The sequence below is a fragment of the Ranitomeya imitator genome, chromosome 4 (genome assembly GCF_032444005.1).
Source record: "Ranitomeya imitator isolate aRanImi1 chromosome 4, aRanImi1.pri, whole genome shotgun sequence".
NCBI lineage: Eukaryota > Metazoa > Chordata > Amphibia > Anura > Dendrobatidae > Ranitomeya > Ranitomeya imitator.
In genome coordinates this window covers 172,709,070-172,853,248 of record NC_091285.1, presented here as the reverse complement: position 1 = coordinate 172,853,248, position 144,179 = coordinate 172,709,070, and the positions used below count along the sequence as shown (strand labels likewise).

General features: G+C 43.6%; 2 protein-coding genes across 3 annotated transcripts in view; both read left to right on the top strand.

The window, feature by feature from the left end:
• ATP6V0E1 (ATPase H+ transporting V0 subunit e1) overlaps nucleotides 1–20,134 on the top strand; it is a 26,185-nt gene extending 6,051 nt beyond the window's left edge. The window contains exons 2-4 of the mRNA XM_069764097.1: nucleotides 7,763–7,810; nucleotides 17,337–17,449; nucleotides 19,265–20,134. Of these exons, the coding sequence (XP_069620198.1) occupies nucleotides 7,763–7,810; nucleotides 17,337–17,430 (142 nt within the window). The 3' untranslated portion in view covers nucleotides 17,431–17,449; nucleotides 19,265–20,134. The remainder of the gene's footprint in view (nucleotides 1–7,762; nucleotides 7,811–17,336; nucleotides 17,450–19,264) is intronic.
• A 41,935-nt stretch (nucleotides 20,135–62,069) lies between these two features.
• CREBRF (CREB3 regulatory factor) lies at nucleotides 62,070–118,531 on the top strand. 2 transcript variants are annotated; one of them, XM_069764096.1, is made up of 9 exons: nucleotides 62,070–62,195; nucleotides 101,929–102,115; nucleotides 102,873–102,998; nucleotides 103,621–104,716; nucleotides 105,473–105,667; nucleotides 106,143–106,332; nucleotides 107,802–107,875; nucleotides 107,982–108,104; nucleotides 117,238–118,531. In XM_069764096.1, the coding sequence occupies exons 2-9, from the start codon at nucleotides 102,008–102,010 to the stop codon at nucleotides 117,351–117,353; spliced, it is 2,028 nt and encodes a 675-aa protein (XP_069620197.1). In that variant the 5' UTR covers nucleotides 62,070–62,195; nucleotides 101,929–102,007; the 3' UTR covers nucleotides 117,354–118,531. The 2 variants fall into 2 exon arrangements, with proteins under 2 accessions (XP_069620197.1, XP_069620196.1); XM_069764095.1 differs by lacking the exon at nucleotides 62,070–62,195 and adding an exon at nucleotides 62,710–63,058 and having other exon boundaries at nucleotides 117,238–118,270.
• The last annotated feature ends 25,648 nt before the right edge of the window (nucleotides 118,532–144,179 follow it).

Genomic DNA, 144,179 nt, shown 5'->3' with positions numbered 1-144,179 from the left:
AGAAAGCATCTAGATGGAGGCTAGCTGTCGCTAGATAATGGTACCTGTGGGTAGGAGAGTGTAGAGCGGCGCTCCCGCGCCCTGCTGTGCTGGAGCGCCGCTCTACATTCTCCTAAATACACACCTGTACTTTGCATCTCCCCCACCTCATTGTAGATTGTAAGCTCTCACGAGCAGGGTCGTCTTATTTTGCTTTAATTATTGTATTGTTAACGTTGTTACTTATGACTTTTGTGTTTGAAACTGTTAAATTGTAAAGCGCTGCGGAATATGTTGGCGCTATATAAAGATTATTATTATTATTACCCACAGGTACCATTATCTAGCGACAGCTAGCCTCCATCTAGATGCTTTCTACATCTGCTCTAGCATAATTGTACAGTGCAATAGTCCATCCTGGCTGGGATACTCTTAGTGCCCTTTGTTACATACCATTTTAAGCGTTTTATGATTAAAGGGAACCTGTCACCCCGTTTTTTTGAGATTGAGATATAAATACTGTTAAATAGGGCCTGCGCTGTGTGTTACTATAGTGTATGTAGTGTACCCCGATTCCCCACCTATGCTGAGAAATAACTTACCAAAGTCGCCGTTTTCGCCTGTCAATCAGGCTGGTCAGGTCGGGAGGACCTGGTATAAGAGAGATGCCGTAAAGGGGCTACCAGGTACACATAAAATTGGCCATTTTTATGCGCTAAACGCTCTCATTTTTCATATTTCTAGTGCAGTAATGCAGTTCAAATTTCATGTTTCAAGTTTGCAGGTCTTAGCGCTGCAGTGTGCTGCCTTATTTATTTAACTATATACGAGTTGGCGACTCTAGGTTCAGCACCTGTTCACACTTAGTCTATGTCTGGATGTGCCGGTCAGGTTTTTGAAATGTATTCTTTAGCCTTCTGATCGTGCACTCCGCCTCCTAGCCTACAGGTGTTTTAATTACAGCAGGTCCAGTACCCCTCCACAGAGAGAGAGAATTTTAGTCTAGTAAGAGGTTTCACATGCACCCATTCAGATGGAGACGTTTATTCTCAGTGAGGTAAGGCAAGTTTAGGACCTGGTATAAGAGAGATGCCGTAAAGGGACTACTAGGTACACATAAAATTGGCCATTTTTATGCGCTAAACGCTCTCATTTTTCATATTTCTAGTGCAGTAATGCAGTTCAAATTTCATGTTTCAAGTTTGCAGGTCTTAGCGCTGCAGTGTGCTGCCTTATTTATTTAATCAGATAAAAAGAAAGGCTTCCCTGAGAAAAACACAAAGTACCAGCCCTTTCGTAGATCCCGACCTAGTTAGAGGACAGACTACAGGGGGAAAGGGAAGACTGGGAGGTGGTCTTATCCCAAGGGTGGAAAGAGTAGAGACTCCATCTTTCCAAGTGCAGGTACAGCAAAGCCAAATAAATGACATCAAGGTGGGTGGTCGGTTACAAAAATTTCTAGGAGGTTGGCAGAAAGTATCCCAGAATCCTTGGATTCTGCAGGTGATTGCTCAGGGATACAAACTAGAGTTTTCCAGCAGTCCCCCAGAAAGATTTGTGGTAACCCGACCCTGTCTACTCTCAGACTCCTCTATGTGGACAAACATCCAGGAGTTGATCGTTAGATGCGGTAACTCCAGTTCCCATCTCAGAAAGAGGCAAAGGCCATTACTCCCATTTGTTTTCAATTAAAAAAAAAAACGTCTGGGGACTCCCGGACGATCACAAATTTAAAGCCACTAAACAAATGGGTCCGGTACAAAAGATTCAGGATGGAATCTATAAAATCCACAATGCCTCTTATACAAGGACATGGTGATGTGCACCTTAGACCTAAGCAATGCATACTGTCATGTCCCGATACACGATTCCTACCAAAAATTCCTGAGATTTGCCCTAATGAACAAGGGAATATTACATCACTTCCAGTTCAAATGTCTCCCCTTCGGGCTTGCTTCGGCGCCCAGGATATTCACCAAATTGATGTCCGAAGTTGTGGCCTATTAAGAAACCAGAATGTGACCATAGTACCATATCTGGACGACTTTCTGATAATGGCGAGATCGGAGAAGCTCCTCAGAATAGACTGCAGCTTCACTCTTTCCATCCTGCAGGATCTGGGGTGGATTGTGAACTGTAAGAAATCCTGCCTGGTCCCAGATTCCAGAATAAAATTTTTGGGAGTGATATTGGATTCCAAACTAAGAACATCTTTCTTACCAGAAGACAGACAAGAGGCCTTGATCAGGCACGTTCATCAATTCAGAAGTACCCCCTCCATAAGAGAGGCAATGAGGATACTCTGCTTTATGGCCGCATGCATACCCTGTGTGAAATGGAGCCAATTCCACTCGCGGGAGTTACAGAGAGAAGTCTTAGGATCCTGGAACAGGAAACAGAGTTCCCTAGACAGGAAGATGATTGTGTCTCTGTCAGTAAAGAGATCCCTAACCTGGTGGACCAAACCAGAAAACCTGAGAGAGGGAGTTCCATGGATACTTGATCCCTGTGTTACGGTTACCACAGACGCCAGTCAATACGGATGGGGCGGTCATATAGGAAGGACATACTATCAGGGAGAATGGACTCCTCAGATTGCCGCAAGATCATCAAATTTCAGGGAGCTGTATGCAATCTGGAAGGTGTTGTGCCAGGCCCAGTCACAGGTCAGGGGCAGACACGTAAGGATACTGTCCGACAATGTCACAGCAGTGGCATTTCTGAGACACCAGGGAGGTCCGAAGCATCCACCACTGCAACACCTAGTGGACCAGATTTTCAGATGGGCAGAGAAATCTGTCAAATCCATTGCGGCAGTTCACCTGGAAGGCGCCAAGAATCAAATAGCAGATTTCTTGAGCAGAACGTCTGTACATCCCGGAGAATGGGAACTGAACCCAGAAGTATTCAGCAGTATGTGCCAGAAATGGGGAACAACTCAGGTGGATCTTTTTGCCACCAGGTCAAACACAAAGACCAGAGCATTTTTCTCGCTCAATCCTTTAGACGGAGCCACGGCAGTAGACGCCTTGTCTCAGTTTTGGGGAGAAGGTCTCCTTTACGCATTCCCGCCTCTTCCTCTGATACCGAAGACACTCAGGAAGATACGAGACGAGGGAGCAACCGTAATCCTGGTGGTTCCTTTTTGGCCAAAAAGGAGCTGGTTCTCTCTACTATCCAGAATGTCAACAGAGAGACCAATCCCATTACCGAACAGGCAGGACCTTCTACTACAAGGACCGGTGTTCCACAAGAACCCAGACTCTCTTCACCTATCTGCTTGGATCCTGAACGGCAAACCTTAAGATCCAGAGGCTTGTCAGAAGATGTCATTACCACACTCTAGGCAAGCAGAAAACCGGTGACTTCGGCGATTTACAACAAAATCTGGAAGCGGTATTGTTCCTTTCTGGGAGAAGTTCCTGTGGATATGTCAAAACCAGACAGACAGGCAATTAACAGTAAAAAGAAAGCATTTGCACTACTAAAGCAGGATGGCACCATTGAAGCTCTAAAAAACTATAGGGAGAAAAATACTTTATCTAAAAAACTAATTAAAGCTGCCAAAAAGGAAACAGAGAAGCACATTGCTAAGGAGAGTAAAACTAATCCCAAACTGTTCTTCAACTATATCAATAGTAAAAGAACAAAAACTGAAAATGTAGGCCCCTTAAAAAATAGTGAGGAAAGAATGGTTGTAGATGACGAGGAAAAAGCTAACATATTAAACACCGTCTTCTCCCCGGTATTCATGGTGGAAAATGAAATGCTAGGTGAAATCCCAAGAAACAATGAAAACCCTATATTAAGGGTCACCAATCTAACCCAAGAAGAGGTGCGAAACCGGCTAAATAAGATTAAAATAGATAAATCTCCGGGTCCGGATGGCATACACCCACGAGTACTAAGAGAACTAAGTAATGTAATAGATAAACCATTATTTCTTATTTTTAGTGACTCTATAGCGACAGGGTCTGTTCCGCAGGACTGGCGCATAGCAAATGTGGTGCCAATATTCAAAAAGGGCTCTAAAAGTGAACCTGGAAATTATAGGCCAGTAAGTCTAACCTCTATTGTTGGTAAAATATTTGAAGGGTTTCTGAGGGATGTTATTCTGGATTATCTCAATGAGAATAACTGTTTAACTCCATATCAGCATGGGTTTATGAGAAATCGCTCCTGTCAAACCAATCTAATCAGTTTTTATGAAGAGGTAAGCTATAGGCTGGACCACGGTGAGTCATTGGACGTGGTATATCTCGATTTTTCCAAAGCGTTTGATACCGTGCCGCACAAGAGGTTGGTACACAAAATGAGAATGCTTGGTCTGGGGGAAAATGTGTGTAAATGGGTTAGTAACTGGCTTAGTGATAGAAAGCAGAGGGTGGTTATAAATGGTATAGTCTCTAACTGGGTCGCTGTGATCAGTGGGGTACCGCAGAGGTCCGTATTGGGACCTGTTTTCTTCAACATATTCATTAATGATCTGGTAGAAGGTTTACACAGTAAAATATCGATATTTGCAGATGATACAAAACTATGTAAAGCAGTTAATACAAGAGAAGATAGCATTCTGCTACAGATGGATCTGGATAAGTTGGAGACTTGGGCTGAAAGGTGGCAGATGAGGTTTAACAATGATAAATGTAAGGTTATACACATGGGAAGAAGGAATCAATATCACCGTTACACACTGAACGGGAAACCACTGGGTAAATCTGACAGGGAGAAGGACTTGGGGATCCTAGTTAATGATAAACTTACCTGGAGCAGCCAGTGCCAGGCAGCAGCTGCCAAGGCAAACAGGATCATGGGGTGCATTAAAAGAGGTCTGGATACACATGATGAGAGCATTATACTGCCTCTGTACAAATCCCTAGTTAGACCGCACATGGAGTACTGTGTCCAGTTTTGGGCCCCGGTGCTCAGGAAGGATATAATGGAACTAGAGAGAGTACAAAGGAGGGCAACAAAATTAATAAAGGGGATGGGAGAACTACAATACCCAGATAGATTAGCGAAATTAGGATTATTTAGTCTATAAAAAGACGACTGAGGGGCGATCTAATAACCATGTATAAGTATATAAGGGGACAATACAAATATCTCGCTGAGGATCTGTTTATACCAAGGAAGGTGACGGGCACAAGGGGGCATTCTTTGCGTCTGGAGGAGAGAAGGTTTTTCCACCAACATAGAAGAGGATTCTTTACTGTTAGGGCAGTGAGAATCTGGAATTGCTTGCCTGAGGAGGTGGTGATGGCGAACTCAGTCGAGGGGTTCAAGAGAGGCCTGGATGTCTTCCTGGAGCAGAACAATATTGTATCATACAATTATTAGGTTCTGTAGAAGGACGTAGATCTGGGGATTTATTATGATGGAGTATAGGCTGAAATGGATGGACAAATGTCTTTTTTCGGCCTTACTATGTTACTATGTTATGTTTATTCCCAGAATCCTCGACTTCCTGCAACTCGGATTTGAGAAGGGCCTCCGGCCTAGTACATTAAAAGTACAGATTGCAGCGCTTAGTGTCTTTTTTGATACGTCACTAGCCTCCCATCCTTGGATAGCAAGATTTTCCAGGGCCACACAAAGAATGAGACCTCTTGTGAGAAAATCAACTGCTCCTTGGGACCTAAACTTGGTCCTTAATACCCTGTGTAAAACCCCGTACTTATTATCAGAAGATATGAGCATAGCCAATCTCTCCTTTAAAACTGCCTTCCTGATTGCCATCACATCAGCTAAAAGCTAAAAGACTGGGGGAGATGCAGGCTCTTTCCACTCAGAGCCCATATCTTCAGATCTTTGACGACAGGATAGTCTTAAGACTTAAGGTACCGTCACACTAAGCGACGCTGCAGCGATACCGACAACGATCCGGATCGCTGCAGCGTCGCTGTTTGGTCGCTGGAGAGCTGTCACACAGACACCTCTCCAGCGACCAACGATGCCGGTAACCAGGGTAAACATCGGGTTACTAAGCGCAGGGCCGCGCTTAGTAACCTGATGTTTACCCTGGATACCATCCTAAAAGTAAAAAAAAACAAACGCTTCATACTTACCTTCCGCTGTCTGTCCCCGGCGCTCTGCTTCTCTGTACTGGCTGTGAGCACAGCGTCCGGAAAGCACATCTGTGACGTCATTTATATTTATATAAGTGTCCTATAAATGTCTGTTCTGTTCCTGATCTAAGGATCTCGGCTTTTAGTTGAGATGAATCTGTGCTGCACATTATGTACATGCTCCGTAATGACCAGGGCTGTGGAGATGAATCTGTGCTGCACTTTATGTACATGCTCAGTAGTGACCAGTGCTGTGGAGATGAATCTGTGCTGAACTATAAAGCGCTGCGGAATATGTTAGCGCTATATAAAAAAATAAAGATTATTAACTTTATGTACATGCTCAGTAATGACCAGTGCTGTGGAGATTAGCCTGTGCTGCACTTTATGTACATGCTCAGTAATGACCAGTGCTGTGGAGATTAACCTGTGCTGCACTTTATGTACATGCTCAGTAATGACCAGTGCTGTGGAGATTAGCCTGTGCTGCACTTTATGTACATGCTGAGTAATGACCAGTGCTGTGGAGATTAGCCTGTGCTGCACTTTATGTACATGCTCAGTAATGACCAGTGCTGTGGAGATTAGCCTGTGCTGCACTTTATGTACATGCTCAGTAATGACCAGTGCTGTGGAGATTAGCCTGTGCTGCACTTTATGTACATGCTCAGTAATGACCAGTGCTGTGGAGATTAGCCTGTGCTGCACTTTATGTACATGCTCAGTAATGACCAGTGCTGTGGAGATTAACCTGTGCTGCACTTTATGTACATGCTCAGTAATGACCAGTGCTGTGGAGATTAGCCTGTGCTGCACTTTATGTACATGCTGAGTAATGACCAGTGCTGTGGAGATTAGCCTGTGCTGCACTTTATGTACATGCTCAGTAATGACCAGTGCTGTGGAGATTAGCCTGTGCTGCACTTTATGTACATGCTCAGTAATGACCAGTGCTGTGGAGATTAGCCTGTGCTGCACTTTATGTACATGCTCAGTAATGACCAGTGCTGTGGAGATTAGCCTGTGCTGCACTTTATGTATATGTACATGTTCAGTAATGACCTGTGCTGTGGAGTTTGTCAGGGAAATTGAGGAGTCAGTCGGTGGTTTGGCTTACCGACTCCTCAGCCCTGAGTACGACTATAGCTGGCCATACACGAGAGAGCTGTAACCGAACATTTGTATGGCAGCTTTCTCACCTGACTCCCTTGTACACGTGAGCACTCAGGTTGGCTGAGCATTGGTGTGTTTTCACAAGGGAGAGAGAAGAAAGCCATTATCAGACAGAATAGGGATTAAAATTCCAAGTGCCTCACTCTCCTCACCCATGACATCATCTGTCGGGGGAGAGTCTGGAGGCCCTCCATATACATTAGACTGTTAGCCAACTTTCACCTATTTGTAGGGAGGATGCTTAATGGCAAAGTGTCTAATTTTAATGCAAAAGCCAGCCGTAAAGGGCTTGTGTTTATTATTATTATTATTATTTTTTTTTTTTTTATTATTATTACTACTATTATTATTATGCCATTTATTCCATGTGAGGAGGGGTATACATAATTCAAACGGGTACAATAATCTTGAACAATATGTCACAACTGGTACAGGAGGAGAGAGGACCCTGCCCGCGAGGGCTCACAATCTACAAGGGATGGGTGAGGATAGACTTGTATGTCAAGTGTCTGATGCCCTCTAATTCCTGCTCTTCTTTCCAGGGTCATCAATACAATGCTGGTGACGTGTGCGGTCTGCTGCTACTTGTTGTGAGTATAAACGGCTGTATTTTGGGTCCGTGTGCAATGACTTTGATCTGCCCTTCTTCTGACTAGCCATAGTGTTCCTTTCTGTCTACTAAACACAGTCCTGGGTAAAGGACTTCTGGGTACGCCACAAGTGTAAAACCTTTTAACTTGTTGCCTTGACAGCAGCAAATCAGTAAATAAAGCATTTTGGGTCCTAGCTAAATTTGATTAGTTTTAAAGGTGCATTCACACTATTTAAGATCCCTCTTCTCAAAGCAATCCATTTTTTAATGTATTGTCATCTGCAATCACTGATCCTATTCCTGTCAAATAGATGATTGTCGGGGGGAAGCAGCTAAATATATTGCCTGAGGGTGAATAGCATACCATGTCATAAAAGAATGACGTGAGTCAGCCAACACGATAGACCCTTATAAAGCGCAGGTCTGTGTGTTCCTGTTCATAGGGTAAAGGGTGCCGAGCAGGAGGGACAATCCTCCCCCCCCCCCCCCTCCCCATGTTTATATGTCCTAGTAGAGTATATGATTTGGGTTGCCTTCATTATATGATTTGGGTTGCCTTCATTACACAAGTTTTTGAATATATCAAGCACCAATAGACATATAGTTCTAAGGTATATATAAAAAATTATACCAGCTGTCCATCTGTCCATCTATTGCACTCAGTACAAGCTCTTGTCCAACTATACTCTTACAGCTGCACTGCTTACATGTTGGGAGAGGTCTATAACGTCTCTGGACAACTTTTAAGTCCTCTAATTTGCAAGGTTGCATTAAACGTGTCCTGCCTAAGATTTTGAGTGTTTTTTACTTTTGTTGCATCATCTGATACATGTTGCATGGGAAAAGGTTTATCAGCCTTTACCTCCGCACCATAGACCTCATAGACCAATATCTGCTGAAGCCACAGGTATCGACCAGGCATGGGGGCCTCCTGATTCTCCACTAACAGGTGATGTCAGGGGTGATAAGAATCCGGCATGTCCGATCTCAAGACTGCCGATACTTCTGTTCTCGGTAAGATAAGCTGCTGCCAAAGGAGTCTGGCAGCGGCCTTCACAGGGAGAACAGTAGCCCTCAGCAGAGAGATCACTCCTGTGTTGGGAGGAATCAGAAGAGAGAGCTGCCGGCTGAACCATCTGTGGAACAGTCATACAGCCAGCAGCTATCTATTGTGTATGTGGCCCCTTTAGTCTCAGCTCTGTTTCTGGTGGTCGAAAGGCTAAGAGACAGACCAGCTGAGATATATAGGGTCTCCAAGATGCCCCCATACATACACATGCTGGACTGAGCATACATGTTAGGGTAAGACTGTGTAGCACACACTTTTCAGCTTTTTTTTCGCAGTACTCTTCCTGTTTCATGTCTGGTAGAGTAATTGGCCCTTCCATAGGGATCTAATCTATACATCTATCTAAAGGTTTCGGTATAACGTGACGGTGTCCTCGCGCAGCTCCTGATGTGGGTGGAATGCGCCTGCACTGTCGGAGAGAAGGCCAGCAGGTTGTCTTGAGATGACTTTAGTCCAGACTCCTGGCCAGCTCCCAGTTTCCACGCACACGCTCTAGCTGAAGGGTGACATTAACTCCTGCTTGTCTAACAAGCCTCTGTATGAAACCATTAAGGGCTAATCTTTTAGTCAGGACATCTTTTGAACTTTTCTGTGAGCTGGGGTTTTTGTTGCTGGTATTCCTTTACCTAGTGACAGCCATTCATGTAATAATTTATTATATTTCATTTAGAAGAACATGTTCAACATTTGCTGAGGATTTTGCTGCAGGTTCTTTGTAACATACATGTCAGGAGGAGCCATAAGCCAATTTCACATTCCTGTCTTAAACCTCAGTAATCAAACCTGCCGTTGCTGCTCCTTACACAGTGGTCCCCTAAGTTACAGTATTTCCAGAACGTTATCTGTCTTGGATTAATATAACTTGAAACCACATTTAACAAGCAGCGTTACAGCCACTGCCAATCTATGGCACGTTATCGTGGGCACAGCCAATCGGCATGGGCATATCACTAGTAAAACCTCTGTGTTCGCTAAGTGCTTGGCTGTTTAGTGACACTTCTGTGTTACAGCACTTCTTGTTACAAGGCTTAATAATAAAGAGTAATGATGCAACAATGTTGCAGCTCATCTAGCCTATGCCAGTATGTAGCTCTACCATTACTAGTGACTGTTCAGACCAAGCACAGGCGCTCTGCACCCTTGGCATGGCTGGGCCATTCAGTGAAACTTTCCAGCTACTTATTTTTCTTGTATCTCTGCCCCCTGTGGTGTGATTGACAGGTCTGACTTTACAGGAGGGCAGCAAGTAGTTGGATAGATGCACTGAACTGCTTGGCCACATGGAGGGTGCACCAAGCAGCTGTACTTAGTTTGCACAGCCCAGTTTGTGCTGAAACAATCCCTTTAAAAGAGGGAGTACTATAAACTCCCAGGCAATGGTAAGTTACCACGGTTACTCATATAACCTGAGCATATTTTCATGGAAAACTCTAACTTTCTGCATCAAGCAGAATGGCAGAACGCTACTTTTTTCTGCAGGTCAATTTAAAGGGAAAATGCAGTTAAATAATAATGTAAGAAAATGACAATTGGCTGTAGTCAATCATCCTACCTCTGGGAACCAGATCCTCTTTCGACCACTTTTAGGGCAGGTGGCATGCTTATGAGGTTGTCTGCTGAAGTTTGTGAGTTATGGAGACTGGAGCAGGCATCTTCCTTAAAGGGAACCTGTCATGTCAGAAAAATGCTAATAACCTGCAGGTATGGCGTTAATCTGCAGGCCAACATCGTTCTAAAGCCGTGCGGCTGCTGCACTGACAGCCTGACTTCTGGGAGGAAATGAAATGGTCTTCCTCCTGGCAGCTTCCTGCTGTCAGTCATAGAGGAGCGGCTTCAGTCACCACTCAGTGCCGAGGTTGCTTACAGCTGACGCTCTGTATATACTGAGTGGTGACTGAAGCCGCGCCCCTTTAAATTTCAATGGAGATGATTCAAGACCTTAGGGAGGAGCAGTGCTATTATACTACCCATAAAAACGGCCATCAGTTGACAATCCCTGTCTCCTGATTTGATTGTGAGATTTTTTCCAGCTGGATTAGTAGAATACATTGTCGACATAGAAATTGGGTAGCCGATGTCCCAATGTGGTGGTGGCAATGGGGCACATACTCTTGTGTCCTTACTAAAATGTGAAACTGCAGAATTTCCAGCACTAAATTCCTTATTCTGAGTAAATCCCTGGAACTGTGGATGCGCTATGGGGACTGCAGTGCAAAGAATCTTTTGTAATGGGGGAAATTATCCATATGTAAGACGACAGTAAGGCAGGGGTCTCACTAGCATATAGCATCCGATGCGAGCTCTGCCATGCTAGTGACCCTGGCTCCGGCTCTGAGATGGAGCCGAGTGTCACGCTACTGTGCTCCGATCCTCTCGCATGAGAGCATCACAGCACAGGTGTGGAGAAGACAGAAAGTCATTTCTCCATCCGCGGTAATTGCGCTGCACTCAAGTGATATCTGCGTGCAGTCTGATGTTTTACGTGCGCCATAGACTTGTATGGAGAAGTGCCATCCAAATCTCTGATACAATCACGGCATGCTGCTGTTGTTTTCTCATGCTGAATCGGTGTGAGAAAATTGCAGATCTGCTCTCTGTATAACATTGCACCCCTCTGTAATATACGCCAGTGTGAGCAAGCGCTAAGGAAAATGCCGTGATTTTATTTGACCACTGTGTGAGTTGCATTGTTTGAGCAGCAATAGTTCGGCTAGTAAGTGTATTTTGGAGGAATTGCACATCAAGCATCAGCATTCCTGATATGTAAGGAATTGCTTAAAATGCACTTCCATCTTGGAAGTATCAAGGCTTAAAGGAAGCTTGTCCTGAAAAATGCCAGTATTTACCTGCAGCAATAGTGCCAGTCTGCAGGAGAATACCATTAGAAACGTATGTGGGTGCCTAACTGGATGATCTGCTGAAGGGGGCAAATGAAGTTCTAGCCTCCACTCATCTCACTTTCGGTCAGGTGGGTTGTGCTGGGGGCTTAAGGTACCGTCACACTTAGCGACGCTGCAGCGATACCGACAACGATCCGGATCGCTGCAGCGTCGCTGTTTGGTCGCTGGAGAGCTGTCACACAGACCGCTCTCCAGCGACCAACGATCCCGAGGTCCCCGGTAACCAGGGTAAACATCGGGTAACTAAGCGCAGGGCCGCGCTTAGTAACCCGATGTTTACCCTGGTTACCATCGTAAAAAAACAAACAGTACATACTTACATTCAGCTGTCTGTCCCTTGCCGTCTGTTTGCTGCACTGACTGCTGGCCGCAAAGTGAAAGCAGAGCACAGCCACAGCGGTGAGTCACCGCTGTGTGACTCACCGCTGTGCTGTGCTTTCACTTTCACTTTGCGGCCAGCAGTCAGTGCAGGAAATAGACGGCAAGGGACAGACAGCTGAATGTAAGTATGTACTGTTTGTTTTTTTACGATGGTAACCAGGGTAAACATCGGGTTACTAAGCGCGGCCCTGCGCTTAGTTACCCGATGTTTACCCTGGTTACCAGTGAAGACATCGCTGAATCGGTGTCACACACACCGATTCAGCGATGTCTGCGGGGAGTCCAGCGACGAAATAAAGTTCTGGACTTTCTTCCCCGACCAGCGACAGCACAGCAGGGGCCTGATCGCTGCTGCCTGTCACACTGGGCGATATCGCTAGCGAGGACGCTGCAACGTCACGGATCGCTAGCGATATCGTCTAGTGTGACGGTACCTTTAGAGACATTGATGTGCTGTAGATATGCCCGCTTATCTCTAGGTGAGATACTGCGACATCAGCAGCTGTGAACCCACCAGTAAACTCCATATGTGTGTGGAATGTTATTTAGCTGTACGCTAGTACTAAAGCTGCGGGTAAGTGCTGACACATTCCCTTTAATATTCATTTGATAGTGGTCCTTGTACAATGGATGATAAATGGAGTGTCAAACACCGGTTTACGACAATGCCCTCATATGTATATATGATAAGATCAACAACAACCTGACTTCATTAAAACTTCTGTAATTTGATTACTTACATGGTTTACACAGGGCAGTGACTGGGTACGATCCCCTGAGGGGGACAGTTGTCTGTAAAAAGAATCTCTTCAGAAAATTACCTATTGTTCAAAGGGTTTTTCCATGCTGTTGTGCGAACGTGCTAGGGCAGCACACTGGCTCAGTGGTTAAAACCGCAGCTTTGCAGCTTGAGGGTCCTGGGTTCAAATCTCAACAAGGCCAACTGCAATGAGTTTGTATGTTCTCCCCGTGTTTGTGTGGGTTTTTTCTGGGTGCGTGGGTTTCCTCCCTCACTCCAAAGACATACTGATAGGGAATCTAGATTGTGAGCCCCAATGGGGACAGTGATGATGTCTGTAAAGTGGAATTAATAGCGCTATATAGGTGACTAAAATAAATACCTCCAAGTGAAAAGAATAAGTGGCGCCATTAATAATTCTCCCCTACTTCAGCACTGCTCTCTCGCCGCTGCTTCCCTCTTTGTGGACATCTAACATCTAAACAGTCTCTTGCTGCTGGAAAGAACAGGAATTAGGAATTTCATATTGGGCCTAGTGGCCACTGTAAAGGTGTGTGTGTGTGTATATATATACATATATATATATGTGATATAGACTGCATATAACATAAAGCCTTATGTAAACTAAGGGTAATTTTCTGACGACACATTGCCTTTTAGGTGAATGTTTACAGCTGATCCAGCTCTCATTTGAAGCTTAGCAACCATATAAATCTATCTATAAGGTTGCCTTGGAACTGGATAGCCTATCTCCTTCACTGCCTTACAGACACATTCATCCTCTGTATACTGTGGCATGATGCTGCTGTAGTTTTCCTTCACCTTTTTATGAGCTCGTCCATATTGGGGGGGAAAAAGCCTTTATCATTCCTCAGCAATGAACTGAACCAAGGGATCCATCTCAAGTAGCTGCAGGAATTTCTGGGGCAGCGTTACATAACCACGCTCTTTCCAAGAGCTCTGCAATCTCTGCCTAGCTTGCTGTGTTTTTTTTTTTTTTTTTTCTTTTTTCCCTAAACCCTGCAATGCAACAAAACAAGGCTGGAAAGTGCGGAGAATAAACCTCCTGAGGACGCCAATCTTGAAAACATTCGCAGCTTACTTTCTAGATGCAGGGGAACGGCACAATGTGGATTCCTGTTTGTTCAGTACGATTTCCCCATATGCTTCACGTACCATCGGGCGGTCCCGTAAATGTATCTGATGTGAGGCTCATACCAGAACGACATTCTTCAATGAGACGCTTGATGTTTCTTAGAATGCTCCCTTGAACAATAAGCGTACTGTAGTAAGGTGCTGCAAATTTATTAAAAGGTACCTGCCTCTTTAGGCTGACCACACACTAGACAATGAAATCTATGCCAGCTACTAATAAGCTGGCATATATTTCCGATACAGTTTATGCCAGTTTTCAGGCTTCATATTAGCACATTTTTACTTTTTTACAAATTAGATACTGCAATCTCAAAAGGTCACAAAATATTTGCACAAATATATCAGAAAACTGGCATAACCGGATTTATAAGTTCCTCTGTCAATTCATTTGATGCGATGGAAGCAGGAAAAATGATCAAGTTTTAAGGAACGGTACTTAAGGGACTGTGTCACCTGAATTTGGAGGGAACAATCTTCAGCCATAGGGGCGGGGTTTTCGGGTGTTTGATTCACCCTTTCCTTACCCACTGGCTGCAATATTGGATTGAAGTTCATTCTCTGTCCTCCACAGTACACGCCTGCGCAAGGCAAGATTGCCTTGTGCAGGCATGTACTACGGAGGACAGAGAATGAACTTCAATCCAATATTGCAGCCAGCGGGTAAGGAAAGGGTGAATCAAACACCTGAAAACCCCGCCCCTATGGCTGAAGATTGTTCCCTCCAAATTCAGGTGACAGTCCCTTTAATATCGTTTACGCACTTGTTCAGTCTTTGATTCCCAGAGCATCTGCTAAATATAATCTTGTGGGTTGTACCAGTCTGCAGTGGTTAGTACCTACCAAGAGGTCCAAAGAAGGTCAACTGGTGAACCAGTTCTCACTAAAATTTGCTCCGACATGGTTTGAAGAAGATTAAAAACACTCCAGATCTCCATTCAATAAAACATTTGTTGGATGTTCTGAAAACACTAATCTGATCCATTGAGGTCCCACCTCACAAAGGATGTTCTGCTATCGTCATGGTGGCATCTGACACCTTCAGAGGTCTTGTGAAGTCCAGGCCTCGACAGGTCAGAGCTATTTTTGAGGTATAACCTACACAATATTAGGCTATTTGGTGTATACATCACTTATAGGGGTTTAGCAAAAAAAACAACGCAATTCTTTAACCTATCACTAGTGCTGATATGTCGGGCTTTCTTTTCTGCTCAAGAAGCAAGTTACAGGTTGCCATCAGCAGTGGTCGTCTTTTGCTGATGGATTGTTGAGCAATGGTGGGAAATTTGCCATGGCCTTACGAGTTTATTGCTTTGCTCTTACGATGCTTAATTTAGAAAGCTAGTTCTAGATTATTATAATTGTGAGTCTATAGGCTTCCAGACAATATAATTGCACTTACACATAATTATAATGCAGATATATACTTTTGAAACTTGCCTTATAACACCATCACTATTGCTCCTCCGTATAAGTTTTCTGTAAATCTATATTTGGCCTGTAGGCTCTTTATACGGTTGTGTGAAAGTGTTTGTCCCCTTCCTGATTTTCTATTGTTTTGCATGTTTGTCACACTTGAATATTTCAGATCACCAAACAAATTTCAAAATTAGGCAAAGATAACACAAGAAACCACAAAATGCAGTTTTTAAATGAAGGGCTTTATCATTAAGGGGAAAAGAAATCCAAAACTACAGGGCCTGTGTGGAAAAGTGATTACCCCCTAAAGCTAATAACTGGTTGGGCCACCCTTAGCAGCACTAACTGCTATCAAGTGTTTGCGATAACTGGCAAAGAGTCTTTTACAATGCTCTGGATGAATTTTGGCCCACTCATCTTTGAAGAATTGTTGCAATGAAGCCACAATAGAGGGTTTTAGAGCATGATCCTCCATTTTTAATGTCATGCCACAGCATCTCAATCGGATTAAGGTCATGACTTTGACTAGGCCACTCCAAAGTTTTAGTTTTTGTTTTTCTTAAGCCATTCAGAGGTGGACTTGCTGGTGTGTTTTGGATCAATGTCCTCCTGCATAACCCAAGTTTGCTTCAGCTTGAGGTCACGAACAGATGGCTAGACATTCTCCTTCAGGATTTTTTGGTTTACAGCAGAATTCATGGTTCCATTTACCAAGTCTTCCAGGTCCTGAAGCAGCAAAACAAGCCCCAGACTATCACACTACCACTACCATATTTTACTGTTATGACGTTTTCTTTTCTGAAGTGCAGTGTTACTTCAATGCCAGATGTAATGGGACATAAGTTGAACTTTTTGGAAACTTTCTCTCATCAGTCTACGGAGTATTCTCCCAAAAGTCTTGGGGATCATCAAGATATTTTCTGGCAAAACTGAGATGAGGCTTTGTTATAATTGCTCAGCAGTGGTTTTTGTCTTGGATCTCTGGCATGCAGGCCATTTTTGCCCAGTCTTTCTTATGGTAGAGTCATGAACACTGAACATAACTGAGGCAAGTGAGGTCCTGCAGTTCTTCGAATGTTGTTGTGGGGTCGTTTGTAATCTCTTTCTTGAGCCATCTCTGTGCTCTTGGGGTAATTTTGGTCAGCCGACCACCCCTAGGAACGTTCACCGTTGTTCCTTGTTTTTGCCATTTGTGGATAATGGCTCTCACTGTGGTTCGCTGAAGTCCCAAAGCTCTAGAAATGGCTTTATAACCTTTTCCAGATTGATAGATCTCAATTTTTCTCATTTGTTCCAGAATTTCTTTGGATTGCTGCATGTTGTCTAGCTTTGATAATCTTTTGATCTACTTTGCTTTGTCAGGCAAGTCCTATATAAATAATTTCTTGATTGAGAACAGATGAGGCAGTAATCAGGCATCGGTGTGGCTAGGGAATTTGAACTCCGCTTTCCAAAGATGTGATAAACCACAGTAAATTTATGTTTTAAGGGGAAAGGAGGGGGCAATCACTTTCACACAGGGCACTTTAGGATTGGATTTATTATTCCCTTAATAATTAAGACCTTCATTTAAAAACTGCATTTTGTTATCTTTTTTTAGTAATATTTAAATTTGTTTGGTGATCTGAAACATTTAAGTGACAAACATGCAAAAGAATAGGAAATCAGGAAGGGGGCAAACACTTTTTCACACAACAGTAGGTGTCATAATCTTCGTCCACTTTTATACAGTACCAATGAGAAGTTTATATACTAACATGACCTCTTCCATTGAGCCATTATTAAATGATAGCCAATACTATATAATTGGTTGCTTGATCAATTGAATCTAACGTTCTCATTTTATGAATGTTATCACATACAGCTGGCTCATTGCAATTCTGTCCCAGTTAAATCCTTTGTTTGGACCACAGCTGAATTCTGAAGTGATCTATTATCTGAAACACCATTGGCCTTAACCCAGCTCACCATTTCAAGGTAAGATGTGTAATTGGGCAAGGATATGTACACAGGACAGCTTTGTAATACAGGAGGATGTAGTACCCAAGACTTCTTCTAGTTCCGATCATTTTAAGCCGTGTTCTATTTGATGCTATGAATGCTGATATGAATGAAATTGGACAGATGAACATCCCTTAGACTCTGCAAACTGTTTAGAGCCCAAATATACGTCAGATTAAGGATGGCTGAACCCAGTGATTTCGACAGGACTGTCCTACAGTCCGTGTTTGGGGGACTCCTGATTCTCACACGACATGAGATCAGGAGGGATGAGGATTAGGCGGTTTTAGTTAAAATGCCTGATCCTTTCTGTTCTAAAGGTACGTAAGTCACTGTCGCACATAACTGGCTGCAGTTTTCTCCCCTCTCCCCATTAAAAACACAAGAATGCTTACCCAAGCACTCGCTGTTAGCTGATGGCTGTCTGAGTGAATTTCCAAGTACCTGATCTTTTTCTTAAGGAAGATGAGCTGCAATCAAGGCCATTCTTACTCCCCTCTCCCTATTAAGAACACATGTTTGGCCCAAACAGATAGATAGGAATAAATGTCAACTGACAAATATTGACTGTGAATGGCCGCTGCTGTCGAGACAGACATGGGGGGAGGGGGGTTGGTTGGGGGTGTCAGCGGGTGCTCCGGTCTGCTAGCCGCAACCGCTTGGACCAGGGATTGTCCCGCCGAACGCCCGCTCTCCTTTTAATGTGGGCATAACGCTACTCAGACATCACAGGGAGAGGGTAAAACAGTGTGACAATGCTTTATTGAACCACAAAACAGGCAGATAACATGTAGATCAGTCCCAGCAAAATACCCAAAGATGGTGCATATTAGAGTCTCACCCTTCTGCTGATTTGACATGATAAAGGCAGCTGTTACTTCATATTACCCAGGGTCGACTACCCCACCTGTGGCACTCACACAGAGGAGGTAACGACAAGCGTAGGAAGATGACAGTCCGTTGACATACAAGGCCAGTTGACTAGAGGGTCACAACCTGGCTTCTCTAAACATCTCTATGGAGCAAGATGACCGGCGTGTCACAATCCTGGCTTTCTCCAAAAGTATCCATGGTTTAGTCTCTCTCCCTCTCCTCTGTTTTTGAAGTCAAACTGTCTGGCCTACAGAATGCATAATTAGCATATCGGTAAACCTCACTAATCATCACGGATAGGCGCATAATATGTTATGTCAAATGTCAGCTTAAGTCAATATTACAGGTTTACACAAGCAAGTCTGTTTTCTTGACCAACCAGAAATCAACACTTAAATTCAAAAGTCAACAACTAGTATTTCTTGGTTTGCTAAAAATAGTCTACTTACCGGTAATTAAGATACAATGCTGTGTCTTCACAGCTTCTTTATAGGGGTATCCGCAGAATTGAAAGTTTACCCCCTTTTCTTGGGTTAGAGGATAACTTACTCATAGATGGGGTTTTGGCCACGATTACCCTCAGGGATCCTGAGAACATACAGAGCCCTGTTTTGAACCAAGCTGAGGCACGCATGTTTGATCTTTACGCCTTTGTCTGTGGGACTGCTGGAAACAGACGACCGTATACTCTACGGGCTAGTCCCACAGACAATGAATGGAGCATCTCCAAGCATGTGCAACCAAGGCATTCAAGATGGGACTCTCAGGATCCCTGGGGTTCTTGTGAGTAAGAATGAGCCTAGTAAGTAAGAACATGGGTAGAACTGAAGTGTGGATGTTTTATCCATATTGTCTACATTTTGTGTTGTATCAATTGACTTATTCTAAATTATCTGTTTTGCTCTTTTGTTTTTTCAGGAAAAGAACTCGATGAAGATTTGCCTTAATATTTTCCAGTACCTTAAATGCCTTAATATCTGTATTACTTGAATTTTCACAGTTAATGCATTTCTATATCTTGGCTATTATGCTTCCCTTTTTCACTCCTCTAAATATTAACCTTTTTATGTTGTGTTTTTTTTTTTTTTTTTTAATAAATTGTGATCCTACTGATTCTACTTGGGACTTGACAACTTTTAAATAAATACTAGGGACACGAGTAACTGGGGGGGGGGGGGGGGTAAAAAAAGTAGAAACTCACTATTTTTCCTTTGTTCGTCATGATGGATTTATGAGGTGGAAATGTCTTATGGTAACGTGGCTGTCTCATTGGCTCAGTATTACATGCACAAACTTCTGGAGACATTGGGTGACTGGTCAGTGCATGCTGGGACTGTACAACAATTTGGTCCTCCTATCACAACACCATGGGATACAACAAGGAGGCACAGACTAAGGGGGAAATATATTAATATATATGTTTAATTTTCTGACATTTCAAATGTTTGTCTAAAATTGCTAAAGTCCCAGAGCGCTCTTTAACCTGCAACATCACCAAATAATTTTAGACTTCCTAAATCCCCTAACAAACCATTGCACTCAGTGGGTAAGGGATTTTATATATTTTATACATTATCGGACACTAATGCAGGAAAAATAGTGTTCAGTCTTTTTCTCTCCAGTATTGAATGATCTCCAAATATGTGTGCCCTATTTATGTAATTCCTTCATATTTCCAACAAAGTACATTCTGTTCCTGGTTTTCATCATTGCCACAACTCGCTTTGTGCCTTTTAGTCTGACTCTTGGAATTTGTTTTAGAAGAATAAAAAAATAATTGTATGGAAACCATGAGTTCTGTTTGTCCTAACCTGAATGTAGTTTTTCATGTGAAGTTTCTTACATGAAATGAGATAAAAAAATATTTGTACTCCATCTGAAATTGACAATTTAAAAGGTTAATCCCTCAATGGCATTTTTTTTATACAAAGCACAATCTTTGCATTTGCATAACAATTGTCAACATATATTACAATGCCAACAAAGTGTTTTGTAGTCCCTTTGTCTTATCATCTATTTCTGCCTCCTGTGCGTCCAGCTTTATAAGACTAGATGGGTGGTCCTATTTTTATCTGCTAAAACTACAGGTCCTTCTCAAAAAAATTAGCATATAGTGTTAAATTTCATTATTTACCATAATGTAATGATTACAATTAAACTTTCATATATTATAGATTCATTATCCACCAACTGAAATTTGTCAGGTCTTTTATTGTTTTAATACTGATGATTTTGGCATACAACTCCAGTGATAACCCAAAAAACCTGTCTCAATAAATTAGCATATCAAGAAAAGGTTCTCTAAACGACCTATTACCCTAATCTTCTGAATCAACTAATTAACTCTAAACACATGCAAAAGATACCTGAAGGCCCCTTCACATTAAGCGACGCTGCAGCGATACCGACAACGATCCGGATCGCTGCAGCGTCGCTGTTTGGTCGCTGGAGAGCTGTCACACAGACAGCTCTCCAGCGACCAACGATGCCGGTAACCAGGGTAAACATCGGGTAACTAAGCGCAGGGCCGCGCTTAGTAACCCGATGTTTACCCTGGATGCCATGCTAAAAGTTAAAAAAAACAAACACTAGATACTTACCTACCGCTGTCTGTCCTCCAGCGCTGCGCTCTGCTTCTCTGCACTCCTCCTGTACTGTCTGTGAGCCGGAAAGCAGAGCGGTGACGTCACCGCTCTGCTTTCCGGCTCACAGACAGTACAGGAGGAGTGCAGAGCACAGCGCTGGAGGACAGACAGCGGTAGGTAAGTATGTACTGTTTGTTTTTTTTAACTTTTAGCATGGTATCCAGGGTAAACATCGGGTTACTAAGCGCGGCCCTGCGCTTAGTTACCCGATGTTTACCCTGGTTACCAGTGAAGACATCGCTGGATCGGTGTCACACACGCCGATCCAGCGATGTCTCCAGGGAGTCCAGCGACGAAATAAAGTTCTGGACTTTATTCAGCGACCAACGATCTCCCAGCAGGGGCCTGATCGTTGGTCGCTGTCACACATAACGATTTCATTAACGATATCGTTGCTACGTCACAAATAGCAACGATATCGTTAACAATATCGTTATGTGTGAAGGTACCTTGAGGCTTTTATAAACTCCCTGCCTGGTTCATTACTCAAAACCCCCATCATGGGTAAGACTAGCGACCTGACAGATGTCAAGAAGGCCATCATTGACACCCTCAAGCAAGAGGGTAAGACCCAGAAAGAAATTTCTCAACAAATAGGCTGTTCCCAGAGTGCTGTATCAAGGCACCTCAATGGTAAGTCTGTTGGAAGGAAACAATGTGGCAGAAAACGCTGTACAACGAGAAGAGGAGACCGGACCCTGAGGAAGATTGTGGAGAAGGACCGATTCCAGACCTTGGGGAACCTGAGGAAGCAGTGGACTGAGTCTGGTGTGGAAACATCCAGAGCCACCGTGCACAGGCGTGTGCAGGAAATGGGCTACAGGTGCCGAAATGGGCTACAGAGAAGCAGCACTGGACTGTTGCTAAGTGGTCCCAAGTACTTTTTTCTGATGAAAGCAAATTTTGCATGTCATTCGGAAATCAAGGTGCCAGAGTCTGGAGGAAGACTGGGGAGAAGGAAATGCCAAAATGCCTGAAGTCCAGTGTCAAGTACCCACAGTCAGTGATGGTGTGGGGTGCCATGTCAGCTGCTGGTGTTGGTCCACTGTGTTTCATCAAGGGCAGGGTCAATGCAGCTAGCTATCAGGAGATTTTGGAGCACTTCATGCTTCCATCGGCTGAAATGCTTTATGGAGATGAAGATTTCATTTTTCAGCACGACCTGGCACCTGCTCACAGTGCCAAAACCACTGGTAAATGGTTTACTGACCATGGTATTACTGTGCTCAATTGGCCTGCCAACTCTCCTGACCTGAACCCCATAGAGAATCTGTGGGATATTGTGAAGAGAAAGTTGAGAGACGCAAGACCCAACACTCTGGATGAGCTTAAGGCCGCTATTGAAGCATCCTGGGCCTCCATAACATCTCAGCAGTGTCACAGGCTGATTGCCTCCATGCCACGCCGCATTGAAGCAGTCATTTCTGCCAAAGGATTCCCGACCAAGTATTGAGTGCATAACTGAACATTATTATTTGATGGTTTTTTTGTTTGTTATTAAAAAACACTTTTATTTGATTGGATGGGTGAAATATGCTAATTTATTGAGACAGGTTTTTTGGGTTATCAGGAGTTGTATGCCAAAATCATCAGTATTAAAACAATAAAAGACCTGACAAATATCAGTTGGTGGATAATGAATCTATAATATATGAAAGTTTAATTGTAATCATTACATTATGGTAAATAATGAAATTTAACACTATATGCTAATTTTTTGAGAAGGACCTGTACATTTCTCAGAAGCACATTGCTTCTTCTAAGTGCTGCAGGCCCCCTTCTCTGTTTCTTTCCAATGGAGCAATCTCAACACTGGTCATTTTTATTTTTATGGTTAAGGTGATAATTAAGAATAGAGTGCCTGAGACCCACTATTGAACTAATATACATTACTATTTATAGGCTCCATATCTCATTGTTGTACAGTGGATGACCATGCTCTACCCTGCGTAAATTGAATTAGGTGAGCTATGGTACATGACAGCAGTCACGGCAATGAGGATGCTATGAGAAAGTCTGGGGGGATATTCTATTAAGCACGGTCATAGGTGCATGTGTTTTTGATAAATTAGACCATTAGCCCTGGTCATTTGGTGCAAATGCAGCTGTTATCAGTGAGATGTTCAGCAAAACGTAGGTGATCTGAGCATGTTTGACTGTTGGCATTACAACTACTGGACGACTGAACAGTGCCAACGGAGGGTCAAGGGATTTATTTTTGGGGTGGGTGGGGTGAAAGAAGGGTTATGGGGTGATGGCTGCAAATCAGTGCAGATGCGAAAATAGATTGTATTTATCACACATTATTTCTGTATGTACTGAAAACTTGAGACCACATTGTGATTTTGGAAAATAACTTTTTTGAAGCATTGAAACCTGGAAAACATCAAATGCAAAAATTAAATTGTGTTTACTTTGAGTGTGGGCTGAGTAGGCATATAGTTGTTGTAAGAACATCAATACCACTGCCACCATTTTTTCACAAACACTTGCTCTCGACAGATGTTTCAGATGCTCCACTTGCCTATCGCAATAGACTGACAAGGAACTAAGCACACCACACAGCCAGTTCTCACATCCATCACTCGCCGTTTTGAGAGGCCAGCAATATGCCTGCCCTGGGTTGGACACTAGCACAAACGCCAAGCTTTCCTGAGCACCTGATAGGTACGCTTCTCGCACTCTGGCAAATCACAGGGTAACACAATCCACCTATACTCTTATGAGTACATTTAGAGCCGCAAGGAACAAATTTACTATATTTTAGATTTAATATACAAATACTACAGTGCTAAAGTAAGTGTATACATAGCAAACCGTCTCTAATCGCTCAGTTATTTCACATACAGCTGAATTGCCATGATAGGAGTGAATAGGAGTGAAGAGAAGTGATGCTTGGCAGCTGCTATTCTTTATCCGGGCCTACATTGTTAATCAGACTTTTCTAAAAATAAGTTTGGGTGGACAATATTCTTTAAAGACCAAAATGAAAATTCCAATAAAATTGGTGATAATGGAAGCTTTTCTTGAATTTAATGGCCTTTCGTTAGACAATATTTTATTAACTGATCCCGTCAATGTTGGCAGACTTTGCCATGAATAATGATTGGACATATAGATCATAAGCTGTACAAATCACACATCACCGGCCAAATCTCTAATTAACTAGGTATCAAATCACACTTGTTTTTGTCAACACGTAAAGTATAATTTGATATTTGGCTAAATGGGTAATCTGATACCTTCCTAAATTCTGAGGTTTTTGTGGAGTGGAAAATCATATGCTGGAGCTGCAGTTTACACCAACAATCTCGTCTCCGCATGATGGGTAGTAAACAGGGTTTACTGCTGGCGTTCCAACTAGTCATCTATGAAGTTGAGCAAACTTTTCAAAATTTGGTTCCGATTAAGATCGGGGTCAAATATTGTTTTTGTAATATTCGCCGAACGTCATTGGAGTCAATGAGAATTGAAATGAACGAATATGTTCTAAATTGATTGTCAAACATAAATTTGGCACGATTAAGGTACCAATATGGCACGAATATGACAAATTCAGATTCAGCGACCGATTCCGAACATACAGGTGCTTTTCACAAAATTAGAATATCCTCAAAAAGTTAATTTATTTCAGTTCTTCAATGTAAAAAGTGAAACTCTTATTATATAGTCATTACAAATAGAATGATCTATTTCAGTTTCTGTTAAGGTTGATGATTATGGCTTACAGCTAATGAAAACCCAAAAGTCATTACCTCAGTAAATTAGAACAATTAACAAAACACCTGCAAAGGCTTCCTAAGCGTATAAAAAGGTCTATTAATCTGTTTCAGTAGGCTCCACAATCATGGGGAAGACTGCCGACTTGACAGATGTCCAGAAGGCAGTCATTGACACACCCCACAAGGAGGGTAAGCCACAAGGAGTGGACTGCTGCTGGAGTAATTGCTTCAAGAGCCACCACACACAGACATATCCAGGACATGGGCTACAAGTGTCACTTCCTTGTGTCAAGCCACTCGTGACCAATAGACAACGCCAGAAGCGTCTTACTTGGGCCAAGGAGAAAAATAACTGGACTCTTGCTCAGTGGTCCAAAGTGGTGTTTTCAGATGAAAGTACATTTTGCATTTCACGGTAGACACAGGAACATTCAGGTCTTTGGAGATGGACTTGTAGCCTTGAGATTGCTCATGCTTCCTCACAATTTGGTTTCTCAAGTCCTCAGACAGTTCTTTGGTCTTCTTTCTTTTCTCCATGCTCAATGTGGTACAAGGACACAGGACAGAGGTTGAGTCAACTTTAATCCATGTCAACTGGCTGCAAGTGTGATTTAGTTATTGCCAACACCTGTTCGGTGCCACAGGTAAGTTACAGGTGCTGTTAATTACACAAATTAGAGAAGCATCACATGATTTTTCGAACAGTGCCAATACTTTTGTCCACCCCCTTTTTTATGTTTGGTGTGGAATTATGTCCAATTTGGCTTTAGGACAATTCTTTTTGTGTTTTTTTCATTTAAGACAAATTAAATGAAGATAATACCAAATAATTTGTGTTTGCTATCATTTTCAGGAAGAAAATGAGTATTATCTGACAGAATTGCAGGGGTGTCAATACTTTTGGCCATGACTGTATGAGTTTTACTTTTTGTATTGAAGAACTGAAATAAATTAACTTTTTGATGATATTCTAATTTTGGGAGATGCACCTGTGTTTTACATTCAAAAAGTCAAATGGCGCGCCTTCCCTTCCGAGCCCTGCTGTGTGCTGAAACAGTAGATTCCCCCCACATATGGGGTATCGGCATGCTCAGGAGAAATTGCACAACAAAATGTAATGTCCATATTCTCCTGTTACCCTTGCGTAAGTAAAAAAACATTTAGGTCTAAAGGAAAATTTTTGTGAAAAAGTAAACGTTTATTTTTTCCTCCTATTTTTTCCTTCCACATTCCAAAAATTCCTGTGAAGCACCTGAAGGGTAATTAAACTTCTTGAATGTGTTTTTGAGCACCTTGAGGGGTGCAGTTTCTAGAATGGTGTCATTTTTGGTATTTTCTGTCATATGGGCCTCTCAGTCACTTCAAATGTGAGGTAGTCCCTAAAAAAAACTAGTTTTGGAAATTTTGTTGTAAAAATGAGAAATTGCAGGTCAACTTTTATTCCTTAACTTCCTAACAAAAAAAGTGTTTCCAAAATTATGCTGATGTAAAGTAGACATGTGGGAAAAGTTATTTATTAACTATTTTGTGTGAAATGACTCTGATTTAATGGCATAAAAATGCAAAGTTTGAAAATTGCGAAATTTTCAACATTTACGCCAAATTTCCATTTTTTTTCACAAACTCAGAATCACCAGGATCCATTGAATCATTCCAGAGTTATTACCTCATATAAATGGACAGTGGTTAGAATTGTAAAAATTGGTGTGGTCATGAAGGTGAAAACAGGCTTCATCTCAAAGGGGTTAAACACTTATCCTGCTGATAGATGCTAAATGCCAATAGTAAAATAACATAAAATCACATATTTTTCCCATATACGCTGCCCTGAGAATACATTTAAGCACTACTGTAGATATCATGCTTATGTAGTGGGTCCATGCCCATTCCTTTAGCCATATGCTTTAAAAAGTTGTCCACTACTTGGACAACTTCTCATACCCCACGCTTGGCCCCATTTTAAATAAAAGCTTCTACTTCTTTCCTGTGCTGGCACCATTTCGGCATTGGCCCTCCCGTGCTGTTGTGACATGTGACCTTGGCACCCAATCAATGCTGATGTCACTGTCCCCGCCTCCTGTCGAATTGAATATGAAACTAACTCTTCATGTTTGATTTGTCCGAAGGCGGGAACAGTGACGCCTTGCGCTGATTGGGTGCCAAGGTCACATGTAACAACTGCACGATAGCCCTGGGACCGTGAGTGCTGGCACCTCTGGAACAATGCCAGCGCGGGAGGTGAGTATATATTTTTTTTACAGTGGCCAAACATTTAGATCAAGAAGGGGTTGTCCACATAGTGGACAACCCCTTTAAATCTTACAATACAAGCTAATGGAACAATTTATTTAGTAAGATTAAAAGAAAGAAAAGTGATGTAAGCAGCAGAAAAAGCAAAGTCGCTAATTACTGCACAGATATGGCATATACCATAATTTCTGATTTTGTTTTTTTGCTTTTGCATGGAGGCGATGATAAATTCCTCTCATTCTTTTTAACAGCTCTTTACACTCAGACATATCGGTCATGGAGCTGATCAGAATGTGTGCAGCGGGCATAGGTGTTGAGCCTGCTCTGTTATGATACGGTGGTCTAGGAGCAACATGGAACGAGCTCTGAAGGACGTGGTAACTGTACTGACCGCAGTCCCTAAGCTCAACACAACACTAGAAGTAGCCGTGGAATGCTCCTAACTCTCCCTAGGCATCTCGTCACAGCCTAAGAGCTAACTACCCCTAAAGAAAGAAGCAGGAAAACTATCTTGCCTCAGAGAAAATCCTCAAAGGATAGATTAGCCCCCCACAAATAATGACTGTGAGTGGAGAGGGAAAAGACATACACAGAATGAAACCAGGATGAGCACAGGCCAGTCTAGCTAAATAGATAGGACAGGATGGAATACTGTGCGGTCAGTTTAAAACACTACAAAAATCCACACAGAGTTTACAAAAAAACTCCACACCTGACTAAAGGTGTGGAGGGCAAATCTGCCTCCCAGAGCTTCCAGCAAGACAGAATTAATTCACACTGATAAGCTGGACAAACATAGAAAGCACAGAATGGATAAGTCCACAATCAATGGACAGAAAAGAGCAAGCAAAAACTTAGCTTAGCTGAACTGGTCAGGATAACAGGGAACTCCAAAGAGATGTGAATCCAACCAGGAACAATTTACAAGTGGCACTGGCTGAAGACAGAGCCAGACCTAAATAGCCGAGCAGAAGAGAAGATAAGTGGAGGCAGCTGATGACAGCTAACTCCAAGGAGCAGCCATACCACTAGAAACCACAAGAGGGAGCCCAAGAGCAGAACTCACAAAAGTGCCACTTACAACCACCGGAGGGAGCCCAAGAGCGGAATTCACAACACTGCTCCACACTTGGCAGATGCCTGAAACAGCAGCAAGCGGAATTGGCTCAGATCACTGCTGTTGACCCCATAAAAGCTCTTGTGAATCAATGACAGTAGTACTTGGGACATGCAATCTCATCCGTCACCCATCGACCCCGCCACGACTAAATGGTGGGCTGCAGACGCATTGGCATGGCACCAAGGAGCCTGCTGAAGGGCCCCCTTCCTGCCATGTTGTTAAAGGGACTCTGTCACCCAATTTTTGTGATACGAGGTAAAAATATCCATCAATTCAGCGTCAGTTCTGCATTACAGCAGTACTTTTGATACCCCCTGACTCCCCACCTTTGATGAATAAATACCTTTTTTTTTTACCTCTCCTGCGTTGTATGTAAATCTCCTCGGTCCGGTCCGATGGGCGTGGCTTATTCTCATCTCCCCCGCTCATCGGCTTTCTGTTCGTAATTATTATTTATTATTATTATACATTTTTATAGCGCCATTTATTCCATGGCGCTTTACATGTGAATACGAGGCAAATATAGACAAATACATTAAACATGAGCAGATAACAGGCACACGGGTACATAAGGAGGGAGGACCCTGCCCGCGAGGGCTCACAGTCTGCAGGGGATGGGTGATGAAACACTAGGAGAGGGTAGGGCAGGTTGCGCGGCGGTTCAGTAACTTCAGGATCACTGCAGGCTGTAGGCTTGTCGGAAGAGATGAGTCTTCAGGTTCTTTTTGAAGGTTTCTATGGTAGGCGAGAGTGATATGTTGGGGTAGAGAGTTCCAGAGTATGGGGCAAGCACGGGAGAAGTCTTGGATGCGGCTGTGGGAAGAAGAGATGAGAGGAGAGTAGAGAAGGAGATCTTGAGAGGATCGGAGGTTGCGTGTAGGTAGGTACCGGGAGACCATGTCACAGATGTATGGAGGAGAAAGGTTGTGGATGGCTTTGTATGTCATTGTGAGGGTTTTGAACTGGAGTCTCTGGGCGATAGGAAGCCAGTGAAGGGCTTGACATAGGGGAGAGGCTGGGGAATAGCGGGGAGACAGGTACATTAGTCGGGCAGCAGAGTGTAGGATGGATTGGAGCGGTGCTAGAGGGGAGTCCAGAGAGTAGGAGGTTGCAGTAGTCGAGGCGGGAGATGATAAGGGCATGCACTAGCGTTTTTGCGGTGTCGCGGTCAAGGAAAGCACGTATCCGGGAAATATTTTTGAGTTTGAGATGGCAGGAGGAGGCAAGGGCTTGGATATGTGGCTTGAAAGATCACCCCGAGGCACCGGGCGTGTGGGACTGGGGAAAGAGAGCAGCCATTGACATTGATGGATAGGTCTGGTGAAGGGGTAGAGTGAGATGGGGAAAGATGATGAATTCTGTTTTGTCCATGTTCAGTTGTAGAAAGCGAGCAGAAAAGAAGGCTGAAATAGCAGACAGACAGTGCGGGATTTTGGTAAGTAAGGAGGTGAGGTCAGGTCCGGATAGGTAGATCTGCGTGTCATCAGCGTAGAGATAGTACTGCATACCATGGGACTCTATGAGCTGTCCCAAGCCAAAAGTGTAGATGGAGAAGAGTAGGGGTCCTAGAACAGAGCCTTGAGGAACACCGACTGATAAGGGGCGAAGTGAGGAGGTGGTGTGGGGGAGGGAGACACTGAATGTTCGGTCTGTCAGATATGACGAGATCCAGGAAAGGGCCAAGTCTGTGATGCCAAGAGATGAGAGAATTTGTAGCAAAAGGGAGTGGTCCACAGTGTCAGACGCAGAAGACAGGTCCAGGAGAAGGAGGACAGAGTAGTGTCGCTTGCTCCTGGCAGTTAGTAGGTCATTGGTGACTTTAGTTAGGGCAGTTTCAGTTGAGTGATGGGAACGGAAGCCTGATTGTAACCGATCAAAGAGGGAGCAGGAGGAGAGGTGGGAAGACAGTTCAAGATGGACGTGTTGCTCCAGCAATTTGGAGGCATAAGGGAGAAGAGATATCGGGCGATAGCTAGACACAGAGGATGGGTCGAGGGAGGGCTTTTTGAGGATGGGTGTGATCTTGGCATGCTTGAAGGATGAGGGAAAGACACCTGTTGTGAGTGAGAGGTTGAAGAGATGCGTTAGGGTTGGGATGAAGACCATGGAAAGGTTAGGGATGAGGTGGGATGGGAGCGGGTCAAGCGTGCAGGTGGTGAGGTGTGATCTTGACAGGAGGGTGGAGAGCTGATCTTCTGTCATGGTGGAGAAGCTGGTTTTGGAGGAGCAGGGTTGAGCAGCTAAGAGGGGCAGTGGGCGCTGTGGGCCAAAGCTTTCTCTGATCGTATCGATCTTCTGTTTAAAGAAAGAGGCGAAGTCTTCAGCAGAAATGAGGGGGGAGGGAGGAGGTGCTGGGGGACGGAGTAGAGAATTGAAAGTGTTGAAAAGCTGTTTAGGGTTGTGAGACAGGGAGGATATGAGAGATGAGAAGTAAGTTTGTTTTGCGGCAGTGAGTGCAGACTTGAAGCTGGCGAGGGACTGCTTGTATGTAGTGAAGTGGTCGGCAGAGCGGGATTGCTTCCATCTCCGCTCAGCAATCCTGGAAGCCCGTCTTAATTCTTTGCTCAGGGTGGTCAGCCAGGGCTGCCTGTTAATTGTACGAGTTTTACTATGCATGAGCGGGGCGGCCGATTCGAGTGTTGCTGTTATTGTGCTGTTATAAAAAGTGGCAGCAGCATCTGTGTCATGAAGGGTGGCTATGTCTGTGAGAGGGAGAATGGACTCCGAGAGTGATTGTAAGTTGAGATGTTTGAGATTTCTGCGAGGGAGTTTGTGGAGTGGGGGTTGCACATTAGGAGAGGAGAGGGAAGAGAATGTCAGGTTGTGGTCAGACAGGGGGAGGGGTGTGTTAATGAGATTAGTAAGGGAGCAGAGGCGGGTGAAGATGAGGTCCAGCGTGTGGCCATCTTTGTGAGTGGCCTCAGAGGACCATTGAGTGAGGCCAAAGGAGGCAGTCAGTGATAGAAGTTTAGAGGCAGCTGAGGTGGAAGTGTCAATGGGGAGATTGAAATCACCCATGATGATAGTGGGGATGTCGACAGAGAGGAAATGAAGTAGCCAGGTGGTGAAGTGGTCAAGAAAGGTGGAGATGGCTAGTTCTGGGGGGCGGTAGATGACAGCCAGCTGGAGGTTGGAGGGGGAGTAGATGCGGACAGAGTGCACCTCAAACGAGGGAAGAGAAGCGGAGGGTGGTAACGGGATTGGAGTGAAGGAGCAGGTGTCGGACAGGAGCAATCCAACTCCTCCACCACGTTTGTTGCTGGGGCGAGGGGTGTGAGAGAGGTGGAATCCGCCATAGGAGAGCGCAGCTGGAGAGGCAGAGTCAGAGGGGGTGAGCCAGGTTTCAGTGAGGCCGAGGAAGGAGAGTTTGTTGGTGATGAAGAGGTCATGGATAAATGTCAGTTTGTTGCAGATGGAGCGTGCGTTCCATAGTGCTCCAGGTAGGGGGAGTGGGGGCTGGATGAATGGGTATGAGGTTGTCATGGTTGGGAAAACGTGCGGAGGATCGTGGCAGGGGGTTAGAAATGAGTGTGGGGATGAGTAGGGGAGGGCCGGGATTTGGGGATATGTCACCAGCGATGAGGAGTAGCAGGCAGAATATTAGAAGGTGGGAGCAGGATAGGACATGATGTGGCCGTGTGTGTCTGGAGAAAAAGGATTGTATGTGGAGGAACAGTTCTGAGGAGAAGGTGAGATGGCTGGGGAGTATGGAGGAGGAAATGACTAGTTCCTTACTAGGTGGAGGGATTGCAGGAGATTGTAAGAAGGAAAGTAGTATGGGTGTGAAAGAGAAAAGAAACCGAAACATTGTAGTGGTTGGTATTCTGTTACTTTCCAGTCAAATTCAGTCTAATTCAGAATCATAATTAAAAAGATGTAATTTAAAAGATGGAAGTTAAAAGATGAATTGCAGCAGACTGAGTCTGTAGCAGACTCCTGCATGTGAATATATCCCCAGTTAAGGGCAATCAGGTGTGAATGAGGGGGTGGCTGGGTATGGGAGACCAGATGTAGAGAGTTAAGCAAAGGTCATAAAGTGAGGGACGGGTAAGACTGACCACTCAAAGAGATGCCAGGATCACACAATGAGATACATGAAAACAGGTCATGGAAACAAGCTGATAGGTAAGAAAGCATACTAAAAGGATTATATGTGCTGCACCAAGACACTCAGATCCAGGGGAAGCATAGAAAAGCCAGTGCAATATACAGAGACATTCAGAAGCCAGGGAGAGCTGGGGAAAAGTTACTGCATACCATGGAAAATCAATGCAATATATAGAGACATTCAGAAGCCAGGGAGAGCTGGGGAAAAGTTACTGCATACCATGGAAAATCAATGCAATATATAGAGACATTCAGAAGCCAGGGAGAGCTGGGGAAAAGTTACTGCATACCATGGAAAATCAATGCAATATATAGAGACATTCAGAAGCCAGAGAGAGCTGGGGAAAAGTTACTGCATACCTGTGGGAAGAGGAGAACAGCTCAATTAGATGGTGCAGATGATGATAATATTGTAGTAGTGATAAGTAGCCAAATGCATTCTAGAATTCAGTCTAATTCAGAATCATAATTAAAAAGATGTAATTTAAAAGATGGAAGTTAAAAGATGATTTGCAGCAGACAAATGCGATCTGTGAATAGCACAGATCCCATAGAGTTGCCTCTAGTGCGCATTGAAATGGCCTCTCGGGCGTGTGCAGTATGCTTTGCCCAACTGTGGTCAAAGCATAAAATCATTATTGCGCACGCCCGCATTTTTCATTACATTCCATGCCCCCTTGCATGGCAAGACTTCAGAGCATAGAATGAAATGTAAAATGCCGCTGCATGCGCAATAATGATTTTTATACTTTGCCCACTGTTGGGCAAAACATACTGCGCACACATGAGAGGTCATTTCAATGCGCACGCGCAGGAAATGTATGTAAACACAGGAAAGAAGGAAAATGCATAGAGCAAGACAGGAGGTGGGTAGAGAAGGCGAATAAGCCCTGCCCATTGGAGCGGACAGAGGAAATTTACATACAACGCTGGAGAGATTACAAAGGTATTTAGTCATCAAAGGTGGGGAATCAGTGGGTATGAAAGGTACTTCTATAATGCAGAGCTGACGCTGAATTGAACGATATTTTTACCTCATGTCAAAAAAAGGGGGTGACAGATTCCCTTTAAAGCCACAGGCTGGGCTTCATACTAGTCCATGATTAGGAATATCGTATATACTGCAGTGTTGTAGCATTTCATTATATAGACCAAGCAAAAAAAATACTTGCACATTCAAGTCACCTATGGAGACAAAAAATGGTGACAAAATTTTTAAAAATACTAGAATACATATTATAATCAACTCAATTTTTCGCTATTCAAAAATAAATTTTAAATGCATAAAAAATAAGCATATTTATTATAGCTACACTACCGTTCAAAAGATTAGGGTAACTTAGAAATTTCCTTATTTTTGAAAGAAAAGCAGTTTTTTTCCCCCATGTAGCTAACATTAAATGATTCAGAAATACACTCTATACATTGTTAATGGTAAATGACTATTCTAGCTGCAAACGTCTGGTTTCTAATGCAATATATTCAAAGGTGTATAGAGGCCCATTTCCAACAACCATCACTCCAGTGTTCTTATGGTACTTTGTGTTTGCCAACTGTGTAAAAAGGCTAATGGATGGTTAGAATACTCTTGAAAACCCTTGTGCATGTATGTTAGCACAGCTGAAAACAGTTTGGCTGATTAGAGAACCTATAAACCTGAGATAGTTGAGAATCTGGAGCATTACATTTGCTGGTTCCATTAAACTCTCAAAATGGCCAGAAAAAAACTCAAAAATATTTCCCGAATGTGCGCATTCCTTGACCGCGACACCACAAAAACACTAGTGCATGGGCTTATCATCTCCCGCCTCGACTAATGCAACTTCCTACTCTCTGGCCTCCCCTCTAGCACTCTGGCACCACTCCAAACCATCCTACACTCTGCTGCCCAACTAATCCACCTGTCTCCCCGCTAATCCCCAGCCTCTCCCCTATGCCAAGCCCTTCACTGGCTTCCTATCGCCCTGAGACTCCAGTTCAAAACCCTCACAATGACATACAAAGCCATCCACAACCTGTCTCCTTCATACATCTGCGACATGGTCTCCCGGTACCTACCTGCACGCAACCTCCGGTCCTCTCAAGATCTCCTCCTCTACTCCCCTCTCATCTCTTCTTTCCACAACCGCATCCAAGACTTCTCCCGTGCTTCCACCATACTCTGGAGCTCTCTACCACAACACATCAGACTTTCTCCTACCATAGAAAACTTCAAAAAGAACCTGAAGACTCACCTCTTCCGACAAGCCTGCAGGGATCCTCAACCTACTGAACAGCTGCACAACCAGCTCTACCCTCCCCTAGTGTATCCTCACTCATCCCCTGCAGACTGTGAGCCCTCGCGGGCAGAGTCCTCCCTCCTCCTGTACCTGTGTGCTTTGTTTTTTTGTGTTCATGTTTAATTGTATTTGTCTATATTTGCCCCCTTTTCACATGTAAAGCACCATGGAATAAATGGCGCTATAAAAATGAATAATAATAATAAAAAACTTTCATGTGAAACTCAACAGTCTATTGTTGTTCTTGGAAATGAAGGCTATTCCATGCGAGAAATTAAGAAACTGAAGATTTCCTACAACGGTGTGTACTACTCCCTTCAGAGGAGAGCACAAACAGGCTCTAACCAGAGTAGAAAGAGAAGTTGGAGGCCCCGCTGCACAACTGAGCAACAAGACAAGTACATTAGAGTCGGTAGTTTGAGAAATCGATGCCTCACAAGTCCTCAACTGGCAGCTTCATTAAATAGTACACGCATAACACCAGTGTCAACGTCTGCAGTGAAGAGGTGACTCCGGGATGCTGGCCTTCAGGGCAGAGTGGCAAAGAAAAAGCCATATCTGAGAATGGCTAATAAAAGGAAAAGACTAATATGGGCGAAAGAACACAGACATTGGACAGAGGAAGATTGAAAAAAGTGTTATGGACAGAAAAATCCAAGCTTGAGGTGTTTGGAACACACAGAAGAACATTTGTGAGACGCAGAACAACTGAAAAGATGCTGGTAGAGTGTCTGACACCATCTGTCAAGGAGGTAATGTGATGGCCTGGGGTTGCTTTGGTGCTGGCAAAAGGGGGAGATTTGTACAAGGTAAAAGTGATTTTGAATAAGGAAGGCTATCACTCCATTTTGCAATGCCATGCCATACCCTGTGGACAGCGCTTGATTGGAGCCAATTTCATCCTACAACAGGACAATGACCCAAAGCACACCTCCAAATTATGCAAGAACCATTTAGGGAAGAAGCAGGCAGCTGATATTCTATTTGTAATGGAGAGGCCAGTGCAGTCACCAGATCTCAACCCCATTGAGCTGTTGTGGGAGCAGCTTGACCGTGTGGTACGCAAAAAGTGCTCATCAAGCCAAACCAATTTGTGGGAGGGACTTCTGGAAGTATGGAGTGAAATTTCTCCAGATTACCTCAGCAAAATAACTACTAGATTGCCAAAGGTCTGCAATGCTGTAATTGCTGCAAAGGGAGCATTGTTTGACGAAAGCAAAGTTTGAAGGAGAAAATTGTTATTTCAAATACAAATCTTTTTTTTTTACAAATCTTGTTAATGTCTGGACTAGATTTTCAATTCATGTGGCAACTCATCTGATTAATAAAAGTGTGAGTTATCATGGAAAACACAAAATTGTCAGGGTGACCCTAAATCTTTGAATGGTAGTGTATATCAATAAAATTTGGTCTTTCAAAATCTATTATTCTTATTAAAACTCATCCAGTAAACTTCCTAAAGAAAAAAAGAATTGCAAGAACAATTTTTTTGTGTCTTGGAAACTATTAGCTTCTTGTTGCATTTTTTTTGTGGGACTATCTCAACTCCGTATGTTCCACCCAAGGGAGGTCAGTAAAAACACTACACCGTCCTGCTACAGAACAAATTTGAAGCCAATGTGATGTCTTCCTGATGGTATCTGACTGTAATTCACAGCATTGAGGACACCTCTAGTTTTGACTAAATCCCCAACCTTGCAATGAATGTCCATTGTGCTTCTCTGTTGGCTGCAGACACTCGTCACAGAACCGTTCTCCATCACAAGATTCAGATTCAAGATTCAAAGAAGCTTTATTGGCAGGACCAAATACACATCAGTTTTGCCAAAGCAAGTGTATAGAGGCAATAGGGATAGGGACTGAGGGGATGTTGGGTAGGAGCTGTGGGGGGAGGTGGATGGGGCAGATCCAGGGTGGGGGCTATAGTCCATGGCATAGGGGAGATGGATGGGGCAGATCCATTGTGGGGGCTATAGTCCATGGCATAGGGGAGGTGGATGGGGCAGGTCCAGGTCCATCACTTCAGTGAACAAACTGCTTTCACCAGATATTTCACAGTTTGACTCATCAGTCCAGAGCACCCAATGGCATTTTTCTGCACCGTACTGCCAATGTCATTCAGGACTACCTTCAGGGTAAAGAACAAGGAGTCCTGGAAGTGATGATCTGGCTCCACGGAGCCCTGATCTCCATACCATGATGTCTGGAACCACATGAGGACACCAAAGGACGTCACTACGCTATATCCACAGAAGACCTATGGTTACTTCTCCACTATGGGACATATTCTCTCCGCGCCTTGAAAAACTGCCAGTGTAACGAGAGGATTGAGGCTTATTAGAAGGCAAAGTTTGGTCGCACCAAATACTGATTTGATTTAGATTTCTCTCTGCATTTTGTTAATTGGTAAAAAAATAAATTGACGCTTTGTTCTTTGAAAGCATTCTTACTTCGCAGCATTTTTTTACCCCCTGCCTAAATATACAGAGCTCATGAATATGGAGGACTACCTAGCAGCAGGTTTACTAGTCCTTTTGTTAATCTGCTGCTGATGAATCAGTCATTGCATCAAAACTACACTGAGCCTAGTAAGTGACATGACTGGAATCGGGGTCTCTGTCTACATCATGCTACTGTCAGGTGAGGTTGCAAAAACCTTGTGACGGATTTCCTCTAAGGACCACCTACTGTAAATTGACCATGCCATTGCACACTTATAACAAGTAATTCCCAATATAAAAATTAAATCTATTGTACTTTTACACTAAAGAATAAAGAAATCTGAAAAAAGCTTGAAATCCACAGAAAAATAAGACTTCGAGAATGTTTATGTGAACATTTCAGGCTGAAAAATCCGCATTAAAAGCTTGAAAAGTTTTCTTGCACATTTTTGGTTCATAGGGAGAGGTTTATTTCTGCATCAGTTTGAGTAGTCAAATTAGGCGAATTTTTATTTCAAGCAGAAATAACTCAATAATTGATATGTTGCTTATTTTTCCATGTGTAAAAAAACCCAAACCATCAGTAGTCATGATTTCCTATAGAAATTACTAGGAAGTTATTCAGGGTATTTAAAGCATTTTGTTTCATTTGGATTTTGGAGTAAAATCCACATTAAAAGCTCCATGTGGACATTTAATAACTCTATCTATCTATCTATCTATCTATCTATCTATCTATCTATCTATCTATCTATCTATCTATCTATCTATCTATCTATCTATCTATCTATCTATCTATCTATCTATCTATCTATCTATCTATCTATCTATCTAATATATAAAGCTGAATGTGTGTGTGTGTGTGTGTGTCCGGGATTGGCATCTGCACCGTCGCAGCTACAGCAACAAAATTTTGCACAGTCACACGTCTGGACCCTGAGAGCGTCATAGGCTACGTTGTGATGTGAAATTTTAACCCCGCGCTTTCCAATTCACCAAACAATTTGGCCCCTATCTACATAATGGGGAAAAGTGAAAGGAAAAGTGTAGGAGGCAAATTGACAGCTGCCAGATGTGAACAAGGGGGACTTAAAGAGTGAGAGCGATGGCGCCAAAGAGTATATACCGTACAGTTGCTAAGGAGGCCTCGACATGGGATACCACACACGGGGATATGAACACACACAAAAAATACGCCACACACTACCACGTGCTTGAACACATATACCACCCTCAGCACACATTTCACCACACATACACCAACCTCGCCACATAAAAGTCGAAACACAAGTCGCCGCTCAAAACTCACCACATCCTAAACTCGCCACATGCAAAACTAGGCTCACGCAAAACTCGCCACACATGCAAAACTCACCTCACGGAAAACTCGCCACACGCAAAACTTGCACACGCAGAAAAATTGCCACATGCACAAAAGTTGCAACACATGCAAAAGTTGCCTCACACAAAACTTGCACATACTCAAAACGCACCACACATAAAACTTGCCACGCGCAAAACTCGCCATGCGCAAAACTTGCTGCACACAACTTGCTACACTAACCTGTCACATGCAACTCGACACACAAAAAGTTGCTACACGCATGTCGCCATACAAAACTCATCTCACAAAAGTTGGTACATGCACGTCGCCACACGCAACTCAACACACACAACTTGACACATGAAACTCGCCCTAAAACACACACAAGTCTGGTATTATCCTTCAAAACTAAAAATCTGATTAATAAGCAGACAAACTACAAGAGCAACAAATGTACCATATAGGAAATACGGCAGCTGTCAGTCACATGACCTGTCTATTATGTGTATGTGTGAGCTAACATATACTGCCAGGGGGGAGGGCTTCCTGTTGGCTGGGGATTTATCAGGCTGCCAATTTAGCTTACAAATACTGAGGTAAAAATACTGACCAAATAATGTGTGAACGCGGTCTAATACAGGAGGAGATGACACAGATATATACTATATACAGGAGGAGATGACACACAGGTATATACTATATACAGGAGAGATGACACACAGATATATATTATATACAGGAGGAGATTACACACAGGTATATACTATATACAGGAGGAGATGGCACACAGGTATATACTATATACGGGAGCAGATGACACACGTATATACTATATACGGGAGCGGATGACACACATATATACTATATACAGGAGGAGATGACTGACAGGTATATACTATATACAGGAGGAGATGACACACGTATATACTATATACAGGAGGAGATGACATACAGGTATATACTATATACAGGAGGAGATGACACACACATATATACTATATTCAGGGGAGATGACACAGGTATATACTATATACAGGAGGATCTGACATACAGGTATATACTATATACAGGAGGACATGACACACAGGTATATACTGTATACAGGAAATGACAACCTGGTATATACTATATACAGGGGAGATGACATACAGGTACATACTATATACAGGGGCGATGACACACAGGTATATACTATATATAGTGGAGATGATACACAGGTATATACTATATATACAGGAGGAGATGACATACAGGTATATACTATATACTGGAGGAGATGATACACAGGTATATACTATATACAGGAGCAAATGATACACAGGTATATACTATATACAGGAGGAGATGACTTACAGGTATATACTATATAAAAGAGATGACATAGGTATTTAGAGGAGATGACATACATCAGATATATACTATATACAGGGGAGATGACATATAGGTATATACTATATACAGGAGATGACATACATGTATATACTATATATAGGAGGAGATGACATACAGGTATATAATATAGGAGATGATACATGGGTATATACAATATACAGGAGAAGATGACATACAGCAGGTATATACTATTTACAGGGGAGATGACATACAGGTATATACAAGAGAAGACATACAGGTGTATACTATATATAAGGGAGATGACAAACATGTATATACTGAAGTGAAAATGAGGGGTGAGAGGTGAAAATGAAAAGGTGTGAGTGCAAAATGAGAGGAGTGAGGGAAAATAGTGGAGTGATAGGAAAATGACAGATGTGAGGTCGAAGTGACAAGTGTTAGGGGGGTATGAGAGGAGTGACGGGGAAAATAAGAGGTGTGAGGGGGAAAATGAGAGGTGTAAGGGAGAAAATGAGAGGCATGAAGGGAAAAATAGAATTATTCTTACCGTTAATTCGGTTTCTAGGAACCTTCCACGACAGCGGTACTGGAGGAAGTCTCCCCACCCTAATGGGGGACAGGAAACACAAAGAGGTTAAATACCCTCCCCTTCCTGCCACCTCCAGTGTTTTTTCTGGACACAGTAGTATGTATAGTTACCACTTAAGTGCAGGAATCATCCAATAAAATCATCAGATAGGGAGGGAAATTAGTGCTGTCGTGGAAGGTTCCTAGAAACCGAATTAACGGTAAGAATAATTCTATTTTCTCCAGTCACCTTCCACGACAGCGGTACTGGAGTAGTAACAACAAATAATTTCTAGGGGGGGACAACCGCTTGCAGAACTGTTCTGCCGAAAGTTAAATCCCGGTTGAAATCAAGCCTGTAGTGCCTGGTGAACGTATGTACTGATGACCAGGTGGCGGCTCTGCAAATCTGCTCCGTAGAAGCGTCACCTCTCTCTGCCCATGATGTTGACACCGACCGTGTAGAATGGGCCTTCAGTGATGGAGGAGGTGGTAGATTCTGGGATGAGTATGCCAGAGATATGGCTTGTTTAATCCAGTTGGCGATAGTATTTTTCGTAGCCTTTCTGCCTTTGTTCTTCCCGGAGAGTTGAATGAAGAGATTTTGGTCAATCCTCCAACTCTCTGTTTGTGAAAGATAATATAGAACCACTCTGCGGACATCCAGAGTGTGGAAGGACTCCTCTCTTACATTAGAAGGATCCGGGTAGAATGAGGGCAACACTATGTCCTGACCTCTATGAAAGTCTGATGTTACTTTAGGTAGGAAGGTAGGATCTAGACGAAGGATTATACTATCAGATGTTACCCTTAAGTAAGGCTCTTGTATGGATAGGGCATGTAGTTCTCCTATCCGTCTGGCAGAGGTAATAGCCACTAAAAAGACCGTTTTTAGGGTAAGAACCTTTAATGAAGCCTGAGATAAAGGTTCGAAAGGGTCCCGAGTTAGACTATTAAGGACCAAATTAAGGTCCCAAGGAGGAGTATTGTTGAGAACTCTGGGACGGATTCTACTCGCTAAAGTTACAAAACACCTGATCCACCGATGTTTGGCTAGTTCCTGATCGAAATAGGAGCTAAGTGCTGAAATCTGTACCTTTAAGGTGTTAGGCTTAAGACCCAACTCTAGACCCCTCTGCAAGAAGTCCAGAATTTTGGCAATATTTGGATGAAATGGGTCTGGAATATCTGGAAGATACCACGATGAAAACTTCTTCCAGATTTTGGCATAAATGGCATTTGTTATGGGTTTTCTACTGTTCTGGAGAGTATGAATTACTCCATCTGAGAGACCTCTTGCCTTTAGTATCTCGGCCTCAGAAGCCATGCTGAAAGATTCAATCTGTGAAGGTTTGGATGCAGCAACGGTCCCTGATGAAGAAGATTTTCCTTCTGAGGTAGACATACTGGACCTTCCTGAGCCATGTCTAACAGGGCGCTGTACCAACTCCTCCCTGGCCATGTTGGCGCGATTAGAATTGCCGTAACTCATTCCGATCGGATCTTCTGTAGAGTTTTTGATAGCAATGGGATCGGAGGAAATGCATAAACGAGGTTGAACCTCCACGGGTGAGAAAACGCATCCATGCCCAGTGCTCTGTCTGTCATATTTAGGGAGAAATAAGTTCGCAGCTTGGCATTCTGACTGTTGGCAAAAAGGTCCACCTCTGGGATCCCCCATCTGGAAATCAGGGAGAGGAAGACCTCCTGGTCCAGACACCATTCCCCTGGATGTACATCCCTTCTGCTCAGGAAATCTGCCTGGGTATTGGCTGACCCCTTCAGGTGAACTGCTGAAATAGGACGTGCCTCTCTGCCCAGAAAAAAATGTTTGAGGCTAAGGTTTTTAGTTTTCTGAATCTTGTGCCTCCTTGATGACGAAGGTATGCTACCGTGGTCATATTGTCGGAATATATTCTGACATGGTGTCCCTGAACAATGGAGGATGCAGCTTTTAATGCTTCTTCCACCGCTTTCAGTTCTCTGAAGTTTGAAGAGCTTGCTCTGATGTCTGGGGCCCAGGTGCCCTGGAAATGGGTTCCCTCGACTATAGCTCCCCATCCCCTTTGACTGGCATCCGATGTTAGTGTCTTTAGCGGGATTTGATCCCAACTGACTCCCTGTTGGAGGATTCGGAGCCGTAGCCACCATGTCAGGGATGCCTTGACATGATTGGGAAGGCAAATTCTCTTGGAGAGAGAACTCTGCTGTCCGTCCCAGGATGATAGGATATGGGTTTGGAGGACTCTCGTGTGGGCTTGAGCCCAAGGTACCATCTGGATACAAGATGTTAGAGATCCCAGCATAGACATGGAATGTCGTAGAGTAGGAGCCTTCAGGGTTCTGAATGCTGTTATCTTCTGTACCAGATCGAGTTGACGTTCTCTGGGCAGAAAGGATCTCCTCGCCTCCGAGTCCAGAAGGACTCCTAGGAACTTCTTCCTCCTGGAGGGACGAAGGTCCGATTTCTCTAGATTTGGGATCCAACCCAACGACTTTAGGATTTCTAGAGATCTTGTTAAGTCGGCCCTGAGGCGGGAGACTGAGGGAGCGACAATGAGTAGATCGTCTAGATAGGGTACTATGCAGATCCCCTGAAGACGGATGAATATAATGGCTTCTGTCATGATCTTTGTAAAGACTCTGGGAGCTGAGGCGATTCCGAAGGGAGGGGAGTTGAACTGGTAGTGTACTATCTCCCGATCCTGAGATATTGCGAATCTTAGGTACTTCCGGAATTCTGGATGGATTGGGACGTGGTAATAAGCGTCCCTCAGATCCACTGTAGCCATCGCCCAGTCCTGTCCTATCAGAGAGATCGCTGTTTTGACCGACTCCATCTTGAACCTCCTGTAGGTTATTACTTGATTCAGGGGTTTCAAGTTGATTATTATTCGGTGCTTCCCCGAAGGTTTCTTGATCAGAAACAGGTGGGAATAGTGTCCTCTGCCAATTTCTTGCTGAGGTACTGGGGAAATTACTCCTTCCTGGAGTAAGTTCTGCAGGCCGGAAAGGAATGCACCCTGAGGGCTGAGACTCTGCAATGAGGTTATCCTTATGTGATGAGGGGGAGGGCTCTCGAACTCTAATTTTAGTCCATTCTGAATAGTGTCGAGTACCCACTGGTTCGACGAAATGGACCTCCACTGGTTGATGAAGCTCGAGAGATGCCCCCCAACGCCCTGGGCGTAGTCACTGTTTGTCCGGGGTCTGCTGGGACTGGGGAACCAGGATGTTCCTACCTTTCCCCCCTTTAGGATAGCTCCAGCGTCCTGATTTGCCTTTCCCTTTGAATTCCCATTAGAAGGGTTGCTCTTTTGAGGGACGAAAAAAACGTTTCTTCGGATTTCTCTGTTCCGGAAGCGCTTTCTTCTTGTCCGTTGCTTTATCCAGAATATCATCCAGGGCCTGCCCGAACAGATAGCGGCCCTGAAAGGGAATGGCACAGAGCTTTGTTTTGGACGTTATATCCCCACTCCAAGACTTGAGCCATAGAGCTCTTCTGGCTGAGTTAGAGAGAACTGCCGATTTGGCAGCCACTCTTACGGACTCTGCCGAAGCATCGGCATGGAAGCCCGTAGCTTTCTGGAGAAGCGGGAGAGAATCTAAGATTACTTCCCTAGATGTTCCCTGGGTAAGGTGGTCTTCCAGTGTGCGGAGCCAACGAAATAGGGATCTAGCCACGCAGGTGGACGCAATGTTTGTTTTAAGGAGATTGGTAGAAGTCTCCCACGATCTTCTTCGTAAACTCTCCATCTTGCGGTCCATAGGGTCTCTGAGTTGGGAAGAATCCTCGAAAGGGAGGGTTGTCTTTTTTGATACTCTAGAGACCTGCATGTCTACTTTAGGGGTATCCCACAGGGAGACGTCTCCATCGAGAGAAAAACGATTTTTAAGCTCAGAGGGAACAGTAAGACCCTTTTCGGGAGATTCCCATTCATGAAGGATGAGACTCTGTACATTCTCATGTATAGGGAACCCCTTTAATTTTTTAGGTTTTAACCCACCGAACATCTCATCCTGCACTGATGGCTTCTCCTCCTCCTCCTCGACACCCATTGTCCCCCTGACCATACTAATTAACTCCTGTATGTCCTCTGAGGAAAAATAATATTTTTTACTCTCCTCTTTGGGGGTGGAAGTGGAGCCCTCATTCTCCCACAAATCCTCCGAGCCGGAGGAATGAAGTTCACCAGAATCTGAATCAGAAGTAACCGTTGCCATCTTCCTTTTTTTAGGAGGAGGTGGCGGAGGTAACAGAGACTGGGAAAGGGCCGATACCGAGGACTGAACTTCCTGTTTAATGAGGGATTTAATGCTCTCAAACAAGGATGGCTGTTCTGAGCGAATTATTTCATCAGTGCAGGGCTGGCACAGTCTCTTCTTGTAAGAAGAAGGTAGCTTTGATGCACAAACACCACATTTTCGATCTTCCGATTTTGTCTTGGAAGATCTGTCCTTCCTAGGGGCAGAGGCCTTGTCTCCCTAAAAGAGAGAGAGAAGGGGGACTAAGTATATGGCACCCTAAGAAATACAGGGTTAGAGGGACCTTAACCCACTACTCATGGTAGGAGGGAGGATGCAGGGCTCGGCAGAAGCAGAGACAGATCTGTCACCCTCCATGGTCAGTCAGTACTGTAGTCCAGTCAGTCAGACAGGGGGCCTTACCTGGAGGTGACTACCAGGGTTAAATACCGTGGAAGCTGCGTCCAATCTTGTGCTCCTCCTCCCGGTCCCAGGCGTAGGGGAAAGACCGCTATGCCGCCATCAAAAACTGTAGTCCGACGCGCGTGCGTTCCACCGCTGGAACGCACATGCCGTGAACCGGAAGCTCGGGTACTTCCGGTTCGCGCGTCCACCGTTTCCGGCCATGAGGAGAGGAGGAAATGCCGGGGAGCCGCGCGGGGACCCCGGCCGCACCACACCGCTCCGCTTTACTCCCGAAGGAGCGCGGGAGGAGCGGAGAAAGGGTCCCGAGTCCGCACAATGTGGGGAGACGGGAGCAGCGCCGCAGGGAGGAGACACATCCCGACCCAGGCTGCCCGGCTAGGTAAGACTTGAGTGCTCCGATCGCCGGCCACGGCAGCACTACCGCAGGACCTCTTCATGCCCCATAGGGGACAGGAAAAACACTGGAGGTGGCAGGAAGGGGAGGGTATTTAACCTCTTTGTGTTTCCTGTCCCCCATTAGGGTGGGGAGACATCCTCCAGTACCGCTGTCGTGGAAGGTGACTGGAGAAATAAGAGACGTGAGGTGCTATAACTAACCACAGATATTTACTATGCCCAGGCAACGCCGGGCTCTTCAGCTAGTATATATATATGTAGTACCTTAAGACTCACATTTGGGCTATTTTATTGCACATTGATGCAGTTGAGTGCAGATTTGGCACCCAAACTTTTATAAGAAATATTTGGTGAGTGAAATTTCGTAATGCCGTCCTCTGACATCTCAATGTTTAGCTTCCAATCTTTAGAATTGTAATGTATGGCAGCATACGTATGATAACCAGCATATGATCCATTTTTTATGCACCCATAGCTTACAATGGGAGTCTGATCCAGAATAAGGATCTAAGACATTTCTGCTGCAATTTTTATTACATGCGGACCATCTGCGTATAAAAGCATTCATGTGAACTGTCACATTGACCTGTACTGGTCAGTTGGCTACCCGTATGGTATCAGTTGTGCATATACACAGCACATAGACGTATTAATACTTTTATCTTTAAAACCACCTTTAAAGGGGGTTTTCAGTTCATCAAAATTAAGCCAGCGTTCCGGTCCATGAGTTCCAGCGCTTTAGCATGATACACAGCGTAAGCTGCATGTCACTACCGGTGCTGGCGTTGTGCCAAGGTCTGACGTGCACAGTGTGTAGCGTGATTTACTATCGATGTAAGTAGAGTGGGGTAAGCGGGATGTTGATACCATGGATATATCCTGTCTGATTTAAAGCTGTAGGTGTTGTACCATTATCCCCGTAGTGCTGCAGGAATTACTCTTGTCGACTGATAGTGGCTCCCTGAATATATATTTGTGGTGACACATTGCAGAGTAGGGTACACCAGGGACAGCCCCTGAGGAGCAGGGGCGCTACAACGTTCTCACCCTAGGGTGTCAGCCTCCACTGACAGGCAGAGGTTCAGCACAAGACTAATTTAGGGACTATCAGGGTACATGTACAGGTGCTTCTAACAATTAGAATATCATCAAAATGTTAATTTATTTCAGTTATTCAATACAAAAAGTGAAAATCTTAATATATAGTCATTACAAACAGAGTGATCTATTTCAAGTATTTATTTGATCATCAACATTATGGCTTACAGCCAGTGAAAACCCAATAGTAATTATCTCAGTAAATTAGAACACTTTATAACACCACCTTGAAAATTATTTTAACCCCTCTGTGACCTTAGACGTACTATCCCGTCGAGGTGCCCTGGGCTTATCTGACCCTGGACGGGATGGTACGTCATAGCCGATCGGCCGCGCTCACGGGGGGAGCGCGGCCGATCGCGGCCGGGTGTCAGCTGCTTATCGCAGCTGACATCCGGCACTATGTGCCAGGAGCGGTCACGGACCGCCCCCGGCACATTAACCCCTGGCACACCGCGATCAAAGATGATCGCGATGTGCCGGCGGTGCAGGGAAGCACCGCGCAGGGAGGGGGCTCCCTGCGGGCTTCCCTGAGCCCCCCGCAGCAACGCGATGTGATCGCGTTGCTGCGAGGGTCTCCTCACCTCCCTCCCTGCTCGAGCCCCGGATCCAAGATGGCCGCGGATCCGGGTCCTGCAGGGAGGGAGGTGGCTTCACAGAGCCTGCTCAGAGCAGGCACTGTGAAGCCTGCAGCGCTGCAAGTCAGATCAGTGATCTGACAGAGTGCTGTGCAAACTGTCAGATCACTGATCTGTGATGTCCCCCCCTGGGACAAAGTAAAAAAGTAAAAAAAAAATTTTCCAAATGTGTAAAAAAAATTAAAAAAAATATTCCAAAATAATGAAAAAAAAAATATTATTCCCATAAATACATTTCTTCATCTAAATAAAAAAAAAAAACCAATAAAAGTACACATATTTAGTATCGCCGCGTCCGTAACGGCCCGACCTATAAAACTGTCCCACTAGTTAACCCCTTCAGTAAACACCGTAAGAAGAAAAAAAAAAGAGGCAAAAAACAACGCTTTATTATCATACCGCCGAACAAAAAGTGGAATAACACGCGATCAAAAGGACAGATATAAATAACCATGGTACCGCTGAAAGCGTCATATTGTCCCGCAAAAAAAGAGCCGCCATACAGCATCATCAGCAAAAAAATAAAAAAGTTATAGTCCTGAGAATAAAGCGATGCAAAAATAATTATTTTTTCTGTAAAATAGTTTTTATCGTATAAAAGCACCAAACCATAAAAAAATGATATAAATGAGGTATCGCTGTAATCGTACTGACCCGAAGAATAAAACTGATTTATCAATTTTACCAAACGCGGAACGGTATAAACGCCTCCCCCAATAGAAATTCATGAATAGCTGGCTTTTGGTCATTCTTCCTCACAAAAATCGGAATAAAAAGCGATAAAAAAATGTCACGTGCCCAAAAATGTTTTCAATAAAAACGTCAACTCGTCCCGCAAAAAACAAGACCTCACATGACTCTGTGGACCAAAATATGGAAAAATTATAGCTCTCAAAATGTGGTATTGCAAAAAATATTTTTTGCAATAAAAAGGGTCTTTCAGTGTGTGACGGCTGCCAATCATAAAAATCCGCTAAAAAACTCGCTATAAAAGTAAATCAAACCCCCCTTCATCACCCCCTTAGTTAGGGAAAAATAAAAAAAAATGTATTTATTTCCATTTTCCCATTAGGGCTAGGGTTAGGGCTAGGGTTAGGGCTAGGGTTAGGGCTAGGGTTAGGGCTAGGGTTAGAGCTAGGGCTAGGGTTAGGGCTAGGGTTAGGGCTAGGGTTAGGGCTAGGGCTAGGGTTAGGGCTAGGGTTAGGGCTAGGGTTAGGGCTAGGGTTAGGGCTAGGGTTAGGGTTAGGGTTAGGGCTAGGGTTAGGGCTAGGGTTAGGGTTAGGGCTAGGGTTAGGGCTAGGGTTAGGGCTAGGGCTAGGGTTAGGGCTAGGGTTAGGGTTAGGGTTGGGGCTACAGTTAGGGTTGGGGCTAAAGTTAGGGTTAGGGTTTAGATTACATTTACAGTTGGGAATAGGGTTGGGATTAGGGTTAGGGGTGTGTCAGGGTTAGAGGTGTGGTTAGGGTTACCGTTGGAATTAGGGTTAGGGGTGTGTTTAGATTAGGGTTTCAGTTATAATTGGGGGGTTTCCACTGTTTCGGCACATCAGGGGCTCTCCAAACACGACATGGCGTCCGATCTCAATTCCAGCCAATTCTGCGTTGAAAAAGTAAAACAGTGCTCCTTCCCTTCCGAGCTCTCCTGTGTGCCCAAACAGGGGTTTACCCCAACATATGGGGTATCAGCGTACTCAGGACAAATTGGACAACAACTTTTGTGGACCAATTTCTCCTGTTACCCTTGGGAAAATACAAAACTGGGGGCTAAAAAATAATTTTTGTGGGAAAACAAAAAGATTTTTTATTTTCACGGCTCTGCGTTATAAACTGTAGTGAAACACTTGGGGGTTCAAAGTTCTCACAACACATCTAGATAAGTTCATTGAGGGGTCTAGTTTCCAATATGGGGTCACTTGTGGGGGGTTTCTACTGTTTAGGTACATTAGGGGCTCTGCAAACGCAATGTGACGCCTGCAGACCAATCCATCTAAGTCTGCATTCCAAATGATGCTCCTTCCCTTCCGAGCCCTCCCTTGCGCCCAAACGGTGGTTCCCCCCCACATATCGGGTATCAGCGTACTCAGGACAAATTGGACAACAACATTTAGGGTCCAATTTCTCCTGCTAACCTTGGAAAAATACAAAACTGGGGGCTAAAATATAATTTTTGTGGAAAAAAAATATTTTTTATTTGCATGGCTCTGCGTTATAAACTGTAGTGAAATACTTGGGGGTTCAAAGCTCTCACAACACATCAAGATGAGTTCCTTAGGGGGTCTACTTTCCAAAATGGTGTCACTTGTGGGGGGTTTCTACTGTTTAGGTACATTAGGGGCTCTGCAAACGCAATGTGACGCCTGCAGACCATTCCATCTAAGTCTGCATTCCAAATGGCGCTCCTTCCCTTCCGAACCCTCCCATGCGCCCAAACGGTGGTTCCCCCCCACATATGGGGTATCAGCGTACTCAGGACAAATTGGACAACAACTTTTGGGGTCCAATTTCTCCTGTTACCCTAGGGAAAATACAAAACTGGGGGCTAAAAAATAATTTTTGTGGGAAAAAAATTTTGTTTTATTTTTATGGCTCTGCATTATAAACTTCTGTGAAGCCCTTGGTGGGTCAAAGTGCTCACCACACATCCAGATAAGTTCCTTAGGGGGTCTACTTTCCAAAATGGTGTCACTTGTGGGGGGTTTCAATGTTTAGGCACATCAGTGGCTCTCCAAACGCAACATGGCGTCCCATCTCAATTCCAGTCAATTTTGCATTGAAAAGTCAAACGGCGCTCCTTCCCTTCCGAGCTCTCCCATGCGCCCAAACAGTGGTTTACTGCCACATATGGGGTATCAGCGTACTCGGGACAAATTGGACAACAACTTTTGAGGTCCAATTTCTTCTCTTACCCTTGGAAAAATAAAAAATTGGGGGCAAAAATATAATTTTTGTGAAAAAATATGATTTTTTATTTTTACGGTTCTGCATTATAAACTTCTGTGAAGCACTTGGTGGGTCAAAGTGCTCACCACACCTCTAGATAAGTTCCTTAGGGGGTCTACTTTCCAAAATGGTGTCACTTGTGGGGGGTTTCAATGTTTAGGCACATCAGTGGCTCTCCAAACGCAACATGGCGTCCCATCTCAATTTCTGTCAATTTTGCATTGAAAAGTCAAACTGCGCTCCTTCCCTTCCGAGCTCTCCCATGCGCCCAAACAGTGGTTTACTGCCACATATGGGGTATCAGCGTACTCAGGACAAATTGGACAACAACTTTTGAGGTCCAATTTCTTCTCTTACCCTTGGAAAAATAAAAAATTGGGGGCAAAAATATAATTTTTGTGAAAAAATATGATTTTTTATTTTTACGGTTCTGCATTATAAACTTCTGTGAAGCACTTGGTGGGTCAAAGTGCTCACCACACATCCAGATAAGTTCCTTAGGGGGTCTACTTTCCAAAATGGTGTCACTTGTGGGGGGTTTCAATGTTTAGGCACATCAGTGGCTCTCCAAACGCAACATGGCGTCCCATCTCAATTCCTGTCAATTTTGCATTGAAAAGTCAAATAGCGCTCCTTCCCTTCCGAGCTCTCCCATGCGCCCAAACAGTGGTTTACTGCCACATATGGGGTATCAGCGTACTCAGGACAAATTGGACAACAACTTTTTGGGTCCAATTTCTCCTGTTACCCTTGGTAAAATAAAACAAATTGGAGCTGAAGTAAATTTTTTGTGTAAAAAAGTTAAATGTTCATTTTTATTTAAACATTCCAAAAATTCCTATTAAACACCTGAAGGGTTAATAAACTTCTTGAATGTGGTTTTGAGCACCTTGAGGGGTGCAGTTTTTAGAATGGTGTCACACTTGGGCATTTTCTATCATATAGACCCCTCAAAATGACTTCAAATGAGACGTGGTCGCTAAAAAAAAATGGTGTTGTAAAAATGAGAAATTGCTGGTCAACTTTTAACCCTTATAACTCCCTAACAACAAAAAAAATTGGTTCCAAAATTATGCTGATGTAAAGGAGACATGTGGGAAATGTTACTTATTAAGTATTTTGTGTGACATATCTCTGTGATTTAATTGCATAAAAATTCAAAGTTTGAAAATTGCGAAATTTTCAAAATTTTCGTCAAATTTCCGTTTTTTTCACAAATAAACGCAGGTACTATCAAAGAAATTTTACCACTATCATGAAGTACAATATGTCACGAGAAAACAATGTCAGAATCACCAGGATCCGTTGAAGCGTTTCGGAGTTATAACCTCATAAAGGGACAGTGGTCAGAATTGTAAAAATTGGCCTGGTCATTAACGTGCAAACCACCCTTGGGGGTAAAGGGGTTAAAATCTGAAATGTTGGCCTACTGAAATGTATGTTCAGTAAATGCACTGAATACTTGGTCAGGGCTCTTTTTGTATCAATTACTGCATCAATACGGCGTGGCATGGAGGCGATCAGCCTGTTGCACTGCTGAGGTGTTATGGAAGCCCAGGTTGCTTTGATAGCAGCCTTCAGCTCGGCTGCATCGTTGGGTCTGGTGTATCATCTTCCTCTTGACAATACCCCATAGATTCTCTATGGGGTTAAGGTCAGGCGAGTTTGCTGGCCAATCAAGCACAGTGATAATGTTGTTTTTAAACCAGATATTGGTACTTTTGGCAGTGTGGACAGGTGTCAAGTCCTGGGGGAGAATGAAATTTCCATCTCCAAAAAGCTTGTCTGCAGAGGGAAGCAAGAAGTGCTCTAAAATTTCCTGGTAGACGGCTGCGCTGACTTTGGTCTTGATAAAACACAGTGGACCTACACCAGCAGATGACATGGCTCCCCAAACCATCACTGATTGTGGAAACTTCACACTAGACCTCAGGCAGCTTGGATTGTGACCTCTCCACTCTTCCTCCAGACTCTGGGACTGTGATTTCTAAATGAAATGCAAAATTTACTTTCATCTGAAAACAACACTTTGGACCACTGAGCAACAGTCCACTTCTTTTTCTCCATGGCCCAGATAAGACGCTTCTGGCGTTGTCTATTGGTCATGAGTGGCTTGACACAAGGAATGTGACTCTTGTAGTCCATGTGCTGGATATGTCTGTGTGTGGTGGCTCTTGAAGCAATGACTCCAGCAGCAGTCCACTCCTTGTGAATCTCCCCAAAATTTTCGAATGGCCTTTTTAAACAATCTTTTCAAGGCTGCGGTTATCCCGGTTGCTTGTGCACCTTTTTCTACCACACCTGTTCCTTCCACTCAACTTTCCATTAATATGCTTCGATACAGCACTCTGTGAACAGCCAGCTTCTTTAGCAATGACCCTTTGTGTCTTACCCACCTTTTGGAGTGTGCCAATGACTGCCTTCTGGACATCTGTCAAGTCAGCAGTCTTTCCTATGATTGTGGAGCCTACTGAAACAGACTAAGGGCCCTTTTTAAATGCTGAGGAAGCCATTGCAGGTGTTTTTTGTTAATTATTCTAATTTACTGAGATAATGGCTTTTGGGTTTTCATTGGCTGTAAGCCATAATCATCAACATTAACAGAAATAAACACTTGAAATAGATCACTCTGTTTGTAATGACTCTATAGAATATAGGAGTTTCACTTTTTGTATTGAAGAACTGAAATAAATTAACTTTTTGATGATATTCTAATTTTGTGAGAAGCACCTGTATGTGATATCCCATTGATGATTTATATATTTTTCACCATCTGTATAATGTATGTTGTCAGTGTATGACATTTTTAAAGTGTTTAATAAACTTATTTCAATATATCTGGTTCCCATATGATTCCACACTGATTGACACCTTACAACACTATTTTTCTTTAAGAATGGGCACTACCAGAGAAAGGGTAATGTCTGTGCGCCCACTGAGGGTAAGAAGAATAGCCATGACCCTGGTGGTAAATACATGTGTACTGACTAAGGGTAAGAATTGGCATGACCAGAGTGATAGATGCACGTGTGCCCAGTTAGGGTAAAAATGGAAACGCCCCTCGTAAATGACCCAGGAGGCTAGGAATGGGCACTACCTGTGGGGGGTAGATGTATGCGTGCCCCGGGAGGATATGAATGGGCAGTATCCAGGGGGTAGATGTATGCGTGCCCTGTGAAGGTAAGAATGGGCACTACCTGGGGGGAAGATGTATGTGTACCCAGTGAAGGTAAGAATGGGCACTACCTGGGGGACAGATGCGTGCCCTGGGAGGGTAAGAATGAGCACTACTTGGGGGGCAGATGTATGTGTGCCCCGAGAGGGTAAGAATGGGCACTACCTGGGGGGCAGATGTATGCATGCCCCAGGAGTGTAAGAATGGGCACTACCTGAGGAGCAAATGTATGCGTGCCCCGGGATGGTAAGAATGGGCACTACCTGGGGGGCAGATGTATGCGTGCCGTGGGATGGTAAGAATGGGCACTACCTGAGGGGCAGATGTATGCGTGCCCCGGGAGGGTAAGAATGGGCACTACCTGGGGGGTAGATGTATGCGTGTCCGTGACCCAGGTGGTAAATGCATGTGGACCCACTAAGGGCAAGAATTGGCATGACCAGAGTGGTAGATGCATGTGTGCCCAGTGAGGGTAAAAATGGAATCTGCTTTGCAAAAAGGAAAAAAAGAGCATGAACCGCACATCCCAAATTCATACTTTGATCTAAAGCCGCTAGGCAAAAATTTATATACTGAACATGAGGTTTTCAGTTTAACATTCTGATCAGACTGTATGAAGCCCACTGCCACTTCACGGCAAACCTCGTAGTGGGTCCTATCGCCCTAACGGAGCGGAGCCGTGCGGCAACCACCGCCACAGCGGCCACGCACCAGCAGGGCGGACGGCCTGTTGCCCCACAGCACCCATGCTGCGAGACTGAGCCCCCATGACTCCAGACCGCGCCGCCCCACCAGCACAAAGCCACAGCAACAATGGCCGCCACACAGCACCAGCACCAAAATGAAAGGAGCATTGAAACTCACCTTCCTCCAGCTCTTCAGTGAGAGCCAAAATGGGCTAGACCCCATACTTTGCAGTCTCCTGCTAATTAAAATCACCTGTGCCAAATGGGAGGAGTGCTGGTCCAAGAAAGAGACAAGAACATGCTTTGCAAAAAGGAAAAAAAAGAGCATGAACCGCACATCCCAAATTCATACTTTGATCTAAAGCCGCTAGGCAAAAATTTATATACTGAACATGAGGTTTTCAGTTTAACATTCTGATCAGACTGTATGAAGCCCACTGCCACTTCACGGCAAACCTCGTAGTGGGTCCTATCGCCCTAACGGAGCGGAGCCGTGCGGCAACCACTGCCACAGCGGTGAAAACCTCATATTCAGTTATATTAATTTTTGCCTAGCGGCTTTAGATCAACGTATGATTTTGGGATGTGCGGTTCATGCTCTTTTTTTTTTTTTGCAAAGCATGTTCTAGTCTTCTTCTTGGACCAGCACTCCTCCCATTTGGCACAGGTGATTTTAATGAGCAGGAGACTGCAAAGTAAGGGGTCTAGCCCATTTTGGCTCTCACTGAAGAGCTGGAGGAAGGTGAGTTTAAGTGCTCCTTTCATTTTGGTGCTGGTGCTGTGTGGCGGCCATTGTTGCTGTGGCTTTGTGCTGGTGGGGCGGCGCGGTCTGGAGTCTTGGGGACTCAGTCTTGCAGCATGGGTGCTGTGGGGCAACAGGCCGTCCGCCCTGCTGGTGCATGGCTGCTGTGGTGGTGGGCGCCGCACGGCTCCGCTCCGTTAGGGCGATAGGACCCACTACGAGGTTTGCCGTGAAGTGGCAGTGGGCTTCATACAGTCTGATCAGAATGTTAAACTGAAAACCTCATATTCAGTTATATTAATTTTTGCCTAGCGGCTTTAGATCAACGTATGATTTTGGGATGTGCGGTTCATGCTCTTTTTTTTTTTTTGTAAAAATGGAATCGCCCCTCGTGTAATGTATGACCCTGGAGGCTAGAAATGGGCACTACCTGGGGGGGGGGGGGTAGATGTATGCGTGCCCCGGGAGGATACAAATGGGCACTACCTGAGGGGCAGCTGTATGTGTGCCCAGATATGGCAAGAATGGACATGACCCAGGGAAGGTCAGTGCAAGGGCACCCTGGGAGGTTAAGGTTGGCCATTATTGGGGGAGCACATATATGCGTTCCCAGTGAAGGTAAGAATGGGCACTACCTGGAGGCAGACGTGAATGGGCACTACCTGGAGTTAGATGTATGCGTGCCCCGGGAGGGTAATAATAAGCACTATCCTGGGGGTAGATGTATGCATGCCCAGTGAAGGTAAGAATGGGTTCTATCCGCGGGGTATATGTATGGGTGCCCTGGGAGGGTAAGAATGGGCACTATCGGGGGGCAGATGTATGGGTGCCCTGGGAGGGTAAGAATGGGCACTACCTGAGGGGCAGATGTATGTGTGCCCAGATATGTCAAGAATGGACATGACTCGGGGGTCAACGCATGGGCGCCCTCGGAGGTTAAGATTGGCCATTATCGGGGGAGCACATATATGCGTTCCCGGTGAAGGTAAGAATGGGCACTACCTGGGGGACAGATGTATGCGTGCCCTGGGAGGGTAAGAATATACACAAAGAGGGTGGAGGGCACCATCCATCTTGAAATAACATGCAAGAATGAAAAAGGGGGGTCAACCCAAACTCGACAATCTAAGTACAATTAAAGAAGAAGAGAAGCAGCGTCAAGCTATAAAATGGGGACCACCACTTATTAATAAAGGTTTAATTTATTAGTCAACCAACAAACCACATGAACACCAACAATAAAAACATTTAAAACCTCAACTCAAGTGAGTCCTGGGTACCAAAAAAGGAACCACTACCCCTGGACATGGTGAATAAGAAGAATATACTAGGATATACAGATAATATGCACACTGTGTAGAATACAATATACAATATATATGGTAATAGATAACTTAATACACACATATGTATAACCTGTAAAAAGGTCTCAAAAACATTTATAACAGCATGGCACAGCTCGCCTAGAACATGATGTCAATATGGAAAAGTTGTCATTATATGGATACAGACATACATATGTTGCAACAAAAATATGCACACAAAGTCTCCCAGTAATGGATAGATAAATGATGGAACCGATGCTAAATAATTATTACCGTACACACATATCAACGCACCATGGGCTGGTAAGACTGGTGACATAGTCAAATACCATAGATTATTGCATAGATAAGTTGCATAGATGTAATAAGCAAACCCCAGCATATATACCGAACCCTATAGAGTTCTATAGCTACTAGGTGCGCACATGTAGCAGGTGAAAATCACGAGACTGTGTCAGGCTAAACCCATATAACCATATAGAGAGAACATGACCATAACCACCTATCACCAGAGGTCCAGGGGGCAGGAGGCCCAACGCGTGTCGCCACCTAGCGTGGCTTCGTCAGGAGCAAGTGCCTGTGTGGACGGTTAACTACTAATATATACAAATCCAAAGTGTACCTTATCACCGGAAACTTCCAACAGCTGGAGAAAGAGACGGCATGGAGACCTCATGCACCCTGCTAGCGTCCCGGAAACCGGACATGACGCTCCTAAGCAGGCTGGAATGCGAGTACCAATATGGCCGTGTGTGTAATTACTGCGCATGCGCCCCACACATCTATGGCCGGCCAAACTGCGAGTACCAATATGGCCGCACATGCGGCTACTGCGCATGCGTTAAGGCACATATATGCAGATCCAGTATTTATCTAATCAATAGAAGAAGACTCCAAACAACTGGAGAAAGACGGCATAATGCCATCATACCATTTGTTGGCATCCTGGAAACCAAAACGTGACGCCACTATATAAACTAGAGTACAAATAGAATGGCCGTCCTTGTGGTTATTGCGCACGCGCCAAAACATGTCTGTAGCCGGCCGAGATGTGGGTGCCAATAAGGTCGCACATACGACTACTGCGCATGCGCCAAAGCACATGATGAATGTCAGCCATTAATCCAAAGAAAGCTAGTGCAGCTACAGAGATAAGTCCGCCGCATACGAAATGCTCCATAATGGTAAGCGTAACTAACGGTGCAAAAAGAGAGCTAAAGACCAATATCCTTATGCCCATACATACAATAATAAACCTGCGTTGTAACCCATAAATAAGTATAAACACTATATCAACTCAAGTAGGTACGCATAGTCAAACTGGTATATATATATATATGGGAAAAAAATCCCATAGTATATATTAGTCTGTACAGACAAAAAGAACACTGACTAATAAAGGCGCGTATATTTCTTCTTAACAAACATGGAACACAGTGCAAGAGAATGGAAAATGGCGCTGAGCAGATATTGTGATAATTGAACCAAGAGCGAATAATAGACAAAATATATGAGAAATGGCTCCAAAAGTTCAATCACCCCCTGACACATGCCATTAAACAACATATGTTCTAGAAAAGAGTCGTTCATGGAAAAAACTGATTGTATATATGTAAAATTACCATAAAATATTCATACATTATTTATTCAGACCCCCAATCAGGTAGGTCAGGATATCCCTAATCTGCTATACAATTCCCATAGTGTCAAAAAATTACATTAAACCATTGACTCGTTTACATAGTGTCAGAAGTTGTACTAAAAAATGGCAACCGCCAAGACGGGGAGAATAGATTTAAAGGGTATGGGATGATTTCCGTCACAGCACCATATGTATGTCTGTATCCATATAATGACAACTTTTCCATATTGACATCATGTTCTAGGCGAGCTGTGCCATGCTGTTATAAATGTTTTTGAGACCTTTTTACAGGTTATACATATGTGTGTATTAAGTTATCTATTACCATATATATTGTATTCTACACAGTGTGCATATTATCTGTATATCCTAGTATATTCTTCTTATTCACCATGTCCAGGGGTGGTGGTTCCTTTTTTGGTACCCAGGACTCACTTGAGTTGAGGTTTTAAATGTTTTTATTGTTGGTGTTCATGTGGTTTGTTGGTTGACTAATAAATTAAACCTTTATTAATAAGTGGTGGTCCCCATTTTATAGCTTGACGCTGCTTCTCTTCTTCTTTAACTGGGAGGGTAAGAATGGGCACTACCTGAGGGGCAGAAGTATGTGTGCCCAGATATGGCAAGAATGGACATGACCCAGGGAAGGTCAGTGCAAGGGCGCCCTGGGAGGTTAAGGTTGGCCATTATTGGGGGAGCACATATATGCGTTCCCAGTGAAGGTAAGAATGGGCACTACCTGGAGGCAGACGTATGCGTGCCCCAGGAGGGTAAGAATGGGCACTACCTGGAGTTAGATGTATGCGTGCCCCGGGAGGGTAATAATAAGCACTATCCTGGGGGTAGATGTATGCATGCCCAGTGAAGGTAAGAATGGGTTCTATCCAGGGGGGTAGCTGTATGCGTGCCCAGTGAAGGTAAGAATGGGCGCTATCCGCGGGGTATATGTATGGGTGCCCTGGGAGGGTAAGAATGGGCACTATCAGGGGGCAGATGTATGGGTGCCCTGGGAGGGTAAGAATGGGCACTATCGGGGGGCAGATGTATGGGTGCCCTGGGAGGGTAAGAATGGGCACTACCTGAGGGGCAGATGTATGTGTGCCCAGATATGTCAAGAATGGACATGACTCAGGGGGGTCAACGCATGGGCGCCCTGGGAGGTTAAGATTGGCCATTATCCGGGGAGCACATACAGGTCCTTCTCAAAAAATTAGCATATAGTGTTAAATTTCATTATTTACCATAATGTAATGATTACAATTAAACTTTCATATATTATAGATTCATTATCCACCAACTGAAATTTGTCAGGTCTTTTATTGTTTTAATACTGATGATTTTGGCATACAACTCCTGATAACCCAAAAAAACCTGTCTCAATAAATTAGCATATCAAGAAAAGGTTCTCTAAACGACCTATTACCCTAATCTTCTGAATCAACTAATTAACTCTAAACACATGCAAAAGATACCTGAGGCTTATATAAACTCCCTGCCGGGTTCATTACTCAAAACCCCCATCATGGGTAAGACTAGCGACCTGACAGATGTCAAGAAGGCCATCATTGACACCCTCAAGCAAGAGGGTAAGACCCAGAAAGAAATTTCTCAACAAATAGGCTGTTCCCAGAGTGCTGTATCAAGGCACCTCAATGGTAAGTCTGTTGGAAGGAAACAATGTGGCAGAAAACGCTGTACAACGAGAAGAGGAGACCGGACCCTGAGGAAGATTGTGGAGAACGACCGATTCCAGACCTTGGGGAACCTGAGGAAGCAGTGGACTGAGTCTGGTGTGGAAACATCCAGAGCCACCGTGCACAGGCGTGTGCAGGAAATGGGCTACAGGTGCCGCATTCCTCAGGTAAAGCCACTTTTGAACCATAAACAGCGGCAGAAGCGCCTGACCTGGGCTACAGAGAAGCAGCACTGGACTGTTGCTAAGTGGTCCCAAGTACTTTTTTCTGATGAAAGCAAATTTTGCATGTCATTCGGAAATCAAGGTGCCAGAGTCTGGAGGAAGACTGGGGAGAAGGAAATGCCAAAATGCCTGAAGTCCAGTGTCAAGTACCCACAGTCAGTGATGGTGTGGGGTGCCATGTCAGCTGCTGGTGTTGGTCCACTGTGTTTCATCAAGGGCAGGGTCAATGCTTTATGGTGATGAAGATTTCATTTTTTCAGCACGACCTGGCACCTGCTCACAGTGCCAAAACCACTGGTAAATGGTTTACTGACCATGGTATTACTGTGCTCAATTGGCCTGCCAACTCTCCTGACCTGAACCCCATAGAGAATCTGTGGGATATTGTGAAGAGAAAGTTGAGAGACGCAAGACCCAACACTCTGGATGAGCTTAAGGCCGCTATTGAAGCATCCTGGGCCTCCATAACATCTCAGCAGTGTCACAGGCTGATTGCCTCCATGCCACGCCGCATTGAAGCAGTAATTTCTGCCAAAGGATTCCCGACCAAGTATTGAGTGCATAACTGAACATTATTATTTGATGTTTTTTTTGTTTGTTATTAAAAAACACTTTTATTTGATTGGATGGGTGAAATATGCTAATTTATTGAGACAGGCTTTTTGGGTTATCAGGAGTTGTATGCCAAAATCATCAGTATTAAAACAATAAAAGACCTGACAAATTTCAGTTGGTGGATAATGAATCTATAATATATGAAAGTTTAATTGTAATCATTACATTATGGTAAATAATGAAATTTAACACTATATGCTAATTTTTTGAGAAGGACCTGTATATGCGTTCCCGGTGAAGGTAAGAATGGGCACTACCTGGGGGGCAGATGTATGCGTGCCCTGGGAGGGTAAGAATGGGCACTACTTGGGGGGCAGATGTATGCGTGCCCCGGGAGGGAAAAAATAGGCACTATGGGGGGGTAGATGTATGCGTGCCCAGTGAACGTAAGAATGGGCGCTCTCCGGGGGGTAGATGTATGCATGCCCAGTGAAGGTAAGAATGGGCGCTATCCGGGGGGGCAGATGTATGTGTGCCCTGGGAGAGTAAGAATGGGCACTACCTGGGGGGCAGATGTGTGTGTGCCCAGTGAAGGTAAGTGGGTGCTATCCAGGGGGGTAGATGTATGCATGCCCAGTGAAGGTAAGAATGGGCGTTCTCCAGGGGGCAGATGTATGCGTGCCCCAGGGGCATAAGTATGGGCGCTATGGGGGGGGGGCAGATGTGTGTGTGCCCAGTGAAGGTAAGAATGGGCACTATCAGGGGGCAGATGTATGTATGCCAGGGATGGCAGGAATGGGCACAACCTGGGGGACAGATGTATGTGTGCCCAGTGAGGGTAAGAATGGCCACTATCCTAGGGGCAGATTTATGTATACCAGGGATGGTGGAACTGGGTGATGACGTGCCAGCATCTAATACTAGCGCTTCAGCTGTGTGGCATGTAGCCCCCTCCTCGCCATGGTAATGAATGAATGGAGACCCCTCCCACCCAGGGATTCCCCGCTCCACACACAGCGAAGACACATGACAGCGCCAGCACGCCACGGGAGGCCGCCGGGCACAGCGGAGGGCACCCCCCCACACTGGCAGTGCAGGGACGGCAGTGGTGGCCCTGGGAGGGTAAGAATGGGCACTACTTGGGGGGCAGATGTATGCGTGCCCCGGGAGGGAAAAAATAGGCACTATGGGGGGGTAGATGTATGCGTGCCCCGGGAGAGAAAAAATAGGCACTATGGGGGGGTAGATGTATGCGTGCCCAGTGAACGTAAGAATGGGCGCTCTCCGGGGGGTAGATGTATGCATGCCCAGTGAAGGTAAGAATGGGCGCTATCCGGGGGGGCAGATGTATGTGTGCCCTGGGAGCGTAAGAATGGGCACTACCTGGGGGGCAGATGTGTGTGTGCCCAGTGAAGGTAAGTGGGTGCTATCCAGGGGGGTAGATGTATGCATGCCCAGTGAAGGTAAGAATGGGCGTTCTCCAGGGGGCAGATGTATGCGTGCCCCAGGGGCATAAGTATGGACGCTATGGGGGGGGGGGGGCAGATGTGTGTGTGCCCAGTGAAGGTAAGAATGGGCACTATCAGGGGGCAGATGTATGTATGCCAGGGATGGCAGGAATGGGCACAACCTGGGGGACAGATGTATGTGTGCCCAGTGAGGGTAAGAATGGCCACTATCCTAGGGGCAGATTTATGTACACCAGGGATGGTGGAACTGGGTGATGACGTGCCAGCATCTAATACTAGCGCTTCAGCTGTGTGGCATGTAGCCCCCTCCTCGCCATGGTAATGAATGAATGGAGACCCCTCCCACCCAGGGATTCCCCGCTCCACACACAGCGAAGACACATGACAGCGCCAGCACGCCACGGGAGGCCGCCGGGCACAGCGGAGGGCACCCCCCCACACTGGCAGTGCAGGGACGGCAGTGGTGGCCGGTGGGGACCGTGTGGGGCACGGCTGCTACCCCGGGCTCTGCCGCCTTCTCTTCCTGCTCACTACTGCTGCTCTTCACCTCCCCCCTCCACTGCCACCCCTGACAGCAGAGCGCTGATTGGCCAGGCTCGGGTACCAAGCGGCGAGGATTGGCTCGCCACCTAGTCACGTGGGCGGGGAGTCACGCGCTTTCCGGGAACCCGTCAGGAAGGAAATAAACAAAACAAAGCAGAAAGCATGGAGACCGTCCGGGGGGAAGAGCGGCGACGGCGGCAGCAGAGAGGCGGCTGACAGGGCGCACGGAGCACATAACGGGGACGGGTGAGAGCCTGGGGCACCTGTGAGGGGGGGCACGGGGCCGTACCTGTGCAGGGCGGGGAGGCAGGTGAGGGGGGCGTGGTGCCCAGTCACACACCGTGTCGTCCCGGGATAAGGACCCCTGCACACGGTGGGTCCGGTGCACTGGTTTCCATGCCGTGCAGGGGGTGTGTTGCTGGGTAGAGGGCTCTGCATGGCCGGGGGGTGTGCGCGGAGGGAGGAGCCGCGGCTTTACATCAGCAGCCCTCCGTTCCTGGCCCAGGCTGCGGTGGGGGAGGAGGCGCGGCGGCGGCGGCGGCACAGCTCTCGGCTCTCTCCGCGCCTCCCGCCCCTCGCATTGAATGGAGCAGGAGATTGTTTATGTGTCCGCTCACAGAAGCTTTGCTAGGAGGAAGGGGGCGGGAGCAGGTTGTGTGACACTCCATTCTGTCCAATCACAGTCCTCGCTGGAAAGCTGCTGTCCAATCAGCTGCTGCCTAGGCTGTGACGCTGGTTAGGTTGCGTCCTTGCTGGAGCTGTGGCCATGTTGGCTGTGTACACCAGAAAGGGGTGTGTATGCGGGGCTGCGTGTCCTGTGTGTGGCTCCCGGGCAGCATGGCTGGCAGACTGGCCTCCTCTCCGCCCTCAGAGTGCGGGCATGGCCCTCCCCTGTGCACTCCATACTCTGCAGTGCCAAACTTGTGAGCTGTGGGGTCTGTGCCAGTCACCTGTCATCCTGCGGTCATGTCTGTGCTGTGGGCTGATGTGAAAACATACCAGTCCTGTGTAATAACTGGCCATTTCATGTTTTACTCCTCTTGGTGCAACCTTGCAGCGCGTTATTGTGCTGGACATTGCACACGTGACGCCCCGGTAATCCTAGTCAGGTAAGACTGGTTTTCTAGTCATTATATAGGCTGTATGTGCGGTGCCGGGCAGTACGTGCGTGCACCTGTCCGATCCGTGTGTACAGACCCCCGTAATTACAATCTCGAACCTATGGACTCTGTAAAATCGAAGACCCACTAAGGTCGGGATCCCACGTCCATGCACCGATCACAGTACCTGGCAAGTCTCCTGCATAAATCAGGCTGTCGGGCAGCCCAGGTATTGGCATCCGAGCTTGGACCATATACCACAGATGTGTGCCCAGCGGCTGGCCGTGGCAGTTTCAGAGGTAGCACATAGTGATGAGCGAGGATGCTCGTGTCCTAATCAAATACTTTGGCATGCTCAAAGTATGCTGGAGTCGCCTCTACTGCATGTGTCGCTGCTGTTCGACAGTAGCAACGCATGCGGGGATTGTCTGTTTGTTAGGGAATCCCTACACGTGTTGCGGCCATCAAACAGCCGCGGCGACTTAAGCATTTTTTTCACGATTTTGTGTTTTTCTAAAGCCAGTTTTCACACACCCATGTGCATTCGTGACTAAAAGTTTTGAGACCAGCACAAACTTTGGTTTTCACAAAATTTGCCACTTAAGGTACCTTCACACTGAGCAACTTTAGAACGATAGCGATCCGTGACGTTGCAGCGTCCTGGCTAGCGATATCGTTGTGTTTGACACGCAGCAGCGATCTGGATCCTGCTGTGACATCGTTGGTCGGAGCAGAAAGGCCAGAACTTTATTTCATCGCTGGATCACCCGCAGACATCGCTGAATCGGCGTGTGTGACGCCAATCCAGCGATGTCTTCACTTGTAACCAGGGTAAACATCGGGTTACTAAGCGCAGGGCCGCGCTTACTAACCCGATATTTACCCTGGTTACCATTGTAAATGTAAAAAAAAAACACTACATACTTAAATTCCGGTGTCTGTCGCGTCCCCCGGCGTCAACTTCCTGCACTGACTGTGCCAGCGCCGGCCGTAAAGCAGAGCACAGCGGTGATGTCACCGCTCTGCTTTACTGCCGGCGCTTACACAGTGCAGGGAAGCCGACAGCGAGGGACGTGACAGACACCAGAATGTAAGTATGTACTGTTTTTTTTTTTTTTTTGTTTTTTTTTTACAATGGTAACCAGGGTAAACATCGGGTTACTAAGTGCGGCCCTGCGCTTAGTAACCCGATGTTTACCCTGGTTACCAGCGTAAAAGTAAAAAAAAACAAACAGTACATACTTACCTACCGCTGTCTGTCTCCGGCGCTGTGTTTCTCTGCACTCCTCCTGCACTGGCTGTGAGCATCGGTCAGCCGGAAAGCAGAGCGGTGACGTCACCCCTCTGCTTTCCGGCCGCTGTGCTCACAGCCAGTGCAGGAGGAGTGCAGAGAAGCACAGCGCCGGGGACAGACAGCGGTAGGTAAGTATGTACTGTTTTTTTGTTTTTTTTTTTACTTTTACGCTGGTAACCAGGGTAAACATCGGGTTACTAAGCGCGGCCCTGCGCTTAGTAACCCGATGTTTACCCTGGTTACCCGGGGACCTCGGGATCGTTGGTCGCTGGAGAGCTGTCTGTGTGACAGCTCTCCAGCGACCAAACAGCGACGCTGCAGCGATCGACATCGTTGTCGGTATCGCTGCAGCGTCGCTGAGTGTGAAGGTACCTTTAAACAATTCTCCATGACATGCTGGATATCAGTTTTCGGGCTAAACCCTGACTGATGACAACCCATTCTTGTCTAATCAGTGCTAGATGCTTATCATCACAATTAGTGTATCACAGGGTTGCCAAGAAGGAGAGGAGCCAGAAGACCACAGTGTCTGGTTTCTTCTACTCCTGCTCTGAAAAGTAGCACTTCGCCTTCTTTTTAAACAATGTAAATTTCTTTTGGCAGTACAGGGGTTAATCGGCCTTGATGGGAGCTCTGTGAGTCTGAGCTCTCATCTGAGCAGAGTTAGCCACTCCTGTCCCCTATATAATGTGGGTCCTGACTGAAACACGTTGGCAGAGCTAGCTTATGCTACATGGCTTGGAGGATAGGTGTTTGGTGGATTTATAAGTGACTGTTGCTTGGGCTAGTAAATGTGATAATTCCCTTTCCTTCTCCTACTTTGGTTTTCCCCCATCCTCTCCCCAGTGCATTCCCCTGTAATAGGTGAGTGAATATTTTTATGCCTGGCATTTTTCCGTTGCCCCTGTTCATGTTGCCTTGTTCATTGGTTAGTGTACTGTTGTGCACAGCTGCTCCCCTCTTCCCTGGGTGGGGGACGGGAACAGACTGAGGGCAGATTCATGAGATAAGGCAAGGTACGTGGCCCCGGCATCTTCACCTTCAGAAGTAACCCATAGAACAGGGTGGTCTAGCATGCCCCCTATCGTTAGGTACAGGGAAGGAGCCCCTGGTACCCGGTCACCCGACATCTGTGTCGTGACAGTGTTATTGGTTGTCCATCTACTTTTTAAGAATTGACCACTGGTTCTCCATGGGATTCAGATCAGGTAGTTTACCGCCATGGCCCCAAAATATCAATATTTTGTTCAGGGAGACAAATCACTTTTCCCCTGTTACATGTTGCTTCATCATGCTGTAAAAAGCCTTGTAAATCACCAAATGACCCCTGAATCATTGGGAGAAGTTGGTCTTGGGGGATATTTAGATTACATTCTTTATTAATGGGAGTTTTCTTAAGTAAAATGAAAAGCAACCCCACACACGAAAGGTCTCGGGAAGTTTTACTGTTGGCATGACACAGGACTCACGGTAGCGCTTCCCTGGCCTTTTCTCCTCTAGATAATATTTCCTCCAGAAATTCCAAGCAATCTGAAGGGGGCTTCTTCAGAGAAAATAACTTTACCCAAGCCCTCTGCAGTCAAAACGCTGTACTTTCTGCAGAATGTCAGTCTGTTTTTGATTATCTTGGAGAGAAGAGTCTTTCTGGCTGCCCTTACTGACACCAGGTCAGCCTCCAAAATCCTTTGCCTCACTGTGCACGTAGACCTACGGACACCTGCCCACTGCAAGCTCTGCTCTGGTGTTGACCCGATCCCATAGCTGAGTCCTGGAGACTGTCCTGGCGCTCACTGGACCTTCTTGACTTCCTTGTTCACAGCAATTGAACCACTCTCTTCTTAATTTCAGGCATGTTTTCAAACCAAAATTTGTCAGTCTGAAAACTTTAGGCCATGATTTCCAGACCGACTGTGGGTATGGTATGTTGACCCAAATTCAGCAGTTTGAGGGTATGTGCACCCGTAGAAAGATGCTCTGCGGATTTTTCCGCAGTGGATTTGATAAATCTGCAGGGCAAAAACTGCGTGTTTTTCCTGCGGATTTAGGCTATATTCACACTTAGCGGTTTTTACCGCGGAACCGCTGCGATTTTGATGCTGCGGGTCCGCAGCAGTTTCCATAGCGTTTACAGTAACATGTAAACCCTATGGAAACCGCAAACCGCTGTGCACATGCTGCGGGAAAAACCGCGCGGGAACGCAGCGGTTTACAACCCGCAGCATGTCACTTCTTTGTGCAGAATCGCTGCGATTCTGCACCCATAGGAATACATTGAACCGCTTACTTCCCGCATGGGGCTGTGCCCACGTTGCGGGAAGTAAGCGGATAATGTGCGGGTGGTACCCGGGGTGGAGGAGAGGAGACTCTCCTCCAGGCCCTGGGAACCATATTTGGGGTTAAAAAATAAAAAATCTGGTTATACTCACCCTCTGATGTCCGGAGCTCCTGGGCGCTGCACGCGGCTGTCCGGTCAGAGTTGCTGTGCGCCCAGGACCTGCGGTGACGTCGCGGTCACATGACCGTGACGTCACGAAGGGTCCTTCTCGCACAGCATCTCTGGAACCGGACCGCCGGGTGCAGCGCCGAGGGATCGGGACGTCAGAGGGTGAGTATAACCAATTTTTATTATTTTTAACATTACTATTGATGCTGCATATTGCTGCATATGCAGCATCAATAGTATAGGCGGAAACCCGCAGCGGAAAACGCGGAACAAACCGCGATAAATCTGCAGGGAGAACCGCAGTTGTTTTGCCCTGCAGATTTATCAAATCCGCTGCGGGAGAACCCGCAGGGACCCGACGCAAGGTGTGAACATAGCCTTATTGTGGATTTACAGCAGTTTTTGTGCGGATTCCACTGCGGTTTTACACCTGCGGTTTTCTATTATGGAGCCGTTGTAAAACCGCTGTGGATTCTGCATAAAGAATTGACATGATGCGGAATGTAAACCGCTGCGTGTCCGTGCGTTTTTTCCCGCAGCATGTGCACTGTGGATTGCGTTTCCCATAGGTTTATATTGTACTGTAAATGCATGGGAAACCGCTGCGGACCCGCAGCGTGTGCACATAGCCTGATAGACCTGTCTGAGGCTTTTAAGTTCAGATCAGGAGACCCGCGTCCAGTCTGGAATTCACTGCCTCACAGGAACCGTGAAGCCGCCCTGCAGATCTGTGCAGTATTGATCAGTAAAGGTACCGTCACACTAGACGATATCGCTAGCGATCCGTGACGTTGCAGCGTCCTCGCTAGCGATATCGTCCAGTGTGACAGGCAGCAGCGATCAGGCCCCTGCTGTGCTGTCGCTGGTCGGGGAAGAAAGTCCAGAACTTTATTTAGTCGCTGGACTCCCCGTAGACATCGCTGAATCGGCGTGTGTGACACCGATTCAGCGATGTCTTCGCTGGTAACCAGGGTAAACATCGGGTAACTAAGCGCAGGGCCGCGCTTAGTAACCCGATGTTTACCCTGGTTACCATCTTTAAAGTAAAAAAAACAACCGCTACATACTTACCTACCGCTGTCTGTCCTCGGCGCTCTGCTTCTCTGGTCTGGCTGTGAGCACAGCGGCCGGAAAGCAGAGCGGTGACGTCACCGCTCTGCTTTCCGGCTGCCCGGCGCTCACAGCCAGTGCAGGAAAGCACAGCGCCGGGGACAGACAGCGGTAGGTAAGTATGTAGCGGTTGTTTTTTTACTTTTAGGATGGTAACCAGGGTAAACATCGGGTTACTAAGCGCGGCCCTGCGCTTAGTTACCCGATGTTTACCCTGGTTACCGGGGACCTCGGGATCGTTGGTCGCTGGAGAGCTGTCTGTGTGACAGCTCTCCAGCAACCAAACAGCGACGCTGCAGCGATCCGGATCGTTGTCGGTATCGCTGCAGCGTCGCTAAGTGTGACGGTACCTTAAGGAACATATGGCATTACTTCAAAAATCTTACATGCGTCTGACAGGTTGGAAGATTATTTTTCTGAAATTTTTTTTTATAAAGTTAATGCAGCTGTTGTCTCTGAGACAGTATGTACCAGGTTTTAAGGATAGTTGACTTTTAAGAATTTATTTCTTCTTGACTACATTATTACTTTATTGACCAGGAAATGTATTGTTTGCCATTTCCCTCCTCCCCCCCTCAATTTTTTAGTATTTTTCCATCAAGTTTTTTTTTTTCAGAAAGTCAGCTTTTAATTACACAATTCCTTTTAATGTATGAATGTACTGAGAGATAGGAGAGGGATTCGAAGTGATATGAAATGGGGAACAAAAAATTTAATTTCGCAATTTTGGGGGGAGGTTTTGTTTTTACTCTGTTCATTGGGCCTGATTGGCTAGTTCAGTGTGATTATGGCGATACAATACTTCATACATTTTTAGTTTCTATTTTTATTTTTTTATTCCCTGAACCTGTGCGTATGTTAGTCTGGAGTCATGTCATTGTGTTATATACTTACCGGTCACCGTCTTTTACTTTACATTGTTTGCCATAGGGTTAGGGTTAACTTTTAATCACACTTTTGCAGACGAGAAGATGCCAGATACGTGTTTTTTTGTTTTTGTTTTTTTTTTATCTCCTTTGATATACAGTGCCTAAAAGTAGTATTCAACCCCCTGCAGATTTAGCAGGTTTAATAAGATGCAAATAAGTTAGAGCCTTCAAACAAGAGCAGGATTTATTAACAGATGCATAAATCTTACAAACCAAAAAGTTTTGTTGCTCAGTTAAATTTTTATAAATTTTAAACATAAAAGTGTGGGTCAATTATTATTCAACCCCTAGGTTTAATATTTTGTGGAATAACCTTTGTTTGCAATTACAGCTAATAATCGTCTTTTATAAGACCTGATCAGGCCGGCACAGGTCTCTGGAGTTATCTTGGCCCACTCCTCCATGCAGATCCTTCTCCAAGTTATCTAGGTTCTTTGGGTGTCTCATGTGGACTTTAATCTTGAGCTCCTTCCACAAGTTTTCAATTGGGTTAAGGTCAGGAGACTGACTAGACCACTGCAACACCTTGATTTTTTTGCCTCTTGAACCAGGCCTTGGTTTTCTTGGCTGTGTGCTTTGGGTCGTTGTCTTGTTGGAAGATGAAATGACGACTCATCTTAAGATCCTTGATGGAGGAGCGGAAGTTCTTGGCCAAAATCTCCAGGTAGGCCATGCTATCCATCTTCCCATGGATGCGGACCAGATGGCCAGGCCCCTTGGCTGAGAAACAGCCCCACAGCATGATTCTGCCACCACCATGCTTGACTGTAGGGATGGTATTCTTGGGGTCATATGCAGTGCCATCTAGTCTCCAAACGTCACGTGTGTGGTTGGCACCAAAGATCTCGATCTTGGTCTCATCAGACCAGAGAACCTTGAACCAGTCAGTCTCAGAGTCCTCCAAGTGATCATGAGCAAACTGTAGACGAGCCTTGACATGACGCTTTGAAAGTAAAGGTACCTTACGGGCTCGTCTGGAACGGAGACCATTGCGGTGGAGTACGTTACTTATGGTATTGACTGAAACCAATGTCCCCACTGCCATGAGATCTTCCCGGAGCTCCTTCCTTGTTGTCCTTGGGTTAGCCTTGACTCTTCGGACAAGCCTGGCCTCGGCACGGGAGGAAACTTTCAAAGGCTGTCCTGGCCGTGGAAGGCTAACAGTAGTTCCATAAGCCTTCCACTTCCGGATGATGCTCCCAACAGTGGAGACAGGTAGGCCCAACTCCTTGGAAAGGGTTTTGTACCCCTTGCCAGCCTTGTGACCCTCCACGATCTTGTCTCTGATGGCCTTGGAATGCTCCTTTGTCTTTCCCATGTTGACCATGTATGAGTGCTGTTCACAAGTTTGGGGAGGGTCTTAAATAGTCAGAAAGGGCTGGAAAAAGAGATAATTAATCCAAACGTGAAGCTCATTGTTCTTTGTGCCTGAACTACTTCTTAATACTTTAGGGGAACCAAACAGATTTCTGGTGGGTTGAGGGGTTGAATAATAAATGACCCTTTAAAAAGACTTTTCACAATTTAAAAAAAAAATAAACAAAGAAATAACATTCTTTTTTGCTGCAGTGCATTTCACACTTCCAGGCTGATCTACAGTCCAAATGTCACAATGCCAAGTTAATTCCAAATGTGTAAACCTGCTAAATCTGCAGGGGGTTGAATACTACTTGTAGGCACTGTATATACAACCGCTCAAAAGTTTAGGGTCACCCAGACAATTTTGTATTTTCCATGAAAACTCATACTTTTATTAATCCAATGAGTTGAAAATCTAGTCCAGACATTGACGAGGTTCGAAAAAAATGATTTTTGTTTTGAAATAATAATTTTCTCCTTCAAACTTTGCTTTTGTCACAGAATGCTCCCTTTGCAGCAATTACAGCAGCATTGCAGACCTTTGGCAATCTAGCAGTTAATTTGCTGTGGTAATATGGAGAAATTTCACCCCATGCTTCCAGAACTCCCTCCCACAAGTTGGTTTGGCTTGATGGGCACTTTTTGCGTACCACACGGTCAAGCTGCTCCCACAACAGCTCAATGGGGTTGAGATCTGGTGACTGCACTGGCCTCTCCATTACAAATAGAATATCAGCTGCCTGCTTCTTCCCTAAATAGTTCTTGCATAATTTGGAGATGTGCTTTGGGTCATTGTCCTGTTGTAGGATGAAATTGGCTCCAATCAAGCACTGTCCACAGGGTATGGCATGGCGTTGCAAAATGGAGTGATAGCCTTCCTTATTCAATATCCCTTTTACCTTGTGCAAATCTCCCACTTTATCAGCACTAAAGCAACCCCAGACCATCACATTACCTCCACCATGCTTGACAGATGGCGTCAGGCACTCTTCCAGCATCTTTTCAGTTCTGCATCTCACAAATGTTCTTCTGTGTGATCCAAACACCTCAAATTTGGATTTTTCTGTCCATAACACTTTTTTCCAATCTTCCTCTGTCCAATGTCTGTGTTCTTTTGCCCATATTAGTCTTTTCCTTTTTTATTAGCCATTCTCAGATATGGCTTTTTCTTTGCCACTCTGCCCTGAAGGCCAGCATCCCGGAGTCACTTCACTGTAGATGTTGACACTGGCGTTTTGTGTGTACTATTTAATGAAGCTGCCAGTTGAGGACCTATGAGACGACGATTTCTCAAACTACAGACTCTAATGTACTTGTCTTGTTGCTCAGTTGTGCAGCGGGGCCACCAACTTCTCTTTCTACTCTGGTTAGAGCCTGTTTGTGCTCTCCTCTGAAGGGAGTAGTACACACCGTTGTAGGAAATCTTGAGCTTCTTGGCAATTTCTCGCATGGAATAGCCTTCATTTCTAAGAACAAGAATAGACTGTCAAGTTTCACATGAAAGTTCTTTTTTTCTGGCCATTTTGAGAGTTAAATGGAACCAACAAATGTAATGCTCCAGATTCTCAACTAGCTCAAAGGAAAATCAGGTTTATAGGTTCTCTAATCAGCCAAACTGTTTTCAGCTGTGCTAACATACTTGCACAAGGGTTTTCAAGGGTATTCTAACCATCCATTAGCTTTCTTACACAGTTAGCAAACACAAAGTACCATGAGAACACTGGAGTGATGGTTGTTGGAAATGGGCCTCTATACACCTATGAAGATATTGCATTACAAACCAGATGTTTGCAGCTAGAATAGTCATTTACCACATTAACAATGTATGGAGTGTATTTCTGAATCCTTTAATGTTAGCTTCATTGGAAAAAAAACTGTGCTTTTCTTTCAAAACTAACGAAATTTCTAAGTGACCCTAAACTTTTGAACAGTAATGTATATGTGTTTTATATTTCTGCAAGCTTTTTTAAAAATAATCTTTTAGGAGACTTGGAACGTGTGTTTTGTTTCACTTGTACTATATACTGCAATACCATAGTAGTATATAGGAACAATCATGGCCTCCTACAGAGCTCAGCCTGTAGTTGAGTACCATGATGGCAGCCAGAGAGCCTTCTGTAGGCCAAATGCCGCCATTGTAACCCATTGGCACCCAGTGATCACAACTTCACTTTGCTGGATTTTGAGCAAAAGTATATTTTCTGTTAGTTACGTGTTTTTCATTAACCTCTCATAAACTGCCACTTGTTTTTTCTTGAATGTGTTAACAGAATGGAGGGTTAACTATACGTTGCCATGGTAGCAACCAATATGGCTGCACTTCCTCTTAGAGTTCTTGAGAATATGTCTGCCATAGCAAAACAGTAAGCTAATTATTTGGGACTTCTCTTTTAATATACATTAGTAGTTTTTTGCTTTCTGTGGAGATCCTATTTATATACAGTTAAGTCCATATATATTTGGACAGAGACAACATTTTTCTAATTTTGGTTATAGACATTACCACAATGAATTTTAAACAAAACAATTCAGATGCAGTTGAAGTTCAGACTTTCAGCTTTCATTTGAGGGTATCCACATTAAAATTGGATGAAGGGTTTAGGAGTTTCAGCTCCTTAACATGTGCCACCCTGTTTTTAAAGGGACCAAAAGTAATTGGACAATTGACTCCAAGGCTATTTCATGGACAGGTGTGGGCAATCCCTTCGTTATGTCATTCTCAGTTAAGCATATGAAAGGCCTGGAGTTGATTTGAGGTGCGGTGCTTGCATTTGGAAGGTTTTGCTGTGAAGTAAACATCTGGTCAAAAGAGCTCTCCATGCTGGTGAAACAAACCATCCTTAAGCTGCGAAAACAGAAAAAACCCATCCAAGAAATTGCTACAATATTAGGAGTGGCAAAATATACAGTTTGGTACATCCTGAGAAAGGAAAAAAAAAAGCACTGGTGAACTCATCAATGCAAAAAGACCTGGGCGCCCACGGAAGACAACAGTGGTGGATGATCGCAGAATAATCTCCATGGTGAAGAGAAACCCCTTCACAACAGCCAACCAAGTGACCAACACTCTCCAGGAGGTCGGCGTATCAATATCCAAATCTACCATAAAGAGAAGACTGCATGAAAGTAAATACAGAGGGTTCACTGCACGGTGCAAGCCACTCATAAGCATCAAGAATAAAAAGGCTCGACTGGACTTTGCTAAAAAACATCTAAAAAAGCCAGCACAGTTCTGGAAGAACATTCTTTGGACAGATGAAACCAAGATCAATCTCTACCAGAATGATGGAAAGAGAAAAGTATGGTGGTGTGGTACAGCTCATGATCCAAAGCATACCACATCATCTGTAACACCCGGCGGAGGCAGTGTGATGGCTTGGGCATGCATGGCTGCCAGTGGCACTGGGTCACTAGTGTTTATTGATGATGTGGCACAGGACAGAAGCAGCCGAATGAATTCTGAGGTATTCAGAGACATATTGTGTGCTCAGATCCAGCCAAATGCAGCCAAACTGATTGGTCGTCGTTTCATACTACAGATGGACAATGACCCAAAACATAAAGCCAAAGCAACCCAGGAGATTATTAAAGCAAAGAAGTGGAATATTGTTGAATGGCCAAGTCAGTCACCTGATCTCAACCCAATTGAGCATGCATTTCACTTGTTAAAGACTAAACTTCAGATAGAAAGGCCCACAAACAAACAGCAACTGAAAACCACCACAGTGAAGGCCTGGCAGAGCATCAAAAAGGAGGAAACACAGCGTCTGGTGATGTCCATGAGTTCAAGACTTCAGGCAGTCATTGCCAACAAAGGGTTTTCAGCCAAGTACTAAAAATGAACATTTTATTTAAAATTATTGAATCTGTCCAATTACTTTTGGTTCCTTCAAAAACAGGGTGGCACAAGTTAGGGAGCTGAAACTCCTTAACCCTTCATCCAATTTTATTGTGGATACCTTCAAATGAAAGCTGAAAGTCTGAACTTCAACTGCATCTGAATTGTTTTGTTTAAAATTCATTGTGGTAATGTCTGTAACCAAAATTAGAAAAATGTTGTCTCTGTCCAAATATATATGGACCCAACTGTGTGTGTATATATATATATATATATATATATATATATATATATATATATATATATATATATATATATATATATATATATATATATATGGACGTAACTGTATAATAATAATCTTTATTTTTATATAGCGCTAACATATTCCACAGCGCTTTACATTTGCACACATTATCATCTATTTAAGCGTGAATATATTCCTTCTGCCTGTTAAGTCAGAAACCTCCTCTGTCACCAAAAATTGGCTTTACGAGTAGTGATCCCATCATACCAGGAGCAGCAAAGCTCACGTCCCCCTTTTTTTGTATAAATGTTTGTGTGACGGCTTGGGTTGGTAATACTGTAATATTGGAAAGGCTGAGTACGACTATACTGGGACTATAGACTGGGACTGTATTGAGAATTTGACATAAATTACAATGTCCCAGCGATCTGATGAAAGGGCGATAAAGAGAACACTGACAAGTGCAGTCTGTCCCCACCCCAGGGTCAGAGGGAAGCGTGAATGATCAAAGTGCTGCCTAGCTCTGCCCATTCCGCATCAGCGCCAGTGATCTGGTTCCTGTTCTGGGGCCACCTGCCAATTGTTCGGACTCTTGGCAAGTTTACATAAAGGCTTTTATTGCATTGTAATCAGACAGAAACATATAATTGGGTGAATCATACTCTCGTTTAAAGGATATGGACACCTTCAGGACTTTTTAAAAAAAATATATATATTTTTAACCCTTTAGTGACCACCAATACATCTTTTTACTGACCTCACATATCAGACAATGGCATCCCCTGCCGGGTGAAAATGCATCAGCTGTTGACTGTACACTATAGCTGACAACTTGCTGCATCAGCCTCGATTTGTGTTGGCACCAACCATGACTTTTTAACCCCTTAGATGCTGCTGTCACTAGTGACTACGGCATCTAAATGGTTGAGTGTGGGGGTTCCGTCTTTGACCCTATTGACACCCTGAGATCATTATTGTGTGGTCCTGATGTTTGCCATGGCAATTCCTGGACAAATAACAGCCTTAGAGTCTGCCGGCTATAGCGGCCTGTTCAGAAGTTAGCGACATTTAGGTGATAAAAATCGCATTTTTTCTATTCGCCACGACAGCACCCACTAGAGAGAGAGGGGATCCGCCCCTAGGAACAGGAAACCTACAGAGAGATAAAAGGGGCGGCCCCCCCTCGCTCCTCAGTTGGTTTCCTGTTCCTAGATGGAGACCCACAGAGAAGACTCTATGGATAGGAAGAGGAAGACCTGCCTGGACTACCGCCTGTACGACTCTGCTGAGCGGCAGGGGTTCCAGAAGCAGGTAGACAGAGTCGGGGGAATGATCCTGCGGGCTCCCCCCTCATCTGGTGCGGCTGACAGGCAGCCTGAAGTTATCCAACGGTCTCCCTGCTGGGACACCGTTGTGGAGACGCCGACAGTGCGGGTACCTGGTGCGACGTCCTCCGGTGTGCGTCTGGGCAGCGGTGAGACGGTTCCACGATACGAGGCCCTCCTGTCCCTCCAAGGTAAGAGGTGACATGGTGGGATGCAGCGGCGTCTCCCGGCATACAGGACGCGGGCGCATGCGCAGTAGCGTCGGCGTCCCGGAAATGGAGAGGAACTTCCGGGGCACGGTGTTGGAGGTCATTTCCGGGGGAACCGCCATATTGGATTCCCCCATGCGGTGCCATTACTCTAAACGCCGGATCTGTAAGTAAAAAAAAAAAAGTGGAGACAAAGCAAGGGGTGTGTACATTACTACACTATAAAGTGTAGTCAGTTAAGGCAGTCAGTGTGCCATTATGTCGTCCCAAGAGGAGGTCAGGGTGCACCCTATGGAAGAGCCATTAGTCCCTAGTGGTGAAGCCAGGAAAAGGAATAGTGGACACTCTAAAATAAGTGACTCCACTGATAAATCAGGAAGAAAATCCTCCCGTTCCACACCCCAAGCTAAGGCATCTCCGCAGCCGGTATAAATATTACGCTGGGTGAGTGCGTATATAGCTTCACTGAAGCTTATATTGATTCCTTTGCTTATATTATTTCTAGGCAAAGAGGACGGGGAAGAGTAAGCACAAACAATGTGCCATATGTACCGAACCCCTGCCTGACTCCTATCTTAAAAGTCTGTGTCAGGCATGTATAGACAACACCTTACGGCAGGAGGAATCGGTTAAAATGAATGAGATATGTCTCATAATTCGGGAAGAACTCCAGTCGTTGGGAGGTGGTTCTACTTCTTCAGTAAATATGGAGAAACGAAGGAGGAAAACATCCTCTCCTAGAGCTGACACATCAGCGGAGAGTGGGGAGGTCGACTCTGATATTTCTCAGCAATCTAATTCCTCAGAGGAAGAGGACTTCGTCTGTTTTCCAACTGAGGGCATAAACAACCTAGTAAAATCAGTGAGAAATACGATGGGGGTGTCTGAATCAAAAAAACCCCAGACGCCACAAGAAGTTATGTTCGCTGGTCTTTCTCAGAAGAAAGGCCACGTATTTCCAATAAATCAGGCCATAAAAGATCTCGTTAAAAAAGAATGGAGTAGAGGTCAAAAGGGGTTGGTCCCAATATCCTGTAAGAGGCGCTACCCCTTTGATGATGAGGATTTGAATACCTGGGCCAAGATACCAAAAGTCGATGCGGCAGTTGCGTCTACATCTCGCCGTTTCTCCTTACCAGTAGAGGATGCAGGTTCCTTATCAGATCCTATGGACCGGAAATCAGACGCACTCCTTAAAAAATCGTGGGAGGCCTGTGTCACGGCATTCAAGCCGGCTATTTCAGCCACATGTACTGGCAGATCAATGCTAGTCTGGCTGGATCAGCTGGATCAGAAGATTAAAAGTGGCGTATCTAGAGAAAAATTAAGGGCATCTATCCCTTTGATTAAAGGTGCTGCGGCTTTTATTTCAGATGCCTCAATTGATTCCCTCCGCCTGGCGGCCAGGACAGCTAATCTCGCTAATACGGCTCGGCGGGCTTTATGGTTAAAAAACTGGAAGGGGGATGCCCAGTCAAGATCCAAATTATGTTCCATACCCTGTCAGGGTGAGTACCTGTTTGGCACAGTCCTTGATGATATTCTCACTAAGGCGGGCGAGAGGAAGAAAGGATTCCCTAATCCCTTTATTCCGTCTTACAGAAGGGCGTTCAGGAAGCCACCATTCGGAAGAAAGGGAGGCTTCAGAGACAGGTGGAATAATAAGGATTTCAAACAAAAAGGAAATCTGTTTAATAAACGCCCCTTCAAGCCAACCGATAAATTCCATCAGTGATATTTCTCCGGTGGGGGGAAGACTTAAGATCCAAGCCTCAGCAAGAGGCACTTGAAACCGAGGTTAAAACCCTCCTACGCAAACATGTCCTAGTAGAGGTTCCATCTTCTCAGATAGGGAGAGGTTTTTACTCTCCCTTGTTCCTGATTAGTAAGCCGGATGGCTCTTTCAGAACTATAATCAATTTGAGGAAGCTGAATTCCTTTATAAAACCTAAAACATTCAAAATGGAATCCATTCGTTCAGCTATAAAAAATCTATTTCCAAATTGTTACATGGTAGTATTGGATCTAAAAGATGCTTACTACCATATTCCCATTCATAATTCACACCAACAATTTCTTCGGGTAGCAGTTTGTATAGAGGGGCAAATTCGTCATTTACAATATAGAGCAATGCCCTTCGGGTTATCTATGGCCCCAAGGATTTTTACTAAGTAAGGGTACCGTCACACTATAACATTTCTATCGCTACGACGGTACGATTCGTGACGTTCCAGCGATATCGTTACGATATCGCTGTGTCTGACACGCAGCAGCGATCAGGGATCCTGCTGAGAATCGTACGTCGTAGCAGATCGTTTAGAACTTTCTTTCATCGCTGGATCTCCCGCTGTCATCGCTAGATCGGTGTGTGTGACACCGATCTAGCGATGCGATCCAGCGATGCGTTCGCTTGTAACCAGGGTAAACATCGGGTAACTAAGCGCAGGACCGCGCTTAGTTACCCGATGTTTACCCTGGTTACAAGGGTTAAACTAAAAAAAAACAAACAGCACATACTTACATCTGGTGTCCGTCACGTCCCTTGCCGTCTCTGCTTCCCGCACTATGACTGCCGGCCGTAAAGTGAAAGCAGAGCACAGCGGCTGTGCTTTCACTTTCACTTTACAGCCGGCAGTCACAGTGCGGGAAGCAGAGACGGCAAGGGACGTGACGGACACCAGATGTAAGTATGTGCTGTTTGTTTTTTTTTAGTTTAACCCTTGTAACCAGGGTAAACATCGGGTAACTAAGCGCGGTCCTGCGCTTAGTTACCCGATGTTTACCCTGGTTACCCAGGGACCTCGGCATCGTTGGTCGCTGGAGAGCTGTCTGTGTGACAGCTCCCCAGCGACCACACTACGATTTACCTATGATCACGGCCAGGTCATATCGCTGGTCGTGATCGTAGGTAAATCGTATAGTGTGACGGTACCCTAACTATCAGAAGTAATGTCCTTTTTACGGGTAAAGGATACTTTGGTCATTCCATATCTAGATGACCTGTTGATTGTAGGAAAGAGCCCCCTACAGTGTGAGCAGAGATTACGGGAAGTAGTCATATCCTTACAATCCCTGGGTTGGCTAGTTAATTGGGAAAAATCTAGACTTCAGCCTGTAACGTGTCAAAGATTCCTTGGGCTCCTTCTGGATTCCGTTGACCAGATTTGTAAACTGCCTGAGGATAAGAAATTCTCCATAGTTGATAAGGTGTCCTCAGCAATAAAAAGACGTAGTATGTCACTAAGACAGGTCATGTCATTGCTAGGCTCTCTAACATCGTGCATTCCTGCGGTACAGTGGGCACAGTTCCATACTAGGCAGCTACAAAAATTTGTATTGGAGGAGGACATTAAGAATAGAGGATGTCTGGATAGAACAGTTTTTCTAACATCGGAAGTATTACACTCCCTTAGGTGGTGGTTGGATCAGAATAATCTTTCAAAGGGGGTTCTATGGGTAATCACTCCTTCTAGTGTTGTGACCACAGATGCTAGTCCTGAAGGCTGGGGGGCACATTTTCAGGATCAATGGGTTCAGGATCTTTGGTCCAGCTCAGATCTTAATAATTCCTCGAATGTCAAGGAGTTGAGGGCGGTATATTACTCCCTTCTCCACTTTCTTCCCCAGCTCAGCGGCTCTCGTACAAGAGTATTCTCCGACAACACCACTGCGGTGGCGTATCTGAACCATCAGGGAGGTACAAGGTCGGACAAACTCAGGGAGGTGGCATCAGACATCATGGAATTAGCCGAAGGTCATCTACTATCACTATCGGCAGTACACATCAGAGGCACAGACAACTTTCGTGCCGATTTCCTGAGCCGTCATACTCTTCATCAAGGGGAATGGATGCTGAGCAGGAAGATTTTCAAGGCAATAACAGCTCGATGGGGTGTTCCTCAAATAGACTTGTTTGCCACAAGAGCCAACCGTCAAGTCAAGATGTTTGCCTCTCTAAACAGGGAGGACAAGCCAGACATACTCGATGCCCTCCAGACGCCATGGACATTCGATCTGGCCTATGCTTTCCCTCCATGGAATCTATTACCTATAGTAATAAGAAAAATAAGGGAGGAGGGCGCAAAAGTTCTGTTGATAGCCCCATTTTGGCCCAAGAGGCCATGGTTCTCATGGCTGAGGGCGATGTCCGTGTCAGATCCATGGATTCTGCCTCAGTCCAAGGACCTGCTCTCTCAGGGTCCATTCCTCCATCCTCAGGCAAAGGGCATGAACTTAACTGCCTGGAGTTTGAGAGGCGGTTACTAAATCTCAGGGGGTTTTCTAATGGGTTAATCGATACTCTTATGAAGAGCAGAAAACCTTCAACTACCAGGATTTATGTTAGAATTTGGAGGAAATTCCTTCAATTTCATACTACACAATTTTCCTCTGAGATTCCTATATTTCAAATATTAGAATTTCTACAAAAAGGGCTGGAATTAGGGCTCTCCGTGAGCACTCTGAAGGTGCAGGTTTCAGCATTAGGAGCTCTTTTTAATCATGACATTGCAGGAAATAAATGGATATCCCGGTTTATATCCGCTTGTGAAAGATCAAAACCAATTAACATTCCTCGGGTTCCTCAGTGGGATCTTTCGATAGTTTTGAATGCATTAACACAACCACCTTTTGAGCCTCTCCATACAGCCTCACTAAAGAATATTTCTTTGAAGACGGTTTTGCTAGTGGCATTAGTCTCTGCCAGAAGAGTGAGCGATCTCCATGCATTATCTATAGATCCTCCCTTTTTAACGGTAACATCAGATAGGATACTTTTAAAAACAGATCCTTGTTATCTCCCTAAGGTGGCTTCTACCTTTCATAGATCCCAGGAGATCTTGTTACCCACCTTTTATGAGAACCACTCAACTCCAGAAGAAGAAAGACTTCACACCCTAGATGTAAAAAGGTCTGTCCTAGCCTATTTAGAGAGAACTAGGGACTGGAGGAAGAGTAGGGCTCTCTTTGTGTCTTTCCAGGGTAAAACCAAGGGTGCCGGAGTCACAAAGAACACATTATCTCGCTGGATCAGAGAGGCCATAATCTTGGCGTATAAAGCTGGAGGGAAAGATCCTCCAATGCATGTGGGAGTGCACTCTACAAGAGCCTTGTCGACTTCCTGGGCAGAAAGGGCGAATGTGCCAATAGACCTTATATGTAAGGCTGCAACTTGGTCTTCACCAAATACCTTCTATAAGCATTATAGATTAGATCTATCCTCTGCTTCTGATCTAACTTTTGGTGTATCGGTCCTTGACTCAGTAAACCCACCCAGTCTATAGTCTCTCTAGTGGGTGCTGTCGTGGCGAATAGAAAATACCGGATTACGTACCGGTAATGCTTTTTTATAGAGCCCACGACAGCACCCGTTCACATCCCTCCCTTTTCTGTATATAGTTGCACATGGTGCTTGTTTGGTGAGGTGTAAATATTAGAAAGATATAATATGAGGTTGTAAATATGTGTATATACAGTGGGGCAAAAAAGTATTTAGTCAGTCAGCAATAGTGCAAGTTCCACCACTTAAAGATGAGAGGCGTCTGTAATTTACATCATAGGTAGACCTCAACTATGGGAGACAAACTGAGAAAAAAAAATCCAGAAAATCACATTGTCTGTTTTTTTAACAATTTATTTGCATATTATGGTGGAAAATAAGTATTTGGTCAGAAACAAAATTTCATCTCAATACTTTGTAATATATCCTTTGTTGGCAATGACAGAGGTCAAACGTTTTCTGTAAGTCTTCACAAGGTTGCCACACACTGTTGTTGGTATGTTGGCCCATTCCTCCATGCAGATCTCCTCTAGAGCAGTGATGCTTTTGGCTTTTCGCTTGGCAACACGGACTTTCAACTCCCTCCAAAGGTTTTCTATAGGGTTGAGATCTGGAGACTGGCTAGGCCACTCCAGGACCTTGAAATGCTTCTTAGGAAGCCACTCCTTCGTTGCCCTGGCGGTGTGCTTTGGATCATTGTCATGTTGAAAGACCCATCCACGTTTCATCTTCAATGCCCTTGCTGATGGAAGGAGGTTTGCACTCAAAATCTCACGATACATGGCCCCATTCATTCTTTCATGTACCCGGATCAGTCGTCCTGGCCCCTTTGCAGAGAAACAGCCCCAAAGCATGATGTTTCCACCACCATGCTTTACAGTAGGTATGGTGTTTGATGGATGCAACTCAGTATTCTTTTTCCTCCAAACACGACAAGTTGTGTTTCTACCAAACAGTTCCAGTTTGGTTTCATCAGACCATAGGACATTCTCCCAAAACTCCTCTGGATCATCCAAATGCTCTCTAGCAAACTTCAGACGGGCCCGGACATGTACTGGCTTAAGCAGTGAAACACGTCTGGCACTGCAGGATCTGAGTCCATGGTGGCGTAGTGTGTTACTTATGGTAGGCCTTAATACATTGGTCCCAGCTCTCTGCAGTTCATTCACTAGGTCCCCCCGCGTGGTTCTGGGATTTTTGCTCTCCGTTCTTGTGATCATTCTGACCCCACGGGGTGGGATTTTGCGTGGAGCCCCAGTTCGAGGGAGATTATCAGTGGTCTTGTATGTCTTCCATTTTCTAATTATTGCTCCCACTGTTGATTTCTTCACTCCAAGCTGGTTGGCTATTGCAGATTCAGTCTTCCCAGCCTGGTGCAGGGCTACAATTTTGTTTCTGGTGTCCTTTGACAGCTCTTTGGTCTTCACCTTAGTGGAGTTTGGAGTCAGACTGTTTGAGGGTGTGCACAGGTGTCTTTTTATACTGATAACAAGTTTAAACAGGTGCCATTACTACAGGTAATGAGTGGAGGAAAGAGGAGACTCTTAAAGAAGAAGTTACAGGTCTGTCTGAGCCAGAAATCTTGATTGTTGTTTCTGACCAAATACTTATTTTCCACCATAATATGCAAATAAATTGTTAAAAAAACAGACAATGTGATTTTCTGGATTTTTTTTTTCTCAGTTTGTCTCCCATAGTTGAGGTCTACCTATGATGTAAATTACAGATGCCTCTCATCTTTTTAAGTGGTCGAACTTGCACTATTGCTGACTGACTAAATACTTTTTTGCCCCACTGTATGTATATACCTGAACCTGTTAACTAAAACTTGGCGGCGGTTCCTCCTATTCTCTGTAAAACAACTGAGGAGCGAGGGGGGGGCCGCCCCTTTTATCTCTCTGTAGGTTTCCTGTTCCTAGGGGCGGATCCCCTCTCTCTCTAGTGGGTGCTGTCGTGGGCTCTATAAAAGAGCATTACCGGTACGTAATCCGGTATTTCCTTCCTGTCATGCCACTTTGTATTAATTCCTGAAAAGCAGCCGAATGGTTAATAAACTACCCGAGAGCAGTTTTGAATACGTTGAAGGGTGCTGTTTTTAAAGTGGCCTCACTTTTGGGGATTTTAGGACATATAGGTCCACCAAAGTCTCATCAAAACTTAATAGGTCCCTGAAAACGTAAGTTTTGTAAATTTCCTTGAAAAAATGAAAAATTGCTGCTACAGTTTTAAACATCCTAACAAAATAAAAGGATATTTTAAAAATGGTGCTGATGTAAAGCAGACATGAGGGAAATGTTATGTGACGACTATTTTATGTGGTATGACTGTCTGGATTAAAGGGATGATCATTTAAAGGGACACTGTCACCTGAATTTGGAGGGAACAATCTTCAGCCATGGAGGCGGGGTTTTGGGGTTTTTGATTCACCCTTTCCTTACCCGCTGGCTGCATGCTGGCTGCAATATTGGATTGAAGTTCATTCTCTGTCCTCCATAGTACACACCTGCGCTGTGCAAGATTGCCTTGTGCAGGCGTGTACTACGGAGGACAGAGAATGAACTTCAATCCAATATTGCAGCCAGCATGCAGCCAGCGAGTAAGGAAAGGGTGAATCAAAAACTCCGCCTCCATGGCTAAAGATTGTTCCCTCCAAATTCAGGTGACAGTGTCCCTTTAAAGTTTGAAAATGGGCATGGCTAATTTTTGCAATTTTTTTTGACAAATTTCTGATATTTTTATAAATAAACACCGAAAATATCGACATAAATTAGCTGTGTTTTTCGTCTTCTAGTCCGAAAAGTATGGTACTTTTAACATAAACTACAACGTGTCACGAAAAAAACAGTCTCAAAATCAATTAGCTCTGTTGAAGTATTCCAGAGTTATTACCACATAAAGTGACAGTGATCAGATTTGAAAAATTTACTGCATGTATTTTAGGTTAAAAAAAAAAAATAGTGCTTGTGTTTTGTGAAATGTTGCATCCATTTTTTTTTTACATGAACAATTTAATAAATAAAAGACCCAGTATCTCATATTTTATAATTGTAATGTATCTTTTTATGCACCCATTGGCATATAATGGACTAATCTGATCCATAATATGGATCTAATATTTATTATGCTTACTTATAATGCAATATCTTACTCCCCAGCACTTTACAGACATTATCATCACTGTCCCCACTGGGGCTCACAATCTAAATCCTCTATCAGTATGTGTTTGGAGTGTGACCCAATCATGGGGAGAACATACTAACTCCTGCAGATGTTGTCCGTGGTGGGATTTTAACCCAGGACCCAAGTGCTGCAGTCCTAACCACTGAGGCACCGTGCTGCCCGTATATCAAACTAGCGCATGCTGCAATCCGTTCTGTATTTTCCCCCCTACTCTTGGTTTTTGGCTTAAAATTACTGACCAAATACTGAACGTGTGAACACTGCCTAAGGCTACTTACACACTAGCGTTGTTTGACGTTACATCGCAATGCGTCGTTTTGGAGAAAAAACGCAGCCTGCAAATGTGCCCACAGGATGCGTTTTTTCTCCATAGACTTGCATTAGCGACGTATGGCCATACATCACGTCCGTTGTGCGACGGATGCGGACCCTCGGCACAAAAAAATGTTACATGTAACTTTTTTTGTGCGTCGTGTCCGCCATTTCCGACCGCGCATGCGTGGCCGGATCTCCACCCCCTTCTCCCCGGACATTACAATGGGGCAGCGGATGCGTTGAAAAACTGCATCCGCTGCCCCTGTTGTTCATTTCTTTCACAACGTACGTCGGTCCAACGCATGGCGACGGCCCCGTACCGACGCTAGTGTGAAAGTAGCCTAAGGCTGAGGTACCACGTAGCATTTGGAATACATGTTGAGTGTCAGAAGTTAAAGAGCCACTTCCTCATTAGTAATTAATTGCAAAGAGCTTACCTATTGTTGATGAACTCATGATGTAGCACTAACTGCAGAACTATTTACCAATAAGCAAACCATCGCCAGTTCATTCCTAATGATCCAGCCGAAACCCTCTGACTTTCAGGAAGTCGCTTCTTGGTAGTCAAACTTCAGATTCATGCTACGGTTAATGCTATATGGCCCTCAGACAAATGCTTTCCCATCTGAATGGGCTGACTGACTCTTAGATGATATGAAAGATAACCACTACATGATTTTTTTTGTGAAACCATTTGTTAATGAAATCACTTTAGCACAATATACATGCATCTAAGTAAAAACTCCCAGCTGTGTCCATATCCATTAAGTCCTTCCAGTCTGTAAGCTGAGGCATGCTCTGAATCATGCATTTTGTCCACCTTTAAGATTTTTTTTTCCCCACATTAATCAATTACTAGTGAAGAATGCAACTGCTTGTTACTTTATTTGTGCCTAGGGTGCTCGAGTATACACAGAGCATGGCGGGTGCTCGAGAGATATGGTCAAGTAACTGCTCTCGTATGTATCGCGGTTGCTAGAAAGTCACAAACACAGGCAATCCCAACATGTTCTGTGGGTGTTTAACAGCCTCGAAACATGACTGTGGGGACCTGATTATATCATTTGAGCACACGCCATACTCAACCCATACTCTAGCACCCTAAGCAAACTCTAGAACAAGCGCTTGCGCTCAGCATTATTTATTACCCATCTATGTGACAAGTGATACATGTTTGATCAGAGCCCCCACCGTTCCTGATCAATGCATGCCCATAGTGACAAGAAGCTTTAACATTGCATTACTGTTTGAGGCTAACCAAAATACTCCATTCACCATCAATAGAGCCGATCAGTTGGTTAGATGTAGTGATCCAACATTTAGCATTTAAGGAACGGTTTTAGGTACGGACATGTCTGTTTTTTGTAAATCTGTGCTTGCCCCATAAAATAATTTTGCAGAAACTTTGAAGAACTCTGCCCTGGTCCTTGGCCTAACCCCTTCATGATCCTGGGTATTTTCATTTTTTCGTTTTTCGCTCTCCTCCCTCCCAGAGCCAGAACTTTATTTTCAATACGGCCATGTGATGGTTTATTCTTTTGCGGGATGAGCTGTACTTTTGAACGACATCGTTGGTTTTAACATGTCATGTACAAGAAAACGGGAAAAAAATTCCAAGTGCGGTGAAATTGCAAAAAAAGTGCAATCCCACACTTGTTTTTTTTGTTTGGCTTTTTTGCTAGGTTCACTAAATGCTAAAACTGACCTGCCATTATGATTCTCCAGGTCATTACGAGTTCATAGGCACCAAACATGGCTAGGTTATTTTTTATCTAAGTGGTGAAAAAAAATTCCAAACTTTGCTAACAAGAAAATAAAAAAAAATTACGCCTTTTTCCGATACCCGTAGCGTCTCCATTTTTTGTGATCTGGGGTCGTGTGAGGGCTTATTTTTTGAGTGCCGTGCTGATGTTTTTAATGATACCATTTTGGTGCAGGTGCGTTCTTTTGATCGCACGTTATTGCATTTTAATGCAATGTCGCAGCGACCAAAAAAAGTAGTTCTGGAATTTCGAATTTTTTCTCGCTACGCCGTTTCGCGATCAGGTTAATCCTTTTTTTTAATGATAGATCGGGCGATACTGAACGCGGCAATACCAAATATGTGTAGGTTTGATTTTTTTTTTTTATTATTTTGAATGGGGTGGAAGGGGGTTGATTTAAACTTTTATATTTAAATTTTTTTCATATTTAAAACATTTTTTGTTTTACTTTTGCCATGCTTCAATAGCCTCCATGGGAGGCTAGAAGCTGGCACAACTCGATCGCCTCTGCTACATAGGAGCGATGCATAGATCGCTCCTATGTAGTAGATTTACTGCGTTGCCATGAGCGCCAACCACAGGGTGGCGCTCATAGCAATCCGGCATCAACAACCATAGAGGTCTCAAGGAAACCTGGTTGTTATGCCGATGCATCGCTGACCCCCGATCATGTGACAGGGTCAGCGATGCGCTCATTTCCGGCCCGATGGCCAGAAGCGCCATTTAAATGCTGCTGTCAGCATTTGACAGCGGCATTTAACTAGTTAATAACGGCGGGTGAGTCGCGATTTCACCCACCGCTATTGCGGGCACATGTCAGCTGTTCAAAAAGATTAAGGATTGGTGTGTGCTATATGTTTTTTCTATTTTCTGCAGAATATTACTTGGTCAATCCTCTTCTCTAGTATGCACATGGTAATTACACTGGTTAATAAAAAAAACTAATTTTAAAGGGGTTGTCCATTACTAGGACAACCCCGTCTTGATCAAAATGTTTGGCCCCCGTAAAATAATAAAACCTGTACTCGCTCCCATGCTAGCACCGTTCCCATGGTGTCGGCACTTGCGGTTGTTGTGCCGCTCCGCCCAATCAGCGCTGGCGTCACTGTCCCCGCCTTCGGACAAATCTAACATGAAGAGGAAGTCTGAGCTGCAGCTGATTTCGGACTTCCTCTTCCTGTTCAATTAGAAGGTGGGGACAGTGACACCGGCGTCATGTGTCACAACAACAGTATAGGAGGCCCAGGACCACAAGTGCCAACGTCGCAGGAACGGCGCCAGCACGGGAGGGGAGTTTAAGCTTTACAATGGTTTGTGGGCAAAGCGAGGGGTTATCCAAGTAGTGGATAACTTCTTAGTCCTTGTGGTAATGAGTCCCAGTCACCAATTGCTCATGCTAGCATAGCAACTATAACATTTAATAGAGAGAGCACCCCTCAAAGCCTTTGCACATAGCCGATGGGTTGGCAGGTCACCCGGGGTCCATAATGTATGTCTATAAGACATAATACACTGCAATACAGGATGTTTAGCATGTATATTGTCAGGCCATCACTTGACCATGGGAGATTTTATCCATTGGAATAGCTTGTAAAAAAAACAAAAAAAAAAAAACAAGCTGCTTTCCAGTTTACTCTTTAAAGGGAATCTGTCAGTAGGATCATCCATTGTAAGCAGTCTATATGGGTACGCAGGTCGTATGAAGCTGAATAAAACAATACCTTGATGTCTACGATCTGATGTCTTATTCCAGAGAAAGACACATTTTTCTTATACGTAAATGAGCTGTTAAGAGCTATGGGCGGATACAGATCTGCTCGAGAATCTGCCTCCAGAGCTTTCTTTATATGAACGGGAACGTTACCAGTGTGACGCATGTAATGAATGACACTTTGCACCCATAATCATACCCAAGTCTGCAATGAGACATGGTTCACTTTGGTTGTACTAACACATTTGCAGGTGTCCTCTCAGTGTTTGGGCTTCCATTACACAGGGTGCGTGTGTATAGAAAGGAGTACAGCAGAACGGACAGTACTGCTATTGTTTGTTATGAAACAAGGTTCAACTCTGCTATACTGTTTTGGTTATATAAAGTCACAGCTTTACAGCAGAGGCGAGAGCACTATGAAAGACCCAGTACTGCTGCCAATGTGTGTAATGAGACTAAGTGCCCTTCTGTTGTACTTATCTCTGCTGTACTGTTTGTTAGCTCTGATCTCACTGCAGAGCTGTGTATGATTACCAGAGCAAAACATGCACATTGCCTCATTTAATTTCCTAGAGGGGTATTGCATGGCTTATAAGTCTCCTTACTCTGGCATGCCAGGCATGTCACTCTCCACAAGGAATATACAAATTGTCTCTTCAGAGAGGAAGAGAACTACAACTCTAGTGCCACCAGTTGGAAGTAGCAATCTTAAAAGTCATTATCGACTCTGTAACGAGCCTTGTCACATGACTTAAGATACACTTAAGTATCAGGGTACTGGGGACAGACTCTCAAGGACACATGTGTGACATTTTTCTTTTTAATAGCTTAATTATCTAGATAATCAGCCATCTTTGCTGTCAAGCAATGGTGGCCAAATATGTGCAGTGCTGTCAAGCTCTTTACTATAGTATTATGGAAACTAGCCGGGATATGTGGCATACACTGTTGAATAATGAGAGAGAGAATGTTTTAAGGCACTTTATTACTTACTGCAAAGTCAAAAGTTTACATACACTAAGATTACTATGGCTTTAACCCCTTAAGCCCCAAGGGTGGTTTGCACGTTAACCCCTTCATGACCGGGGGATTTTTCGTTTTTCCGTGTTCGTTTTTCGCTCCCCTCCTTCCCAGAGCCATAACTTTTTTATTTTTCTGTCAATTTGGCCATGTGAGGGCTTATTTTTTGCGGGACGAGTTGTACTTTTGAACGACATCATTGGTTTTAGCATGTCGTGTACTAGAAAACGGGAAAAAAATTCCAAGTGCGGTGAAATTGCAAAAAAAGTGCAATCCCACATTGGTTTTTTGTTTGGCTTTTTTGCTAGGTTCACTAAATGCTAAAACTGACCTGCCATTATGATTCTCCAGGTCATTACGAGTTCATAGATACCTAACATGTCTAGGTTATTTTTTATCTAAGTGGTGAAAAAAAATTCCAAACTTTGCTAAAAAAAAAAAAAAAAAATTGCGCCATTTTCCGATACTCGTAGCGTCTCCATTTTTCATCATCTGGGGTCGGTTGAGGGCTTATTTTTTGCGTGCCGAGATGACGTTTTTAATGATAGCATTTCGGTGCAGATACGTTCTTTTGATCGCCCGTTATTGCATTTTAATGCAATGTTGCGGCGACCAAAAAAACGTAATTCTGGCGTTTCGAATTTTTTTCCCGCTACGCTGTTTAGCGATCAGGTTAATACTTTTTTTTAATTGATAGATCGGGCGATTCTGAGCGCGGCGATACCAAATATGCGTAGATTTGATATTTTTTTTATTGATTTATTTTGATTGGGGCGAAAGGGGGGTGATTTAAACTTTTATGTTTTTTTTATTTTTTTCACATTTTTTTAAACTTTTTTTTTAACTTTTGCCATGCTTCAATAGCCTCCATGAGAGGCTAGAAGCAGGCATAGCACGATCGGCTCTGCTACATAGCAGGGATCTGCTGATCGCTGCTATGTAGCAAAATTGCACGTGTGCTGTGAGCGCCGACCACAGGGTGGCGCTCACAGCGACGGGCAATCAGTAACCATAGAGGTCTCAAGGACCTCTATGGTTACCATTCACAAGCATCGCCGACCCCCGATCATGTGACGGGGGTCAGCGATGACGTCATTTCCGGCCGCCCGGCCGGAAGCGGTAGTTAAATGCCGCTGTCTGCGTTTGACAGCGGCATTTAACTAGTTAATAGGTGCGGGCAGATCGCGATTTTGCCCGCGCCTATTACGGGCACATGTCAGCTGTTCAAAACAGCTGACATGTCCCGGCTTTGGTGCGGGCTCACCGCGGAGCCCTGCATCAAAGCAGGGGAGCCGGCATCGGACGGTATAGTACGTCCGATGCCGGTAAGGGGTTAATGACCGGGCCAATTTTTACAATTCTGACCACTGTCCCTTTATGAGGTTATAACTCTGGAACGCTTTAACGGATCTTGGCGATTCTGACATTGTTTTCTCGTGACATATTGTACTTCATGGTAGTGGTAAAATTTATTCGATATAACTTGCGTTTATTTGTGAAAAAAACGGAAATTTGGCGAAAATTTGGAAAATTTCGCAATTTTCCAACTTTGAATTTTTATGCAATTAAATCACAGAGATATGTCACACAAAATACTTAATAAGTAACATTTCCCACATGTCTACTTTACATCAGCACAATTTTGGAACCAAAATTTTTTTTTGTTAGGGAGTTATAAGGGTTAAAAGTTGACCAGCAATTTCTCATTTCTACAACACCATTTTTTTTTTTTTAGCGACCACATCTCATTTGAAGTCATTTTGAGGGGTCTATATGATAGAAAATACCCAAGTGTGACACCATTCTAAAAACTACACCCCTCAAGGTGCTCAAAACCATATTCAAGAAGTTTATTAACCCTTCTGGTGCTTCACAGGAATTTTTTGAATGTTTAAATAAAAATGAACATTTAACTTTTTTTCACAAAAAATTTAATTCAGCTCCAATTTGTTTTATTTTACCAAGAGTAACAGGAGAAAATGGACCCCAAACATTGTTGTACAATTTGTCCTGAGTACGCCAATACCCCACATGTGGGGGTAAACCACTGTTTGGGCGCATGGCAGAGCTCGGAAGCGAAGGAGCGCCATTTGACTTTTCAATGCAAAATTGACTGGAATTGAGATGGGACGCCATGTTTCGTTTGGAGAGCCCCTGAGGTGCCTAAACATTGAAACCCCCACAAGTGACACCATTTTGGAAAGTAGACCCCCTAAGGAACTTATCTACATGTGTCGTGAGCGCTTTGACCCACCAAGTGCTTCACAGAAGTTTATAATGGAGAGCCGTAAAAATAAAACAAAATTTTTTCCCACAAAAATTATTTTTTAGCCCCCAGTTTTGTATTTTCCCGAGGGTAACAGGAGAAATTGGACCCAAAAATTTGTTGTCCAATTTGTCCTGAGTGCGCTGATACCCCATATGTGGGGGGGGAACCACTGTTTGGGCGCATGGGAGGGCTCGGAAGGGAAGGAGCTCCATTTGGAATGCAGACTTAGATGGAATGTTCTGCAGGTGTCACATTGCATCTGCAGAGCCCCTAATGTACCGAAACAGTAGAAACCCCCCACAAGTGACACCATTTTGGAAACTAGAACCCCTAAGGAACTCATCTAGGTGTTGTGAGAGCTTTAAACCCCCAAGTGTTTCACTACAGTTTGTAACGCAGAGCCGTGAAAATTAAAAAAAAAAAATCTTTCCCCCCAAAATTATTTTTTAGCCCCCAGTTTTGTATTTTCCCAAGGGTAACAGGAGAAATTTGACCCCAAAAGTTGTTGTCCTATTTGTCCTGAGTACACTGATACCCCATATGTTGGGGTAAACCCCTGTTTGGGCACACGGGAGAGCTCGGAAGGGAAGAAGCACTGTTTTACTTTTTCAACGCAGAATTGGCTGGAATTGAGATCGGACGCCATGTCGCGTTTGGAGAACCCCTGATGTGCCTAAACAGTGGAAACCCCCCAATTATAACTGAAACCCTAATCCAAACACACCCCTAACCCTAATCCCAACAGTAACCCTAACCACACCTCTAACCCTGACACACCCCTAACCCTAATCCCAACCCTATTCCCAACTGTAAATGTAATCTAAACCCTAACCCTAACCCTAGCCCTAACCCTAGCCCTAATGGAAAAATGCAAATAAATACATTTTTTTTAATTTTTCCCTAACTAAGGGGGTGATGAAGGGGGGTTTGATTTACTTTTATAGCGGGTTTTTTAGCGGATTTTTATGATTGGCAGCCGTCACACACTGAAAGACGCTTTTTATTGCAAAAAATATTTTTTGCGTTACCACATTTTGAGAGCTATAATTTTTCCATATTTTGGTTCACAGAGTCATGTGAGGTCTTCTTTTTTGCGGGACGAGTTGACGTTTTTATTGGTAACATTTTCAGGCACGTTACATTTTTTTGATCGCTTTTTATTCCGATTTTTGTGAGGCAGAATGACCTTCATGAATTTCTTTTGGGGGAGGCGTTTATACCGTTCCGCGTTTGGTAAAATTGATGAATCAGTTTTATTCTTCGGGTCAGTACGATTACAGCGACACCTTATTTATATCATTTTTTTATGTTTTGGCGCTTTTATACGATAAAAACTATTTTATAGAAAAAATGATTATTTTTGCATCGCTTTATTCTGAGGACTATAACTTTTTTATTTTTTTGCTGATGATGCTGTATGGCGGCTCGTTTTTTGCGGGACAAGATGGCGCTTTCAGCGGTATCATGGTTATTTATATCTGTCTTTTTGATCGCGTGTTATTCCACTTTTTGTTCGGCGGTATGATAATAAAGCGTTGTTTTTTGCCTCGTTTTTTTTTTCTTACGGTGTTTACTGAAGGGGTTAACTAGTGGGCCAGTTTTATAGGTCGGGTCGTTACGGACGCGGCGATACTAAATATGTGTACTTTTATTGTTTTTTTTTTTATTTAGATAAAGAAATGTATTTAGGGGAATAATATATTTTTTTTTTCATTATTTTGGAATATTTTTTTTATTTTTTTTTTACACATTTGGAATTTTTTTTTAAACTTTTTTACATTGTCCCAGGTGGGGACATCACAGATCAGTGATCTGACAGTGTGCACAGCACTCTGTCAGATCACTGATCTGACATGCAGCGCTGCAGCCCTCACAGTGCCTGCTTAGAGCAGGCTTCTGTGAAGCCACCTCCCTCCCTGCAGGACCTGGATCTGCGGCCATCTTGGATCCGGGCCTGGAAGGAACAGGGAGGGAGGTAAGACCCTAGCAGCAACGCGATCACATCGCGTTGCTGCGGGGGGCTCAGGGAAGCTTCCCTATACCGCCGGCACATCGCGATCATGTTTGATCGCGGTGTGCCGGGGGTTAATGTGCCGGGGGCGGTCCGTGACCGCTCCTGGCACATAGTGCCGGATGTCAGCTGCGATAGGCAGCTGACACTCGGCTGCGCTCCCCCCGTGAGCGCGGCCGATCGCATATGACGTACTATCCCGTCACTGGGAATTAAGTCCCAGGGCACCTCGACGGGATAGTACGTCACATGGGATAAAGGGGTTAAACAATTCTTGACCGCCCATGTGATGTCATGTGCTTGGAAGCTTCTGATAGGATTTTTGGCAAAATCTGAGTTAATTAGAAACACACCTGTGGATGTATTTTAATGCAGACCTGAAACACACTGCTTCTTTGTGTAGCATCATGGGAAAGTCTCAAGAAATCAGCCAAGATATCAGGAAGAGAATTGTGGACTTGCACAAGTCTGGCTCATCCTTGGGTACAATTTTAAGATACCTGAAGGTGCCTCGTTCATCTGTACAAACAATTATACAGAAGTACTAACTAGATGGGAATGTCCAGCCATCATACTGCTCAGGAAGGAGACTGGTTCTGTGTCCCAGAGATGAGCATGCTTTGGTCCGACATGTGCATACCAGCCCAAGGACAAAAGTAAAAGACCTTGTGAAGATGATGGCAGAAGCTGGTAAGATTATGTCAATTTCCACAGTGAAGCGAGTACTGTATCAACATGGGCTGAAAGGCCACTCTGCCAGGAAGAAGCCATTACTCCAAAAGAAACATACAAAAGCCAGATTCATGTTTGCAAATGCACACAGGAACAAAGACCTTAATTTTTGGAGACATGTCCTGTGGTCAGAAACTAAAATTGAACTTTATGGGCATAATGACCATTGTTACGTTTGGAGGAAAAAGGGAGAAGCTTGGAAGCCTAAGAACACCCTCCCAACTGTGAAACACAGGGCTGGCAGCATCATGTTGTGGGGTTGTTTTACTGAAGGAGGGACTGGTGCACTTCACAAAATAGATGGCATCATAAGAAAAGAAGATTGTGGCAATACTGAAGTAACCTCTCAAGACATTAGCCAGGAAGTTAAAGCTTGGGCGGAAATGGGTCTACCAAATGGACAATGACCCGAAGCATACTGCCAAAATAGTAACAAAGTGGCTTAAGGATAGTAAAGTGAATGTTTTGGAGTGGCCATCACAAATTCCTGATTCTCAATCCTATTGAAAATTTATGGGCAAAGCTGAAAAGGCAGGTGCGAGCAACCTACAAACCTGGATCAGTTACACCAGTTTTGTCAGGAGGAATGGGCCCAAATTCCGACCAACTATTGTGAGAAGCTTGTGGAAGGAAATCCCAAATGTTTGACCCAAGTCGTTCAGTTTAAGGGCAATGGTAACAAATACTAATGAAATGTGTGGAAACTTTTGACTTTGCAGTAATAAAAATGTCTTAAAACATTCTCTCATTATTCTGGCATTTGGCAAATATTAATAATTATGGTAATCCTAATTGACCTAAAACAGGGAAGGATTATTCTGAGTTCATGTCAGATATTGAGAAAAACATGCCTATGTGACTTTTTATATAGTGTATGGAAACTTTGTTTCAACGCTATATATGGGGGACCCATAAGGCTACTTTCACACTGGCATTTTTTGCCAGACGTCGCAATGCGTCGTTTATGGCAAAAACGCATCCTGCAAAGTTGTTTGCAGGATGCGTTTTTGCCCCATAGATTAACATTAGCGACGCATTGCAACGCTTTGCCACACGTCGCAACCGTCGTGCGACGGTTGCGCCGTGTTGTGGCGGACCGCCCCCACCTCCCCACACCTCACAATGGGGCAGTGGATGCGCCGGAGAATGCATCCGCTGCACCCGTTGTGCGGCGCTAACAACGCTAGCGTCGGAATCTCGGCCCAAGGAATACGACACTTATAGCCCATGTTTTGGACATGTCTGTGTGTGGTGGCTCTTGAAGCAATGACTCCAGCAGCAGTTCACTCCTTGTGAATCACCTCCAAATTTTTGAATGGCCTTATCTTAAAAATTCTTCCAAGGCTGCGGTTATCCCGGTTGCTTGTGCACCTTTTTCTACCACACTTCTTCCTTCCACTCAACTTTCCATTAATATGCTTGGATACAGCACTCTGTGAACAGCCAGCTTCTTCAGCAGTAACCTTTTGTGTCTTACCCACCTTTTGGAGTGTGTCAATGACTGCCTTCTGGACATCTGTCAAGTCAGCAGTCTTCCCCATGATTGTGGAGCCTACTGAAACAGTAAGGGACCTTTTTAAACGCTTAGGAAGCCATTGCAGGTGTTTTTTGTTAATTATTCTAATTTACTGAGATAGTGACTTTTGGGCTTTCATTGGCCATAAGCCATAATCATCAACATTAACTGACGTAAACAGTTGAAATAGATCACTCTGTTTGTAATGACTCTATATAATATAAGCTTCACTTTTTGTATTGAAGAACTGAAATGAACTTTTTGATGATATTCTAATTTAGTGAGACCACCTGTATGTTAAAGTTTGAACTTTTGGAAGCGATAATACAAAATATACTTTATTTTTATTCAGGGTGGATTTGATTTAAATCTAACTGATTTAAATCACGATTTAAATCACTAGTCAGTAAGGCTTGATTTAAATCAGTGATTTAAATCAAAGTTTCTACCTAAACTAGTTCTTGCTACTTTAACATGCAAGTAGATGAAGATTTTTAGAATCACTTTTTATATTACTTTTTTTCTCCCCAGTTTAACGGGTTAATCATTCATATTTGGACACCACTGTTCTGTTGTACTTCGGAAGGAGAAAAATATTCCTGACCTTAATAACAATTTAAATAGATTTATTCAACTGAAACAATAACCACATTACAGCATAAGTTATTTGCTTAAACAAACATCCATGTTTGTTAACTAATTTGGCTAAACAAAATATATATATATATATATATATATATATATATATATATATATATATATATATATATATATATATATATATATATATTTTAAGAAACTTAGACGGTCAGCCCAGCCGACACATGAAAAACTTAAATACTACTGTCCCTGCTGTCCTCTGTAGCTCACTTGTCGTCATCTTCATCTTCATCATCATCATCTTCTTCTTTGTTCCTATTCATAATCTGTAAAAGAAAAACAAGCTTTCCTGCTTTATTGGGTCCCAACCGGTTTCTCAATTTAGAATGAATGAGTCCAAAGGAAGAGAATATTCTTTCAACGCCTGCAGAAGAAGCTACTGCTGTTAAAAGTGAAATCATTACTTGAACAGTCTCTAAATCCAAACGCTTAAGTGACTTCCACCAGTTTACTGGTGTGACCTTCCTTAAAATATCTTCAGCAAACATATATTTCTTGAATGGTTCCCCCTTAGCTCTGAAGTTTATTATAGTTGGCATTAAAGATGAATGATTGCTGGATACCCATGTCATATCTAACTCCTCTTCCTCAGCACTTAGGTTTTGACCCTGATATTGGATATTGACAATATTTGCCAAAAAATGAGCTGGAGTCAGTGCTTGTCCCATTCGTTTGTTTACTGCTTGTAATTTAATTCTGTCCATGTGTAGTTCTGTTTTTAAGTGTTCACTCAGTTCCTTCCAAATTTCAACAGCATCCGCAATAAAACAGCTATTTTTCTATATTTTGTTTAAAGCTTGAGAGATGGGTTTCTGGAAGCTCAGCATATGTTCAACATTTCTCTTAAGCCCAATGTTGAGGATTTTGGCCGTGACAGTGCCATCTATTTTATCTTGATTTTCTTCACAAAGTGTCATCAGAATAGGCCAGTTTTTGATATACTGCTCAAAACAGTCCACCACAGAGTTCAATCTAACATCTTGTGGAAGCGTTAGCTTGGTTCCACCCATCCTTTTCAGAGCTGCTGCAGCAAAATGATTATTACGGAAGTATTTAGCAATTTCAACAACATTAGCCTTTATTTCTGGAACACTTAAGTCTTTGGCTAAGAGGTGCAGCAAATTAGCACTGCAACCATATGTTATTAGCAGCTTTGTATTCCCTCCCTGCTCTTCTAAATCTCTTCTCATCTTGGATACGTTTGCAGCATTGTCAGTGACCAAACTGCGTACTAGACATTTGAATTTTTGTTCACATGTCGTTATAGCTTTTACTGCCACTTCTTGTAAGTATTCTGCTGTGTCTGCATTTCCTGACGTATCAGTTGTTTGTGCAAGGAAGACTTTACCTTCTTCTGTTGTTATACAAGCACATACAATAGGATCATTGTGGATATTACTCCACCCATCAATACTTAGGTTAACAATTTTACCCTCCAGAGCTGTTACACATTGCTCCATTTCTCTGTCATACACTTGATCCAGCAGTTTCCCTGCAACATCAGCTCTGCTGGGTGGACTGTATCCTGGTCTCAGTGACTGAACCATATTAATGAAATGTGGGTTCTCAGTCAGACGGAAAAAAGAGTTCGTTGCATAAATAAACTGGCCAATTTTTTCATCAATCAACTCTTTTTCTAATCTGCTAGTTCTTATCACAAACCTATCTATGGTGGTTCCAGGAGGTAAAGGTTTTTTCTTCCTTTTGGGTGATGGTGATATGTGGCTGTGGGTGTCTGATGATGATGCTGCTGCTAATGAAGCCCTATCCTGGATGGATAACTCTGAAACTGTAGAACAGGATGATGGTGATCTTGGAGGTGGATAGTTTCCAGAATCCATGAATTCCCCTAAACAAAAAAAAGTCAATGCTGTTATTTTATTGTTTATACAATTTCTTATTGTACACAACACATCACTGCCCCTGCCCCAAAAGGAATATTTGTTTTTCTTCATAACTGTACCAAATGACAGTAACATGCAGTAATAATAAGAAATATAATTTTTCTCACACATGACAGTTCAGTCTTTAGAAATAGGATTCAATAAAAATGTTTACCAACCTGAAGATCCTGCCTGTTCAGAAGTGTTTCTTTGGTCATCTTCATCACCGCACTTCTCATGATGTTGCCTCATTCGCGCCACCAGGCCTTGCATCTTTGTTGCATCGTTTGCATTTTGCACGCATGCCTGCCTTACCGATAGGCGAAGGAGCTTCATTAAAATATTCCCAAACTGGGTCTCTTTTACGGCCTGCTGCCATTATAAGGAAAGAATGTAATAAACCTCAGATCGTACACACAAACCGATCCAGACTTGTCTGTCTGTGGCTATGCTGCAGTATTGTGCTCAAAGTTTCACTTTCATTTTCTTTTCTGCTTGCCCTTCCTCCTCCTCACTTAGATTCACATTCTTCTTGTGTTGTGCAGATCTATTCCACTCCAAACAATCAGAAACATATTGTCTAACTTCTTGGACTTGGCACTGAAGGGGTTGATTCTGTATTCATAGGTTTGTAGAACAATAGGATTAAGGTCTTTTTCTCAATTCTGTTCATGTTGTAACATTTTTGCCGTGAAGAAGAGGCTGGGACCTCTGCGGAGTCAAATTCAGTTTTGAGAACTGCGTAAGTAAAGCGAGCGTTTGTGATAATATAGGAGAGAAACTGCCCACTAATCCTACAGAAACCTCTGGAAGAGCATGGCATTGTGAATGTTACACATATACAGCCTTTATTCTACTGAGTTAAACAACTCAGCTTTATCTCATGATGGAAGAACCTTTGGATGGTAAAATATTTTCCTCAAAAAGCAGTTTATTGGAAAAAATCTGATTTTAAATCAAAAAAATCCGATTTAAATAAAAAAAAAATCCGATTTTTTTTTTTTTTTTTTTTTTTTTTTTTTTTTAAAAAAAACATTGATTTTTATCCACCCTGTTTTTATTTCACAAAATGGCAATGGGATGGTTTTCAGTGTTTCTTTTGGTTAAGTTTTTTTTAAGTCTTTTATTTGGCCTATTTACATGTGGTTGTGCAATTGCTCCCTTTCTCCTATTAAAGGGAACCTGTCAGCAGGATTGTGCACTGTAATCTACAGACAGTGTCAGGGTGGAGCCGTTATACTATACAAAATTATACCGCGGTTGATGAAATCCTTCTTGTTGTTGTTGTTTGTTTAATCTTTTTTCAGTTTTTTAGTTAATGATATGCTCGTGATTCCATCAACACAGGCATCATTTTAATCAGTATAACTGCGCCAACCTGACACACTGAGTAGGTTACTGTGCACAATCCTGCTGACAGGTTCCCTTTAACTAAAAAAAAACAAAATAAATTAAAAACTTTCACTCCTGTGGTAAGAGTGAAGTTCTTGAAAAACATTAAAACACTTTCCTGTTCACATCTGTGGCAGAAATTCTTTTAGGAGTCTCACTTGCAAATTCTGCCATTTTTACCGGTACAAATAGTGCATCAAACTGCTCTGTATGGAATACTTACAGCAGAGATATGAATAGTGGGAACCTTGTAGGTGAGGATTCCCCAATGTCACAGTTGTTTTAGTGGGAACCTTGTAGGAGGGGATTCCCCAATGTCACAGTTGTTTTAGTGGGAACCTTGTAGGAGAGGATTCCCCAATGTCAGTTGTTTTAGTTGGAACCTTGTAGGAGAGGATTCCCCAATGTCACAGTTGTTTTAGTGGGAACCTTGTAGGAGAGGATTCCCCAATGTCACAGTTGTTTTAGTGGGAACCTTGTAGGAGAGGATTCCCCAATGTCACAGTTGTTTTAGTGGGAACCTTGTAGGAGAGGATTCCCCAATGTCACAGTTGTTTTAGTGGGAACCTTGTAGGAGAGGATTCCCCAATGTCACAGTTGTTTTAGTGGGAACCTTGTAGGAGAGGATTCCCCAATGTCACAGTTGTTTTAGTGGGAACCTTGTAGGAGAGGATTCCCCAATGTCACAGTTGTTTTAGTGGGAACCTTGTAGGAGAGGATTCTCCAATGTCACAGTTGTTTTAGTGGGAACCTTGTAGGAGAGGATTCCCCAATGTCACAGTTGTTTTAGTGGGAACCTTGTAGGAGAGGATTCCCCAATGTCACAGTTGTTTTAGTGGGAACCTTGTAGGAGAGGATTCCCCAATGTCACAGTTGTTTTAGTGGGAACCTTGTAGGAGAGGATTCTCCAATGTCACAGTTGTTTTAGTGGGAACCTTGTAGGAGAAGATTTCCCAATGTCACAGTAGTTTTTGGTCTTCTGGCTGCTTCTCTCACTGTCTTGTTGACACTCCTGTCCGGTTGCTATCATTCGAGTGTAATAATATTTCATAGGAACCTACCACTGTTCAATATATAGGAGTTTAAAATATTGCTCAGATATCGCTTACGGGTTTCTGATTGCTGGAGATCACTAGGCCTTTATGGGCGGGGTCATGTGTTATCCTCCAAGTTTAATTCTGTACAGTTAGCTGATGGATGCACTTTTCACAAGGCATTGAACTATTCCCTGTGACTACCGTGTAGACAATGGGATTTACTGCAAAAAATGTGTCTTATTTGTCAATCAGGGCTCAGCTTTCATTTCTTAAACTGATCTACCAAAATGGATTCTGAGTTCTGATTGCTAGCCATAGCGGCCAAACACCGTTTTAAAACTATTTAAAGGGAACCTGATAGCTTCCCCTTGTCTACCAAACTGCCTCATGTCTTTATTCCTTTTCATATATACAGATATAGATTCAAATAAGCCATTGATTAAATTTTGCTAAAATCGATTTTATAAGCTGGCCTGTGATATTGTAATTACTGGCTGACTAGTCATGGGGGCGTTGTGTTCCTCCACACTATTCTTCCCACTAATCTTGTGAATGTGAGTCTGACAATGCACAATAAGCTGGGTGGCTTCATCCGCGCACAGCACATACCCAGGGAGGTTTGGTGGCGTAGGACTCGGCCAGCCACCAGATTTTCAGAGCCGGCGGTAACGGCTAGCTGAGTCCTGTGTCACTGTAGCCTCCCTAGATATGGGCAGTGTGCTGATGTAGCCAGGGTGCGTCCCCACGGCTTAAGGCAGTGTTCCCCAACTCCAGTCCTCAAGAGCCACCAACAGGTCATGTTTTCAGGATTTCCTTAGTATTTCACAGGTGATGGAATTATTGCCTGTGCAGGTGATGCAATTATCACCTGTGCAATACTAAGGAAATCCTGAAAACATGACCTGTTGGTGGCTCTTGAAGACCCGAGCTGGGGAACACTGGCTTAAGGCATGTTGTCGGGGTTGTGGTGCACTTGTTAATCATGTCCGTCACACCGACAGGGGTATTATAACATTAGTGGGATGATTATTCCGTGGATGGGGGAGGGTGAGAAAATACGGGAACACTAAACCCTCATGATTGGTCATCCACTAATATCCCTGAGCAAATTCTAAGAATGACTTTAGGGAAATTTACTAAGAAAAAAGCCACCAAATGGCACAAGTTTTAAAGTTTTGTAAAAAGTGGGATAAAAGCAAGGTGAAGCTGTTGGGTTCCCTTTAATAAACTGAATAAATTCTAGGGTATACCCTTGCTGTGATAGTATTATTTATTTCTGGCATGATGTTACTCCTCACCAGAACTATTTGTATGCACTCGCAGTATCCTTACCTAGGTCATTTTTTATTTCTCCTCAGGTTCTGTTTGTGACGCAGGCCCTGGATGGAGCGCCTGTGATTCCCTTGTCCTCTCTTGGGAATCGCTACTCTTCGATGTATGTATACTTTTCTTGATACTAAAAAGAAGCGGCGGGTTAGAAGGTCTTTGGAGAGGAAGAAAACCCATTCAGGACATTTGGAAGAGCCTGGCTTTGAGATGCCTCAAGTGAGTTTGTATTGCGATATATACTTGTAGAGGTTCTTCCCAAAAATCAAGTTATTCACTATCAATCCTGATCGCTAGGCGTCTGGACGTTGGGATCTTCAGTGATGGAAAGTCTGTGCTCTTTTTTTCCCGATTGTCCCATAGACAATGAATGGAGATCCTATGCTGTAATGTCTGTATACTCTTTTCCTTCTCTCTCTGCCCAGGACCCGTGGTATGATTTCGACCATGGCCCTGTGCGGTCAGACACGGCCATTACACAGTACACAGCAGGGGAACATTTATAAGATTATCTCAGCTCAGGAACATTTTTTTTTTACACACATCCAGTGGTGGAAGTTTATTATTGTTCCAAGATCTATTGATTGAAATATACTTTGTTTTGGGGAAAATCTGTTTAATGATTTAGAAATCAAAGTGTGAATGTAAAATATTCGATAAAATTCATGCCTATTTTTTTCCTCAAGTTAATGACTAGATTTCAATTCCATGTCTACTCTGGTTGTAGTTATTATGGGTTGTTTAAGATGTAACCTTGTTTAGCTAGACTTCATTGAACAAGGTAGATTGTTTGCACATTATTACAGAAATTCCATGCTAATATACAGATCCCTAGGTCAGTAAAGCAGCCTTATATAGTGCATTGTGAAGAGAATCGGATTTCTTTCCTTCCGATTGTGGATTGTTCCTATGTTTTTTTTTTCTTTGTTCTTGTATCATTGACGCTCGTTTTAAATCCTTTATATCCCTCTCATAGCCAAGTGTAAGTGGAATGGATCCTCCTTTTGGGGACGCTTTTCACAGCCCTGCATTTGCTGAGCAGACTTTAATGAGCACAGAACTTCTGGCCACCAGCTCTGACCCAGACTTCATGTATGAATTGGTAAGCCGCGGTCACTAAAAATCCTTACATTCCTAAAATTGTTGGGTAGTTAAGCCATTTTAGATGTACAGAGCTGGGTCTGATAAAGAATTGTTCAGATGCGGTGTTGAAAGGAAAGTCTGTCATGTTCCTGCAGCTAGGATCAGTGACGGATACGCTGATTTCAGCATTCTTTCACCTAGGAATTAATGTGAAGCAGTTTTTGAGAACTTGCATGTTCACTGTGCAGTAGAGTCCATTGATATACATTCTATGCATGTTCTCCTCATTCTGTAGATTGGCAGATTTCTCTGTTACTGTGCATAGGTAGAAATATGTCTTCCAGTTGCCGATTGACAGGGGGAGTCCGCCTAATTGGAATCCTTGCTGCATTCAGTGAAGGATGCACAGTTTAACATATCATTTTTCAAAAGTGATTTCACATACACAATTCTAACCCCCAGAGAGGACCGCATGTGTAGGCATAGTTGGTGGTGAACTTTGATATCGTTTTTTGAACACCTTGTCAACCAAAGGTGGGCTCACAAGTTGTGTGTTTGTTACAGAAATACTCTTAGGTAAGCCATATTCTTAAAATTGTTTTTTTTTTTCTTCTTTTTTTTTTTGTATAATGTTTCATCAGGATCGAGAGTTGGGTTACCAGCAGAGCCCAACGGATAATTTTCTAATGCTGGAAGACTGCAAAGATTTGGAATCCTTGGACTCTTTGGCTGACATCCTGGGAAATAGTCCATCCCTATCTTCTCACTGGGAACAGTGGGATACTTACTGTGAGGATTTGACAAAGTATACAAAGCTTACAAGTTGTGATATTTGGGGAACCAAGGAGGTGGACTATCTTGGCTTGGATGACTTTTCAAGTCCCTATCAAGATGAGGAGGTCATCAGTAAAACCCCCACACTTGCTCAGCTTAACAGTGAGGATTCACAGTCAGTGGTTGACTCCCTTTGTTACACAGAAGGCTTATTAGCAGCTAGAGCTACACTTCTTCCAGGAAAGAAAGTGTCTTCTGGAAGGGTGACTGCTCCAGTTAGCGCACCTAAGACTTCCCCAACTGACATGCCATCATCTGATTGCTCCCTAAAAGCTGTCAAGGCAGCTGCAAGTCCACAGATGGCAGCAAAGACTAATATTTCTTGTGAGGAGAAGATCAACATTCATGTGGAATGCAAGGACTATGTAAAGAAAGCAAAGGTAAAGATCAGTACGGTACTTCCTACACGACCGACAAGCACAGTGGTTGCACTAGATGCATCAAAGGAAAACACTTGTTTTTGTGGAGCAGTGGCCAAAAAGCAGGAAAGGACAATTGGTGAGACTTCATTAGGCCGGAAAAGCTGTGCTATCTTGCCTTTTAGAGAGACTCAAAAGCTATTTTGCCCACCTCAGAATGTGGTGACCATTGGCGCAGTGGAAGGGAATGTTACTGTATCTGCTTCTGTTTCTGATCCCTCACAGAAAAAGGAAGAGCACAACTACTCACTTTTTGTCTCAGAGGGACTTACAGAGTTGGTCAAGAGTGAAGGACCAGGAGACGAAGAAGACGAAGATGAGGAGGTTGATTTGGATGAAGAAGATCATGATGAGGGATTTGGTAGTGAGCATGAACTGTCTGAAAACGAAGAGGAAGAGGAGGAGGAGGAGGAAGAAGAAGAAGAAGAGGAAGAAGACTTTGAAGATGATAAAGATGATATTAGTGACACCTTCTCTGAACCAGGTAATAGTTTGAATACATAAAATGGTCTGTTATATTTGATTCTGAACATTAATATGCTAGACTCACAAGCCACAAGTTGTAATTGATAATGGCTATGATCAGCTCAGCTAGCCTTGGGGATCGGAGTAGATCGGTGTATGGACTCATATACCGGGTTTGAGCCTGTACACCTCTAACTCTGATTTTCCATGGACCAGCAGAGCAAAGCCAAAAGGGCACTGTGTGGATTACACTGCGCGACACAGGGGGTCTCTGACTTTTTAGTTTTAAGCAATTTCCACACTGGTTCTTTACTAATCATAGCTATTATTTGATGCGTCAAGAACTGGATCTACAAATTAATAGTTACGTCTTAGTAACGATTTAGTCTTAATTGCCTCGAAGCCTCAGATATTAAATGAAACAACTTGGTTATAGTCATTACATTTTCATCGTAGAATATGTGTATTTAATGATTAGTAAAACCTGTTTCCTACTATTAAATATCCTGGAAACCAAGGGAGTAGCTAAAAGGAAAGCAGAGGAAGCAGTCACATCAAACACTGTTGCCTGATGAGGCCAAATGGCCCTTCTGCCACATATGGAGACACCAGTATTATCAATGACCAGACTTCCCATTGGGCCCCAAAGTTAGTCCTCTGCTAGGAACCTGCTATTCAGGAAACCTTGCCTTGAAGACAACGGCCGACCTAATGGACCTTTACAAGACCCCTGACTTAGATATAACAACATCATAATATGGTTTTTAACTTTTAGGTTATGAAAATGATTCCGTTGACGACTTAAAAGGGATAACGGCTGTGTCATCAAGGAAAAGAGGAAAACGGCGGTACTTTTGGGAATACAGTGAGCAGCTCATGCCTTCTGACCAAGAAGCAATGCTGAGACCATCTGAGTGGAACAGAGACACTCTGCCCAGTAACATGTATCAGAAAAATGGCTTTCATCATGGTAGGTAGTACGATGGGTCAGACAGTAGTGCCTGTAATCCTCTTATCTAGGTTAGTTGGCTTGTGCTCTTTTAATTTGCTACCAACGATGGATTGCTTGAGATCTTATCAGGAAGTGATTTACAAAACGTATTTTAAAATGAATTAAAAAAAAGTTATGGGACAATCCATTTAATTCTAAGATTGGTGGTGCAACAGGATATGCTACAAATGTCCTATCCGTAGAAGGAAAACAACCATGCTAACAAAGTGGCATACCATTTTCTGATCTTCAGACTTGTGGTGGGCGCATTCTGATCAGTGATGACTGGGCATCACTTTGCTGTTTCCACTTTATTTTACTGATAAGACATTGATGGTCTATACGAGTATGTAAATGAGAACAAATGCTAAAAGATTACATGGACAATTTGTATGGTAATATATTCACTGATAAGTGAACTACTACAATTACACCTTAAATATTTTGCGGACAGGCAAATACACCGTAAAGAAGTCTCGCAGAACTGATGTGGAAGACTTGACTCCCAACCCCAAAAAGCTTCTACAGATTGGAGGGGAGTTGCGTAAACTGAACAAGGTGATCAGTGACCTGACGCCTGTATCTGAGCTTCCCGTAACTGCCAGGCCACGCTCTCGAAAAGAAAAAAACAAACTGGCTTCCAGGTAACTCATCCCATATTATATGGTGACTGACTAAGATCTTACTTTTGATTTATATAGGAAAGCATAAGAAACCAGCAGTAAAGGCAATATAAATGCTAACGATTAATTTTGAAGACCAAAAGGAAGATCTGTAGTCATTATCAGAGGTGGAAACACATTTATGTTCGAGCATGTGGAGTTTCAATCTCCATACTATTCGTTTTGTAAAAACAGGGGAGCATGACTTGTAGATGTATTTATACACCACACAATATTAAAATTGCAACACCAAAATGGAAAAGTCATGCTGTGGAAATCACAGGATCAATAGACATAATGATATGCAAGTGATGAAAAATGGAAAAAATAAAGTTTTCATAACCTCTTACTGAGCATCATGTGCAGAAATACACACTTATTATTAATGCTTTTCAGAGGAACATTCTGCCACGTTGGATGCACTTGACCACACAAATCATCAAAGTCCTCTGCTGGCAGCTCCCTTTGTAATTGCTGACCAATGTGGGCCTATTTGTGCATAATGGGGGATGGTCTGGAGAGGCTGTAGGCCGTGAAAACACATTTAGCCCACATAGGCCTTCTTGTCACTATCACAAGCACCATGCCATCTAGTGTTGTCGTGAAAACTGGTTACTGGGATGCTTTCATATTCCGTCATGAAGGCCTCTTGTGGTGTTACCCACATGGTTTCCAGACCAATCTCTGGCTATCATCAGTTTCAATGTTGAGTGGAGTATTTCTACGGGCTCCACAGCTACAAATCTTTTAGCAGTTTTTTTATTTTTATTATGTCGATGCATTGTTTTCTCTGATTACTCCTATTTAGAAAAGGCCAATCTTAATCACGGTGACTTAATTGTGTAATTTCATAAAATCAGGAAGGGCCGTTCAGGCTTTTTGACACGTTGAAGCTATTACCTGGGTGAAATTATATGTATACAATTGGACATCATGCTGTAATGGGAAGACGTTTGTCATGTTGATGTGATGGGTTCTCTGGCCAAATGGCTGCACTGTAATGAGATCTGCTGAGGGTGTGGGCCTGGCAAGGTAGATGACGGTTTCCAGTGATAACCACCAGTATTGTGACTGTGATGCAGGCTGTAAATTGGCATTGGAATAAGACAAACTGTACAATGATGTTCCAAGTGTGACTGTGTGGTTCTGAAGCAAACCAAAAGGTCATTTCGCTCAACGAATGAGTGTTTTGCTTGTTTGTTTGGTGATAGGTAGCCTGTTTACACTGCACGATTATCGAAAGTGAGCATTCATAGTAATGAATTAATCCCATTAATTGTGCCGTGTACATGCATCTCTACTTATGAAACCTGCCTATAGGTGCCTGGTGTAAGGATCTGCCTCCAGTATCTGCACTATGTACCAATGTTGTTTTCTGACATTTTTAACATCCCTTGAATAATTTAAAAGTGTGTAGATCGTTTGTGATTCTGCTACGTCTTCAATTGCAGAGCTTGTCGGCTAAAGAAAAAGGCACAATATGAAGCTAATAAAGTGAAGCTGTGGGGCCTGAACACCGAATACGGTAAGCTCTTAATAAGTGCATATGACATTCTGTATGACCGCTCGGCTGGTGTTGAGAACTGTACGTACGGTATATCATGTATGTAATTTTAATATATTTTTTACAGATAATTTGCTGTTTGTGATCAATTCAATCAAGCAAGAGATCATGACTCGTATGCAGATTCCATGGGAGGAGTGGTCAGCAAGCATGGAACAAAAACTGGATAATCTGATCAAGGATACACTAGGTATGTGTGTTTTTGCATTTCAGATTATAGTAGATTATGCCATCCATTGTCTGTAGCCTCACACCCTAAAGGCTCCCATACAGACTAGACTAAAGCCGGCTGAACCCGCATGTTGTGTATGGGAGCCTCCAGACTCTCCCTGTACAGATAATGCTCGGGAAGAAAAGGATTCAGCCTGCTCAATTTCCCTGGCAATCCTTTTGTTCCCTGGAGACTAAGCCGCCTCCAGAGGAGTTGGGCTACTTTCACACTTGCATCGGTACGGGTCCGACGCAACGTGGGCAGTGGATGTAGTTTTTCAACGCATCCGTTGCCCATTCTAAGCCCCGGGGAGGAGGGGCCGGAGTTCCGGCTGTGCATGCACGGTAGGAAATGGTGGATCCGATGTACAAAAAAACGTTATATTGAACGTTTTTTTCGTGCCGACGGTCCGCCAAAACACGACGCATCCAGTGCAGGACGGACGCGACGGATGGACATCCGTCACAATCCGTCGCTAATACAAGTCTATGGGAAAATGCAGGATCCTGCAAATTTCTGCATTGTTAAAAAACGATGGATTGTGACGGAAGCTGAAAAACGCAAGTGTGAAAGTAGCCTTTGGCAGCAGTGCTCTCATAGCGAACAGAAATGTTTGCATATTGGTGAGTCAGGAGACATGGTTGCCGGGCAAACAATTGTTTGCCCAACAGTTATTCAATGTGTGTGGGCCTTTAGTATTGGCAGCAGGAGTCGCATCGGAGGTAGCACAGTTTTTGTTTTGAATTGTCCCATCTAGTGATGAGTGGACGTCCTTTGATAAGGTGATATCCGAGCATGCTCCTGTGCTAACTAAATGTCTTCATACATATTGTCAAACATATTTCTCGAGCATGCTTAAAGACACTCGGTTAGCACATGAGCATGCTTGGATAGCACCTTATCAGAGAACATTCATTCATCACTAGTCCCATCCAAAATATTTTGGAGGTTATGGTCCACTTTAGTGGCCTGCTGCCATTTTGTACCAAACCTCTAATCTACTATATAATTGTCTAAGGGTCACTTCCGTCTGTCTGTCTGTCACGGATATTCATTGGTCGCGGCCTCTGTCTGTCCTAGAAATCCAAGTCGCTGATTGGTCGTGGCTGTTTTGCCGCTACCAATCAGCGATGGGCACAGACCGGAAGAAAATGGCCGCTCCTTCCTCCCCACAGTCAGTGTCCCCGGCCCGCTCTATACTCCCCGCGGTGCAGTCAGTGTCTTCGGCGCCCGCTCCATACTCCCCGCAGTCAGCACCCGCTCCATACTCCCCTCCGGTCACTGCTCACACAGGGTTAATACCAGCGGTAACGGACTGCGTTATGCCGCGGGTAACGCTCTCCGTAACCGCTGCTATTAACCCTGTGTGACCAAGTTTTTACTATTGATGCTGCCTATGCAGCATCAATAGTAAAAAAATCTAATGTTTAAAATAATAAAAAAACAAAAAACCTGCTATTCTCACCTTCCGTAGTCTGACGATGCGCTTGTGCCGGCCACCATCTTCCGTTCCCAGAGATGCATTGCAAACTTACCCAGAAGACTTGGCGGTCTCGCGAGACCGCTAAGTCATCTGGGTAATTTCGCAATGCATCCTGGGAACGGAAGATGTCGGCCGCATCACACAGCTTCGCTGGATCCCAGGGGTGAGTATATAACTCTTTTTTATTTTAATTATTTTTTTTTAACAGGGATATGGTGCACACACTGCTAAATACTGCATGGGCTGTATTATGTACCTACGTGTCTGGGCAATATACTACGTGGCTGGGCAATATACTGCGTGGCTGGGCAATATACTACGTGGCTGGGCAATATACTACGTGGCTGGGCAATATACTACGTGGCTGGGCAATATACTGCGTGGCTGGGCAATATACTACGTGGCTGGGCAATATATATTACGTGGCTGGGCAATATACTATGTGGCTGGGCAATATACTACGTGGCTGGGCAATATACTACGTGGCTGGGCAATATACTACGTGGCTGGGCAATATACTATGGCTGGGCAATATACTATGTGGCTGGGCAATATATACTACGTGGCTGGGCAATATACTACGTGGCTGGGCAATATACTATGGCTGGGCAATATACTACGTGGCTGGGCAATATATATTACGTGGCTGGGCAATATACTATGTGGCTGGGCAATATACTATGTGGCTGGGCAATATACTATGTGGCTGGGCAATATACTATGTGGTTGGGCAATATACTATGTGGTTGGGCAATATACTACGTGGCTGGGCAATATACTACGTGGACATGCATATTCTAGAATACCCGATGTGTTAGAATCACCATCTAGTAGGAAATATATGTCTTTCTCACTCACTGGGTAATGTGGGAGGAGGGATTGGGAAAACTGAAAATAGAAATTCAGAAAGGTGTGACTGCTGGAAAAAAGGAACCTGTATGAGAATGTTAACAGCATTGTAGAGTACACGGTAATTATTGTTCAATCTCCATTTATAAGTTCAATTTCTGCAGATATGAATTGCACTTTGATTCATGACTGATAAAGATTACCAGACTCCAACCTAAATAGCATTTTCATATCAGCAGACATGTATACCTAGGACATTAGGTATGAGTTTTGTTATTGGAAAGGTACTGATTCACATTTTTTCTCTGACATTAGGCGACAACTTTGAGCAGCGAGGATGTTGTGATGACATTTATCTCTAAAGGCTTTTTCACCTAGGGGTGATCGGTGGAATGAACCTTAATAGGAATGTCTGATTCTGATGATTATCCTTGTAAAAGTGCTTAGAGTTCAGTGTTCTTTTGCATCTTTTATACAAGCATAAAATCAGTTGTTGGCAGCCAGGGCCACCATCAGGGCATTTCTGCCCTTACTGCTGTATGGGGTCCGGTTAGCAACAGTGCAGAATGGGCCGGCCCACAGGTCCGGGGCCCCGCTCCTGTGCTTCTACTCATCGGGTCCCAAGTGCTGTGCGCTATGACGTCACCACAGGTCCTTCAGCTCCATCCTGGTTGTGTGCAGCTCGTGTTCTCTGGTATCGGCCAACAGCAGATTTCTGGTTCCCGAATTCCAGTGAGATTCCAGGAGGGTTTGGTGGAGTTTTGGTGCGTGTGGTAAATCTGTGAGAGGAGAGTGTGGGGTGAGATCAGAGCTGTTCGTGTGGAGGCCCCTGCTCCGTGTGACTGCGGCTCCTCAGTGTTTTGGACGTGCAGCATTGTATGGGACTGCACATGATGAAGTGTGTCTGAGGGGAGACTGCACATATGAAATGAAAGGGGGATAGGAGGCTGCAAATCATGAAGGGGCACTGCAGATGAAGTGAGGGGGTGATAGGGGACTGCAATGGATGAAGTATGGTGACTTCAAATTAAAGTGCGGGCGACTGCAAATGATGAAGTGGGGGAGGAGACGGGGGACTGCAAATGATGAATTCAGTATGAGGGACAGGGGACATCAATTTAATTGGGGGTGGGGAGAGCAAATGATGAATTGAAGGTGGGGAGAGCAAATGATCAGGGAGGAGAACAAATAATGAATTTTGAGGGTGGGGAGAGTAAATGATGTATTGAATGTGGGGTAGAGCAGGTGATAATGAATAGAGGGTGGGAGAGAGAGAAGACTTGGGAGGGGGGGGGGATGTAAGGCAGCACATCTGTTCATGTAAATGAAGATATGCTGCCGGCAATAATGCAAATGACTCGGGGACAACCAATTTGTAGTAACCATTGCCCATTAGTATACAGTTCGCACATTCATGATGATTGCCACTTGTTAAACTAGGGCCGACTTCCTAAATTATAACCCCACCAAGGACAACATGTATGTATGTATGTATGTATGTATGTATGTTCTCCCCGTGTTTGCGTGGGATTTCTCAGAATTCTCCGGTTTCCTCCCAAACTCCAAAGACATACTGATAGGGAATTTAGATTGTGTCCCCCATTGGGGACAGTGCCAATAATGTCTGCAAAGCGATGTGGAATATGATAGCACTTCATAAGCAAAGCATAATAAAGAAATAAAATATTATAATGGCTGCTGAAAAGTGATCTCTACTAGTGATGAGCGAACATGCTCGGATTACTTCTTATCCTAGCATCTGGGCGTGCTCGTACATTATATTAGAGTCCCTGCGGCTGCATAATTTGCAGCTGTTAGACAGTCTGAAATGCATGTTGGGATTTCCTGTTTGTTAGGCAGCCTGAGCACATGTGGGGATTCCCTAGCAGCCACAAATCATGCAGCCACAGGGACTCGAGCATGCCTGGATAAGACATAATGCGAGCACGTTCGCTCATCACTAATCTCTAGCCATGTATTAAGCCTAGTGATCAGTGTGAGAATGGCAAGATGTGTGTTTTTATAATAAAGATGGTGATATGGAAAATACAAAAATATATCAAAGATCTTTAACCCCTTAACGTTCAATGACGGGCATAGCCTGTCATGGCCGGGTGTCAGTTCCCACACCAGGACGGGCTATGCCCATCATGCATTTAAACTGTCACTCCGTGTAAACACGTAGTGACAGTTCAGTGCCGACCGCTATCTGTGGCAGCTGGAAGGCACGGGAATAGATGCGGGCACTCATGCTGTCGGTCCCCGCACCCAGATCGTTGTGATTGGTCAATCAGTCTGACTGACTGATCACAGCATGATCGCGCGGGAGATGCTGAAATATCAGCATTTCCTGCCCAATCAGTGCAGCAGCCCAGCTCTGCCAGTGGCCGAGAGTCTGCACTAACAGCCAGGAGCGAAGTCCGCACCACCCCGGCTGTTAAACCCCTAAATGTTGTGATCAAGTGCAATCGCAGCATTCAGGAGGCAGGCTGAGGGACTGGAGCTCCCTCTGCCATCAGATCGGTGTCCCTGCGACGTCCCGATCATTGCCATGGTTACCCTCAAGTCACCAAGCTATAGAAAGCTTCTAAGACCATGCTCACAGCATGGTGTCAGAAGCTTTCAGTATAGGTATAATGCAGTGCAATAAAAGTGTACTGCAGTGCCTTATACCTGCAATCAAAGTGAAAAAAGTGAAAGTCCCATAAAGGGACAAGGTAAAAAAGGAAGCTTTTTTTTTTTTTTTTTTTTTTTTTTTTAAAGGAAAAAAAATTAAATAATAAATCAACTAATAAATACACATTTTTATGTAAAAAAAAATTAAATAAGCAAAAGTACACGTTTGGTATTGCCACATCCGGAACAATCTGATCTATAAAAGTGTCATGCTAGTTAAGCCCTTCAGTGAATGCTGTAAAAAACACACAAAAAAAAGTAGCAAACTATGCTTGATAATCATACCACTTGGAAAAAAAAGAGATCAAAAAGGCAAATGTACATAAAAATATTATCACTGAAAATACCATCTTGTCCCGCAAAAAACAAGCCACCATACAGCTCCATCAGCGGAAAAATGTTATAGCTCTCAAAATAAAGCAATGCAAAAATTATTTTTTATACAAGTTTTTGTGTAAAAGCACCAAAACATAAAAAAAACTATATAAATGTGGCATCGTTGTAATCGTATTGGCCTAAAGAATAAAGCAGCCTTATCAATTTTACCACACGCAGAGCTGAGAAAAAAAAATCCTGAATTGCTGGTTTTTGTTCATTATACCTCCACAAAAATCGGACTAGAAAGCGATCAAAAAATGTCATGTGCCCGACAATGGTATCACTAAAAAAGTCAACTTGTCCCGCAAAAAAAACAAGCCCTCACATGACTTTGTAAGCCAAAATATGGAAAAATCATAGCTCTTAAAATATGGTGCTGCAAAAACTACTTCCTGCAAAAAAAAAAGCGTCTTTAATGTGTGACAGCAGCTAAACATAAAAAAGGATATGAATCTGGCATTGCTGTAATCGTACCGACCTGAAGAATAAAGTCGCCCAATCGCTTATACCGCACGAGGAACGGCGTAAAAAATAAATAAAACCAATTCTTCTCCTGCAGTGGATTTTTTAATTCTGCCTCTCAAAGATCTCAGTAAGGCTCAGCGCACATTTATCCTGCGCTCTCCACTGAGCACTTACACCAGGGTTTCCGTGTAAATCTCTGAAATATGTGATTCAGACAGAACCGCCGGCAGAAGTTTCCCTATAATGAGGCAGATGGAAGCACTGTGAACGCCAAAGGGCCTGTGATCCGGCGGTGTCCGTCTTTTTAGGCGTGCATAAAAATGCGGTCCACCACAGTTTTGTGCACCTCTGAAAGGAAGGACAACACTGCCTCATTATAGTGATTGGATCCCTCTGGGGTTTAATGGAAACCCCAAAGTAAGTGCTCAGTGTAGAGTGCCAGATAAATGTGATCCCGAACGTTATGAAAAATCTACCCAATAAAAGCTTCAACTCGGTCCACAAAAAAAAAGCAAGTCCCCACTCAGGTCCGTCATCTGTTAATGGAAATATAGGAGGCTTCCATGTTACTGGTAGCACAAAGGCTCTGGAAAAGCAAAATGGCTCCTTGCCCCCGAAAAGAAATTCAGCAAATTCTGCACTCCCAAATCCAAATGCCCCCCACCCTTCTGAGCCCCAGTGTGCATAAAACACCTTTAGCATTTACATTTGGCATTGGTATAATTTCCAAAATGGGGTCACTTGAGGGGGGATCCTGCTCTCTAGCACTTAGGGGCTCTGTATATGGAGTCTGCAAACTATTCTAGGAAAATCTGCGCTCCAGGAGGCAAATAGCGCTCCATCCCTACCGAGACACTCTGTATGGCTAAGCAGTACTGTACAGCCACATATGGGGTATTTCTATAGTCAGCAGAAATTGTGGGACAAATTCTGGTGCCAATTTTACCCAATTATTGTGCAAAAATGTAAAATCTGGGGCTCAAACAAAACTTATGTGGTAAAAATGTAATTATTTTTCTTCACTGCCCAATAGTATAAAATTCCTTGACCCAACGGTGTCAAAATGATCACTGCCCCTCCCCTAGATTAATTCAACAAGAGGTGTAGTTCGTAAAATAGGGTCACTTATGAGGAGTCAAGCTATTCTGGCTCCTCGGGGGATCTCCCTCTGAGTCATGGCACCCTCAAACCATAATAGTAAAATCTGCACTTTAATATGACACGCCTTCCCTTTTGAGCTTTGCACTGTGCCTTAAAAGTAGTTTTCACCCGCACATGGGGTATTGGCACACTCAGGAGAAATTACACAAGAAACTTTGGGGTCCATTTTCTCCTGTTACCTTTGTTTAAAATAAAACATTTGGTGCTGAAAGATGATTTTTGTGGAAAAAATGTGATTCTTAATTTTCACGGCTCAACGTTATAAACTTATGTGAAGCACCTCGGGGATCAAGGCACTCTCCAAACATCTAGATAAGTCCCGTGAGGGGTCTAGTTTCCAAAATGGGGTCACTTGTGGGGGGTTTCCACTGTGTAGGCACATCAGGGGCTCTCCAAACACGACATGGCGTCCGCTCTCGATTCCAGCCAATATTGCTCTACTGTGTACCCAACTCAGGAGAAATTGTGCAACAATTTTTGGGGTTCATTAACTACTGCTACCTTTGCTAAAATAAAAAAAATTGGTGCTAAAATATTTTTTGTGGGAAAAAAAATGTGATTTTTAATTTTTACGGCTCTACTTTTTAAACTTATATGAAGCACTTGGAGGTTCAGGGTGCTCTACAAACATCTAGATAAGTCCTTTGGGGGGTGTAGGTTCCAAAATGGTGTCACTTGTGGGGGGTTTCCACTGTTTAGGCACATCAGGGGCTCTCCAAACACGACATGGTGTCCGCTCTCGATTCCTGCCAATTTTACATTCAAAACCTCAAATGGTGCTCTTTCCCTTCCGAGCCCTGCCGAGCACCTAAAGAGTGGTCTTTCGCCACACATAGGGTATTGGCGTAATCGGGAGAAATTGCACAACACATGTTGTGGTTCATTTTCTTCTGATACCCTTGAGAAAACGAAAAAAATTGTCTTAAGATTTTTGTAAAAAAACAAAAAATTCAAATATTTTTCCTTCTGTATTGCTTCAGTTGTTGTGAAGCACCTGAAGGGTTAATAAACTTCTTGAATGTGGTTTTGAGCACATTGAGGGGTGGAGTTTTTAGAATGGTGTCGCTTTTGGATATTTTCTGTCATATAGGCCCCCAAAGTCACTTCAAATGTGAGGTAGACCCAAAAACAAAAAAAAGTTTTGTAAATTTTATTGGAAAAATCTGAAATCGCTGGTCAACTTTTATCCCTTATAACTTCCTAACAAAAGAAAAATTTTTCAAAAATTGTAAAGTAGACATGTGGGAAATGTTATTTATTAACTATTTTGTGTGACATAACTCTGAATTAGGGGCATAAAAATTAAGTTTGAAAATTGTGAAATCTTCAAAAGTTTTGCCAAATTTTACATTATTGGGGGGCAATAAACACAAGTAACTTTGAAGAAATTTTACTACCATCATAAAGTACAGTATGTCACAAAAAAACAGTCTCCGGATCCATTGAAGCGTTCCAGAGTTATAACCATATAAAACTGACAGTGGTCAGATTTCAAAATTAAGGCCTGGTCATTAACTTACAAAGTGGCTTGGCACTTAAGGGGTTAAATATATTTACAGTGCAGTATGCTACGCGGGCTGTGCAGTATGCTACGCGGGCTGTGCAGTATGGTCCGCGGGCTGTGCAGTATGGTCCGCGGGCTGTGCAGTATGGTCCGCGGGCTGTGCAGTATGGTCCGCGGGCTGTGCAGTATGGTCCGCGGGCTGTGCAGTATGGTCCGCGGGCTGTGCAGTATGGTCCGCGGGCTGTGCAGTATGGTCCGCGGGCTGTGCAGTATGGTCCGCGGGCTGTGCAGTATGGTCCGCGGGCTGTGCAATATACTATGCGGGCATCATATTCTAGAATACCCAATGCGTTAGAATCGGGCCACCATCTTGTCTGTTTATAATAGGGCATTTCCTGATGACTTGTTCCCTTTAAGCAGCGATGTTAGGAGCAGGGCTGTGGAGTCGGTAAGCCAAACCTCCGACTCCTCAATTTCCATGAAAATGGGCTCCGACTCCTACTCTCCGACTCTGACTCCACAGCCCTGGTTAAGAGCACATTTATTTTACTCAGCCTAATTTTTTTAATAAACCTATTCTCTTTTGATTCTTTCAGGTTCGTCAGTAGCAGGCCAGACATCAGAGTTTGTAAATCAAGTTTTGGAAAAAACTTCAGATGGGGATCCCACTGGTGGCTTAGTGGGACTTCGCATACCAACTTCAAAGGTGTGACCATCTCTTCACAGCCAGTGCTGATGCGTCATCATCTCATGTCTTCTCCCAAGTCTGCACTAAGAACTTCTTCAATTTTGCATGTATATCTTCTCATAATCTGTTATGGTTCTATTTAGCAGGTTTGTTGGGTGGAATAAGCAAGCTGACATGCTGACGAGCGCGAATACCCATTGCATGGAACTCTGCGTCATCACCATGTCTGGTTGTTCGTGGCTACTTGTTCATAGAGTACTATTGGCAGCAATTCTATCATTGCCATGGAGTTTATATATCCAATATAAATGTGCAAAAAAACAAATAAGCAACATATAATGTATTTGTAGTGTTTGTCTTAGAGTCAGAAACCGATTTTATTTTTTTTTTCTATTTAGATTCACATAGTTTTTAGCTAATGCCAAAATTAGCTGGAATAAGCTTCAGACACAAGTGATAACAAGCCACTATCTGAAATGGGAGGTAGAGACATGATTCCTGCTCTGAACGCAGAACTTGCACAGGTAGACTGCACTAAATGATGCGGTAGCAGTGCAAACGTCAAAAAGTGGCTTTATATATAACGTGTATTTGTGGATAAGATAACATTGCGATGGCTGATAGTTTGTCGCAAGTGGAACTTTGATCTTAAAGACTCATCTTTGTGCCTTGTTATTTGCGGAGTGAAAAAGACTCTTCTACAGCTTAAAGCCGTTAAGGATTTTTGTATGCTTTAAAACATTATAAGATCTTTTAAACCTTGTAGTGTAGTGGCCTAAGATGCATAGTTTGGTGCATATTTATCGGGTTAAGCTTCAATGTTTAAAAACAAAATCCTTGTGACTTCCTTTTTTTTTTTTTTTTTTTTCCCCGAATGTACATAGGAACATGTTAAAAATGTAGATATGTGCCACAGAGTCTGTGAATTGTAATAGATACATAAAAAGTAAAAAAAAGCAAAAAAAAATGCAAAAAGGTAGTAAAAAAAAAAAAAAAAAGTGGCTCTTGAACTATAAGCCGCACTATTTTTCCTTATTTGTTCTTTTTCTTCTCTTTGGTACTTTTAACTTGGAAAAGAGAGAAACAAAAATTGCACATTACTTTGATTGTTTTCTTTTTGTTTTGTACCAAAGAAAAACACATTGAGGTGGCAGACTGCCAGTCAAAGTAAAGATTTGCACAGCTTATAAAATACTGTAATGAATGTAAAAACAAAAAAATATAACTATGTATAAATATATATATATATAACAGAGGTCAGCAGAATTCTGGGATAGCTAGGGAATTTAACAAACTGTGAATTTTCTTTTTCTTTTTTTTTTTTTGTAGTGGTCCAATTTTCCAAATATCAATATATACATTTGGGGGGTGCATTCACAGTCTTGTGTCTACATTCAAGAGACCGATTTTTTTTCCCATTGTAGATAAACAAAGACTAGTTGTTTTTTAGTTTTGTTTTTTTTTTCCTTTGTTTTATTAGTAGAATTTTCCGATTTTTGGAGGATAGGCGGAGCTGCTACATTTCATTGATCTAGTTCAACTTCCAGAATCTTAATATTTCCCATCCTAGCAAGGTGGTATGAAACTGGTAGGCCCATTGGCATTGTAAAACAAATAAATATATATTATACATATATAAATATATCTATTTTTGCTATTGTAACATGCACCTGAATATATTAATCTTCAGACCGAAGGGTAGAAGAGGGACAGAAATTTAAATATTATATTTGCCAATATTTTTTTTTTTTTTCTTAATGTTCTTGATCATTTCAGAGCATGATCTGAAAGCTAAAAAAAAAAAAAGGTTTATGATGTTAAAAAATAAGAAAAAAAGTAAAAAAAAAAATAGATTTTATATTTTTGTATTAGTACTGCAGGAACTGCTTCTTTGGATGTTAGGGACTTGAATTTATTTCATGTTTATGAATATGTTTTTATTTTATCCTGCATGTAGTATTTCTGCAGATGCATGGAGTGTAGTGATACTCCTTTCCTGGTAAAGAAAATGAGGCAAAGGAATGGCTCAATAATTTTGAAGCCAGTGAGTTGAAGTGGATGTCTGTTCTGGCTCGGTCCTGATCAGTCTGTTGTTGGCTCATAGGTGGAGTTCTTCACTTGGATCAATCTCTGCTCTTCAGCACAAAAGGCAGCGCTTGAGTTTCCATTTCCGACACATGTATCTATAGCCTTGTTGCATTCAGTTCCAATGTCTTCTTAGAAATTCTTGAAGTATATGCCATAAAAGTGAAATGATGAATGTTGCAGATTATGCTTTTTTTTTTTTTTTATTTATATGAGGTCCTATGGTACTGTGGTAGTTGTAATGCCAAAAAACAAGATGGCTTCCTAAGATGTGCCTTATATATTTTGTAAATTTGGGGGTTTATTTTTGTTTGTGGTCTTAATGAAGTCTTAACTATCTAACAGTCTGTGTGATAGGTAAATATTTGTCACGTTTTCTTTACTCTTAGTTACCTTCCGAACAGCGGGTATGTAGAATGCAGGCATGGTATATGATGTGACGGCACTAGTGTCAGTACAGTAGGTTAGGCTTCAGTATTGGGGTACATTGTTGGTCGTAGTTCCATCACTTTGGTTTGTGCGCAGTAAATTGGGAGTTGTGAGCCGTGCTAGAATGAGCTTTTTGGTCAGTGTGGACGTGTTTGTGCTGCTGGACATTAGCCTTATAGCCATAGCAAACTGCGTAGGATCAGGTCTGTCGTCACTCAGGTAGACTTCATACGGTTAATCACTTTGATTTGAGTCTTTGTTCTATACAGCAATATTTTTGGTCTGTGTTGGGTTCTTTATACAAGACTTCCAGCGAAACCTCCTGATATATTTGCGGGACGTAAAGCCTTGATATATACAATTATATTGTATAGTCACCCTCTGAATGTATGTCACATAGCTTGGTATACTGTTTTTCACGTACAACGTAAAGCGTGACGATCACTATAATTTTTATTTCATGAATCAGTAGTGCACATAAAAATAAGCAGCTTTATAATATATCTGATTAGAGATCTGTCTCGCTCTCCTCTTGGACTGATCTTTATTATTTTGAAATTCTCAATTTCCAGGTAAATTTTGTATTCGGTGAAGGCACGTTATGACATTACTGAGATATGCGAGGACAGGTGCTACTGATGAGATTCTATGGAGAGAGGTGATAGAGGCCGAGCTCTTGCTTCCTCCCACCACCTCCTGTCTATGTAGCATTTCATCTCCTATCTCGGTAATGTAAAAATATGTATTCATTGAGTACAGATTATACCCATAAATTCTGAATTTTGAGAATTCATTATCCGTCTTGGCAAAGAAAGTATTACAAATATTTTACACAATTGATTATTTTTGTGTACTATTGATTCATGAAAGAAAAATTAAAGCGGTTGTCCACTAGTCGAACTGCTCCTTCTCAATCTGAGTGTTTGCCCCCCCCCCCCTGAAAATTAAAAAGCTTATACTCCCCACCCATGCTGGCGCCTTCCAGTTTTGTCCGCGCTACTAGGGCTCATGTGAGGTTGTTACATCACGTGATTCCAGTACCCAATCAGCAGCGGCTTCACTGTTCCCGCTTTCGGACGCATGAGTACTCAATAGGAAGTGAGAGCTGCGGCTGGCCGCTAATTTCCTGTTGATTATATATACGTCTGAAGGCAGGGACCGTGAAGCCGGTGCTGATTGGGCACAGGGCTCGCGTGATGTAACAACCTCACGTGAGCCCCAGGAGAGCGAGTGCCAACACCGCTGGAACTGCGCCTGCACGGTAGCCAAGTATAAGCTTTCTTATTTTAACAGGGCCGAACATGGGGAATGAGAAGGGAACATCTTTAAAACGTCTGTTACTCTTTAAAAGAGAACCTTTCACAATTTCTTTTCATGCAGTACTGCACACACAATGTAATACTGGCTGCAGATCGGAATAAAGAAATACATAAACTTTTTTTTTTCTTGCTTGGTTTCTCCTGTGCTGGGATTTTAGCATTCAAAGTATTTCGCACTTAATGCATTAACACTCGGCCTTAAAAACGCTTATCAGACAGTTTTCACTGAGAGCATGTACTTCTTCTCTTTGTATGATGCTGACCACACCTTCCCACCATAGCACAGAGCAGGTTTCTCAGTGTATGACAGACAGACCTGATCTTATGGTCTAACCACATGGATGATTCGAAAATACAGATGACTTAACACCTTTCAGGAAAAGGTCCCTGTGGGAGGAGGGGAAGCACAGCTGAGTTTGGCAGTTTCACATTACACACCTTTCTATCAGCTTTGTTAGCACTCTGCTGTACTGCCTGTCTGGAGATGAGAGCTCACAGAGTCCGCATCACACTTTTATGTCTGTTATGCTCGACTTTTACTCTCTCTGTAGTGAGATCTGAGCAGGGTGTGATTGCATCTCACACACTCCGTAATCAGGAAAGCTGATAAACGTTTGTAATGTGAGACCACTAAACTCAGCTGCACTGCACCTCCCCTGACATGGATCTCATCTGAAAGGTGTCGGTCAACTGTGCTTCCTAGTCATGCAGGCGGTAAGACCAGGAGATCAGGGCTGTCTATCATACATCTCACACACTGAGAAATCTGCTCTGATCTTTGGCCGGGGTGTGGTGTTCTTTCCTTTTTTAGCGTGTTGCTGTGATTGGACAGCTTCATAGAGGTAGAAGTACACACCCCCAGTGAAAACTGTCTGATAACACCCACTTAGCTTTTTGTTTAAGTCTATCTGTTAAATTTACAAATAAATAGTGTAATTGCTAATAACTGCCACGAAGGGATGAAATGAAATAAAAAATATATATTGTATGTTCAGTACAACATGGAATATTTGGTGACAGTTCCTTTTTAAGACTCCAGTATTAGACTGAAGTAGTCTAAACCCGCTAATATTGGCATTTTAGGACTATAGATTGATGTATTTGAAGGCCTTCTGATTCTAAGGGTTGGGCAATTTGAATTTTAACCCTTGATTTTTTTTTTTTTTTGTTCTTCATATGAGCGTTCTCCACTCTCCTCTTGTAAGCATTTGAACATCTCGGCTGAGCCGAAAGTTCATGTTTATGGGGGAAAAGGTAGAGATGACTGACAGCCAATTAAGTGCTCAACCGTGAGCAGTCACGTGAATGGTCAGCTTTACATCTACCGTAATTGGCTCGGTTTTGGCACCAGTAAGAATTTAACGGTGACCATACACAGTAGACCAATTTCAACCAAAGCGGGCTAACCATCTGAGTATGGGATTCCGCAACTTTCTCCGAATAGCAGATCTCGGGGTAAAGATGATTTAGGCATGTTTGTTGTCAGCATGCCTACTTTTGATTTCAAGGCCGTTATCAAGCTTCCATAAGTTTCTGGCATTGACTTATTTGAATATCGCCATCAAGAACACATTCATGCTCATTTGAGCATTCATATATATTGGGGAAGGGGAAAGCGTTCTAGAAGTTGGCCTGCAATCCAAGGTGTATGGCCACTTTGAGAACATTTTTGGCTTAAATATTAGGAGTATTTCGTGGTTTATTTGGTTAAAACAGAGCCTTATTTCCAGTTTTATATTTTTTTCTGAAAAGTTTGGATCTCAGAAAAAGAGGGTATTAGAAAACCTGTGTATAACACAGACTCAAAATAGAACGCTGTTCAAAGCCGTTAAACTGGGTTCATGTTTTGCAGGCATAGGTTAGAACGCATACAATATGGACATCCATTTTTAAAGAGCATAGCAATTTTTTGATTTTCTGAATGTTTTAGATACAGGTGTGACACACCAATGGTTCCCGGAATGTATGATCCTTCTGGAACGATTGTACTTAAAGAAATGGACATCCACATTGGTGACAGTATGTTGCCATAGACTCTTTCCATTATGGAAATTAATGGTGGTCTTAGACCAGGGGGTTCACCAAGATGATGATCTTGCATGTATGTTTTTATGTACCTATAGTGAGGAAGGATACATTTAAATGACTGAGACCTCAATCATGTTGCCATGTTATCTGTTTACTACAGCAATGATGGCTAACATCGCCTAACATATTGATACCAACAACTACTGCACTTTGTTTTTTTAAGTGTTTCTTTAGGAAGCCTGTTTATTTTGGAGATATACTGTGCTACAGATTTCCAACGTATACCCTTAAGGATGCGACAAGCTTGCTAGATGCAGGATAAGAGTTTGTCATTGGTAAGATGGGGTAGAGAGCTGGCCAGACACAATGCAGTTGTTCTTATGATTTGATGAAGATTTCACCACGACTAGAGACATTGTGCACTTTCATATTGTGCAGATAATTGTTGCACAAGATTAAAGTACCAGATACTTTATGACAAAAAAAATTCCAGCACATTATCAATGCAAACAATCATGTTCCATTGCTGGCAGTGGGCATTAAAACGACCTGTTCTGCATATTAACAGGGTGGTAACACAAATAGGTGGCTGTAAACAGATACCATGATTTACGGTGCAGAAGCAACACCGTATGCGATAGGTTCAATAGAGGCAAAACATCAAATACCTTACCTAAAGGCAGAACCGGATAGAGCGGGAGATGCTGAGCTTGGGAATATATAGGAGCCAATACACAATTTACGGCAGAAAACTGGCATATAACCCCTTTTGGCTGCAAAATATTTGCCCATGCCACTGATAAGATTCACCAAATTCATTAACTGGCGTTTCTTCTCTTAATGAATTTGGCACATCATATCTTATTCCTGCACCACCCCCACCACGAAGACTGGGATATGGAACCTCAATTTTAATAAATTGGATCCATTTAGTGGTTTATTATTCACACCATAGCTGTGGACTCACAGGGTTTTACAACATTTAACCACTTTTTTACACTTAAATAATACATGAAATGATGGAAGTTAGAGATATATACAGTTTTCTATCCTGTGTTGCTAACCAGGATGGTAAGAGTGGCCTGGTAGAGGCACTGTATGTCATGTCTGCCTCATCGGTAGCCTGAACCATATACCTGCGAACCTCCTCCTACCTGCCAGCATCCCCAGTGACTCTTCTGATTATTAGGCCCAGCTCAATGTCATGTGTGCTTCATGTGGCAAAAATGATGTTGTTCCAGGCCTACTAATCAGAAGAGAAGGCTGTTTTGATTCTTAAGGGAGAGCCAACCAGACATGTTTCATGATGTGAATTTTGCTCTCCATTTGGATTTGGTAGAGATATTGACTTAAATGTATTAAAATTGGTAGATTGCCTAGTAGAAATATGGCTTATCGTCAGGAATTTAAGTACTTTGCTTCTCCTAGACTCCGTACTCCGTTTTCCATTGATGTAAACGGCGAATACTGAAAGTCCCAACCAATTTTCAGATCTCAGATTGAACTTTTCCGTGTTAAAATAGACGTATGCCTCTTGGCCCACAAACTGAAGAAGTCCTCTTTGGTAGCTGCTACATTAATTCCAAACTATGTTTTGGGAGGTGCTCCTATTCTTTTTGCACTTTGTTGTCCGATAGGAGGCCAGATCTTCCTTATGACATTTCTATTTTTACTTTATTGGTAATTGTGTCTGGAATTTGGTGGAATTTTTGGAGTGCCTTATAACCCACTGGTGTTGCTTCCTGGTTTGCGTCCTCAAGATCTGCTTTTGAGGAGCAAAGAAAAAGGTTTCCCTAGGGAAATACAGATATTTTTGAGTATATGTTATCTCTGATATTATTCTTTCTCCACCGTTGTGTTCTGCAGGCTTTTTTCTGATCCTTCTTGACACAGAGGGCGTATAGAATGACATCCATCAGCTGATGTTTGTCAGCGCAGCGCACAATTATAATGCCAAAACCCTTTACCTAGAGGGTATTTTAATGTACTGTATACTTCAGCCCTTTACTGCTGTAATAACACCCCAAGCCATTTCAATAGTAAACTCTAAACTTTGGAAAACACATCACCACTTCCACAAATCCTGTACTTTTTGGCTTTTGCATCTGCCAACTACTTTATGACAAATACAGGGCTACGTAAGAAAACACTCCAACCATCTGACACCTTGCTACCTACGCTTGTGTCCACACCAAAAACCCTGCTCTGATGTCCTCAAAAGCACAAACGACTCAGGAAACCCGCTAATACAATTCAATATTTAGTGGCTCTTCTTACTCGGTATGATATGTGTCACATATTTCATGTCTTGAGAAACTTGTGGGATGTAATGTATTCTAGATAGCTGTTGGACTGGAATGTGTATTTCATTGGTTTTCTCTTTGAGGGGCCATCTGTATTGGTTGGTATAGTTCACGAATGACAAACGGTGTGGATATGACTTGCTGTGCTTTTAGGGTTTTTTTTTTTTTTTTTTTTTTTTGGTGATTGCCTTTGAGATTTTTTTGACGTATTTCTGCTTTTCATAGAATGGATTAGGCCGAGTTTACATCTAAGTTGTCATTTCTTGTTTTCTGATCCATCAAAGGAGAAGAAACCCGAAAATATCAGTAATACTATGTATTGTGGTTAGTATGGGTGGCCTTCAGGAAATAATTTACTTTTTCATTCATTCTCTCTGGATTAGTGTGAAGATGTAGGGAATTTGTAGAAGAAATTAAGAGAAAAATAATTCTAGTTGGTTGTTTCTAGAAAATTATTTTGACACCAGGAGCAAAGATAATGTTGAGGAACCAGTTACAGCATTAGATCATTCACTCCAGTGCTAGTATTACCATATTTTGTTATAGGAGTAGAGATTCAGAAAGAACAGTAGTGTCAGGTGTCATCGACACCCAACGGACTCCAATGACCATTGTGGCATCCAGCATTTTACCGGAGCATATGGTGCAGCATATGCTACACTATTTATTCCCTATAAAATGGGGAAGCCTGTGATAGGTCCTCCTAACTGATCCTCAAACCTTTTTGTGAATGGAGGCTAAGCTATATACCTTCTTAATCTTACATCTGTAGGGCCTCTACAAAGATATCAAGACTTAGCACTTTATAGCTAGGGCTACATAGTGACTTTTTGGTACCCACTAAAATTTGAGTGCTGTTTTGTTGTGTTTTGTCCACTATTGAGATTTACAACGGCCATTTGACGTGTTTCAGTTGAGTGGCAGTTGCATTCGACTGCAGCCTGTGACCAAAAATCCAGCAGGCTTGTTTGCATGGGTCTCGCTGCAGACTTTTGATGGGCCCTGCAGTGTGACCGCATCAACAATCATTGCATATGATGGTGTAATGCCACATTACCATATTTATCTTGTTCAGCAAAATTTTAGGTGTAGCCCTAGCCTTAATCTTTGTGCAAGACCTACAGAGTACACTTGGGCTCATTTCGCGCAGGCGTAAACTAGGTGTTTAGGTTGAAGAAAAACAAAGTGTGGTATTTTTACCGTGATGTACACTTTTTCTTGACTGTGTCCGAAATGATTGGATCATGGGGACTAATGAACCTGTCAGTTCCGGAGGCCATAGTATGGGACAGAAAAAGACGACCGTGTGAAATTGGTCTATATTGCACTTGTGTGAGACTAAACTTGCATTAATTATGCAGTTCTGTGCATTTTACTTCCTCTGTAGTAGTAGTCTAAACTGGGCCTTGCTTTTTTGCTACTGGACAAAGAAGGGTAGTCTATTCCCTATATAACAGAAGGGTTGTCTTTTAACCATAACCTTGCACCCCCGATCATTTCTTATCTCCATCTTCATCATCGTTTTTTTTTTTAGTTACTAGATACATTTCACGTCAATTCTCCTGCCTCTATGTGGCCATGTCAGTGTTATTGCCAGCTTGTGTAGAGCGCCGATTTTAGGAGACCTTCTGTTTTAGGTTGTTCGAAGTGACACTTTATTTTGTAAGTATTTATGTGACTATCAGTTAAGCACTTTGTTTCAAAGGAAATAGATTTGTTGTACATAAATCTATATATTCAGATATAGTTACCTGCCATTTGCTGCTAACTCTGGACTGCTCTGTACGCTGCAGCAATACTTGACATAAGAAAAATGTCGCTGGCAGTTAAGATACAGAGGGACGTTAAGCCTCAGGTTAGGTTGAAATCACACGGTTGTCTATTTGACGATTGTCATCCGGGACATGGTCAGACAGTCCTGAATTTCGATATTACTACTCTACAGGTCCTGAATGTTGCGGAATTTAACCTAAGTGTTCGTGTTTTGCATGAAATATTTTACGATTAATGTGCAATCTTTGATATTGTTAAGGAGTAGGTTGCATGGTAAATTCCTTAAAACATATGTTTCCCTTCAAACTTTTATTTTACAGTTTTTATTGACATGTAATGTACAGACATCTTTGAGTAACTTGTGTAAATCTCTTGCATTTTCTATGCTGTTGAATATTTAGTAGAAAAAGTCAAACTCCTAATGGATACATGTCTAAATAACCATTTAGCAGAGTACCTATAATGCAGCGGGATAGGTTTTGTACTACTCATGTTGTGTATTCTGTGTGGGTGAAGGCCAACTCTTTCCATAGTGAAAAGCACATAGAGATTGAGGTTGAAGAACTGAGACCGGCCAACCAGTGCATTGGAGAATGTATGCTTTTCACCCAGCATAATCCACCCTGGAAGAAAACATCTAGAAAGTCAGTCAACCAACCACTGGAAGACAATGTCTACCTTTTTTGACTTGGTATAGAAGAAATCCTGGGAGATGCCAGCTCTGTACTACAATCTAGATGATACCAGGTTTTAGTACAACATATGTAATATAGCGTATTTACCAAGTTACTCAATCTTTATGTAGAATATAGAGTTATTTCTGTCTGTCAGTCATCGCTGAGACTGGAGTTTCTGTCTCTGAGCCAGCCGTGGGATATCGGGGAATTGGAAACACCATGTAACGCAGCTCACATGGCTGTCTGTAATTCCCTATCGCCACTATTGGAGTTAAAGAAATGGCATTATGCAACCTACTCGGCTGTTTATGGAGGTCTGACCTCCTGTGCTCAAGGAGACCTATATTCCAGTCTTGGGCATTACTGGGAATATTTAGAGATGCACATTTGGTTGTGAGCTGCCATTGTACGGCTTCCAGTCCTCCACTGTTAGCCAGTCTTCACTTCTGCACCTGGCATCCTCAGTGTAGAATTTTTTTTGTGTTTCATGCTTTTAAAAAGGCATGTCCACTTTTTTTGTTAGTGCAGCTTTTCTCGCCAACTGACCAGCACTTCTGCTCATAAAATGGCTGCTGATGGATGGATGGTGTCATGTCACCACACTTGTCCATCAGCCTACTCCAATAGAAAAGCAGCTTTCCCATGTGATATGTTTTTCAATTGGAGGATGCTGATAAATTGGACGCTCACATGTTCCTTCACCAGCAGCCATCTTATGGACAGAAGTGCTGGTAGGTTTGCGAGGAAAGCAGCGCTAAGCTGGCAAACCTCCTGCTAAGGCCTTACGAATGTCATGACTTGGCAGAGCCTAGTAAGTGCCAGAGCTACCAGCAGCAGATGGAAAGACTATCTACTATTCACAGAGGAACAGAGTGGACACACTTTGCCAGGGCAGCGCAAGTTGAATGTCTCATCTCTAAGAATAACCCTTCAATTCTGAATATACCATACTGTCAAATGGTGTTCAAAGGTGAGCATAAGCTTTAAGAGAAGGTACAATAAGGGACTTTTTCTGATCTTTTTCCATAAACCACCTATATGTAACCTTTTAAAGCTCTTATGGGTATTAAATACAAGATGTTGGTATGGTCCGATCATACGGAAAGCTCTTACTAACCAACCCCCACGTCCTTTTCTCAGGCCGATCTACTAGAAGGTAAAAAAAACAATTGTAACCCAGGACCAATATGACCATAAATCCATAGAAGTAGGAGACTGCCTGAGCCTGGCCCAGGCCACCAGGAGCCACCGTGCACCCTCCACATAATGACACAGTTTCAAAGGAAAGCTGTGCGGCTTTACACATTAACCAGGAGACTCTGTGGTATTTAAAACAGTCTAGATATGGTTGTACTTTCATGCCAGTAATATTCTGCTTCCTCTATTGTCATATAACATATATCCATATATTCTATTGTCAATCTTCTAGTGTACTTAATACTGTCATGAAGAAAATGTATGTAAAACATCAATATATATGTGTTGATTTCTGCATTTTGTGTCCTTGGAGACAGCCAGATTCCAGCTACATAAGGTGGTCCAGCTGTGGGTTCAGCTTGGATTTGAAGATCCTATATAACCCACCTCTGTGTGTTCTTAACATGTAAAAACTCAATGTTTCATTTTGCACAGCATGCACACGTCACGCAAGGCTGAGCTATCTCACCGGAAGAAACCTTACTGGATTTTACACCTAGGGATGTTATCTCTGGGGTTTTTGATCTGGTTAAACTTGATTAGGGCAGTTGTGGGTCTAGGAAAGTCCCTGTGTAGGGGAAATACTGAATTGTAGAAACTCGTCACTTTAGAGGCGACCACCGTACAATTTTTTATGTTTTGGTACTTGCCCGTATTTGGTGCATTTATTGCGGTGGTCTCTCACTATTTTCCAAATTGTGCTACGAATGCCTAATTCTGAAGCCAACAACCAAATGAGGTTATTGGGCACAAACTCTATTCCAGTATTACTGTCTCTTCTTTACATACTTATTGACCATCTCCTGCAGTAGACCCAACAGGGCTCGGCACTTTGGATGGTCACGTATAACACTTACCTTTTTCTTTTAATGGTCACTTATAGCACTTGTTAAGGAGACTTGCGTCTTGTTTGTTAACCCTTGCCTGTCGTGCGTGTGATGTGGCTTTTATAACTGTGCCTTACTTGTACATTCAGAACAGTAGTGGGGCTTGTCATAGGCCCTTATTGACTTGGACCATTGAAGCAAAAACTTTTAGAATATGTGTGTTTATGGACTGAAAACAAACACAAAAAAAACCCTGCACATTTGAGTGCCTCTCCTGTCATGGACAATGCTTGCAAACAATCTCAGCGATCACATGATGAGTGGAATTAGATGTAAATACAATAAAGTTGTGTGCCAGGTTCCATTTTACTTTTTGTTATAGCTTTGGGCATTTGCATTTATGTTCTATTCAATCTTCTGTAGTTTCCATTGCTAATATGACGTTTATTAATGTTAATGTAAGGCTGCATACTGTGTGGTTCGCTAAAGTTAGAAAATGCTGGAGACTTCAGTATCGCTCATTTTACAGCAGAGCCCACTTCTTGCAGTCTAGTTTGTTTTTTTTTAAACTTAATTATATCTATAGAATATCAATAAAAAGCTCCTAGTTTTACAATAAAAAATACTGTATTATGAATACATTAATCTCACAAATTTTAAAAGAAAATCTACTACTAAGCCTTGGAGTTGGTGAAAGTTGATTTGTGGGACCTGCTTTATTGGCCAAGTCTGTAATCAATGTCTGCTGGTCAGGAGCTCTGAAAGTTGCCTCCTACCTTCCTGAATCTGCGACTCTTCTTTTGTTTAACCAGCCTAGTGTGACATTGCGTTCGTCATGTGACAACAATGGCGCTGCTCCAGGCCAGCTAATCGAAAGAAGAGCCACGGCTTCCAGGTTCCTGTCCAGTGTCCACAGATTACTGGCATAACTGGTGGGCCGGATCCTGTAAACCGATTCCCACAAATATCTACTAAACCTGCAGGGGTGTGGGAAAATCTTATTTCATGCAGCTGGTCTCCGAGGCTTCCATGGCAGGATCTCCATTCATGTATATGACTTCTGCATTCTGTAATTAGGCAATTCTGCTAATATCAAAATATTGGGCAATTAGTCATAATACAATTTCTTCACTGATAAGATAAAATGGCTCCAAGTTTGAGATTGTGTTTTTTTTTTTTTTTTTTTGGTAAGGATAACCCCATCCAAAGAATTTATAACGGTCAGTAGTCATACATGTGATAGTACTTGCAAGTAGTGCCTACACTGCTTGTCTCAGTGCCTCTCCACAGTTTTTTAATATCCTTAACTATAGTTTTATATTTAAAACTCATCGAAACTCCGTATCATTTTCCTGGCCTGGATACACTCTGGAAGCTCTGCTTAATGCTGCTATAAGTCCTTCCCCTATGTTCGTAGGTCTTCATATTATTTTTGCACGAGATTTAGCCGATGGCACTTTAGTATGTTATATTGCTGATTGATTCTAGTGGGCTTGACCCATAAATTAACTACAGATTTTTTGTAGTTGCTGTACTGGCAATTAACAGGCTGCTAAATGGTCTTTATAATTGTAAGCAGTGTTCCGCTTCATCAGCAGAAAGAAATCGCCTTCCAGCAAGGGTCATTACTTGGTCCTATGAGCAAGGCATCTGTTTGTTTGTTTGCACTTGACCTTTGCATGTTTTTCTTTGCTTGATATATAGCAGCCTTCCATTCCATATTAGATAAAATATAGGTTGACTTGCTCTGTGTTGTTTTAATGTACATATGTCCTTATTGTACCACTCACTGTAGGACTTTACCCCATGGACTCTAAACACACAGGATGAGGATGTGTAGCTGGAACCGAATCTGGAGTTTGTAATACAAAAGTTAAGATACTGTAAAAAAATATATATATTGGTATTTAAGTTTATTTTTTCAGTCTATCTTCTGTTTGCCTTTTATTTAATAAAGCTGTTTGTCTCTTCACAGACCAGATGCATATGTGCTTTATTATTTCTAGCCACTCCTGTTAGTTAGCCCAGTCTGTCTCTTTTATTAAAGATTTGCTTACTAATAATAATCTTTATTTATATAGCGCCAACATATTCCGCAGGGTTTTACAGTTTAACAGTTTCAAACACAACAGTCATAGGTAACAACGTTAACAATACAATAATAAAGCAAAATAAGACGACCCTGCTCGTGAGAGCTTACAATCTACAATGAGGAGGGGGAGATACAAAGCACAGGTGTGTATTTACAATGATGTATTTACAATGATGGTCCAGTCATCTTCAGGGGTTGGGGAATAGATGGGGATAGTGAATGGGCTACACACACAAACATAAAATGAGTTTGATTAGTGAACATGATAGGCCGCCCTGAACAAATGTGTTTTGAGCGAGCGCCTAAAACTATGCAAGTTGTGGATGGTCCTAATATCTTGGGGTAGAGCATTCCAGAGGATTGGCGCAGCACGGGAGAAGTGTTGGAGTCGGGAGTGGGAGGTACGGATTAGTGCAGAGGTTAGTCGAAAGTCGTTTGCAGAGCGCAGTGGTCGGCTAGGCCAATAGATAGAAATGAGGGAGGAGGTGTAAGGGGGTGCCGCACTATGGAGAGCTTTGTGGGTGAGAATAAGTACTTTGAATTGTATCCTGTAATGAATGGGCAGCCAGTGTAATGACAGGCGAAGAGCGGACGCATCCGCGTAACGATTAGCTAGATAGACAACCCTGGCTGCTACATTAAGGATAGACTGGAGAGGGGAAAGTCGAGTTTGGGGGAGGCGAATTAATAGAACATTGCAGTAGTCCAGGCGGGAGTGGATTAGGGCGACAGTGAGAGTTTGTTGTCTCCATGGTGAGAAAAGGGTGGATTCTAGAGATGTTCTTTAGGTGTAAGTGGCACGAGCAGGCAAGAGATTGTATGTGGGACGTGAAGGAGAGATCGGAGTCAAACATAACACCCAGAGAGCGTGCCTGCTGCCGGGGTGTTATTATGGTGCCACCCATGGAGAGGGAAATGTCAGATTTAGGAAGGTTAGTAGAAGGCGGGAGCAGAAGGAGTTAAGTTTTGGAGAGGTTGAGTTTCAGATAGAGAGCGGATTGTTATGAACAGGCAATTCAGAACCACAATGGACCTTGAAGTTCAGAGCACACAAAGTGACCTGACAATTATCAAAAACATAGGACGAGCTCTGAGACGTGGGAACTCTGCTGACCGCAATCCCTAATCCTATCCAACCACACTAGAGGTAGCCGTGGAGCGCTCCTGACCAGACCTATGCGCCTCCAGCACTGCCTGAGAAACTAGCTAGCCCTAAGAAAGAAAAATAAGCCTATCTTGCCTCAGAGAAATACCCCAAAGGAAAAGGCAGCCCCCCACATATGACTGTGAGTTGAGATGAAAATACAAACGCAGAGATGAAATAGATTTAGCAAAGTGAGGCCCAACTTACTGAACAGACCGAAGATAGGAAAGATTGCTTTGCGGTCAACACAAAACCCTACAAACAACCACGCAGAGGGGGCAAAAAGACCCTCCACACCGACTAACGGTACGGAGGTGCTCCCTCTGCGTCCCAGAGCTTCCAGCAAGCAAGAAAAACCAATATAGCAAGCTGGACAGAAAAAAATAGCAAACAAAAATAACACAAGCAAAACTTAGCTTATGCAGGAAGACAGGCCACAGGAACGATCCAGGAGAAAGCAAGACCAATACTAGAACATTGACTGGAGGCCAGGATCAAAGCACTAGGTGGAGTTAAATAGAGCAGCACCTAACGACTTAACCTCATCACCTGAGGAAGGAAACTCAGAAGCCGCAGTACCATTCTCATCCACCAAAGGAAGCTCATAGACAGAACCAGCCGAAGTACCACTCACGACCACAGGAGGGAGCTTGGCCACAGAATTCACAACAGCGGACATGATGTTGGAGACTGCAGACAGATAGTCAGTGGCAGTTGTGTGTCATCAGCATAAAGATGGTATTGAAAGCCAAATCTGCTGATGGTCTGTCCAATTGGGGCCATGTAGAGGGAGAAGAGAAGGGGGCCAAGGACTGAGGCCTGAGGTACCCCGACAGTGAGAGGAAGAGGAGATGAAGTGGAGCCAGAGAACAGAACACTGAAGGAGTGGTCAGAAAGGTAGGAGGAGAACCAGGAGAGAGCAGTGTCCTTAATGCCTAGTGACTGCTTACAAAACAAACCCCAATGACCTCCATACTACGCAACCAAAGAAGAAGATATAAGCGGATCAAGTACGTAGATCACAGCACTATTTCCAGAGTAAGACCTTTTTATTGCTTAATCAAAAAAGGATATATAATTATAGCCCCAGCCCTGTGATGAAGCCTGTCTAGGCTTATACCCTTGAGTGTAAAAAAAAAATAATGGATCCTGAGTGCCCCTATCAAAAGTTATAATGTCCCCATTAATAAAAAATATTGTTCTGAGTCTCTGCACAGCTCTGTATATACAGTATGATTGTCCTACAGCCCCAGTACACAATAGGAATGTCTCCAAAGCCCTTTATTATACATTGAGGATTCCAGAGCTCCCAATATAAAGTACAATGGCTACATAGCCCCCTATATACAATATGATGTCCCCACTGCCCCTATTTATAGTATGAGGCTCTACAGTTTCCTATATACAGCGGGTACGGAAAGTATTCGGACCCCTTTAAATTTTTCACTCTTTGTTTCATTGCAGCCAATTGATAAATTCAAAAAAAGTTAAATTTTTTTCTCATTAATGTATACTCTGCACCCCATCTTGACTGAAAAAAAACAAAAATGTAATAAGAAAGAAACTGAAATATCACATGGTCACAAGTATTCAGACCCTTTGCTCAGACACTATTATTTAAGTCACATGCTGTCCATTTCCTTGTGATCCTCCTTGAGATGGTTCTACTCCTTTATTGGAGTCCAGCTTGTTTAAACTGATAGGACTTAATTTGGAAACGCACATGCAGCGCCCCAGTGACCTGGACGTTGCAGTAATGTCGCTCTGCCACTAAGGGGAGTGATGGTACGTCTGATGGCACTAAAGGAGTTCACCTGACCAGGTATCACAGTCACACACTACATTTCACACTCCGGCCACCAGGGGGAGCAAAAGGTTCTATTTAATGGGCCACTCCTCACACTTTGGTAAAACTGGGGGTTGGATAGGAAGTTAGTCAGAAGCTGACTGGGTTTTGTCCAGGCAACATCCCGTGGCAGGGGGTGTTGCGGGGAAGATTCAGGGGGGTTTCTGTCAGATGTGGGAACCTGGCAGGCACCTAGCGACAAGGATAGATCGTTACGGAACCGTGCCTGCACTACCTTGCAGCGTATCTAAAGAAAGGACACGAAGCAAAGTATATTGTGGAGAAGTGAGAAACGAGATCAAAGCACAAAGGAGAACCAGAAGGAGTCATGCCCCGAGATCGCCAACATCCTACTGAGGCGCGTAGCCGGTGGCCAGAATGCCGAGGAAGTAACTGACTCCAAGCATTACTTCAAACAGAGGCAGGACAGTTGATTATAGGTTGCCTGTCTAACATACTTCACCTAAGAAGACATAGGGGGCAAAGTTGGAGAGGGGCGTCTCTAGGGTCTCAGAATAGCTCCGAGCCTTCCTGTCAAACGGGTGCGTCCTAGCCATAACATACTGGGGGACGAAGCAGAACATCAAAATAGAAACGACAGTTGTGAGGACTATCCCGAATGCTCAGCAGGGAAGGACTGCAAAACACAGGCGCTACTTGGTAGGCACTGATTTCCACCTGCAAAAGGAACTCTGGATGTGCCTTCTGACTGGCCGGTCTCAGACAGCCCTGTTAACAGTGCTCCAGATTGAGGAACCCGAAGTTACCAGTAAAGAGACTGCAACCCTGTGTCCTCGTTATTAACTGCGCCTCACACCATCGCCACCTACACTACTGGGAAGCCCTGGGGCACACTTCACCTGTGGGAAGGTATACCATCTAGCTGCCATTCCATCACCCCAGCGGACCCCAAAGCAGCATCGGTCGCCCTGACCGAACACCACAGGTGGCGTCACAAACCCTTGACAAACTACCATCAGCCCTTTCATTGGACGCCCCTTAGCAGGGTCACAGACCGGGTCCAGCCACCGTGACAACCCCAGAATTGAGACAGAGAGGACCAGTACCGAGTAACCTGTGGCCCTGTGTCTGGGGGTGCTCCACACACACCTGTCTATATAAGACCTCAGCTCACAGTGCATGTCAGACCAAATGAGAATCATGAGGTCAAAGGAACTGGCCAAGAGCTCAGAGACAGAGTTGTGGAAAGGCACAGATCTGACCAAGGTTACAACAGAATTTCTGCAGTACTCAGTTTTCCTAAGAGCTCAGTGGCCTCCATAATCCTTAAATGGAAGAAGTTTGGGACCACCAGAAGTCTTCCTAGAACCGGCCGTCCAGCCAAACTGTGCAATCGAGGGAGAAGAGTCTTGGTGAGAGAGGTAAAGAAGAACCCCAAATCACTGTGGCTCAGCTCCAGAGATGCAGTAGGGAGATGGGAGAAAGTTTCACAAACTCAACTATCACTGCAGCCCTCCACCAGTTGGGCCTTTATGGCAGAGTGGCCCAACCGAAGCCTCCCAGTGCAAGACATATGAAAGCGTGCACAGAGTTTGCTAAAAAACACATGAAGGACTCCCAGACTATGAGAAATAAGATTCTCTGGTCTGATGAGACGAAGACCTTTATGGAGATAATTTGAAGCAGTATGTGTGGAGAAAACTAGGCACTGCTCATCACCTGCCCAATACAATCCCAGCAGTGAAACATGTTGGTGGCAGCATCATGCTATGGGGGTGTTTTTCAGCTGCAGGAACAGGACGACTGGTAGTCATTGAAGGAAACATGAAAGCAGTCAAATACAGAGATATCCTGGAGGAAAACCTCTTCCAGAGTGCTCTGAACCTCAGACTTGGCCGAAGGTTCACCTTCCAACAAGACAATAACCCTAAGCACACAGCTAAAATAACAAAGGAGTGGGTTCAGAACAATTCTGTGACCATTCTTGACTGGTCCAGCCAGAGCCCTGACCTAAACCCAATTGAGCATCTCTGGAGAGATCTGAAAATGACTGTCCACCAATGTTCACCATTCAACTTGACGGAACAGGAGAGGATCTGCAAGGAAGAATGGCAGAGGATCCCCAAATCCAGGTGTGAAAGACTTGTTGCATCATTCCCAAGAAGATTCATGACTGTACTAGCTCAAAAGGTGCTTCTACTCAATACTGAGCAAAGGGTCTAAATCCTTATGATCATGTGATATTTCAGTTTTTCTTTTTTAATGAATTTGCTAAAATTACTTTTTTTTAATTTTTTTATTTTTTAGACAAGATGGGGTGCAGAGTGTTCATTAACGAGAAAAAAAGTTGTTGTTTTTTTAATTTACCAAATGGCTGCAATGAAACAGTGAAAAATTTAAAGGGGTATGAACTTTCCGTACCCACTGTATACTATGATGGTGTCAACAGCTCCCCACAAGTAGTATGATTGTCCCCTACAGCTCTCTATTTGTAATATGTCCCCAACAGCATCCTATATATAGTATGATGATCCCACATCCCCTCTATATATGGTAAATATATAGTATCATGTCCCTACAGCCCCCTCTATGGAATATGATGGCCCCACAGCCCCCTTATAATCGTGCTCACAGTTCCGCTCTATATAATGAGTCCCCCACTACTATCTATATATATTTAGTATGATGACCCACTGCCCCACATATATAGTATGAAGGTCTCCACTGCCATATACAGTTGTGCTCAAAAGTTTACATACCCCGGCAGAATTTTTGCTTTCTTGTCCTTTTTTCAGAGAATATAAAAATAGTAACACCCAAACTTTTTCTCCACTCATGGTTAGTGGTTGGGTGAAGCCATTTATTGTTAAACTACTTTGTTTTATCTTTTTAAATCATAATGGCAACCCAAAACATCCAAATGACCCTGATCAAAAATTTGCATACCTTGGTGATTTTGGCCTGATAACATGCACACAAGTTCACACAAATGGGTATGTGTGACGCTAGTCATTTGTCACGGCCAAGCTGCATGTCAGAGTCTGAGGTCAGAAGCCAGGAGAGAATGTCATAAACAGAGGGAAGAGACAAAAGCGTAGTCAGGTAACGTTCCGAGGTCAGAGTACCGGGGGGAATAACAGATCAGAGCTGATGGGGTTAAACAGGTATTCAGAACAAAGCCCAAGGTCAGGCAACAGATCAAACAGAACTCAAGGCACAGGGAGCACAAAGCACAAACTTCATAAGATGAATGTACGTCTGGCAGTGTTCTGGGAAACTCTGCTCAGTTAAGAATTATGGCCATCTACTATATAATTGTCTAAGGGTCACTTCCGTCTTTCTGTCTGTCATGGATATTCATTGGTCGCGGCCTCTGTCTGTCATGGAATCCAAGTCGCTGATTTGTCTCGCCAGCTGCCTGTCATGGCTGCCGCGACCAATCAGCGATGGCCACAGTCCGATTAGTCCCTCCCTAATCCCCTGCAGTCAGTGCTCGCGCCATACTCCCCGCAGTCACCGCTCACACAGGGATAATGCCAGCGGTAACAGACCGCGTTATGCCGCGGGTAACTCACTCCATTACCGCCGCTATTAACCCTGTGTGGCCAAGCTTTTACTATTGATGCTGCCTATGCGGCGTCAATAGTAAAAAGATCTAATGTGAAAAATAATTTAAAAAATAAAAAAATCATTATATACTCACCTTTCCCGCTCCTCGCGACGCTCTGGTGACCGCTCCATGCAAGCGGCAGGTTCCGGTGCTAAGGATGGTATGCGACAAGGACCTGCCATGACGTCACGGTCATGTGACCGCGATGTCATCACAGGTCCTGTGCGAGAAGGACCTGCCATGACGTCACGGTCATGTGACCGTGACGTCATCACACTCTGGGACCGGAAGCTGCCGCGAGCACCGCACACAGGCGACAGAACTACAAGGGGCCCTCGGATCGGAAGGTGAGTATGTTTATTTTTTATTTTTTAACCTGTGACATACGTGGCTGGGCAATCTACTACGTCGCTGTGCAATATACTACGTGGCTCTGTGCTGTATACTACGTCACTGGGCAATATACTACGTCACTGGGCAATATACTACGTCGCTGTGCAATATACTATGTGGCTCTGTGCTGTATACTACGTCACTGGGCAATATACTATGTGGGCTGTGCAATATACCATGTGGACATGCATATTCTAGACTACCCGATGTGTTAGAATCGGGCCACCATCTAGTTAAGTATAATAATGAACACATGAGACAGCCGACGACTCAATCTCAGATTGGATAGTCGAGATGTCAATCAACACACTGACAGCTTAACACACCCCTGTACCAAATTGGATGGCCAAGCTATCAGTAACTGGATCCCAGACAGCCTGAGGGTTGGAACCGTGACAGTACCCCCTCTTCTAGGGGGGCCACCGGACCCCTAGGCTTCCCAGAAAATTTAAGATGGAAGGCCCTGACTGAACGATTGGCCTTCACATCTTAAGCAGGGACCCAGGATCTCTCCTCTGGTCCATATGCCCTCCAGTGGATGAGGTACTGGAGGGAATTCTGGACCCTCTGAGAATCCACAACCCTCTGAACCTCATATTCCAGGCCACCATCTACAGAAATCAGAGGAGGCGGTGATGAGGCAGACAATGAAGAAGGGATATACTCCTTTAATAGGGATTTATGGAATATGTTAGGGATGCGAAGGGATGAAGGATACTTTAAACTAAATGCCACAGGATTGACCTCCTCTAGGATCTTATATGGACCAATAAACTTTGGACCCAACTTCGCGAACAGCACTTTAAGTTTAATGTTCCTAGATGACAACCAAACATTATCCCCAATCTTAAAAGTAGGACCCACCAACCATCTTCTATTGGCCTTTCGTTTTTGGTAAAACTGAGCAGTCCCAATATTCTTTTAAACCTCCCTCTGTTGTGAATTCCGCTCTTGGGCTCCCTTCGGTGGTTGTAAGTGGCACTTTTGTGAGTTCTGTTCTTGGGCTCCCTCTTGTGGTTTCTAGTGGTGTGGCTGCTCCTTGGAGTTAGCTGTCATCAGCTGCCTCCACTTATCGTCTCTTCTGCTCGGCTATTTAGGCCTGGCTCTTTCTTCAGCCAGTGCCACTTGTAAATGGTTCCTGGTTGGATTCACATCTCTTTGGAGTTCCCTGTTATCCTGACCAGTTCAGCTAAGCTAAGTTTTTGCTTGCTCTTTTCTGTCCATAGATTGTGGACTTATCCATTCTGTGCTTTCTATGTTCGTCCAGCTTATCAGTGTGAATTAATTCTGTGTTGCTGGAAGCTCTGGGAGGCAGATTTGCCCTCCACACCTTTAGTCAGGTGTGGAGATTTTTTGTAAACTCTGCGTGGATTTTTGTAGTGTTTTATACTGACCGCACAGTATTCCATCCTGTCCTATTTAGCTAGACTGGCCTCCTGTGCTCATCCTGGTTTCATTCTGTGTATGTCTTTTCCCTCTCCACTCACAGTCATTATTTGTGGGGGGCTAATCTATCCTTTGGGGATTTTCTCTGAGGCAAGATAGCTTTCCTGCTTCTTTCTTTAGGGGTAGTTAGCTCTTAGGCTGTGACGAGATGCCTAGGGAGAGTTAGGAGCATTCCACGGCTACTTCTAGTGTTGTGTTGAGCTTAGGGACTGCGGTCAGTACAGTTACCACTTCCTTCAGAGCTCGTTCCATGTTGCTCCTAGACCACCGTATCATAACATCCCACTAGACATCCCCAAGTCTCTGCACGGTGACTTCCACCCCAGGGCATTTAGAACTAATCCCTAGAAAATTTGCCAAAATGGGGATGAAAACCATAATTATGGAAGATAAGGTTCCGGTAGATTGGTTTACTCGACTGTTGAAAGCAAACTCAGCGAGGGATAAAAACGAACACTGGTCCTCCTGTTGCGCTACCACAAAGCACCTTAAAATCTGTTCCAAAGATTGATTTGTCCTCTCAGTCTGACCATTGGTTTCAGGGTGATAAGCAGATGAAAATGAGAAGTCAATCCCTAGTTTATTGCAAAAAGCTCTCCAAAATTTAGAGACAAATTGTATTCCCCTATCAGACAGAATGTTCAGAGGGATCCCATGTAATCTTGCAGTATGAGAGATGAACAACCTGAAGAGTGTCTCTGCATTAGGTAATCCTGACAAAGGAACAAAATGAACTTGTTTGCTGAATCGATCAACTACACCCCAGATAGCAGTCTTCCCATCAGGCAGAGGCAAATCAGTAATGAAATCCATGGACAAATGAGTCCATGGTCTTTCTGGAATAGGCAATGGAGCCAATTCCCCAGCTGGCCAGCTATGACTGACTTTGCCGCGTGCACAGACTTCACAAGTAGATACAAAATCCTTAATATCCTGATGCATGGATGGCCACCAAATAAGTCTAGCGATGGCTTTCCTTGTGGCAGTAACCCCAGAATGACCACTTAAAATGGAATCATGAAATTCTTGTAACACCTGCAATCTTAGGTACACAGGCACAAATAATTTGGACCCTGGGGAAGTAGAAGGCGCCAACAACTGGGCCTTATAAATCTTTGCTTCCAACTCCAAGGTTACCATAGACACCACAATTCCCTGAGGAATAATGGAGGATGGAGGTTCTGAAGGAAAAATGGAATCTAGACTACGAGATAAAGCATCAGCTTTCACATTCTGGCCTGAAAGTAATAGAAAAATTAACTTGAGAGAAAAAAAAAGGACCATCTAGCCTGTCTAGGAGTTAACTTTTAGCCAATTCAGTGTAAGCTAAATTCTTGTGATCCATGATCACCGTAACTGGATGAACCGCCCCCTCCAAAAAATGCATCCATTCCTCAAAGGCCAATTTGACAGCAATTAACTCCCGATTTCCAACATCATAATTTCTCTCCGCTGGAGAAAATTTTTTATGAAGAAAAGCACATGGACGCAGGTTAGTCAGAGTTTTGGGCCCCGTGATAAGACTGCCCCCATTCCAATCTCCGAAGCATCCATGTCCACAATGAACGGTTCTTGGAGATCAGGTTGGATCAGAATGGGTGCGGACATAAAAGACTCTTTTAATCTTTTAAAAGCCCTGATATCACCCGGCGACCAAACCTTGAGATTCGCCCCCTTACGTGTAAGGTCAGTAAGTGGTTTAGCAATTTGTGTAAACCCCTTAAGTTTTCTATAATGGTTGGCGAATCCCAGAAAATGCTGCAAAGCCTTAAGATCACGATGTTGAACCCAATCAATTATGGCCTGCACCTTTCCAGGGTCCATCCTAAACCCTTCTGCTAACACGATAATCCCCAAGAAAGAGATTTCCTGAACAGAAAAAAACACATTTCTCTATATTAGCAAACAGACAGCTCTCCTTCAGTCTCTGTAACACCATACGGACATGGTTCTGGTGAGTGTCCAAGTCTGGTGAGAAAATTAGAATGTCATCGAGGTATATTACAACAAATCTTCCAGTGCAATCAGAGAAAATGTCATTCATAAAATTATGAGACACAGCAGGTGCATTAGATAATCCGAAAGGCATGACAAGGTTTTCAAACAGACCCTCAAATGTTAAAAACGCCTTTTTCCACTCATCACCCTTTCGGATGCGTATCAAATTTAAGCCCCTCTAAGATCAAGTTTAGAAAACACCCTGGCTCCCAGATGCTGATTATATAGTTCGGGGATGAGTGGAAGTGGGTAGGTACTTTTAACCGTGATCGTGTTTAGTTCTCTGAATTCAAGGCTAGGACGGAGACCCCCATCTTTCTTTTTAACAAAGAAAATTTCAGCAGCTACAGGGAGGAAGAAGTACTGCTATGACCCTTCCGTAAACTCTAGTTAACATATTCTTTCATGGCAGCCCGCTCAGGCCCCGACAAATTGTAAAGGCGAGCTTTTGGCAATTTGGCGTTAGGAATAAGGTCAATAGCACAATCATAGGGACGATGAGGAGGTAGTATCTCCGCCTCTTTTTCCAAGAACACATTTCCGAAGTCCTTCAGGTACCCCGGAAGACCCTTCAGACTAGCGGAGCATATTTGTACATATTTTAGACATTTCTTGGAACAGTTGAGACTCCATTTCACAATCTCCTTAAGACACCAATCAATAACTGGATTGAGAGTCTGCAACCAAGGACACCACAGTACCAATCCAGCAGGTAATTTATCCAACACAAAACAGGAGATGGATTCAGAGTGGAGTGCTCCCCCTTGGAGGGTGAAATCCACCGTTGCTCTCTTGACCAAATTGTGAGCTAACGGTGTCTTGTCAAGGCAATGATTTGAATGGGTCTTTCTAACCTAACTGTCCCTAACCCTAACTTCAGAACCTGTCCTGAATCAATAAAGTTAGCAGCAGACCCACAGTCAATGAATGCCATTGTTGATAACACCGGCTCTCGAAGGAAATCATCGTTATTATTTAGTACTTTATCAGAGGAAGAATAAGGTACCTGGGAGTCTGGGTGGCCTCCTCAGTCATCAACCAGACTCAGACGTTCTCTCGATGGTTTGGTGGCTTGAGGATGAGTTGGGCAATTCTTAACAAAATGTCCAGAGAGACAACAGTATAGACTTGAGTCCGAGATCTTGTCTCAGTCTTCTCTTTGCAACACGTAGACTGGCAACTCTAAACTCGGGTCAATGGACCTGCTCTGGGGAAGTATAACATGCGGCCTGCTGTACAGCATTTCTCACGGATTCTGCTGATCATTCATATGGCCTGAGTCATGGCCTCCATCTTAGAACAAGGGACGTCATGGAGGACCAGAGCATCCTTGAGTGTCTCGGAAAGGTCTCTTTGGAACGGGCGGCTGAGAGCAGCATTGTACCATAGAACTTCAGTGGACCACTGCTGGAACTCAGTACAGTAGCCCTCAGCTGTGAGACTCCCCTATGCCAGGTTCATGATCTTAGCCTCCACGACCTGGATTCTGTCGGGTTCCTCATAGATCAGACCTAAACTGTAAAACAAAAGGCAACAACGGAAAACCATTCTGGGGCTGGGGACCCCCTCGCAGTAGGGAACTCCTCCCCTTACAACCGGGGGCGCAGGGTAAAAAATAACTTGCAGCTCTCCCTGAATACCCTAAACTGGTCTTTCTCCTGAAAATTTATCAGGGAGTGATATGACCGGTTCGGGAGAGACCAACTATACATCAGAGGGTAC

Excerpts from the sequence above, each read along its gene's own strand:
- CREBRF (XM_069764096.1), top strand. The coding sequence starts at position 102,008 with ATGTATACTTTTCTTGATACTAAAAAGAAGCGGCGGGTTAGAAGGTCT. Across the intron at positions 104,717-105,472 it reads TGACACCTTCTCTGAACCAG|GTTATGAAAATGATTCCGTT; the intron begins GTAATAGTTTGA and ends TTTAACTTTTAG. Across the intron at positions 107,876-107,981 it reads GGGCCTGAACACCGAATACG|ATAATTTGCTGTTTGTGATC; the intron begins GTAAGCTCTTAA and ends TATTTTTTACAG.